General features: G+C 51.1%; 8 protein-coding genes across 8 annotated transcripts; 4 read left to right on the top strand and 4 right to left on the bottom strand.

Moving 5' to 3' along the window:
* Positions 1–29,412: 29,412 nt before the first annotated feature.
* On the bottom strand, positions 29,413–70,245 carry LSP1 (lymphocyte specific protein 1). Its single transcript, XM_088525851.1, has 11 exons — positions 70,129–70,245; positions 49,322–49,474; positions 47,537–47,626; positions 45,597–45,795; positions 44,506–44,628; positions 42,277–42,320; positions 42,012–42,093; positions 41,503–41,643; positions 40,550–40,630; positions 39,530–39,644; positions 29,413–30,384 (listed from the first exon to the last, which is right to left on the bottom strand). Exons 1-10 carry the CDS (start codon positions 70,206–70,208, stop codon positions 39,555–39,557), a joined length of 1,083 nt encoding a protein of 360 aa, XP_088381977.1. The 5' UTR covers positions 70,209–70,245; the 3' UTR covers positions 29,413–30,384; positions 39,530–39,554.
* PRR33 (proline rich 33) lies at positions 33,681–35,234 on the top strand. Its single transcript, XM_088525949.1, has one exon. It carries the CDS (start codon positions 33,681–33,683, stop codon positions 35,232–35,234), a length of 1,554 nt encoding a protein of 517 aa, XP_088382075.1.
* A 780-nt stretch (positions 70,246–71,025) lies between the features above and the next one.
* Positions 71,026–75,524, bottom strand: TNNI2 (troponin I2, fast skeletal type). Its single transcript, XM_088525948.1, has 6 exons — positions 75,506–75,524; positions 73,230–73,271; positions 72,917–73,045; positions 72,221–72,310; positions 71,888–72,064; positions 71,026–71,265 (listed from the first exon to the last, which is right to left on the bottom strand). Exons 3-6 carry the CDS (start codon positions 73,037–73,039, stop codon positions 71,167–71,169), a joined length of 489 nt encoding a protein of 162 aa, XP_088382074.1. The 5' UTR covers positions 73,040–73,045; positions 73,230–73,271; positions 75,506–75,524; the 3' UTR covers positions 71,026–71,166.
* A 5,515-nt stretch (positions 75,525–81,039) lies between these two features.
* Positions 81,040–84,599, bottom strand: LOC148594520 (uncharacterized). Its single transcript, XM_088525947.1, has 4 exons — positions 84,512–84,599; positions 83,003–83,092; positions 82,200–82,384; positions 81,040–81,980 (listed from the first exon to the last, which is right to left on the bottom strand). The coding sequence occupies exons 1-4, from the start codon at positions 84,597–84,599 to the stop codon at positions 81,123–81,125; spliced, it is 1,221 nt and encodes a 406-aa protein (XP_088382073.1). The 3' UTR covers positions 81,040–81,122.
* Positions 84,600–88,138: 3,539 nt separating this feature from the next.
* On the bottom strand, positions 88,139–91,387 carry SYT8 (synaptotagmin 8). Its single transcript, XM_010217743.2, has 8 exons — positions 91,285–91,387; positions 90,671–90,828; positions 90,475–90,570; positions 90,101–90,268; positions 89,717–89,884; positions 88,927–89,044; positions 88,604–88,737; positions 88,139–88,385 (listed from the first exon to the last, which is right to left on the bottom strand). Exons 1-8 carry the CDS (start codon positions 91,385–91,387, stop codon positions 88,152–88,154), a joined length of 1,179 nt encoding a protein of 392 aa, XP_010216045.2. The 3' UTR covers positions 88,139–88,151.
* A 2,025-nt stretch (positions 91,388–93,412) lies between these two features.
* Positions 93,413–98,392, top strand: LOC104570703 (cytosolic 5'-nucleotidase 1A). The gene is made up of 7 exons (XM_010217736.2): positions 93,413–93,508; positions 94,068–94,145; positions 94,720–94,887; positions 95,380–95,509; positions 96,143–96,265; positions 97,304–97,482; positions 98,066–98,392. Exons 2-7 carry the CDS (start codon positions 94,101–94,103, stop codon positions 98,363–98,365), a joined length of 945 nt encoding a protein of 314 aa, XP_010216038.2. The 5' UTR covers positions 93,413–93,508; positions 94,068–94,100; the 3' UTR covers positions 98,366–98,392.
* A 7,099-nt stretch (positions 98,393–105,491) lies between these two features.
* Positions 105,492–117,936, top strand: CTSD (cathepsin D). The gene is made up of 9 exons (XM_088525794.1): positions 105,492–105,559; positions 105,785–105,941; positions 107,283–107,406; positions 108,988–109,106; positions 111,333–111,532; positions 112,737–112,859; positions 113,896–114,040; positions 114,528–114,626; positions 115,268–117,936. Exons 1-9 carry the CDS (start codon positions 105,492–105,494, stop codon positions 115,427–115,429), a joined length of 1,197 nt encoding a protein of 398 aa, XP_088381920.1. The 3' UTR covers positions 115,430–117,936.
* A 4,806-nt stretch (positions 117,937–122,742) lies between these two features.
* On the top strand, positions 122,743–134,359 carry IFITM10 (interferon induced transmembrane protein 10). The gene is made up of 3 exons (XM_088525839.1): positions 122,743–122,825; positions 123,908–124,340; positions 133,922–134,359. Exons 1-3 carry the CDS (start codon positions 122,800–122,802, stop codon positions 134,069–134,071), a joined length of 609 nt encoding a protein of 202 aa, XP_088381965.1. The 5' UTR covers positions 122,743–122,799; the 3' UTR covers positions 134,072–134,359.
* Positions 134,360–138,720: the final 4,361 nt, after the last annotated feature.

Here is a 138,720-nt window from a genome sequence, read left to right as displayed (position 1 = left end):
TGAGCCTTAAGTTTAAAAGGAGACATACCTAGCAAGCATTAAGGATGTGCAATGATGTAACCTATCTCCACTAAACACGTCCTTTTAGCTGTCAGAGCACATACAAAGATATGACATTTACTACAAGCTTATGCATTTTTAGATGTACCCATACATTTGTGTCTGAAGTTCCATCATCTAAGTTTCACCACTGGCAAATCTGGGGGTTAGCTCAGCAGAACTGTAAATATTGAGGCCTGTATTGGGCCTGTCTGCTGCAAAGAAACAGGAAACGCTCAACACTGCAAGTTTGCGTTTCCTAGAAGGTGACACTTGAGCTGCAAACAGGAGTTATAGTTGGTTATTACAGGGAGAATAAAATTCAGGCAATTGCAAGAACAGATTGATTTTTCATGAGATTGATTTTTCATGACTTTTTCTTCAACATTTTTGAATTCCTATGTACATAAGGGCTTTAGATGAAGACACAGGAATTTAGAAGACACACGTTTGTTCGTTGGTCAGTGGAAAGTAGCAGTGAGGAAAAATAAAGGAATCGGAGCAAGAAACCCAGCAGCCACAGCTCTGAACTTGTGTTGAAGGACATAAGGACAGCAATGTTAACAAAAAAGAAAGCACATAATCCCACAGGGATATGAAATGGCAGGAGAGACCTTCTTCAACATTATTTTTCTTCTGATTTTGTTATATTTATATCATCATTATAAACACTTATTTTTGTTATGCTCTGTGTTATAGACAGAGCTACGAGGGCAAGGAAAGCACAGGGAAGCTCCAACCAGGGCCTTACTGTTAATCAAGCTGCTGTTAATCAAATTGTAACATGCTGCTGTTTGGCGCAAATTTTGACCTCACATTTGTCAAAACTTGAGGTGACCACATGGGTGGTTCACAAAATAGCAGCAGGGAAGTGGCCGGGATGAGAGCCATGTTATCAAGGACACTTAGTCTGTGCAAAGCAACATATTAACAGTCAACAGAGATGAACTAATGCAGTTACAATAGGGACAGACAGGTGTGAAGTGAGATGCTGTGAGATTAGGAAGGAAATGAGCAGGAGCATGCAGGTGTATGTTAAAGTGTCATACAAAAATCAATCAGATAGGCCTCATCTCACTAATTTTAACTGTGGAAAAATAATTCTAATCTCATCTAACACAAGAATCTCCCTCTATGGTCAACAGAGTGAGATAACTAGGATGAACTGCTGTTGAGATGAGACTGTTTTAATAAAGGTGTCTGAAATTGCACAGAATAGTTTCCACGGACATTTTAGATGACTCCGCAAGTTTGATTTCTGCTTTTCCCAATAATAAACATTAACTTGCTCTCATATGTGCCGGCTCCAAGTGTGCTCAGTGGCCATAATTACAGTTTATACACTGAAAGAATCTGATTAACAAAATGTTACTACATTTTTTCATGCAATTGTTAACTCTTATCCTCATTATTATGCATCACAGACGGAGGAAAGTATTATTGATGGAAGATGTAAGGAAGTTATAAGTTACAGTTTATCATTATTATGTATAATTTTATCTTGTTTTCTTCCACCACTTTGAATTCCTGAGTATAATATTAGAGTTACTGTTATCATCTTCAATCAGAAATCACAGTTCTGATTAAATTTCAGTGTTTCAAAAAATCATTATTTTTGAAATCATATCAAAAATCATAGTAAATTTAGCTACAATTTTGATTTTTAAAAAAGTAATTTTTTTCACAACCACAAGAGGTTGTATAGATATTAACATTTCTAGAACAAGATTTTTCACATTTTGCTGTGCTACAATCTTTCATTCCAAATTTATATTCTTGCATTAAAAAGTATGTACCCCATATAATTAAAAAAAGCCAAAACTGCAGGAACATTTCTAAAAAGTTTTGCTTCAAATGTAACCATTTTAAAAGTCTAAACTCTTCCCTTGGGGAAGGATTAAAAAAAAAAAAAGAAAGAAAATGTGGATCAAAAGTTTTCATAAATTTCAATAGATTTTTCTCAATTGCTGTAAAATAAGATTTACTTTTTTTTTTTCCTTCAAAAGTTTCAATTTTTTTCCCAATTCAAAATATGGGCCAATTGGGTCCACTGTGCTGTGCAGCTGAATTTGCAGCACACAATAACCCTTCAGATTGATGCAGAGGAATTCAGAAGTCACATACCTGGCTCATGGACTTCTTTAAGAGGAAAGTAGCAAGGAAGGAGATGCAAAGAAAGATGAGAGAATTAGAATAGGAAAGAGAGGATGATTTTTTAAAAAAAAACACTTTTTTTCCCTTTTAGACAGGGTGGAGGTGTTAGAGGGATAAAAACATTAATAAGATTAAAAGAAAAAATAGAAGGCACGTACGGATGTGAACTGGGAAACTGGGGAGGTGAAGGAGAGAGTGTTGGGAGATGAACAGCATGGATGAATAACACATACGTCCGTAACAAGTGCCATTGGTGGCCCGTGATTGACAAAAAGTTTTGCTTGTATTTAAAACCCCCTACCCAGGGGTCTGAACGCGTGAAAAGAGCATAAACTACTTGTGCTTATTCATGTGCATAGAAATCCCAGCTCCTTCAGAAATCAATGTGCATGGAGAAGCCAGCATTGATTTCTTCAGTGCCCGGGATTTCACCACCGGTGTGTTGGGTGGCACACCAGTTTCAGGAAGGTAAATCTGGCCACACTGATGCTTGACGGTCTGTGGGACCAAGTGCCTCTGTGCCATCAGGAGGCCAGAAGGGCAACGATACAGCAGGGTTGGGTTAGGGGCTTGGGGTAAGCATCACCTCCAATTTTGTTAATTGTGCAGATCATCCGGCCAGCTCTTCCCTTTGATGTCCATTATATAAGCAAAAATGCTGTGCCCATTCCTGCATAATGCACATTAACCCAGGGAAATGCCATTGTTTTTGAAAAAAAAGTGTGCAAATTCTCTGAACTAGCATCTTCTGCAGATACCGCAATCAATCAAAGCAACGATGCTTGACCCCATGCTTAGTCCAACAAAAACTAGACATCACGGTGTTACTCATCATGTCAGATAAAAAATGTCACTCCACCTCAGTATATATTTCTGCAAAAGCGAATTTCATTCTTATACAATGACCCAGGGGCAGAAGGAGAGAGCGTGCATGACCTGAGAGACATGACTTGGACATGGGTCCTCAAAACCTAGTCCCAGGCATGTGCCAGACCAGGAATGCATTCAGTGACACTATCCCCTTACCACCTGGTATCCACACGAATAGTTTGGGTGTAGAAATCAAAGCATCAAGGAAAGCATCAGCAATGCCCAGCCTGTGCCCTGGGGTCTGGGAGATACCTGCTGCCACTGAGGAAACTATATGGTCGTAACTCCAGTGGCAGCATCAAGAACTGATGTAGCCCATTTATTTAAAACAGTGCTTAGTGCTTATTGCTCATCATATTGGCTCTCTCATAGAGGTATTGAGCACTATCAAGGGAAGGGGAGCGCAAAGCAACTGTCAGTAAGCATGCTGAGGATATTTGTGTATCCTCATCTCTTCACCACCTTTAGGATTCCTGCGCACGTTACCACCTTGGACAGAGATAGAGGAATTCGCCAGTCACACCACATACCTTCCTTGTGAGCTTTAGGTGGGAAGAGTCACACAGCAAAATGCAAAGAAAGACAAGAGCGTTAGAAAGGTTTATTCAGAACAATCACTTGCTCTTAAAACCTAATGTCTGTAAAAATGTTATCCAGATGTTAAAATTAATAACGATGTGAGGAGCATTACTGAAAGTGAGGACACAAGTGGAAAGGCATGAACGGTCTGTTTGAGATATTAAAAACATTAAGCTGACTTTAGTTTCCATATCAAATGGATGGCATTAATCTCAAACACACGCTAGTGCAGCCCTGCATTAAACAAGGAATAGCATGCTGTTTCACAACCGTGATGCTTGCCCAGTCTTAAAATGGGTTTATATACTGAGGCCAGCATCTTTTTGGTGGCACATGGCCACACGTAGTACCATGCAACTATGGTTTAGAAAGTCTACTGCATGAACAAGAGAAAACAAACAAACAAACCTTTAGTCATCTGCAAAGCTAAAGCATAAGAATTATCTGTGGTTGCTTTATGCAATCATGCTTAACCTGAAAAATGGACATAAAAATATCCCCCAGCTAAATGGGATCAGATTCCTTCCCTGGCTGCAGCAGGACAGATGGATCAGTACATCTGCAGGTTATCTGGAGGCCTGGCCTACCCCACACGGAAGCCCAGGATAAGCCTCCCAAAATAATCCAACATGCCTCAGAGTGGAGGCTTTGCAATCTTTACCCTTTCAAGAGGTTTACATTTCCCTACAGCTTCATGCTGCGTTTTTTTTTCATGCAACAGTTACTATAGAACATCAGCAGGAGGTTAAATGCTGAGACATAACATGGAGGAGGACAGCAGAACAAACAAAAAGAGCAGTGAGCTCTATTCCGCACTAAATATGCCTGCTTTTAACTCTTGCTTTATTTTAGCCACCTTGGACATTACTGCACAACTCAGCTACTCTGCAAGCCAGGAGTCACGTCACATACCTTCCTCATGGACTTCCTTATGGGCTTCTTCATGGACTTCCTTATGGGCTTCCTCATGAGATTCCTCATGAGCTTCCTCATGGGCTTTAGGTGGAAGTGCCGCAGCACAGGAGGAGCACGAAGGAACAGGAGAAATGTCACTACATAGGCCAAGCGCTCCAGGACACCAGGGAGCACAGCGGAGGAGGGCGGTTTAACTTGGTCAAGGATACAGGGAGGGCCAGGACGGGGAGGATTGAGAGGCACATGTGGACAACAAGCCAGTGTGAAGGGCATGGGCGAAAACATAACAGCTTGGGGGGAAAACCCTACGTCTGTGGCAGAGCAACCCGAGCCATACCATGCAGGCGGGGGAATCTGGCAGGGCTGGAGCCATGGGGACCTGCCACCCTGCTGTGGGGGTAGCACCTCTGCAAGTGCCAAGCTCAGCCCCATGCCTTTGTCTCTGGGGGAGGAGGTGGCAGAAGAAAGGCTAAAGCCAAGGTTACAGAAGCGGCGAGTGTCCCGCTCCTGGCGCGCCAACCTCGAGCTCCTGAGGCCACCAGCAAGGGGAAGGGGAGGGATTGGGAGGGCCTAGGTCACATACCTTCATGGTGGGCTGTGTAGGTGGAAAGCGCCATGGGACAAGAGCAGCATGATGGAAAACAAGAACGGTTAGAACAAGGGCCATGAGGTTACAACAGCCCCACACTCCTTAGCCAGGGCTGGTGGGGCCGAAAACAGACACAGAGAACGGATGGAGAAACAGAGCAGGAGGTGAAATGGAGATGGGCAAACAGGGATGCAGCCGGAAATGTAAATCCTTCGGGAGGGAGAAACCCTGCTGCAGACTGCTCAGGGCCATATGACCAGGCCTTCCTTTATTTTAGGTATGCCCATAAGGGAAGCTGTTCAAAAGTGATTGCAGAGGCAATCACGGCCAGCGATGGCATCCTGTGGCTCCCCATGCCACAGCCCCAATGCTGCAGCTATCTGCTGCCACCCACTACACACAGTTTGTAAGTTCTTTGTTCTTTAGTACATATTAGGTATTCTTATATATCATACTATATATTATATGTGCTTATAATATATGCAGTATGCTATATATAATATTACATATTCCCACATATGTATTATGTAGCACACAGCTATCCACATACCTTGTCACAAATGGATTTTGATTTTAAAATCAAAATTTGATTGAAATCAAATCCGGGTGCTGATTTTAAAATCCATCCGGTTATTACCCGACAAAGCTAGAGAGGAGAAGCCAATTGATGTTTGCTATCAGCCGTGGTAACCAGACCCCAGCTGCTGCCCTGCAGCCGTTGCACACACACAGGGTTAAATATCAACCTGCTCTGGGCTGCGCCAGGGGATGGTATCCACATTTCCTGGGCTTTTTCCCTGCCTGAAATGGCTGGCCGGAGCGGCGGTGTCCGCACGCACATGCCGGGACACAAGGCACCTCTGGTGTCGCCTGCAAGCAGGCACTTGCGCACCAGCGTAGCGTCAGGAGCAGCTTCTGCCAGGTCCCCAAGCTACGGGGGAGAAAGCTGGTGTAAAGCAAAGAAATAATTCCTCTACCTGCAGATGCTTTGATAGCCTGTGGGCAAGCTGCCTCCAGAGCTTTTACACGTGCCCTGGCACTCAGTACCGTGTTATAACAGCAAATATTGCTTTTGTAGAAATGAAATGGAGACACGTGCGGGAAGCAAATGTTGTCATACGTGGTGTCATTTGTCACCAAAAAAAATGTGTATTTCTTCTTGCCTTCTGTTTTCTTTTACCACGTGGAAAAAACGAAGCGCGCGTTAGCACTGAGCCCTACAACGGGAGAGAGGGGGGACAGGAAGCTGTTTCACATACCTTCCTCATGAACTTCTTCTGCAGATGGGAAACATCATGGAGCAAAGAGAAAGAGGAAAGAAAGTTAAAACAAGGTATATCTCATTTAAACAACCTGGAGCCCTTCCAGGTTCCCAGGGTCATTGTGATAGGTAAGAACACAAAATGATGGAGTTACGGCATAAGAGAGAATTAATAACATTCATATGGGCATATTACAGGGTTACAAGTGTTACTGAAACATGGGAGTATGATCACAGGAGAAAAGCATGTAAAGGACTCATCCATTATTTTAATCTTTTATTAGAGCTGGTTGAGATTTCCCTAAATTTCATCACAAATCAAATTCTATCAAATGCAGGAAGCTTAAGTCTGCAATGCCTTTTTTTGTCTTCTTCTATTTTTTTCCTCAAGCTGCTGAAAGTTTTGAGCCAACATTTATCAAATTCTGAAATTTCAAAGAAATGTATCCCTGAATTGCAACAGATGGGTATAAATTCTGCAAAGTTATTTATTATCATTATCATTAGTCCTTTTAAACATCTTAAGCTTTAGGAGAAAAAAAGGAGGGGGTGGGGATTGACGTATTTGTGACAATAAAGTCAAGCAGTTCGGTAGGAAAGTTGGATGAAAACAAATACAGATTTTATTCCATACATGTACCATCTGTTTATTTTGAAAACTAAAACCAGGCCTGGTTTCCCACCAGCTCAATAAGTGACATAATGGAAGCAATTCCCCCAAAACCAGAAGCCATGTCACGTACCTGTTACATGAGCTTCAGGGGGCAAGCATCATGGAATAAGAAGCAACAGCAAGCGAGAAAATGAAATAGAAAACCATTAGAAACTTGTCATGTAGCAAGCTATGGCCTGGAGAAAAGGTGGTTAGAAGGCGATGGAAAGAAGTTACATGGGAAGGAGATGAATGACATGAGATGATAGCACAAAGGTCAAGCAGCAATGGGAAACCATAGAAGGGTACACCTCAGAGGAGGTGACCATGCAGATTAAAGAAACGATCACCTGCCTATTAATTTCACATTGATGATGAAATTCTTGAAACCCCAGAGAAGGAAGTTAGGTAAGAAAGGAAAAAGCAGAAGGAAGAGATCCTTCTCCTCTTACGGCAGTTTGTCTGTACTGATGACACCCTGTGTTCACTCTTTGCATGTTTGACAAGGCATGAAGAAGCATGGAGCATGAGTAGCACTTGTCCCCACCATGGGGTCAGTGTCCAGCTCACCACGACAAGCCGTTCACACACATCAGGCAAGCTCTGCCCTCCAGCAAGGGCAGGCAGGTAACCACGAGAGACTAGAAGTTGCTCCAGTGGCTCTTGGATTTAGAGGATATATAGCTTCTGCATTTCTTTTTTTTTTAAGCCCTTGATCCCACTAGTAGTGACAGGGGGGTGGAGACATAAGGAGACCATACCTCAGGACAGGAACTACTTTGAGCAAATACACTGTTGCACCTCTGCTCCCATCACCACTGACAGGAATTAGCTGGTTGCAGCAATTTGGGAGAATAAGTGGCAAATAAAAAATAGGCCTGTATAAAACCCCTAAGATGGAAATTTCTGCACAAAGAGAAAGTCTTTTTCGTTCCAAACTGGTCTCACATCCTCCAAGCAAAAATATCTCCAGCTCCCAAAACACGATCTTTCCCCTGAGCTCTTACTAGAAGCTGTGTTGGACATTAGAACCCAATCTTGAGAGGAAGCAAAACCCCTATGGACATCAGACCAGATCTGGACCTTTTTACTCTTCCAGGAGTTTCCCCCTATAATGCCTTAGGAAAATGAGACACAACAGCTTACACTTGCACTTGCCCAACCTAAAGCCAACGTGTCAAAAGCACCCAACCAACATGAGTGCCAACACCAGGAGGAGCACAACCCCTAGAGCTTCCCTCCTTGGCAGCCACAAGAGGTGAAATAACTTGGGCAAAAACATGGCGGGATGGCAAGGGCTGCTCATACTCCATCTTTTCAAGTCTTCTATATGTCTATAGAAGCTTGTCAAATCACCTTTTGCCAGCTAAAGTTGAACTAAAACACTTAACCAGATGTTCTGCTAAGACAGGTGGGAAAGGCAAGAAAGAGTAGCTGGTGCTCTGGAGGGGCTGGACGAGCTCTCCTTTCAGTTGCAAAATGCTGTGGGAGAATTTTGGGAGGGGAAGTGTTGGGGGGGAAATATCAATCAAATAAGTGGAAAGTACTCAACTGGGTTCTTTATAGATTTCTACTGAAAGGATTTTTAATCTTTATTTTCCAGATGCTGCCCTGTGTGTATGTGTGGGAGATGATCCATTTCCCCCAGTCAGGTTTTGACCGGGGTAAAAATAAATAAATAAATAAATAAATAAATAAATAAGGCAACAAGCAGGAATTCTAGTAAACTACTTTTATAACTGCAACAAACCTCCTCACGAAAAGTTTTTGCCTTAGACAAGCCCCTCTTCAAACAGGGGTTTTGCCAAAATTGTAATTTCAAGATTTCTCCTATATGTTGTATGGGCTCTGTGCCAGTCCCCGATTCAAGAAGCCCTGAATTTGGACACCTTTAACCTCTCAGTTTAGCTATGAGCCTTATAACCATCCCTAGTCTCTACTATGGTGGACCAAACACTGTGTTGCACCAGAACGAGAAAGCTCCGGACACCATGGCCACATTTGGCTGGTTTTATAGTTTGGACCAATTTACTGATCAAGTGTTTTAGCTCACCTTTAGCGGCAAGTGCCAAAGAGAAGGGTGAAATACAGACAAAGAAAAGGTACAATCAAGAGTCAGAGAAAGATGAATTACATTCCAAGTTTTTGTTACCTTCTTCTTCATATTCCTCTGCATTGAAATAAGAAAAAAAAAAAGGGAAGCAGACAAATCAACCACAAGCCTTAGCATCAAGCACAGACGACAACGGGCAACATGTCAGCAGGATGTGACCCACAGGCAAGAGCCCTTTAGGGGCACCAGGACACATGACAACATGCCCTTGGCTAGGCCACTTCCAAAACAGCAACAAAAATCAAATGATGTGGCTTTGAGAAATAAAGAGGACTTATCCAAGGAGAGGGACACTGAAAGAAGAGGGCCTTATTCTATCAAATTTTATCTTGGACAATGGGAACCCAGGTTTACATGTGCTTTAAATGCACAAAGGTAACAGAGAACGTTTGAATATGAGGAATAAAAATCAAGGAAAAATATATTGTCATATGCATTGCTCATTTATATATGCTATGTGTATAGTATATATTGTATCTGTCTATATTTTACAACAGACAGTGTTTGCTCCGTACACAAAACTCTTAAATTGCCAGCAGATGGCAGTACCTCTTACAAAAAAAAGAAAAAAAAAAAGAAAAGAAAAAAAGAAAAAGTAGCAATAGTCCCCAAAATAGTAGCCCCCAAAATAGTAACCCCCAAAAAGCCAGTAGTAGCCAGCAGACATGGCCCAGTGACAGCCCATCCATCCCCGTGTACTTCTTGCCTGGCCACAGCACTTAGCTAAAGCACCACAAGGAATATAAAAGCACCAGAAGCTGGTGGCAGCCAGGCTGAGGGACACGCAAGAAAGCACATAGGTTCTATCTGCTGGGAAGAAGGAAAAAAAATAAAGCCACTGAATACTACAGGCTTGTACTGAGGCAACGAGAGAGATATTTAAGACTTACCCTCCTCTCCGTGCTCCCTGCGAGAGAGGGGAAAAAAAGGGATGTTGAAAAGTAAATATTTCTCTGCTCCGTATTACCATGAAGCTTGAAACCTTGTGTTGAAGAGACGTAATGCACCCTTTCTTAAAATCTATGTTGTACCTTCTTTCCTCCGTTCTCCCTTCCATTTGCTTTCATATGAGTAAACTGCTTTTTGGGGTTGTTTCCTAAATACTGTTCTGCAAAATGGACTAGTGTGGTCTCATGGCCTCCTCTCCTTCCTGTCTGTGATGCCTAGTGTCCTATAATTGCTCTAAATCTCCTGTCCACTTCACCTAAGAAACTCTGGACCTATACATATGGATGTATAAAAGAATGGCGCCATTCAGTTTGGTCATATTACCCTAGATTTATTAAATCAGGCAGCAAACTGTTCCTACACTGAGTGTTTTATTCAGCCTCTTTAGGTATAGTGGCACAGCCATTCAGGACAGGTGAAGTGTCCTCAAAGTGTCTGGAGGACTCAGAGTTGGAAGGGGACAGTGTTGGGTGAACTGTGATGGATCCTTTGATACCCAGAGCCAAGAAGCTCTTTCCATGCCCTCACTTGGGGGGCTTCAGACCTGGCACTGAGTGCCCAGGTCTCCCAGACACGTCCCCCCTCGGGGAAGCCCTCTCAACTGCGTGGAATTGAGCTGAACAGATGAACTTGCAGGCAGGTTTCTCTCTACTTACACTTCCTCGGTATCAGACATGTTGGCAGTGAGTTTCTAGAAGAAAGATGAAAAGGGAGAGAAAAAAAGTGTTATTAGTGAGAGTGCCTTCTAAAAAATCCTAAGGCAGAAGCAGATGGGTTGACATTTGAAGACAGAAAAAGCAAGGCATCTGATTTCCTACAGCACCAGCCAATCCCCCACCAACGCTGCCATTTTCAGAGCAAGCCAGACCTTGGCCAGCCAGGTCAAATGAGAAGGAGAGGGGAAAGGAAAGAACTGTCTGGAAAGTTAAGCCCCATCAATTCAGCCTCCAGCACAGATGGACTCAGGAGGTGAAAAGTTCAAATCTGGACCTGGCTTTAAGTTACAAAGACACCCAACGTACACCAAGACCAGAGCAGGCCAAAGTGTCCTCTCACACCCGCTTGACATTTGCACTGCTCCAAGACTAGATATTCCCCCCACACACACACATCCCCCTTTTTTTTTTTTCTTCTTTTTTATTTGCTAGTGAGAGGACACTGGCTCCAAAGCATTAGTCAGAGCTAGCAAAATAACTGGAAAAAGTAGATATAAGCAGGAAGCTGTCACATAGGTACCTTTAGGTAATAGTTTTTGGATTATATAGTATCTTGACAAATGAGCAATAACCCAATTAGTCTGGGATGAAAACTGGCCAAATTCATGACTAGAGAGTCCACATTAATATACCAGTGGTATTCATTGCAACAAATCCTTGCACCATATGGCAGAAACAAATTCATCAGAGACACTTATTTTGCTTGCCCTTCTGCGCTGAGTCACAGGCTAAGCACAAGCCAATGGGCCCAGACAGTCGGAGAAGAGGGAATACAGCCCTGAAAAAAATGTCAAGGGCTGGACAGGGCAATTCTGCCAGTCTTTGCCAGGACCCAGATACATCAGAGCCTCAGCTGGAGGAGGACAGAGCAGCTCTGATAATTGGGGAGCACTGTGTAATTTGCAGTATTGAGGTGCGTTTTGGTGCTATGATTTGCTAACAAGAGATGGTAGGAAAAAACTTGAACTGGGACAGCATCATCTTTGAGCTGCCAGTGTTGCCCTGCACACCACGTCGAATTTTATTATGGCAACTGTATAACACTGACTTTGAAAAGCACTAGCTGCCCCCAAGGCAAGAAGAGAAGAGGTGGGGAAGGGCCCCCTGAAATACCCTTTAGAGTGGCAGTAGCCCTTAAATTAGCAAAGCAGGCTCCTCCTCACTGGGAAACCCAAACCATGACTTTTGCGAGTTCGTTACTCAGCTGATATATGAGAGATGTCTTGAAGGAGCAGGTGGGCTGATACGAGTTCAAAAGGAACAACTGCAGCTCAGCAGCTTTCTATTTCAGAGAAATACAGTAATCCCACGGGCTCCAACTCTCCCCTATAAACGTCCCTCTCTCCATTCCCCATCAGTGATCCTGGACACCAAATGTAAACACCAAAAGGATTCAAAACCTCTGTATCCTAAGCAGGGATAAACATTTTTTTGTTCCATTTCCTCATTCATTCTCTTCTCCCTTTTCCAGTGCCTTAAAGGTAGTGCCAGCAGGGGCAAGCAGAAGGAGGGGAGACAGATCTGCTGCAGGAACCCATGTTCCCTCCATGCACCCCCAAGTCTGCAGCTCTACCATCGCTCCCAACTCTGGGGAAATGCCGAGGAAACCTGAGTCAGAGTGTTACAAAAGCCAAACAACGTGGCTGGAATTTCTGACACCATGAGACCCCCAACACAGAGGGGTTTCTGGATCCAAGGTTTTGAGAAATAATACAAGTACATTGGCAGAACTTGGGCGGAGACAGACCAGACTAGAAAAAAAACAGCTGCAAAAATTCCGCAGCTGGAATTTTTGACAAAGGGAGACAAATAATAATAATAATAAAGGCGAGCAGACTTCTGCCATGTCTGGGCCAAGTGTTGGACCAAGTTCACTTACTCTGTCAGGATAACCTGGCATGTAAGGCTATAGCTGGCTACCACTGCCCTTGCTGCTCACTCTGAAAAGCAAAAAAGGTCTCGCCTAGAAAAGAACAAAGTGAATGTCCACATTGCTGCACCCAAAACCTCAGCTGGTCCCAGTGGCCAAATGCAAACACCAGAGCAATGCAAAGACCATAGGTAAAGATCATAGAGGCCACTGGATAGCTCCGTGACCAACAAAAAATCTCTCTGACTCTCAACACCAACCATGTAGATAGTTGTCGTTAAAGCAACAAAGAGAATAAAACCATATCTATGCCCAGAGGGCAATGAAGAAAGCAGTCCACGAAGAGCAATATTTTTTGCAGTCAGGATAAAGTTCACTGAAGTCAATGGAAAGATTCCAACTGGCTCGGGATTATGCTTTGGTGGAAAGAACATTGCACAGCAAATGCAGCCCACGATTAAGGCTGTTAGCGCCTTCAGGCAATAACTGCGTTTTGGTTGTGCAGTGGCAGAAAATGGGGCCTGCTTTTGACTGAGGTCTGAGGATGTAGTAAAAGCAATTAGATAATAACGCCCACTGTTTGGAAGGAAATCAAAATGAATAGAAAAGCTTTGCCAGTCAGAACCTCTTGCCTCCTCCTACCCTTCAAGGTGAAAGCTAAAGCTATTTTCTGCATTTTATTCAAGCTTAAACCCCCAAACGTTTATTTTCCAATTTGCTTAAATTCTTCAGATACAAATGCTTTTCCACTTAGAAATTAAGTTCTCAGATACTCTCATACCCTTCCCACTTCAATGGCATAGGAACACAGTGCATTGATTTTGTTGCTTGTCCCTCAGGAAGACAGAGGGTCAGCCTGAAAGGTAAATACCCCCTTGCTCCTCAAATTCAAGAGGATGGGGTAGTCTCCAACCATGCCAAGTATATTATTGGCTCATCCCATCTCACTCAGAACTTCGTGTCCCTTTCGGCCCCCAGCCGTCCTGTTCTTGGCTTAAGGAGCACAGTCATCACATCCCAAGAAGCATCTTAACAGCTGAGAATGCCTCCATCTGCCAGCTGAGAGGAGGAATTCGCCACCCGCACCTCGGAGGCCATCCCTGGAAATAACCCTCCCGCCAGGCACGTCCCCGCTGGGCGAAGCGCTGCCTGCCATACAAGGGATGCAAGGTAGCAAGAGCTGCCGAAAGAGGAGAGGAAGAAAGCGGACATGCATCAAAGATAAGACCTGGCAGCAAGGGCTACCAGGCAAAAAAGCTGGCTGTGACCTACCAAGGAACTGCCAGCTATGCGTCTCCAGCAGGAGCAAACCTGACCCATCTGATAACATTCTATATGCATTTATCCAGTCCTTCTTTCTCCCTCCCCCAGGTTTCTCCCTTGATTTCCAAACCCTTCACTAGTTTCAGATTAACACTGAATTAACTACTGCCTCCTCTCCTTGCCCCACTGCAGACATGCATGGTTTCCTCCTCACTTCTTTTCTTTGAGAAAGAGATATTTTCCATGACCACGCTCCTCTCCCCCAGTTCTCACTGCGTCCCCCGTATCCAGCAGCCCTGGAGGCTGTGGAGACCTCCCTGAGGAGCACTGTTGCTGGCACACCATTCCTCCAGCCTCAGCCATCCCTTTGCCTGCTGACACTGCAACCGTTTGCCTCATGCCATTACTGGGAGTTTTACTACATGTTACACACACCTCTTTGCCCCTAGAGGAGTCACTTCCCTTGCAAACCTAGGCTCTCAGCTTTAAAGGAGCCTCTACCCAGCACCAATCCTCACACATCTCCTCAAATCAGGGCATCTGGTTCTCCACAGGTGACACAAACCTTGAGCAACACCAAACAAAGTCCCCAACAAGCCAGGAAGAAAAAAATGCCTTTTCCTCAGCCAGGAGCCAGCCAACAGCAACCCTCTGCGATGCCTCCCCACCTGAGCCCTGCAACACCCCTCACAAAGCTCGGCTCACCTGGGAGGAGGAAGAGAAGGGCCGAGCTCCCTGCCAAAGGGCGCAGGCTGGGGATCTGCAGGCACCCCAAGGTAATGCCGCTCTCAAGTTATAGTGACGTTCGATCGGCTGAAGGAGCCGATTGGCCCCGCCGGCCCCTAGGCGGGCAGGGAAGGGAAGGGAGAGCACATGGGCAGGGGGGAGAGGAGGAAGGGAATAAAAGGTCACACCATGTATAGGAGCAGCTGGAGGAATCGCACAGATTACACGAAGATGGGAGGGACAAGTTTGGAGAAAAAACTCCAAGACTTGCCTTTCTATATTTACAACTGCAGCCGGCAAGCAAAGCTTAAGGAGGGGTATCTGAGGCAAAGGCACGGGAGCCTCTTGGGCCAGAAATAAAATGTGGGGCCCGCAGAGGTCCTTGGTGTGTGCGTGTCTACTTAAAGCATGGTCACAGCCTACTGGCTTTGCAGTGTCAGAGTGATTCCCCAGCTATGTCCAGGCCAGGCAGTGGATCTTATTGGGGACACGGCTCCTGCAAGGAGCTCAGGGACCTGCTGCTCTGAAGCGATCAGAGCCACGGTGTGCATGGGAAATTAGAAGCACGGTGTGAGCATGCACAGGGTTAGATGCACCCACTTCCCTAAGGAGAACAGGGCGCAACCACCTGCCCAGGCTCGAGAAGATCCCTGGACAAGAAGACACAGCACAGCCAAAAGAGCAAGAGAGGTTGCAGGACCACTTCTTCTGCCTCCCACACCATCAGGGTCTTTAGCACACAAAGAAAGTGTTACCTAAGCACAGACCCCTCAGAGAGGCCCTGCAGTTGCCGACAGCCGCTATGCACAGAGGAAACGCTACCAGTGGTCAAGGGGCTAGCAGAGGTTTTGCCATCCGAGCACTGCCGGCAGTTGCAGGGCTTTGCCAGTAGAGGTTTTCCCTGCCCCATGCAATCCTTGGGAGCAAGGTTTCCATTTCACTAAGCCTTGTGGCCCGTGATGAGCCCCCCCTTCAGCTGCGTCTCCCCTTGGCAGCGATCCCCTGCAAGGCAGAGCGTGCCGACCGGTGTGCCTGGCAGCTCCAGCACCCCCTTTCTCCCAGCCTGTAAGAGCAGAGAAAACCTTTAGGAGCTGCAGGGCAGGCGGTATTTTTGGCGCGTGTCACACATCGGTTCCTGCCCACTCTTTCCCTGCCGTTTGGAGGGAAGGGTCCCAAACCAAAGATGTAGAGCCAAGCACAGAGAGCCACGGAGCGCAGCGCTGTGACCTCCGGCCATCGCTCAGCATCCACCAGGTAACGTGCGAGAGCTCAAACCTCTTTTGAAGCCTGTCTCACAACTTACTCGCTCCTGCACGCCAGCTGCAGCCGCTGCTTTTACTTACTGGGTGTGGGAGCACGGTGCCAAGGAGCTTGCACCTCTCCTCAGCACCGCAGGAGGAGGGTGGAGGAGCAGGGGAGAGGGGATCCCACGCAGCCGAGGGGAGCAGCTCGGGCATGGGCATGCACTGCATGAGCAGGTAGCACAGCACCAAAAGCACGAATGCAGCTCGTGCACTGCATTTTCAGCATCGTTCAGCATTTTTGCTGCCTTTCCCCGGGTCATTCCTAGGAGGCGCTCCACCAGCCGGGCACATTACCAAGAAACACCCTTAGCCCAAACCCAAAATGGCAGCAGGGCAGGGAGGTAGGGGAGGGGAAGCCCCCAGCTGCATCGCCTTTTATGTCAGCAGTGGGGCCCTCTTGGACAAGGGCTCTCAAGCAGCCTCCTTTGCCCGCCTGCCTGTTATAGACTGGCCCCGGCCCGCAGGGTGCCTTGACACGGGCTCCCATGCAGAGCCCCACAAGGACAAAACGGGACAGCACCTTCCTGCAGCCGCCGTAAGCTGCTCAGGCCAATGCAGCACGTGAAGAGGAGGGAGAAAGATGAGCGAAGTGGTTAAAAGGAAAGGGCGATCATGTGCGTGTGCACAGCGCTTGGCTTTATCAGAGGGCAGTTTTTAGCAGACGTCAAGTTGGCTGGCTCTGTTACTCCCATCTGGCCCGTTTGCCTCTAGCCCATTGGCAGGAGCAGAGCAAGCATCTTGTGGGATTGCAGAAGCCTTTGACTGGTCCTGCCTGTGCACCAGCTGGGAGGAAGCAAACACCACACTAGATGCTCCTGCATTATTCCAGTTGTCCCCAACCGACAAGGCAAACTTGATGTTGGCATTGGCAATGTGAGGGACAGATAACCAGATGTTTCTACCTGCTACGGCTCCTGGCTTTGTGTTGTACTGCTAGGGTTCAGACATCCAGTCTCAGCACCTTGCTGTGCACTGCACAGCCCCATGGTCAGTTCCAGGGATAGAGCAGTATCCCAGGGATGGAGCTCAGTAAACTCCGCTGTCCTGAATGGAAAAATAGATTAAATATTGCATCCCTTTAATTCCCACACACCTACCTCTGTGGTCACCTCTGTTTCCATGATGGACATACTGAGCAAGTGCCTGTCTGGCCTGTGCACCATCCTCCCCACCTCCACCCTCCGCGTGTGGCCTGTACACTTAACAGGTCACCTGCCATCTTCAAGGGGTGTCCATGCAGCTGCTGCATTGGCTCCATTGGGAATATGTGTGTTCACATCACACTCTGTGTCGAGACTGTTTAGCTGTGCATGATGTTACCAGCCTTAGCATGGTCTGCTCCCTTCCTCATACATGGCTGCAGGGATATCTGTGTCATCCCTCTGACAAGTGCCTTATTCAATCCAGGAGATCTGTTATCATCTGGTTCACAACTGTACCACAACTGTACCACAACTGAGTCTTATTTCTAGTGCCCATTTTATGCTTTGCCCTGTCTTCCCTTTGTAGCTTTCTTCAGCTTTGGCATATAACTGTAATTCTCTCCAATATTTGCTTCAAGCCTTAGCCATGTGCTCCATGCTTCCTACGCGTACCATATGTCTAGTCCTTACTTCAACTTCTCATGTTGTATACCAGTTTCATTCACAACCTGCAACATTTTTTGCCAGTTTTGTGTCTGTTTGCGACAGATCCTCCTGCTCTAGGATGTGTTTTGTGTTGTCTTGATATCATCTCCTCTCCTTTCATGAGCAGCTCCCTTTATGCTGAGCTGCCCACAAAGCGTCCACCTCAGCCCAGGGGCAACCAGCCACCAACACCTTGCATTTCCTGCTTATTACACGTGCCAAGCAATGGAAAGGTGATAGCTTGTGGGTAGTCATGGCCTCAAGAGCTACAGGATTTTATTAGGTTGAGGGTAGAGTGAGGACATGTCTTTGGAGAACCCCTCTTGTAGCAACCTAGCAAGGAGAGAGCACTAAGACCAGAGAGAAGTGTGTATGCCGATCACCTGCATGAACCAGAGGCTCAAATTTGATGAAAGATGAAATCCTTTTGTGTGCTGATATCAAACCAGAGGTCTGTTATGCTTTTCCAGTAACAACAAGTTCACCTGGCAGAAAAAAAAAAAAAAAAAAAAACACAAAATGAGTGTTTGCCTTTGAAGGGGAGCTACAGCCTGGGACAGAGACCCGGAGAAATTGCCTCTAGGCAGCCTACCTGAATATCACATTTCTGTCCAGTAGGTAGGAGCACCCAGTCTGGTTATTTGAGACAGTCCCCAAGGACTGTACCACACAGTGGACTTGTTGCATGGAAGCTGTAATCAGCCTTCTTGTGTTTGCTGGCTGCTGAGTGACCCATCAAAGCAGCCCAGTGAGCTCAGGGAATGCTCAGAGCAGTTTTAAGTACAGTTCCCCAGAGATGTGCATACGGTTGCCCGGAAAATTTTACAAATTGTGGAAAGATGCTCACCTCTGCCCCACAGCCAGGTGCTCTGGGTTTTATACCAAACTGCTGTGTGCTCACTGTGCACAAGAATCAGTGCCAGGATTTCCATGGGTCGCTGGGTTGCACGGCTGGATGCTCAGCCAGTTAGCTGGAAAAGCACAGCAAAAGCACACTGAAAAAATATTGCTCTCCAGCCCTGGAAGCCCCATATCTTACTGCTGTAAGCAGTTGTGCAGCTTCATATTCATTAAAGGCTACGGAGTTTTTACTTACAGTTACATCCTTTATAAAACAGGTGCTTTTATTTATTTATTTTTTTTAACAGCCCAGTATCACATAAGCAAGATTAACTTCCAGAATGAAATGACACCTTTCACTTATTCACTGACTATTCAGCCTGAGCATTCCATGCAATACTGAAGCAATCATGCTTTACTGGGGGTCACCAGGACGAGGGACCTCTTGAGGTCCTGTATCACCCTAGTTTATCCTGTCATTCTGCACATACATCTTTGTGCTACAGCTACGAAGTAATCTTCAATGAAACAGCCTTCTCTGAAAACATGCCTGGTATTCAAAATGAAATCTTTTGCAGGGAAAGTGTGCTTTGCACAAGTTGCTCCATGGCTTGCCATCTCAACATTTATTCCCTCACTGTCCTTTCCAGTCCTATGCTTTCAAAACAAAAGGGCTTTTTTCTCTTGCATGATAAGGCTATTCTGGTTTTGGCATGTCCATCCACTTATACAAACAGCACTGAAACAAAACACCTTGAAACTATCCACAAAAATGTTGATCAAGCTGGCTGGGAAAGGGGCAGAATATTTGTTTTATGGGCATATGACACTTTCAATTTTAAATTTATCCTGGCTGAAGGCAGGAAAAAGTGGGAATTAGCCAGCTCTCTTCCTTTCTTCTCTTTATCCCACCTCAGGGAAAGGATTTCTGCAGCTGGCTTTGATCAACAGTTCAAGGTTAAAGCAGGTGTCCTATGCTCACTCTTTCCAATTTAATTGAAGCAGTGGTGAATAGAAAGGCAGATTAGACAGCAACTAAATAAGTACCTACAGAGGCAGGAGGAGAGAATTTACATAATCAATTATTCTCCGCTCCTGGATAAAAATCCAATGACCGATTGTATGCAGCTGGTCTAACAGAGATCAGAGTAGCCCTAAACTTTAATATCTATTGATCTCTTCCAAGTGCTGGGAGGCTGAGGTCATTTTATTAGTGACAAGGGGATTTGGAAAAACCCAAAATGCAGCTCACAAACAGGATGAACAAAGAGCACATTTCCCCTCGCTCCCCTGCTGCTCTCAATTGGCCCTGGGGCTCCTGTTGCTTGGGCCCATTTCTGCAGGAAGGGTTGTGCAGAGCAAAAGTGAAGAAGGTGGCAAAGCTGAAGGTGAAGATCTGACCAGCAGCTTCTAAGAGCTCTTGGATACTTTTGTTTCCTTGACTGTAGCATTCAGGAAAGCATGAGGATTAGGGCTGCAGCAGCAGAGTCGAAGATTTCAGAACAGACAGTGCTCATGCAGAAACAGAGTACTGCATAAGGCAGGGTGAATAAATATTTGCCAAGGTACAGGTTCACCAACCTGAATCATAGAGGATGCTCAGGGAGCCTCAGAGCTCCTGATTCCTTCCCCCGACAGCAACTCCACAACATCTTGCAGATCCAGGAGTACAAAAATGAGAATAAAAAGGGAAATGTGGGAACAGGCTAACTGTGGCCAGATCACCTGTGCAAGCCTCCATCCATCTTCCTTGCACCTCTGTTCTCCCTCCTACACCTGGAAGGAGAGATTTGAATAACCTCTCCATAGAGGACTTCTCCTGCATGAACCTCAGTTGCTAGGAGAAATTGCCCCATTGTATTGCCCTCCCAGCTGGTAAGAGCAGATTCTGTGTAAGAGCAGATTCTGTGCATAAGAAATAGTCACTTACTCAGCACTAGAAGCAAACATAAAGGAAACTTATGCATCATTCATGCCATGCACAGTGGGAATATACTGATTAGGCGGCTTTAGTTTCAGCAGTGATAGTGATTGACATTCAGGTGGAAGGTGGCCCAGGGCATTTTGCAACTCTCTTGAAATTGTCTGATTCATAACGACCTTCTCTAACATTCCTATAGGGTTGACTCTGGCCATCTTTGTCTTGTGGTCACCGCTGCAGCAAGGTTTCAGCATTAGAGAAACACAATATAACTAGTGTTCCTAACAACAGTGACATTTTTGAGGTGTTACAGAAGAGGAGAGAGGAGGAAAAAAAAATAAGACAGCGAGAGATGGAGAAACTCAGTTGCCTTAATAAATTCCTATGAAGAATTGTGAACCTACCTCAAATCCTTCCATAGGTGGCTGCTGCTGTGAGGGCCAACATGTCCCACGGGCGTGATCTCAGCATTCACCAGGGATGCAGAGGAGAAGTTGAACGGAGAGCTGATGTCAGGCAGGGGACAGCCCAGCTTGGCTACACCTTTCGCAGAGCTATGTGCTACACAGGCCAGCTGCTCTCGAGCTGGAGTGGTAATCCAGGGCCGGGCTCTCTCCCATTTCTCAGTGCCTTTGCAACAGAAAGGAGCTGGAAAACTGCTCAGGCTTGGCTGGTTGCCTCCCAGTGAAACTGTCCACCAGCACAGCTTTGCTACCCATCTCCTTCCTCTCCCCCTGCTTTCGGAAATGCCAAGCCAGATGCTGCTATGTCTCAGTAACTCCACATTGTTCTCGGGGACTTTTAATGAATTCTGCCACCCAAGAATACCGTTGTGTTCATTGCTGCTCTGATAATTAGCATCAGGAGTCAGGTCAGGACACTGATGAAGATACTTCACTCCTTTCATCCAGGGAGAGTGACTACCAGTCAGATTTGGCATACATCAGTGCATAGGGCGAATGAGCAACAAAGCTTAGATGATGGGTAGCATTGGATAAAAGGAAGGAATTAACCTTCAGAGTTGGCTTCCTGGCACAGCTCACCAGCACTACTGTACTTCAAACCCAGGTGGAACAGACCACGCTGAATGCAGATCTAAAGGAAGAAATTGTCCTTGTATAACCCCCATCTACCCATGAGCATGTTTAACCTACCCGCTGCTTTCACAATCACTTTAAAAAATTCCTGAAAGGCTGCAAAAAAGCAAAGCCCAAACTCAGGGACGCAGGGAAGAAAATCACAGCTGGGTAGCAGATGACTGGACAAACCTTGGGCAGCTCACACCTGCAGGGAGACCAAAGGCTGCTCTCAGCCAGCCCCGGGAGTAAGCTGCATTCATCAGGAAGAAGCCATTTGCTGGGGATGTTACAGAACTTGTGGTTAATTCAATTGAGAAGAGTGACAGGGAAACTGCCCAGAGTCATTGCAACGTGAAAAGGCAGAGGGCTGTACGGGCCACCTGCCCCGCTGTCCTGCCTTTGCCTTTTTGCTCTGCTTCACCACAGCCCTTGCCTCTCCTTGGCATGACAGCCGCGCTTGCCAGCTAATCCCAGCACTCTTAGCCCCAGCCTTCAAGCAAAACAGAAATCAAACTGCTCAGAAATACCCAGTGCAAACTCACTTCCCAAATCAATAAACTCCAAATTCCCTCTCTCTGCTCAGAGTGCAACATTTTCCATGCTCCAGCACAGTGGTCAGACCAGACTTTGCACCTTGAGCACAGCACATCCCACATGAGGAACAAGCAGGGATACAGTCAGAAGTGAAGCTCTTCTGTGCCAGGGATGGGAATGGTCACAACACAGACTCAAAATTGCATTTTGCAATCCTAAATTTTGCAAAGCAGCAACTCTGACAAGTAAACTTGAAAAACCTCCAACTGGCTTCACTGCCAGGAGCAGCTCTGCTAGAATCTCTCTCCTGGCAACAGGTCACCATCATCTACCCTTCACCTTGCCAGGAGTTTAGGTGCCAAGCCTTGCAAAGTCAAATCTGGGAGCATGCAATGGTGTTACTTGATAGCCCATCTTCACACTGATTTTAGCTGATGGAACTTTTCATGCTTTCAGAATTAAGTCGGCCGCTTTACTTATCTCTTTGAGAAAGCTCTTTTACTCATTGGCTACTGTAAATAGTAGTTTTTCCATATGATGTTTTGAACTTACCTGCAGGGCTCTAAAATCATATGAACCTGAAATGGTCTTGAAGGAACGATGACCTGTTAATTCTGTAAACTGAACCAATTAACTCGATGCACCCAACATGCAAATGATTGCAGATGGAAACAAGTTACACATCAGTAAGTACTACATTTCATCTTTCTTTAGCTAATAGTGATTCCTGTGTTTTGCTGTAGACTGATGCTCCATCATTCAGCTATTTGCTTCAGGGCATGCTCCATTCATCTTAGACAGCTAACTCGGCTGCAGTGTAGGCAGTATTTCCGTCGTTCCTGACGGATGGAAGATTTGTGGATAATTCACCCATAATAAAACCTTCAGAATAGCCCGAGGACACTGTACAGAAAGATGCTGTAAGCTACAGAGGACCCAGAGAATAACCCTGAGAACAACTCCTGGTCTAGGATACATCCCTTTTAACACCAAGCTGATAGTGGTTTGGCTGTTTAGCAGAGTCAGAGAAGGCTTTTCAGTCCAATCTGAGTACAAGAGAAAAAGAAGAGGTTGGAAGCAGAAGTCAGAGCAGCTCAGAGTGGCAACAGCATGCACGAGTCAGTGTGACAGAGTTTGTTACCTGTGGGATTCAATAGGCTGTCCAGGAGCTGGACTTCGTAGACCTAGGGCTTTCTGAAGGTAAAGGAAGAGATGGGACAGTTCCAGACATACCCATGGTCTGGGCTTCTTTTCTGTCCAATAAAGCCACCTTAGGTTACAAAACTTGACAAGCAGACACTAGAGTTATCAGTGATTAATAGCACTGCTGTTGTTTGTCTGCGGGATGAAACTCCAGGGAATAGCTATGCAAGTGACAGTCATAACAGAGCCCAGCTTTTACGAGCTTTCTTTTACGAGCTGATGGATTTGGGGGATTTGAAATGAAAGTTGCTGTGCACCCTGGCATTATTTGTAACTGTTCAAACACCCAAGCCATATACTCAGCATAAAGCAACAAGGGCCTTCATTGTATATTTTATACATGTATATATAAACACATAGATACACATCTTTTCCTGTTTATTTAAAGTGGAAAAAGAGTGCATGTCTTTAGCATCGCTAAACCACTATCACTTAGAATTATTATGATGAGATTAAGTGCTTTTCTGAAATTTATAATCTGAATTAAGCTCTTCCATTACACACAACCCCCTCACAGGTCTTAACAAAACAAAACAAAAGTCACACAGAAATAGCTTATAGTCTGTCTTGCATCACTGTCAGGGTCCTCATGGAGGATCCTTTATTTCTTAAGTAAGTGCTAAGTTTCATTACATGCTTTGTCACTGTCAGATCCAGTCTTTATCTGCTATAAAAAGAAAAAAAAAACAACTTAGTATTAGGAAAAACGTGTTAAACTGGCAAGAGAACTCAATATACCAACTCAGGGAGCTGCTCAACAGCTTAGCAGCTGCTGCCTCATTATTTATAGGCCTCTCCTTCTTGGCACTTGCTTGTTTTCCTTCTCCATGGAGGTGCTGGTGGGAGAGGCAGAGCTGACATCCAGGCCCAGGTGTTTCAGAGCCTGACCTTTCCCTGCTGAGAGCAGGGGCTGCAGGCGCCTTTCAAGAAAGAGCCATTTGGAAACATTAGACCCTGGCGCTCAGCTGAAGGCCAAGTGCAGGGCTGCAAGCAAATACCGAAGAGAGCGGCTGGGTAGCCAGGACGTACGCGCAGGGAGAGACAAAAAGGGACCTATAGCTGTTTTATATGTGGAAACAGAACCAGCTGAAGTCTAGCTCACCAGCCTTGAGGCAAAACAAGTGCTATAAAGAAAAAGAAAAATCATAGAATCATTAAGGTTGGAAGGGACCTCTAGAGATCATCTAGTTCAACCCCCCTGCACACCCAGGGTCACCTAGAGCACGTGGCACAGGACTGCATCCAAGCGGGGTTTGAAGATCTCCAGAAAAGGAGACTCCACAACCTCTCTTGGCAACCTGTTCTAGTGCTCTGTGACCCTCACAGTCAAGAAATTTGTCCTCAAGTTCCTGTGGAACTTTTCGTGTTTCAATTTGTGGCCATTACCTCTAGCTCGGCCGGTGGCCACCACTGAAAAGAGGCCAGCACCATCCTTCTCACTGCCTCCCTTGAGGTACTTATAGACACTGATTAGATCCCCTCTCAGCCTTCTCTTCTCCAGGCTGAACAGGCCCAGCTCCCTTAGCCTCTCCTCATAAGGCAGATGTTCCAGGCCCCCAATCATCCTTGTAGCCCTGCGCTGGACTCTCTCCAGCAGCTCCACATCCCTCTTGTACTGTGGAGCCCAGAACTGGACACAGTACTCCAGATGTGGCCTCACCAGGGCTGAGTAGAGGGGCAGAATCCCCTCCCTCGACCTGCTGGAGACGCTCTTCTTAACACACCCCAGGATCTCATTGGCCTTCTTGGCCACAAAGGCACCCTTCTGCCTTGTGGTCAACTTGTCGTCCACCATGATGTCCAGGTCCTTCTCTGCAGAGCTGCTCTCCAGAAGGTCAGTCCCCAGCCTGTACTGGTGTCTGGGGTTATTCCTCCCCAGGTGCAGGACCTTGCATTTGGCCTTGTTGAATTTCATGAGGTTTTTCACCGCCCAGTTGTCCAGTCTGTCCAGGTCTCTCTGGATGGCAGCACAGCCTTCTGGGGTATCAGCTACTTGTCCCAGTTTGGTATCATCAGTGAACTTGCTGAGGGAGCACTCTGTGCCTTCATCCAGGTTACTGATGAATAAATTGAACAGGACTGGACCGAGGACTTACCCCCGACACTAGCTACAGGCCTTCAGCTAGACTCTGAACAGCTCATCACCACCGTTTGAGCTCTGCCATCCAGCCAGTTGTTAATCCACCTCAGCGTCCACTCATCTATCCCACACTTCTGGAGCTTGCCTAGGAGGATGCTGTGAGGGACAGTGTCAAAAGCCTTGCTGAAATCCAGATATATTACATCCACCACTCTCCCCTCACCTACCTAGCCAGTCATTCCATCATAGAAGGCTATCAGGTTAGTCGAGCATGATTTCCCCTTGGTGAATCCATGCTGACTACTCTTGAGCACATTCTTATCCTCCACATGTTTGGAGACAACAGCCAGGATGAGCTGCTCCATGACTTTTCCAGGAATGGAGGTGAGGCTGACTGGCCTGTAGTTGCCTGGGTCCTCCTTCTTGCCGTTTTTGAAGACTGGCATGACATTGGCTTTCTTCTAGTCTTCTGGCACCTCCCTCATTCTCCAGGACCTTTCAAAGATGGAGAGTGGCTTAGCAATAACATCCGCCAGCTCCCGCAGCACTCTCAGGTGCATCCCATGAGGGCCCATGGGTTTGTGAATGTCAAGTTTCCCTAAGAGCTCTCTGACCCAATCTTCCTCTACCCAGGGCAAGTCTTCCTCTCTCCAGGCACCTTCTCTGGTTTCTAGGGTCTGGGATTCCAGAGGGCTGCCCTTGGTAAACACTGAAGTGAAGAAGGTGTTCAATAACTCTGCTTTTTCAGTGTGTTTCGTAACCAGGGCACCCCGCCCCATTCACCAGCAGACCCACATTTTGCCTAATCTTCCTTTTACCATTGATATATTTGAAAAAGCTCTTATTATTTTTAACATCTCCTGCCATATTTAATTCCAATTGTGCCTTGGCTATCCTCATCACATCTCTGCATTCCCTGACTACGTTCCTGTATTTCTCCCAGGGAGCCTGTCCTTTTTTCCACTTTCTGTATAGTGCCGCCTTCTGTTCAAGCTTTGCCAGCAGCTCCTTGCTCATCCACGCAGGCCTCCTGCCCCCCGCCTGACTTCTTACTCAAAGGGACGCACCACTCCTGAGCGTGGAGGAAGTGCTGCTTGAAAACTAACCAGCTCTCTTGGGCCCCGCTTCCTTCTAGAGCTCTAGCCCATGGGATTCTTCCGAGGAGGTCTCTGAAGAGGCTAAAGTTGGCCCTCCTGAAGTCCATTGTTGCAAGGCTACTTACAGCCCTTCCTCCTCCTCGTTGGATCCTGAACTCCACCAACTCATAATCACTGCAGCCAAGGTTCCCCCCACCTTCACATCTCCTACAAGTCCCTCTCTATTTGTTAGTATGAGGTCCAGTAGCACACCTTTCCTCACTGGCTCCTCCACAATCTGTGTTAGAAAGTTATCATCAATGCTCTGCAGAAACGGAGAATGCTGTTCAATACTCTGCAGAACAGAGGAAAAAAATACTAAAACCATTTCTTTTTGACCTAAGCTTTCTCCATTTTTTAGTAATGCTGTTTGTGGCCTGTAAATGCTTATGGGCTGCGTTTTTCAATTCCATCTCTCAGATATTCTTGTAGAATCATCCATTAAAGCTTTTGGGAAAAATAATAATAAAGCAGCCCTAAGGCCTGCTACAGAAATATGAGTAGCTACAATTTAATTATTATAGTGCCCAGGTCTTCCTTTAGGAGTGGATACTGTACAAAAGGACATTCCCTCTCAGCAGACAGGGAAGGAAGAAAGCAGGGGGAAGAAATCTCTCACTCAAAAAGCCATCCTGGTTTTCATTCACAGAAATGACACTCTTCCCACCAGGCTTTGGGGTAACCACAACCCTGTGAGCAAGGCTCTCCCAGTACCTCAGATTGCCCTTCTCACACCCAAAATACCCAGAGAGCGATGGAACCATGGTCTCAGCATGACAGCAGCACTGCAACCAGTGCTGTTAGAAACACTAATACTGAAGGAAAAAAAAAAAAAAACACACACAAATAAAAACCACCAAAAAACACAGAGACACATGCTAAACAAAAAAGGCAAGCACACGAGGCAGCTAAAGCATAAGCCAGGCCAGCAAACACCAGGGAGAAGCACAGCCCGTTCTTCACCCACCTGAGAAGGTGACTCACCAAGCAATGCAACCTGCTGCAGTGCTCTGCACTTACCATTGAGGAGGGATAGGAACCTGCCTCCCCTTGGGACATTGCCAAAATGACCATCCAAAAGGCTTGGAACAGGCAGGCCCTTCTTCAGGGGTTATTCAGCATCGCAGTAAGCCTGCTGCCACTCTCCCCACCACACTGCCACTGGCTGCATGCACTGACCACGTTACTTTGAGAGGAGAAATAGCACCTTGTAAAGTTAATTTAATTGTGGAAAAGTTTCCTCTGGCAGAGCCAGGTACCTCATAAAAAGCTACACACAGCTGCTTCAAGCCACTTTGCCTCTGGTTTCCCACCGCTGCTAGAGAGCTCTGACTTCTCCAGAGCATTTCCTTGCAATCTGCTCAGTTCTTTCCTGCAGCCAGAACCTGGATTACAGCAGTTGTTTCTGTTGAAACCACATCTAGCTCCACATGAACTTTAAAAGGGGAAAACACACCCTGAAAATGAACCTTCCTTCAAGGGGCACTTTCACACAAGCAGCCTTCTGGTCCTTTTCCACACTAGCCAGACTGGCAAGGCACAGCAACAGAAGTAGTTTCTGGCCTTCCTTCCTGCCAGCCAACTGCAGGACAGAGTAGAAAATAATAGGGAGTCCCCAACCAATTAGTACACCAGCAGCACACATGGCTCCAAAGAGCTCTTTTTAACCTTCAGCCAGGACACTTTCATACATCACATTGCTACTGTTCTGGCCTCATTTCAAAGCCCCAGCCTGGAAGAGAAAGGCTTGAGAAAGTCAAGATATTGCCACATTCCTCATCGCTCTCTGAAAAACATAGATTCATTGAACTCCGCATTCCAAGAGATGCTAAAGCAGAAGGTAGAGAGGGTGAGGGTATCAAATAAGCAAAAAGATGCCCACAATAGATTTTTGTCATTTAGAAATAACCTGGGAGCTACTAGAGTCCCACCAGCTTTCCCCTTTCTAACGCTCTTGAAAAACACATGTTAGGAATAGCCCAACCTAGATGATGTTTCTACACAAAACAAGTGCTGTTACGTGGAAGATCACCTTCCTGAAAGGTCAGGCAGTTTCCCACCCTCCCACTCCCTCCTTGGATGGTTCCAGTTATGCTAGTCCGTTCATTAGAGTTTTGGGTTCCTGTGAGACATCCATATTGACCTCATCTCAAGTGCCAAAGCAGGTTATATAGAATTTTTGTAGCTGCCAGCTGCAGTGACTTTGGTTGAATCCAGACTCTATCCATCTGTTAGAAGCAGCAGGAGGTTTAGCTGGCCAGCTATCTGATCACTTCTTAGATAAACTCTTCTTCTGTACACTGTTTTAAATCTTGCCTAAGACTTGATCTTTCCCATCTTACTGGGATTTTCCCCAGTAACAATGGGGAAGGCAGGAAGTAGCCAGGAATCCTCCTAAATGGAGGAAAGGCCCCTGCCAACGTACATCAAGCTCCTTTTCCTCTAGGCATTGAGTCCGATTGAGTTTCTTCTGCAGCTTTTGACTCAGAGTTTCAAAGTCTGGGAAACCAGTCTGGGAAATCATCCTCGATGTATAAATTTCTTCATCAAAAAAAAAAAAAAAAAAAAAAACCTCTGAGTTGCCATTGTTATAACATCTTCCTCAAATTTTATTAAATGATTACAAAAAAATTATCCAGGACACACAGTAAATTTAAGCAAAAAGCAAACCAATGCAGGATTAGAGAGAAGCTGCCCTTCCTCTAGGAGGGCAGAAACAAGCTGCAAATTTATGTTGACAGCTTTCATGGGAAGAGGACATGAACAGATTTTAAACAGGAGATTAGGAATGTGCTAACAACATGAAGTGTAAAGACATGAGGGCTCAGGAAGAGCCCTGGGAGCTGCTTTACAGAACTGGGGCCCAAAGCCTAGAAATCAGCATGCCCATCCCCAGGGGTTGTTTCCCCCCACCGTCACAGCAAGCCCCGACCTCCCCAGGGAGGCACTAGGATGCCTTTTCACCTGGACAACTTCCAGCATAAGGGAATTCTGGTCATTTCCCAGATATCCAGTCCTTCTCCAGGAACTTGATTTGCAGGTTTTCAGCACACCTGCCTTTGACATTCAGAAACGAGTGTTTCAGTTCCTCACAGCAGAGCCCAGGTCAGAGGAAAAGCAAATCCCTTCCCAGGGAAGGGAGAAGATGCCAGTAATGGACACTGCACACCTGGAAGAAGCCACAGTCCCACATCCCTGTTTAGCAGGGAAAGGAAGGCAGCAGCTGTCTGAAGCTAAGCATCTATGGCCACTCTTGAGGTGGAAGAGTGGCAGGAATATTTTTGGCATGGGTACTCAACTGTGATTAAGATGGTGATCTGATGACTAAGGAAAACAGGACTTGGTTAAATGCAATTTGGCCTTAATGTACATGCAGAGAGACCAGTAGATGACATCCCTCAGCATAGATGTTGCCAAGGGAAAGACTGCTGTAAACAGGGGGAGACTGACCACAGTTGGCACTAGTGGTGGTCACCAGAGATCCTCACAGGCTCCTGATGTTCAGGATCTGCCCATTGCCCTCTTTTCAAACAGACTACTTGGTAACTATTCAGCTTCCTCTGTCCCATCACTGAGCCATCAAGGATCACAAAATTAGAAATTCTTCATTCTGTAGCAAAATACCTGCCAGCTGGGCAGGTCAGTAGCTTCTTCTCTTCAACTGCTTGATAAAGAAGAGAGGAAGCAGAGTCACAGCCTCCCAGTGCCATAGCAGAGGCAGATTAAAAGAAAAAAAGTAGCCAGAGTCACTTAGAAGGTTAAAATAGGGATGTTTCCACCAGATGATTTTGTCTTTCACCTGATTGGAGGCAGTGCAGGTGTCACTCACACCTAGAGAGGAGATTTGGGCGGTACTGGACCAGACTGACTTCAGGTAAGAGAAGAAAAACATCCTTTAAGTATCTTCCTTGGAGCAGAGGAAATATTGGCATTGAGGGTTGCATCGAGCCAGGACCAAGCTCAGCTGTAAGACAAGAAAAAAACAAGGTTATTACATACCATTTGTTCTGCCATGAGCAATATCCTGTACCATAAAGATTAATTGCTAGGGCAAGATGCAGAAAGAGGGTTTTCTCCAATCCACGTCACAAGAGCCATGTGAATCTCTCCTCTCCACTGCCCACAACGTCTCTACGATGGCGAGCAGCCAAAACTCAAGCAACGTGGCCATAACAGAGCAGGAGCCAAGTTTGCAGAGAGATGGTGGCTTCTTGAAAACCCCCTCTCAGTACCCCACAGTTCAGCCCTGCAGTGCTCACACTGGCTTCGCCACCCGAGCAGCCTCCAGCTCATCTCCAGCAGAGGTCACAGCTGCCCAGGCAGCAAGAAGGACACGCTCGACTCGGCCTCCTCATCCCACGGAGGCAATTCATGGGCTTCCTTCCATGCCCAAGAGTCACGAAAGCATCGAGCATGTTCCTCCAGCCCTTGGCAACCACAGTGCTCTGTTTGGGACCATCTGTGGCAGTATCAGGTTCCTGCAGCTCTTGATCTCCTCTCTGCAGGACAGCTGGTACCACGGATGGGCTCCAGCACACAAATTATTTTTCCATTGGATAATAAATGACTCTTCCATGCTGATGCTCTCCCTGCCCTTCTCAGTTTGGAGCCAATTGCAATTCAAGAGTCCAGCAGAACAGTTGGAATCCAAGAATGGGTGACTTCCCTTGCACCCACAGGAATGCAATCAGCAGGAGGGAAAGTTAACCCTTTAAAGCCTCTTAGCTCAGCTTCTACTTTTGTTTTCCTCCAATTTATCACAAACCAAGAAAGATCAAGATTCAGGCAGGTTTTGCATACCAGATTTTCAGCTCTGGCCCTTCCGGCAGCAGTGATACACATCTGCCTTTCCCCTTGCCTTTGCTTCATTATTGCAACGTCTTACTTGCTTCAGAAACAATCCTAACTGCACAAAACTCTGGCAGTGACTCAAAACCAAACATGACAAGGGAAGACAAATTAAAGATGGTTTCCTTTTGCAAAGCCGCATCCCCTACAACTGTCCCTCAAACACACAGGCTTCAGCACTCGAGTTGCGTGCTGCGTAACTCAGCACCCAGTAGTTCTTGCTTGTTTGTTTTTAATACCCACAGAATGGCTGATTTCAAGCCAACTGGGGTGCTTGGATAATAGCAAGGCTTACTTTAAGAGACCACAAATCTTCAAGTCATAAGTGAGTCTTTAACTTTAGAAATAGAGGGAAAGTTTTCTTGATGCAGCTGGATTATACTCCAAGCCTGTCATGGCCAGATTCGCTGCCTTCCTTAAAGGCATTTGGCACAGTCAGCAGCAAAGTCCAGACAAGATCCTGCTCTAGCCCACCTAGGAAGCTGCATTTCCAGGATGCCACAATTTGTAGGGAAAGTGCTCAAAGAGTTGGTCAGTAATCGGGAAGCTCATTCCTCTGCCTCTCTCATATTCCCAGCACAACAAGCCAGAATGGCTCACCAGCACTCCTAGACCACAGCTCATCTTGTAATAAAGGCAGTCCATGGACTCTCATCAAAATGGTGGAATGTTTCTCATTTATGGTTGAAATAGAGGACCCCAAGCAGATATAAGATCCAATCAGGCCACAGCCTATTTCTGTTTCACTGAAGACATAGTCTTACAGAGAGGACAGTGGTAATGCTCTCCAAGGGAAACAAGGTTTTATCTTAAGGGTTGATAAGTGTAGGAGGAGGTTGCTGTAATGCTGAATGCAGCAAGGAAACACCAGTGAGAGCTAGTTGGTGTGGTGACAAAGAACTTTCTCACAAGATACACGCAGCTCTCAAGTATTGCATTTCACAGGGGTGTCTTTCTGTCAGCTGAAATCAATCAAGGCTGGTATTGACTTTGACTCAAGTGACCCATGCAGTTTATGGCTGTTCTGCTGTATATAACATTTTATCAGATCATTAATAACTAGAATTTGGAAAGCCATGAAACATTTCCGATTTATGTCTCTGGAGAATGTTTCAAAGCTTCAAAATTTCAGATCTGCTGTTTCTCTTGACATTTTGTTCCAAATCCTGGTAGAACTTGCCAACACATGGATGTCTGGGCTCCCAAGGAGCTCTAAGCTGATGATACCAAACTGGGAAAAGTAGCTGATACCCCAGAGGGCTGCACTGCCATCCAGAGGGACCTGGACAGACTGAACAACTGGGCAGTGAAAAACCACATAAAATTCAACAAGGCCAAGTGCAAGGTCCTGCACTTGGGGAGGAATAACCCAGACACCAGGACAGGCTGGAGAGCAGCTCTGCAGAGGGGGACCTTCTGGAGAGCAGCTCTGCAGAGGGGGACCTGGACATCATGGTGGACGACAAGTTGACCACGAGGCAGCAGTGTGCCCTCGTGGCCAAGAAGGCCAATGGGATCCTGGGACGCATCAAGAAGAGCGTCTCCAGCAGGTCGAGGATGGGGATTCTGCCCCTCTACTCAGCCCTGGTGAGGCCACATCTGGAGTATTGTGTCCAGTTCTGGGCTCCACAGTACAAGAGGGATGTGGAGCTGCTGGAGAGAGTCCAGCGCAGGGCTACAAGGATGATCAGGGGCCTGGAACATCTGCCCTATGAGGAGAGGCTGAGGGAGCTGGGCCTGTTCAGCCTGGAGAAGAGAAGGATGAGAGGGGATCTAATCAGTGTCTATAAGTACCCCAAGGGAGGCAGTGAGGAGGATGGTGCTGGCCTCTTTTCAGTGGTGGCCACTGATAGAACTAGAGGAAATGGCCACAAACTGAAGCATCAAAAGTTCCACAGGAATTTAAGGAATAATTTCTTAACAGTGAGGGTGACAGAGCCCTGGAACAGGCTGCCCAGAGAGGTTGTGGAGTCTCCTTCTCTGGAGATCTTCAAAACCTGCTTGGACACAGTCCTGTGCCACGTGCTCTAGGTGACCCTGGGTGTGCAGGGGGGTTAGACTAGATGACCTCTGGAGGTCCCTTCCAACCTTAATGATCATAGAATGCTTAAGCGTATTTCTTGCTAAGACCAGGAGCAGGACCCCAGGTATGGCATACAGACATTTCCAAGCACATTTCTTGTCCTGCCCCATCATCCTGAAGACTAGCAGAGGATAACTAGCGAGGACAAGAAAAACACGTGCTTTGATGCTCTTTATATACTAACTCCATGCTTACAACTTTTGGAGAGAGAGAGAAAGAGAAGGCTTTACACAAGAATACTTTAAAATCATCACAAGATTTAGCTCTGTAAGAAGCAGGTGCAGTGCCCAGCCCATATCAACCTTAAGCTGTGTTTTTTTCTCCAGGAGATGACAATGCTGATAACTGTATCATCCTCTGTGCAGCCTGCGCCCCTTCGCCCCCAGATGTCTCCCCCTCCCACCCTACCAAAGCCGGGGAAGGACAACCTGCGACTCCAGAAACTCCTGAAGAAAGCAGCCAAGAAGAACGCCATGCTAGCTTCAGAGCAAGCCAAGTCCTTTCGGTCCAGTCTCTCCCCTGTGAATGAGGCCAGCCCCGATCTGGAGCACAACAGCAGCGCTGCCCCGGCAGAGACCCCCAAGACAGCAACAGGCCCCTCCATCAGCCTCCCATCCCGCTTCCCCATCCAGCCCGTCACCCACCGCAATCCGTCCCCTCTGCGGAAGGGCAAGCCTTTCACGCTGACTGTCACTGAGCAAAGGCGCATTGCTGAACACCTCAGGCTCACCACGTTGCCAGAGCACAAGCCAGCCGAGACTCCACAGCAACCTGAAGGCACCAGCGCCCAGCTTCCCTCTCCACGAGACTCGTCTATATTCATTTTCCCCCAGCTTTCTTCTTCCACTGCAGCCAGTACAGAAAGGGCGCCAGAGGTTACCTATGTCACCAAGATGCACACTTACTTCCACAGTGTCAAGGCACCCAAGGCTAAGACATCCGCATCAAACCAGACCCAAGCAGCCTGCAGCAATGAGGACAAGAGACCTTCTTCTCCTGCACGTGAAACAAGCCGCTCTGAACCTTCTCCAGGACAGACACCTGCCCCAGTCGGTGACAGCAAGACCATGGCTGCCATTCCAGCACCTCACCCACTTTCTCCTGCAAAGGCAGAACCTCCTAGTCTAGCTCCCAGGCCTGCACCACATGAAGAGTCTGTCAAAGGCCCTTATCCCAAACCCAGCACCTCTGATGCCCTCTCCAGTAAGTCAACAACGCTTGGAAGCAGCACCAAAATATCTGGATCAGAGAGAGCCAGTTCTCCTCGGAGGCAGGTACCTATAGAGGCAGCCACCCCAACACAAGTCCACACTACAGGGGCTACCCCCACAGAAACAAAGGGAGAACAGGCCATCCCCCCTCAGCCAACCCCCAGCCCATCCTCCAAAGCTGAGCCAACACGGCTGTTAGCAGAAGACACAAAACCTCCTGGAGCCAGCATTAGTGGCTGGCATCGCCTGAGGAAGCACTTGATGGTACAGCCAGATGCACCCAGCTTCCCAGAGCCGGAGTTAGGCAAGCAAGGGCAGGAGGACACAAGCCACAGGAAAGACAGCTCTCAAACAACCACCAGACAAGACAGCCAGCTAGTTAAATCAAGGGCCACCAGGATGTGGGATGCCATTTTATACCAGATGACAGTCAGAAAGAAGCAGCAAACAGAAGAAAAAAGAGTGCGGAAGGAAGAAGGCTTCACCTTCCCTCGCCGCCTACCCATCCTTCTCCATAAACCACGCTTTGACGCTCGCAAGTTGAAGGAGCTGGCTGCCAAACCCATGACAAAGATCACCACCATGTTTGAGGTAGGCCGGTATGGACCTAAAGTGACTGAAGAGCGCACCAGGAGCTTTAACCAAATGGCATCAGGATGGGCAGTCAACTGAAGCCAAGCCGCTTCATCAGGCCCACATCTCTGGAAGTTCCTACAGGACACCAAGCAAGAGTACCTACAACTACCTTTTGTGCCAGGTGGATCCAAGTATAAGGAAAAAAAAAGAATAAAATAAAACCCCTCTGAGCCAGCAGCCTTGCACTGAGGATTCAAGGGCTACTCTGTATGTATATGAACTTAAATGTGTAACATACCACATCCACAGGTCAGGAGCCAGGAAAGGTAGGCAAGCATTCACATTTTGTTTTAAAAGAGCCTACTACAAACATTGTATGGAATGACATGGTGTAGAGAGAAAAGGCACACTGCAAAAGGGACGAATTGCCTGTAGGGCCGGGGGCGGGGGGGGGGGGGGAAAAACACACACGCACACACCACAAACACACACACAGAGTTTAGAGGAAAGTGATGGAATGTGAATTTATTTTTCTTATTTTGTGCTTAAGAACAGTAGAAGTCCTAGAAACATGAGGAGCTATAGAGAGAGAGTGCAGAGGAATCTGCATTGCTCCATTTCCTACCCATCTAGAGAGGATCAGACTGAACTCTCAGAAAGGCCACACATCATCCCCTTAGCTTCACTGCTCTAAGGGCAAGCAGAAGACACCCTGCACCTGGCTGCCCAGAGCAAGATGGAAGTGTGTCTGTTCATATGAGAAAGTCAAGGGACAACACAAGATCTAACCTTCTGGCTCTCATGTAAGACTTCCCTGTCTAGAAAATTGGGCATTACACTATTTAAAGTCATTCTGCATCAGCCTGCTAAATTTTAGTGCGTAGAGGACCGATGAGGCTGAGGACAGGACACATTTTTCTTGGTACATGCCTTGGCCATTCCAGTTTCAAAATCCTCAGTTCTCTGTCTAGCAAGTCTTTTGCGATAGGCCAGTCCATTTCCAGTGTTCACCCTTAGCACTCCAGAGCCACCAGGCTTTGGGAACAAAAATACTGGTGAGCAGCTATTTCTGTTTCTCAAAGGAATTTGAGATGTGGTGGGGTGTTTAAACATACCAATCCTATATTAGCTATGTAGGGCCTCAATAGGACATCTGATGCACAGCTCTTCGCATTTTCTTCTCATGCAGAGAATATGGAGGTGGCTGGAATTTCCCCAAGCCAAACTAGAAGAGGTACAGGGGGAAGAGGCCACTTCTACCTTTCTGAAGTCTTCCAGTTTAATGGTGCTATAAAGAACAACTCTACTACAATCAGACCTTCACAGAAGTTTCCCCTTTAGTGGTAGTCTCCTTTCTTTCTGTTTTGTACCCACTTCCCTGTTGGAGGGAGGAAAAGAGATAAAACAAGCCCAAGTTCCCCTCCCCTCTTCTCCTCCAACCTCCAGTTCTTCAAGGAAAAGCTAGGAATAGTCACATGGTGAAATAGAAACACTTCAAATAGCCCCAAAATGAAGCCTAACTACATCAGTAGAGATTAAATCCTAAAGGATAAAAACAGGAAAGGGCAATACCACAGGAAAGACTGTATGTATGTGTATGAGGTTGGTTCCGACTGCCCTGCTTTGCTGATTTTCTAGTATTTTGCTTCACAGTAGCCTTTTCAGAGAGCGCAAAACAATCTGTTACTCTGCAGATTCCTGTTGAAAATGGATGTCGTTTGACTCTGTCAGGGTCTTTGAGCTAGTATAAAAGCAGTTTGATAGGGAGGAGCATTTAGCAGGTTGGAAACAGATCAGCAATCAGGAGTGGCTGCTGGATCAGCTTTTGCAGGGTAAGTGAATATCAGCAAGCTGCCAGATTTACTGTGTAAGAGTTTGCTCCTCTCCCTGCAAGGAAGGGCTACAGCAGCCTAAAACTTCACAGGTAATTGCACCCACTATATGGGAGTTTTGGCAGTGGCCTCCCTTCCAGGACAGGACTGGCTCAAAAGCAATCTCCTCTCACTTTCCATTTAAAGAGTTTGAAATGCCATCCCCATTTTTAACTTCTGTTGGTTGCAACTTGAAGTCATCTGCTATTTATGACCTTCTTCAGGAGTGGCCAAGAGTTCATTCCTTGAGTGAGACTTGCTCAGCTGGCAGCCCTTTTTTTTTCCTCCTAACATGCAGTAAACTCCCTTATCATGCTTGAGGGGGAAAAAAAAAATAAGCAAAAATGCACCAGAAACTTAACAGAGAAATGCACCAGTTGCCCCATAACAGCAGACACGCTAGAGCCTAGGGCACAGATGGGTGGACACACATACCCAGAACCCAGCCCTCAAGAGCCATGCTACTAGCACCAAGCCAAACTGATATTGATTACAGCTAAGCACGAATTTGGAAAGAGAGGATGTTTTTTGAAAGCATTTTAACCCATTCTGTGCCACAGCAATGGTGGCCCAGAACAAACCAGCAAGTTGCTCACATGGTGATGAGGAAAGGTCCATGGGTACCTGCTGGGTGCAGACCAAGGGGTCCATTTGTGGCTCCAGCAATGCCCACCATGGGAACTAGAGAAAGGCAGAGCTGACCGCATAGTTTAGCTGAGAAACACAAGCAGAAGAACAAGGCAGGTCCAGCCAGTGCCACAGAGACGCAGGAACGAGAACACAGCAAGCAAACAGACTGGAGCAACAGAAAGTCCATGGCAGAGACCTGCTATTAGGAGCCTTTGCATGTTGTAGGCTGTGCCAAGCAGGCAGAGGAAGTGAAGGAGAACACTTCTGGGCACAGATTTAGGTTGTTATTTGATGGCAGACCCAGCAACAGGCGGGGAAAGGATGAGCATAGTTAACAGGGCAATAGAGGGATAGAGAAAGTCTGGTGCACAGAGACCTCTCAGCATATAAAGCAGCCAATTATAACAATCCAAGAATAGAAACAAGCCCAAATCCTCACGCTATTCCAGTGCTTTTGGCTGTCTTCAGCCAAAGAAATCATTTCTTGTAAGCAAGTCCATAGTGCATCAGGGCTGTGCAGTAGCCACCTGGAGCACTGAGTAGATCTTAGAGGATGCCCTGTTGCAGCCTCTAGACTCTCAAGAAAGACCAGAGCCAACAGCTATTTCCTCTGAGCTGCTTCCAGGAACTCAGGTGGGACAACCAAAACCTGCTAAAACACTTGGCTATTAGAATCAAAGCTCAACAGGATACTACTCAGTGCATCAAAACAGATTTCAGAAGGAAGAAGGGGGCAGGTGAAAGAGAATACTTTGGAACTGGTTTCTGTAAGCAGCAGACAGAGATCAAGACGAGGTACAGGCCTTCAAGCTCACTTCTTCATTGCATCTAAAAATGTAATTATAGACAGACTTGGGTTTGTACTGTTGCCTGTTTCAAAATGGCCTTCATGAGAGCTTCTTTCCTGAAGGAGAGTACAAAAAGAGAGAGTTTGCTGCACTGCTAAGCCAGTTCCTTGGAAAAAAATAAAAAAATAAAGAATGAACAGTCCTGGAAGAATTCAGAAACAAAGAAGGTGCTTTGTAGCAGAAAGCGCTATTTATAAGCTTGGCTATGAAATAAAGTTTTAATTATTGTAGAAAAAGAAAAAAGAAAATGCTTGTTTCCCCTCTCCACCCAACATCCTTCCCTCTTAGTGCTAGAGGCTGCCCAGCTGGATCCAACAAATTATCACATCCCTCTATGCCAATTCCCTCTTTCTGCTACAACCCTCATTCACTTGGGATGACATTGGGATATCCACTAACACAAGCACAATAAGCACACACAATTCAAAGACCATTTTAAGAGGGCCCCAAGGCATCACCCCAGCTTTTCCTCCCCTGTAGCTATGCACCAGGGCACAGTCCTTCCTGCTGTGTTGGGCCATCCAGCAGAGATGTTCATTCCCCTCCTGCTACAACCCTACTGCAGGCCAGTTCCAAGAGGCACTAAAATTATTACAATTTTTTTCCTCTAATTAATTCAGTAAATCATTGAATTAGATCCTGGAAACATTCTAACTTCAGGATTAGAACAGCCTCTATGCTCAGCAGGAATGGCCTCCAGCTAGTACTTTCCTTTGCAATGCAAGAGATCACAAGAATCAACATTAGAGACTGTTCCTTCGAACAAGCAAAGGGAAATCCATCCTCAACCAAACATCATTAGCAAAGGTATTTGGCAAGTTAAGTACAGGTACCAGCACCCTAAGAGTATCAGAGGGTGGGTCTCTGGGTGCCCACTTCCTTCCAGCTCGCAAAGTCAGTTACTTGATTGTGAACAGAGCTCCAGCTGTTACCATATGGTACCTTACAACTCATCCAAGTTCACTTGGCAGAAACAACCCAAACATCTCACCAGAACACTACCAGGAGTTTATTATGTAGCACAAGGTCACAACTAACCTACCTGGCTAATGGGTTCTCCAGGCACGTTATTGCTCTGTTGCATCGTCTATCAGCACTTTCTTGTACTGGCCGTGGCCTGTTGCAACAAATTTATACTTTTTCCCAGAAGGAGTGGACTGAACAGGACAGAAAGAAATAGCCAGAGTCAGCATTGTTCCTTCTCAGATAGGCATTCAGAATCAAATACCCAAAACTAGGGGAGCACATGAGATTCTCTGACTTCATTTTATATAGGACAGCTACTAGTTCCTAAGGACAGTCACCAAGAGTCCCACAGGAATTTGGGCTCCTCTCCTATTCCTTCCACAAATAACTTGCACAGACAGAAAGACAGATCATCTGTTTCTGGAAGTGCAGGGCAGTATGGCAGGTACTGGACAAATAATAGGGAAGGAAAGGTGCAACATGGTGTTGCAGTAAGGGCTCAAAGAGCCCTCTGGGCCAGTGTTCTTGCAGGGCTGCTTTCACCCACAGCAAATACTGGTTTAATTCACTGCATAGTGCCAGCAGCAGTTTCAAGAAATGTCTGCAGATAACAGACATAACAGATAACTCTGATCTCTTGGCAAGTCTGGACAATTAGGACAGCAGCTGTTTCCAGCGTTTTAACATGCATGTCCACAAACATATCACTGGGCACAAAACCTCATATCCATCTGCAAACACTAATACTGTCTTAGGTTGAGTTGCACTCAATTTTGGGTGTTTCTTTGAAATCAAGATTAAGCAGCATAACAAAGAGAAGAGTCCCTCATACTTGCAGTTCAATTTTAGTCTGGAAAACCAGGACTCCCAGCCCATTAATTGGCATAATGCACTATTCAAGAGAGCTTTCAGTACCACTAGTTACAAATTTGCCACCATTTTTATTAGGACTGAAGCTATAGCAGCTGACTGCTGTGAAGAGTTCTCTTATGATGTAGATATGCAAACGCTTTGGTGGATACAGGCAGCCTCCATCAATACAGATCTTTTCTTCACAAGAGGAAGCATTTCATTATTTGCACAGGTACTGACTTACCTTGATATTGGTCTCGGGTTTGGGATTGCCCTTCTGTTCCCAAAGGCTTCTTTTGCTCACGATGTCTCCAGCCACAATATCCTGAGAAGAGGCTGTTCTCATTAACCTTCACTGGCAATGCTGCTGAACATGTGTTTGTTCACATCCCTTCCAAGCCCACGCATGTGACCTCTTTTAATACATAATGTCACATTGCCTGACCTAGGACAGCTGGAGCTAGAATTCAAAACTAAGAAAACTTCTTTCTATTCCCAATATATCTTTGGCTTTCTCCTCTCTCACACTTTTCCACAGGAGATCGGATCAGAGATGCAAGATGTTTATTTTCTTAAATTTGTTAACTATTTAAGACATGTTAACATCAAGACATCGCTATGTGGAAGGAATTCTGCTCACATAAACATAGATTTGCAAGCCATGTGTTATAGAATTACCCTTGCTCACAGGGGCCAGAGAAAGTTACTAAGAGAGCCAGTACAGTATCCTGTATCCTGTACAGTATACAGTATCCTTTGCCATTTTCAAGTTTACAGAATTATCATCTTGATTCCAGATCCGACTTAGTGATCAGAAACTGGAGCTCAGTTGCATCCCCATGATAAAAGTTGCATCATTTCCCCACCAACTGACTTCATTCTCTTTTCAAGTCAGAGGGTTAAACAGCTTCAGACATTTCCCTAGCTGTACCAGTGAGGAACAATTCAGAACTCGCAGAGATGAACCTAAGGTCTTAAGTATAAGGTGATAGACACTGACAAAAGCAACCAAGTCCCTAATGTCAAGGCTTTTAAAGCCCTGGCTCCATGCTGTCCACTGCTGATTAGCATAATCCATGAGCCATATAAACAGGCTAATATTACACTCATACAGGGCAAGCATAAATTGTGTTGCAGGCAGCGGTCCATTCCTTTTCTCCTGTACCCTGTCTAGGGTAGGTCATACAAATCCCTTACCTTACAAGTTGGTGACTTCACGGAGGACTGAGCTGCAACCTCCCCAGTCTCCCAGAGGCTTTTTGTGCTGGCTACCACCATGCTTGTGGTGGGAATGTCAAGGGATGGTTGACGGGTGGGTTTTGGAGCCTTTGTGGATGTCTGGAAAATAAATAGAGAATAAATACCGTCAGGGGACATCTAAAGTCTAAGTACATATTTTCTCTGTAAGTGGAGGTCCTCAGGGATGAGAGGATACAAAGGGAGACTCGAATGGCCCTGCCAGAAGTTTTCACCCGGTAGTCAGGGAACATGAGGAAATGAGGATGAGGTTGTTCACAGACGTCCACTTTATCCCCTTGGAAGTCTCTAGAGATAGGAAATGGACTTTTTCCAATCTGAGGAGAGGCAACTTGGTTGTCACCTTGCAGACAGTGGGACTAAGAAGGAGGTCAGGAGAATGACGCCTTGTGAAGAAGCCTCTTTGGAGGGTGGGGATGTAGTTGGGTCAGTGCAATACAGCCACTCACCTCAATGGCCTGTGTGTATTGCTCCAGTCTATCATCTATCTTCGATACAGGCAGGGGAGGCTGGCTCTTCTTTATGCTGTTACTAGAGAGAAAAACAAAGGAATAAGACAACTGCCTTGTGAGAAGGACCCCAGTGCCTTAGGCAGGATTTTGAGGGCCACAGGCCATCTGTCATCACCACCCACCCAATCAGCAGGGCCCTCAGTAATCCTGCATTTGAAACAAGGCATCTGCTTCATCATAACTCCAACACCCCCAATGATACCTTTTCTTTATTGAGCGGTTCAATGACTCTGTTCTGTCCGTGATCTAAAAGCAGAAGAAAAAAAAAAAAAAAAACACACAAGAATGTTACTGCTCCATGGACCCTGGATGGACATACATTGCCTTGGCTGTCTGTAGTCCAGCCACATTACTTTTGTGTTCCCTCACCCAAGTTTTGGGCAGAAATATTGTGGTCACTCCAGGCCACAGACAGTTGAGGAGCATCACTTTGTTTTTGGAGGCAGGCAAGACAAATCCTCAAAAACTCCAGTACACCGAAGCAGCTCGGCCAACACATAACTGGGGCTGACAGCTCAAGTAGCAACCAGGGCAATGCCTTCTCTCAAACACTTGGTTTTCTTGCTATAGCCAAGGGAGACAGTGCATTAGGTGAGGAAAGGCAGGGGGGAAAAATAAGCTATAGGTACCATCAGCCAAGGTGGTAGAGGAGCCAAGCATAAGAACAGCACAGACATGAGTTATGGCAGCTCATCTACACAATACAGAACAATTTAGCACTTGGAGCCTCTTGCAAGGCAGCTCTTCAAGTCAAGCCATCAGGGAAGAATTTTGCACAAGATGCTCCTGTGTCCTGTGCAAGAAGTATTTGACAGGAAGGCAAGCAAACACTTCACAACCAATGAAAAAGACAAATGTTGCCAAACCTCACAGCTCTTTCACTCTCCAGAAAGCAAAAACACAGAGACAACAGTCACTTTCAAGTCAAAGGGTTGCACATTTTTCAGCAGCAAGTCCTACCGAGTCAAGGATCAGCAACCAAGTAACAAGGAGCCATCACCCTGCATATTGCTGCCTGTGCCATGGGAAATGCTACCTACTTGTCTTTAGGCAGAGTTCTTGCCTTTTTGGTGGAAACAGCATTTTTGAGCAATTCAAGACCAAAATGCCTCCTTGGTGGTAATTTTTTAATTCTTAACATTCATATTAAACCCTACTGGCTGGAATATGAATATCCTCCTTTCTCTGGGAAGATCTCAAGCTCATATTTTTCCCCGAAAGGCTTTACAGTCAGGTTTGTTTATTCATGAGCTCTATCATCATCATTAAAAACAAACACACACACACACACAGTATTTCTACTCCTTTCCCTAGGCTAATCCTAGCAACAACAGTTAAGTTCTGGCCAGGAAGCTACACGCCTTTTGGGGCTGCAGTCCGGAAAGTTTCAGTACATGAAAGGCAACAGAAGAATTTCCCAACATTTTCCCACTGGTCCCTTTTCAGGGGCCTACTGTGGCCAATCGCACCCCATTTTCAAATCTAACTTGAGCATATGGCCTGTATCCAAATTTTTTGCTCCCCTCATTTTATTTGGTTTTAATGGACTTCTCCACACAGAGCAGCAATCTGATGGTTAAAAATGATGAAGCTTTCTTCTTACTTATTTCTTGTGGCCAGAGGAAGCATTCTAATACCCACCTGTCCAGGAAATATTGACTAAAAAACTCAAGTCTCAAGGCAAGAGAGCAAGGATAATACCAAGAGCAGGCTAACAGGCTGCCCAGACTCCTCACCATTTCCCAAAGAGTGTACAGCTTAGAGAGAAAGACAGAAAGCCATACACTACAGAAACCACTTATCTGTATCTACTATACTTAAAAGCACACACACAGAATTAAGGATTTGTACCAAACACAACAGGAGACCCAAGATGCAATTCAGGTGGTGCCAAGAACTGAAGTTTCACATGACCATGCCAGTTCTGATAGATGTGAATAAAAAAAGACTCCATGTTTCAGAGACCAGGAATCCAAGTCTGTTCAGAACAAAATTAAGTGATTCTTTCTGACTTTATTCAGAGTTAGATAGGAAAATTCTAATGCTTCACCTTTTTTTTTCTTGTAAGGGAAGCTTAATTTTCTCATCAAGACTTAATCACATGCACAAGTCTAAGGTACATATATCTTTTTTACTATTACAGCATTCCCTAAAGTCTTTGCTGAGCTTTAGCTACCTGAGTACACTTTGCCAGTCGCCATGACTAGAGACAGTCGTGCTCTCAAGCAGCTTGCAGTTGAGGTGGACAAAGCAGGAGGACAGGAGTTTCCACATTACAAACAAAGCAGATAGTGATTTGCCCTAGCCTGAAGCAAAAGTGGAAGCAGAATTCGTACCCTACATTGTCACAGTGTCACCTTCCCCCGGTGTTAGTTGTGCGCCCTATGGGAATAGTCGTCATTGACCATGGAGCAGCCCTGGGAACACGCACCTTGGTGGAGCACACAGCAGTGTGGTCAGAACACAGCTCCTCGTCCTCCAGGCTGACAGGACTTGGAGATTTCTGGCGTTTGTCTGGTACTTCCTCCTCTTCATTTCTCCTTCTCTTCTTTTCCTGAGTGAAGAGAACGAACAAGCCAGGAAGGGAGTTGGTCAGAGCACTTATTACAACAGAAGTGACTCTTCCCCACTCTCTCCTAGGTTTACTCTCTCACACTAAATGCTCAAGCACAAAATCTTTGAGTCCACATATTTTGAAACATCCTGGAAGGATCTCATATGCAAGTTAAAATAATAATAAAGAGTAGTCAGAAAAATTTGGTAGGTCCAAGGTTCCAGAGCGACATGGAAAGGAGTCCTTGCATCAGTTACTAAATAGGAAACTGAGATCGGAAAACATGAATTTCTCATCTCAGTAGTTCCTATCTAGAAACCATTAGGAGAGAACATAGCTGCCCTTTATTCGACCAGGCTATGGCAGTTCACATAACAGCCAAATGCAAAAGCATACAGAGGCTATATCAAGTCAAAAAATGCAATTAAAACAAAATATCTGAAGCTCAGCAACTTAAAATATTTGCACACAGCTCAGGTTCCAGTTTTGTCTCTCACGCTTACCAAAATCTACATCTTGCTGAAAGGGCAAAGACAGAAAACCTCAGCTCGGAGGCATGGCAAGATTTGCAGATGCATCACCCCAGAGTGCTTCAAAGGTGTAGCAAAGGTTGAAGAGAAAAAAGTAGTAAAATTAAGATTCAAGCACACCTAAAGAACTATTCACTGTTCACAAAACCACAGGAGAACTAATAGCACTTCCCTCTTCATGTGGGCATGAATAAACCACTGCTCCAGAAGTGGAGACATGACCCTAGGAAGAGGGAGAGGTTGCCCACAGAAACGCCCCAGCAACAGCCATAGGTAAGAATGGGACAGGTCCCACATTATACCCAAACACCACATCTACACAGGCCCAGCACCCATTAGTGTGAAGTGGGTGGATGAGCCGAGTTTCTTGGCAGTCTCTGCTCCTGGCCCTCCCACCAACTCTCTGAAGAAGAGCAGGACAGCTCCTCCTGATCCAACCTCCTGCAAAGCTCTCTCCTCCTCCGACTGTTGCTCCCGGACATCATCTTCCTCATGGCACAGCCTCTTCTCCTCCCTCACCACCACATTCTCCTCCTGGATGTCCTCCAGGCTTTCCTGATGCAGCTGGATCTGCTCCAGTTTGACTTCAGCTTCCCTCACACCACTGTCCTCTTCTTCATACGACTGTCGTGGAGACCTAGACATGGGAGAAGAGAGGTCAGAGAAGCAAAATAGTGTTTGTAGCCTCTTAACAACTTATCAGGTCCCTCAGACAGTTTCACCATTCCTCTAAGCATAGAGTGACTGGGAGTTTTAAACCACAGCTCACAGTCACTTTTGCAGTCCCATCTGGGGTTCCCCACACCCATCTAGACATCAGAGCAGTCACATCACACAGCTGCCAATGCCAGGCACACACACACAGGCCCAGGAAAACCCAGCAAAAAACAAAGCAGCCTAAAGCCACCAGGGTCACCAAGAGCCTTAGCACAGGTAAAGATTAGAGTGGGCTTTTTACAAACTCCTGTGTGTCTCAAAGCCTTCAGGGAGGTATTTTTAAATCATTAGATTTGCAGAGGCAGCACAGCCCGCGCACTGGGGCTCAGAGTCACTTCACTCTAGAGTTCTCACTGGCTCACAGATTCACATCAGGATGTTGTTGCCGTTGTCCATTGCTCGGACAGAGAAGAACCTTCTCCTCCCACATATTTCTTAGAAAACTGCCTGCTTTGCAGCAGCAGCTGTAGGTTCTCTGAGAGCAAGACTGGAGAGATGGCTAGCAGGCAGCTGCTGGGCCGCAGGAGGGACATGCTGCTCCAGCACCATTGAAGACCTCATGGGCATGCACACTCACTGCACGCAAGGCAAAGTCCCCTCTCTCCTCTGTTAACTAGAAGAGAGCAGAGCTGAGACACCCTGGCTCCAGCATTATTTCCTTTAGCAGAGAGAGTCAAAGCCAGAAGCACAACCTACCTGCACCTCCTGCAGCCCTCCAACCTCTTCCTCCAGTGAGGCAGATGAGCAAGAAGGGGCAGAGCTGCTGAGCAGACTTCCTAGGGCACAGCCAGGGCAGGCTCAGCTCTCACAAGGAGGTGAGTGTGCACACAAGCCCCAAGTCCTTTCTACTGCTGCTTCTCCTACCAGCCTCCCACCTAAGGCTGCCCAGGTGCAGCCACCAGCTTTAAGGCACCACCCACTGTAACGGGCTTCACTTGCCCTCAGTGCTCCCACCCCTGAGAGTCCACACTGTCCTCAGGTGCTTGGGGTTGCAAAGGGGGAAGGTAAAGCTTTTGGGTTGCTTTAACTACTGTGTTTGGAAAAAGTAAGCAAGAGCCCAGCTCTGTTTATCTGCTCAGCAGTAAATATTAATCTTACATGTGTTTTTCAGCCTTGTGGATAAAGAAGAGGCTGTGTAAACACAGGACAAGGCTCCCTGTGAAATCAAGCTACAGAGAGAGCCAAGCCACAGAGGTCAAGGGCAGGTACGCAATGTCCAAGGGAAGAGCTTAAGGCAGGATTTGGCCCTTAGCTTCACGGTTATGACTGAGGAGCCTGCAAACAAGCACCACGCAGGCATCTTTGCTGCCTCTTTTCTGCTGCTGAAAGAGGAGTCGTTACACCCCCTGCGCTGATGCAAGTCAGGAAACAGAATTAACTTAGAACAGCTTTATAGGATGCCAGGATTGTGGTAGAGGCCATTTCAGCCATTGCAGCCATTCAGGTGGCTTAAAAGCGCTGTTGCCACCCCTCCAAACCCTGGCCTCCTGACCACTGCTGCAGGAGCAAAGTGTCTCCCAAGCATGGAGCCCTGGAATCCCAAATCAGGGGCAAGGAGCCCACCCGCTCTCTAGTGCTCAAGACTCTGGCCTCCAGCTTTCCTGGGCTTGGTCCCTCTGCGGGGCATGGACCTTCTCTTGCTCTGCCGTTGTCCTACCCACCTCTGCTTGCGCTGCTCGAGTTTCTGGGACCAGTCACTGAAGCCCTCATCCTCCTCCAGCTCCGATGGTTCGGAGGGCTTAAAGTCATAGCTGAAACACATCAAGAGGGAAAATTAGGAGGAGAGTGGTGCAAAGAGGCAGAGCTGGCCCAGAAGGGCCCCCAGCTGCTCCTCTCCTCTCTCCCTCCAGTTACTGCATCTTCTTCACAGCAGTAGCTCCCAAACCCCACTTTAACCCTTATTCTTTGCTACAGGAAAGATGCTCTTGCCAAGTGCTTAGGAACTTTCCCCGGTACAGAGGGGATCTCTCAGCAGAATCATTGCAAGAGGGAAGCAAAGCAGGAGCAGCTCTGTTTCTCCAGCAGAAGCCGGAGCCCCAGCTGCCTGCCTGGCCTCCTGGGGCTGCAAGCCGACAAGCCCACGAGGAGCAAACCCCCCACCCGTGGCTGGAGTTCACTCTCACTTGGTTAGATTAGAGGTGTTTCCCACTGGATTCTTGTTCGTACCGTGCCTGTGACTCTCATGGTCCCATCTTTGCCTCACTCAAACTCAAGTGAGAACGCTGGACCGGGAAGGGGAAAACCTTGCTCCTTGTCTCTGAGCAGGAAAGCAGAGAGGAGGGAGTGCTTCCCCGCTGGAGCACGCAGCCATCCGGGCCAGAGCGCGCCCAGGCGCATTCCCATGCTGTGACGGAAGCGCTCCGTGGGGAGCGAGCACGCGGCCCGGCACTCAGCCGCCCGGATGGAGCATCAGCCCTCCTGGCTTGCGCAGCACAGCTGCCTGCATCACATGTGGCTTGGCCCTGCATGGAGGGCTTTTTTCTATTTTTTTTCTCCTCTCATCCAAGACAAGGATCACTGGGACGCTGGAGCTCCTGGGTGTGCATTGACTCATCGGTGCCCACGCTGCAAGCGGCTGCCCAAGGAAGTAGCTTTGCAGATGCTCTTGGGACATACGATGTTCAAGTGCCCCAGGAGACAAAATCAGCATGTGGGACCCAAAGACTAGTTCAAAATTAAAAGATTCAAACTACAGGGTAAATTTAGGTCTTTCTTGCCTTTATGAACTCTGAGGGGGTGTCAGGAGATGCTTGGTCCCCTCTGCAGCCCTGATGCCTAGAAATAGGGAGTGTTTCTCAGAGATGCAGGAGCTTCATGCTGATCTGGCTCAAGGAGCTGTTGGCTGCTGAAAAGCAGCGGGGTGGGTACCTGGGGGCCCCATGCAAAGCGCTGAGCCAGCAGGGCTACATGAGCTGCCGAGGAGCCTCCCTGGAGAGCGACCCTGCCCAGGCACTTCCCGCCAGCGAGTCAGCGCAAGGCCATGCTGATGCCCACCCTGCTCGCTCGCTCCCTGGGCTGTGCACGCCTGCGCTCACAGGCCCTCATGTCCATCCCTTTCCCTGCCGCTGGCTGGATGCATCCCCGGGGTCCCGCTGCTGCAAGAGACCAGGAGAGTGGGGGAGCATCGTGAGCACGGGGAAGGAAAGGGGCGACAGCAGGGGTGAGCAAACACGGCCAGACGTGTTTACGGGGAGAGGCCCAAGCTCAGCAAGATTAATAGCGCCGTCCAGGCTGAAGGAGTGGGCCCAGGTGGCTGTCAGCAGTTGCGGCAGAAACCAGGCGAGGGCCAGGAAGAGGAGACCTCCCATCTCCACACCGCCTGGCCCTGCTAGTTCAAGCGCTGCGGAGTTTTTGAACCACCCTTGCAATGCTTTTAGATAGAAACATCCTAAAAAACTCCTGCCATCGCAGGGTCCCCACAGGACGTACACTCGTGCACTGCTTACTGGTTTTCCTGCGGCGGCAGGTCGCTCTCCGAGCAGGAGCTGGCGTCGTTCAGGCCCTCCTCGGCCTGGGACCTCAGCTGCTTCTCCCGCTCGCGCCGGCGCCGCTCCCGCGCCGCCTCCTCCTCATCCTCCACGCTCCACTGCGCCGTCAGCCTGCCGGGACGGCGGGGAAAGGCACGTTCAGCGCCGCCGCGAGATGCGCACGGCCTGACGCTGCGGGCGGCATGGCCCCAAGCCGCCCCTGCCCGCCTTGGAGCACCCCACCTCCCAGCCCCTTCTCCAGTGAATTTGCACCTCGGAAAGGATGCTTAAGGGACCCGTGAGGCTGCAAGAAGTCCCATGCCCTGAATCTCTCTCTCCAGGAGAGCATGTTCTGGGGATCTCAGCTCATCTCCTTAGGGAAATCAGCCTTTCCTAGGCCACCAGGCATAGTGCTGCCCATCTGCTCCCGCGCTACACAAGCGAGGCTGCAACACCACCCTTGCTCACACAGAAGAACCTGCCTTGGCTTTGTCCAAGCACCTCAGCTGCTGGGTAATAGAAGCCTTGCCTGGAGAACGGCCGCTCGGAGCCCAGCGGCAGCGATGAGGCGCCACAGCATTCCTGCTCCGGTGATAATCACAGCTCCGTGCAGGACGGGCTCCGCTCCTGCTCTGCCGCCGCTGCCAGCCCCTCCACGGGGACAGCCGCATTCCCACTATCACAGCCACCCACGCGAGGTCTGCAGCCCCCTGCAGCCCCAGCCCCTGGCACGAGACACACGTGCATGGGGCAGTGAGGAGCAGGGCTGCGAGTGCACTGAGAGCTTGGTGCTGGGCCCAGCGGTGCTTTCCTCTCCCCCCACTCGCTGCCCCTTCCCACCTTGCCCTCCCTGGGAGCAAGGACAGGGAGCCCCAGGGCAGTGACTCGCTATCCTTCCCCACGTGCTCCACTCTCCTATTTATTGTTTTCCCGTGGGTTCCCATAGAAACCGTTGTCTGTGGTCCTGGCAGGAAGCCACCCTGTTGTTATGTGTGTTATTTTTTTTATTATTTTTCTTAATATATAAATGAAGTCATTCATTAAGCTCTGCCACGATCTCCCTCCCTCCCTCGTGTGACAACTCCAGATAGTCTCCGGCTCCAGGCAGCTCTTAACTCTCTCCCTGCTGGAAGGCTGCAGTCTGAAGGAGGAAGGGCCTCGTTCATGCCAGAGCGAGCCAGATTTGGGGGTGACATCCTCCCTACCCCCCCCCATCACTTGCTGGCAAAGCCTTGCCGGAGGCGGCGCTGCGATGCGACCCCCAAAGCGGGTCTTGCCTGAGCGCAGAGAGTTTTTCCCACTGCTGAAGTCACTGGGCTTTGCAGCCCTCCCCACTTCCCGCTTGGATGTGACTAATTCCCCATGACCTCATCGGCTCGCTATTCTGTCGCTCCATCTTCTGCACAGGGCCTGCGGCCGGCACACAGAGGACCCCGGGGTGATGCTCATGGGGACCAACGCTTTTCCGCAGAGCGGAGCAGTTTTCCTGCCTGCTCCCTTTGCCGGAGAGCTGCGTCTCCGCGAAGCGCACAGGAGCCCCTTCCCTCTCCAATGAACATCAGGAATAATAATAATAAAAAAGTTATATTAGCAAATCCGGAGCCCCTTCAGCTCCCACATTGAACACGCTTTGGGGTTCAATCATCAACACAACACGCCGAAGGGAAATGAGTACTCCTCTTGGGCTGACCTAATGGCAAAAGCATTTGCTTTTGATGAAAAGCAAACAAGCGATCGAGAAACAACCCCCTGCCAAAGCATTGGCTTTTGGGTCAGTGAGAGGGGCTTGCTGACCTGCAGACCGCGCGTGCCATTTCAGCGCAGCCAAACCCGCGCCGCTGCCGGCCTCGCTGCTTGCGTGACAGGGAGGTCAGCCGTTAAATCTCCTTTCAAAGCAAAAAGGTGGAAAGATTTCCTTTCAAAACAGTTCAGCAAAGTGGTGGCGGGGAGACCTTGGCCAGTTATTTCTAGTCGTTAGCAATCAAATTTGGCGCCTCACACTGGGATCACGTAATCTTTTCTTCTCAGCTCTAGCAGCGATTGCCCGCGCACAGGGAGGGCGGCACGAGCTGAGACCTCGTAGCTTCAGCTCCGTCCTGTGCATTCCCAGGCTGCTCCCAAGCCCGAGACGCCCCTGGCTGGGTCAGTCGTGCTGGGGTGTCCCCAGCCTTACATCCCTGCGGTTCTCAGTTTGGAGCAAAACATCACTGGCAGCAGGGCTATCTCTCTGCAAGGAGGCAAGCAAATCCTGCAGGTCTAAAGACAGGCTCAGAGCAGCAGGTTCCGGTTTGGCTGCAGACTCCCAGTGTGCCAAATGTCTGGGACGTTCAGGCTTCAGCTTGGGCTTGGGCCAGTTGCCCATATGAGATCCAAATCTTGACTTCACCTCCCTCTGGACCCCCAGCCAAGTGAGGAGAGGGGTTTCTTTTTTCCCTTTTTTCCCATTTGCCCTGTGAACGCCTCCTCCTGCAGAACAACGATCCAGGCAGCAGCGCTCCAGCGGTGCGGTTTCAGGTGGCCACTAATGCCCACTCCAGACAAGCCAGGATTGCTACAAAGGTCACGTTTCCTCATCATCGCTTGGGGAGATTATAATATTCAGGCAAGGGAAATTCTGGCACCAAATGAGCTGTGTTTAAGGGAAACACCGCAGACTCTTTTGCATAGCTCAGCTCAGAGGAAGTTTTGCTGGCCCCAAACCAACCTTCAGCGCTAAAGCTAATTCCAGAAAGGAAAATGCAATGTCTCCCAGAGGCCTTTGCCTTTGCAGACCTGTGCCAGAGCCCAGTAACCCTCGACCAGCAAATTCAACATTCCTGTCTCCTGAGCTCACCGGGGCATCACGGGCCAGGGAGCGCTGGCTGTAGTCACTGCCCCCTTTACATGAGGTTCAAGGGGGAAGATGCTCTGTGCACATGGCTTAGGAGGAGTCCTGTGCAGCTTGTCTTTATTTCGTATTCCTCAAGTCTTTAGAAAGGGCCCAGAGATGGATGGTAGGTGCGCTACAATGCACACTCATGCTCATAGCGACAAATGGAAAACGCCGCCAGCCACTGAAGGCCCAGGTTGTATCCCTGCGACAAGATACTTTCAAAAGTTCAAGGCCAAGGATTTGTCTGAGGTTAGCTGGAAAGCCAGGAAGAAATAGAGATGGAGCTAGCATTGCTGGGGCGCACGGCAGGCTGCAGCCCCATTGCTTGATGGGCAGGTTCCTGAAAACGTTGCTTGATGGCAAAGACTACACTTAGATAGCCGTCTGCCTGGGTAAGGAAGATGGTGTGGATAGTGGTAGGCTAGGAGGAATGGGGGAAGAAATGCAAACAGAAGATATTACACCATGTCCTGGAGCTTGTTTTTTTGACAGTGGGGGTGAAAGCTCCGAGAAACCAGCTTGTCACTCAAGGCAGCCTGAGATGCTGGACAGCCTCTCCCTCCCCTACATTCATGCAATTCCTCAGCTATGGTGCCTGGTTTAGTCTCCAAGCTACGCAGTTTGAACCAGAAGGGTAGGGGGGAAGGGGGAAGCACATACTCGCGTCACCCTAAGCCTTTTTCTCATACCAAGCTTCCCCACCCCGGCTGTAGCTATGCAGCTGTGGCCACGTCCCCCTGGTTCTCCTATAAATCATGGCTTTCCTGGTGGAGCAAGGCGCGGAAAGGCATCGCACACCCCGCGATAAGGATGTGCCAGGCTGCCCCAGGGGAATACGATACAGCACGAGCCTCCATCGGGTAGAAAGGGAAGCAAACCCCAGGCAGCAATGTGGCCAAAGCCCAGCTTCCCTTTAAAAAACAAAACAACTCATTTTTCTAAGCAAGCCTTGGTTTCTCAGCGCTAAAGCATATCCTGTTTCTGTCCAAAGAAGGAATCGATACCCTGCATCCAGGCTAGCTCCGGAGCGCCACAGTCCCGAGGCTTAAGAGGATCTCACAAGAAAGTCTGTTATATTCAACTTCCAGCTCTGATTCACAGATCCGGATACACGGCTGTGAGTCCGCAAGTGCCAGGTATTTTTGGCATTACGCAGAAGCCCCAGCTGTGCAAAGCCCCTGCACGTCTCCGTGGAGCAGACACGGAGAAGAACGTCCCTGGGCACGTTCCCCCTCCTGCCTCTCGCGGGACACCAGCACGAGCAGCTCTTGGTGACACACGGGGACAGTCTGCACTTCCCAACATCATGGCCATTGCATGGCCCTTAACCTGCCTTGGTTACAAGGGTGTTTTCACAGGCTCTGCAGCTCAGCACAGTGCAGCAGCCCCGCTTGGCGAGGACGGCTCAGCAGGCAGGGCTGGGGAGACAGCTGCTTTGCAACCTTCTTATCAACAGCACTCCCAGCTCCCGGGCGGACCGGCCCACGCACAGGAGATGGAGCGGGCTCTTCCCCTACCTCCGCCAAAATCTGGGAAGCAGCCGGCTGGCAGTGGGCCCAGGAGCAAGCCGAACCGTGGGGGTCACCGTCCTTGGCAGGACTCCACCGCGCCGACCACGTTCGCAAGCCTGGGAGACAAGAGCTGCTCCCAAGAACGAACCTTCTCCCCGCTCCAACGGGGCAGCCGATGGGAACAAGGGGGTTTTATTATTTTTAATCACGGCAGACAGTCCCAGGGAATCTTTCAGCAGATGATGGATGGTCCTCCTGTCCGGCGGGTCCTTTGCGTGTAGATACGCCGGTTTGGTAACGCGCTAACATCACCCGTATGGAATTTGGGGCCGCAGAGGGAGCTGCTGGCGACCTCAAGGCCCCCCAGGCCTCAGCCGGAGCCACGACAACACGGTGCCATGCACAGCCTCGAGCACGGCCACCTCTCGCGGGACCATCCTCTGCGATGCAAGGCTCAAGAATCCCAGATCTCTCCTGCCAGCGGGAAGTTTGGGGACCACTCTTGGAAGGGAAAGGCATTTGGAGCTGTAAAATAGACCCATCAGAAAAGGTTCTGGTCCAGTTCACGAGACATTTGCATTTTTGCTCTCGCAGAGAGGGAAACTAGTCCCCACGGCCTCCCTACTGCAGCTCCCGCCAGTTGGATCCTCCTCCTCTTCAATGCGCTCGGGCTGTAAAGCAAGCCTAATTGCACAGTGGAGAAGAGCAGCATTACCCCGACACGCACCAGGCGTTAGAAGTGAGATTAACATTGGGCCTGCTGCTTTTTATAGCACCGGCGAGCTGAGATGTGAGAGCCCTCCAGCTCGGCCATAAGTCATTGATTTTACGCTCCCGGGGCTACGCATTTGCCCTGTGTCCCATAACCCGCATTGGCAGGAGGGAGCTGGGCTGGCACAGCAAGCAGAGCCCAATTGGCAGGACTCTCCTCTCCTTGCAGAGAGGGCACAAGACCCCCAAGGGCACCTCCGAGCAGCCCTCTGCCGTCCACCAGCATCTGACCTTCCCAGCCACTCACCCACCAAGCTCGCCACGAGGGTCTGCTGCTGCTGGAGAAAGCGGGATTAGAAAGTAGTAGTAAAAAAATACAGATAGATATATATAAAAACAAAAAAACAGGCCGCTAACAAATCAAGGCAACCACAGGGAGGACACAGGAGGGGAACACACTGGTGCCAGGCTGTGCTGGAAGGTAGGAATTACCCTGTTGGGTCCCCATGGCCTTCGGCAACAGCCCGCGCGGGCAGCGCCCGCGGCTCTCCCTGGCGCTGCCCCTTGCCCTCCCCTTCTGCCCAGGCAGCTGCCCCAGCGGCCACAGCCCCGGAAACGGCCGGCGGGCTCCGCTCACGGGAAGGAAGGGGCCGGCAGCCTCCTGCGGGCAGACGAGCAAGGCAGCCTGCATCTAGCTGGAGATGGAAAACCTCTCCCTCCCAGGGGCTGCTCCACGCGAGCCGAGCCAAGAAACAGCGACACGCAAGCACCATTTCAGATCTCATACTTTGGCTTTCCATATTCATGACTCCTCCAAAGATAAGGGGAAAAGAGTTCCATCCTACTGAGGGAATAATTATGTTTATCTCACCATCTACTTTCCTGGATCATTTTGTACCCTTGGGCCTTTTCATCACCAGATTCAGTCCCCTTCCCGCATGACCACTTTGCATTTCAGACTATCGCACTGCAAGGCACACAGGCCCTTATTTGCTGCCCATACAGCAGTGGCACTCCAGGGGCGCAGCCACCCGCTGTGCTGAGCATCACCCTGAGAGCGCGCCGAAACAAACCGTCCCTCCCTCCAGGGCCAGCTGCAAAGCCCTTCCCCGCGCACCTGGGGAAGCCCTGCACCCGAGGACCCGAACGGGCTGCTGCGAGAGCTGTCGCTCTTGTAGCGCCCGGGCGCCTTGCCCCGCCACCGCATGCACTGGCAGCAACGCGGCAAAGGGAGCGCGCCCGGAGCGAGTGGGGCTCTCAGCTGTGTCTGCAGAGACGCCGCATAATCCCGTTTCGAGGAGTGGTGCCGTCAACACCGCCGACTTACAAAGAGGCTGATTTGTAGGTTAATTAAAGAGCAATATTCTTTTGTGGAAACACTCGAGGCGCCATAAATAGAGGGAGAGTAAAACTCCAGCGGGAGCAGATAATGAACTGAGTGAATCGACATGACAGGCATTGGATTCCCATCTTATTTATAGGAATTCATTAGGAGGATAAGGAAAAATAGACCCAGATAACAAGATGAAATGGTGAAATGGCTCGTGTTTGGAGAGGGCTTTGCAAATACAAAGCCTTGCAGGAGCAAGAGATCTCCATTATAAACTTCTTAAACACAGGACAAATCTTTCCACCGGGATCTCCGGATAGAGACTCAATGGGAGGAGGGCCGCCCCGGCCGTGCCCAGGAGAGGCAGGCAGGGCCGCAATTGCCTGCTCTGCCCGAAGCCCTTCCCAAGTAGTTACCCCCTGTGTGTCCTCCTCAGCCCCCAGGCATCACCCCAAGCTGTGCCAGGGCCACAGGCCCTCCTTGGGCTCCGGCTTTCCAGACGGAACGGCACAATCCCACCAGGCGCAAGGGCCCAGCTGCCGCATCCCGCTGCTCGTGGCCGGTAAGAGGCAGGAAGGGCTCATTTCCCAGCCAGCGCGCGGAGAGGGCCGGGGCTCCTGGGACCGATGTCTGTGTGAACACAGGCTTAGCAAGGGCTCGCAGCCAAGCGCTCCTGCTCAGCACCTGGGCACGGGCTGCTCCATGTGTCGGAAACGTCGGGATTTTTGCCTCAAGCGGGAACCGCACTTGAGCACCGTCACTCAGGCTCAACTTCCATCCTGATTTCAGAAGGTTTCTGGGTTCGGCCCTCAGCCCCGCTGTCAGACAGCCGGGCAAAGCAGCAGTGTCCTCGGCCGAGGGTGTCTGGACAGGCCCCGCGGCTCCCTGTGAGCAGCGCGGTCCAGCACGGGCCCCACGCACCAGTGAGAACGGCGCAGAGCAAGCCTGTGCTGAGAGCCCACAGCTCGTCCCAGCAAAGCCGCCACAGAGCCAGAGCAGGATCCAAAGGGACCAGAGCCGTGACGCTCTGCCATGTGGGAGCAGGTGCAGATCCAGTGGATCCAGCATCTCACCAAACCTGCCGTGCCCAGGGCCGTGGCGCTGAGCACAGCGGTGCTTTCTCTCGTGCTCTGGTCACCTCAATGCTCCAGGCACATCCCAAAGCGCCTGGGAGCCATGCAGTGTAACTGCTCTGCCCGCAGCCACCCTGGGAGGGATTACAGGAAAGCAGGAACAGAGGATCTTCTCCGTGATCCCTTGTATGTCTTTGCACCCTGCCCTCCATCCTCATCCGCAAACAGGACTAGGAAACGCAGCTGAAAAGCCAAGGCTCAGTCAGATCAAGCTCAACAGGAAACCCTGCTCAGCACAAACATCCCTTGGTAAAAGCCCCCATGTGCCCCTCCAAGCCCCTCACCAAGTGGTCCCAGGCTGCTGTTGCAAAGGGAGCTGGGACCTTCATCCCCAAGTGGGACTGGGAAAGGACAAGACTGGCCAAGGACGGGTACAGAGGAGGAGCCTGTCCTGGCCCTTTTCCATCCCCAGGGCCAGGGGAGTTTTTCTGATGATTCCCCTGGTGGTACAGGGTGGATGGCTGTATTTTCCCTTCCTGAATTTCTCTTCTGAGGCCAGAAGCTCTTTGGAGGAGTGGTGAGGTTCAGAAACTGTGTAATCAATCACGGAAATCCCAAACCATCTGGAAATCACCCACTCCAAAAACACCCCCACGTGCCCTCTCTGACCTCTTCCAACTCCCGCTGGAGACCAGCGGGCATCAGCGAGGACAGACTGGCAGCACAGGGGAGCCAAGAGGTGGGACATTAACCCAGCATGCATCAATTCAGCCACTGAGCTAAACACAAGGGGCCAAGTGGCCCCTTCTGCCTGTCCAGCCTGAGCGGAGAGCATGGTGCAGAACGAGCCCTCCGGCAGCAGGGAGGGCAGCGGAGACCACGCAGGACAGTCCCATTCCCACCCGCAGCAGCGGAGGGCTGCACGGAATGGAACCCCCGCGTTAGCATTAGCCGCTGGTGAAACCTCCACGGACAAATGGAGGGGAGCGCAACCAAACCGCCCACCTCCTGCTGCCCAGGCGGTTGTGCTTGCACAGGAAGGGTCGAGGCAGCGCTGCTATCAATTAAATCCACAGAGCAGCGCCAGCCGACACCCCCGCGAGGACATGGCCCTTTACAGATCTCCGAATTGAAAACGCACGTTTCAGCGTTCATTGACTACCAAAAAAGAAATAGAAGCCAAAATAACAGCAATAACCGGGGGGACACGAACGCGCTGGCTCAGGTGGGTCCCCAGCGGCGCTGCCCGGGCCGCGCGGGGAGGATGCGCTGCCGCCTCCCGCACCCCGCGGCCGAGCCGCGACCCCCGCACCGCCAGCCCCGCGGCCCGGCCCGGCCCGGCCCGGCGCGCAGGACCCACCGCAGGAGGTTCTGCAAGCCCCGCTTGCTGCAGTGCCGCCGCAGCACCGCGCCGCTCATGCTGCCCCGCCGCCGCTCCCGGCTCCCGGCTCCGCTCCCGCTTCCCGGCGCCGCTCCCGGCTCCCGCCGCCGCCGCCCCTTTTGTTCGCGGCCGCCCGGCCCGCCCCGCCGCTCGGGAGCCTCTGCTCCCCGCCTTCCTCCTCCTCCTCCTCCTCCTCTCCCCGCTTTCCTCCCACCTTTGCTTCGCCTCCCATCACGTAAACGGGAACAAAGCCGCGGCCCAGGGGCAGCGCCCGGGGTATATCCCGGAGAGGCTCTCCTGGGAGAAAAAAAAAAAAAAAGAAGAGAGAAGTCGCATCCTATGGAGAGAGGTCTTCAGGCAGGTCCCTGCCTGGAGCATCCAGAAGGGCCCCACATGCACAGAGAAGGTGAGATTAAGGAGAAAGGGGCTTGGTGCAGGGAAACTATCAGAGAAAATAGTTCTCGGTGGGATTAAAAGAGCAGCTCAAGCCACAGGGAGCAGTACCGGTGCTGCTCCCCCACCCTGCTCCAGAGCCTCAGTTTCCCCAGCCACCACACCAGCGAAGAGGGAAAACATCTGTCACGTCTCAGTGCTTTAGGAGGAGGAAAGGAGTGCGAGAGTGTCCAAGAAGGGACTGACACCACTGTCACCTGCTCCAAGACGCCTGGCCGCCCTGCAGTCAGACTCGTATTGTCTTGCCTTCACGCAGCTCCACCACGGAAACAGCCTTAGAAAGACTTCTTTTCCTACCTTGCAACTCTGAGTCCATGTGCTGCTTTTTGGGAAGGGCTCTTCCACTCAGATGCCTGGACTTGCACGAGCAACCCTGGCCTCCGGCTGATGCCTGCACGTATGGCTGCCCATGGCACAACCTGCCCATTCCCCCACGGTGAGCAGAAAGACTCACCCAGCTGCCTCCCACGTGCAAGGAGTCACTAAGGGACCATCCTGCTCCAGCACTCACCTTCCCTCTGCCCTCAGACCCCCTCATCCAACTCACACTTTTCCTCTCCCTCCCTTCTGCACGGACATTCTTGCAGCTCAGTAAGTTGAACAGGGGAAACAGGGCAGCTGCCCATGACATACACCAAGAAATCCCCATGAAGAGGAAGTGCATTAAAACCCACCTGAAAAGGATGTGCTTCATCTCTCCCCACACCCTCATTTTGAAACAGTTTGTTTATTCTGCAGCTATTTACTGAGCTTCTCCTAAGCAATTAGGCACAACAAAAGCCCCTGGGCCCTGAAACGGATCCCAGCCTGATATTACGGGCTGCTCAGGTGCTGCCTTTTTCTGTTCTCCATTTCTAAGTTTGGAGCTGATGAGAAGGTCCAAGAAATTCATCTCAGAAAGTCTCTGCTGCTGCAAAAGAGCATGTCCCAATCCTGCAAGTACTCACAGGACTAGTTAGGTTTACACATGCGAACACTCCTATTGACCTCATCCCAATTGCCCACACACTTCAAATGAAGTCTGTACCTACGGCGTTTTCTTTTTGGAAGGAATTATCCCAATCCTGCCAGCGACTCCTATGGCCTCATGCAGCCACGGATCCAAAGCAGAGCCTTGGCAGGCAGGGACACAGCTAACAGCTAGAGGCCAGCAGCAACAGGGGGCTTGGGGAGGAAAAAAAAAAAAAAATCACAGCTCCCCACTTGGAGCCCTCTTATTATAGCCGGAGATGCCACACAAGCCAGAGCAGGCTGAGGAGGGGCCGGGAGGAATGCGGCATCGGTAGCAGGGAGGCGTGAGCTCCTCGCAGGGACAGCACACTAATCTGCATGGGGGAAAAGGGCCCTGCTGCAAGGAGCCAAGCACACAGCCGTTGATGTATCCAGCGGAGAGCCTTGCCTTGGCCCCCCAAGATCACATCCTCCACAAAGGTAGTCCCCACGAAACCAGAGAGCTCCTCAAGGCCAGCACTGATCACCACTCAGCGACAGGGGCCTTCAAGGAGGATGGCAGATAAATGCTCTGCTGCTGCCCTTGCTAGTCTAGGGCCGAAAGGAAGGTGAGATGACACTAGCTGTCTTACTGGTCTAGGGTGAGAAGATCATTTAGATAAACAAAGCGAAATACTCAGGAAAGGGATCCTGCATCACAGCAGTCAGCAGGCTGGGAGGGATTCCTTGTACCGAACTTGGTCTGCAAAAAGTCTTCATGCCGGTGAAGGTGGTTGGACTGCTGGTCTCCCAGGGAAGGTTTTCTTCCCTTCTCACTGTTTTTCATCTTCACCAGAGAAAGACGGTAGACAGGAGGAAAGAACACACTTCTTTCAGCATTCAGCAGGGACATGCAGAGAGGGTGAGGAAAGCCCTGCCTCCAAACTCACAATCTGCAAAACTTTCCCTGAAAGGAAAGCTATACCCTCTCAGGGACAATTCCTAACTCAGTGGGCCAAGAGGCATTTAGACCCAATACTCAAAAGCACAAAGCCTGGACCCTAAGGGACCACAGAGAAGCAGTAATACCAGAGAAATCCCACACTCTCCGCAGAACAGAGGTAACTTCCGTCCCCTCTCTCCTCCCTGCACAGTCCAGATGCAGGCTGAGTCATACTGTATACTCAAGAAGAGTAAGGTTAGCATCAGCCTCACAGCTGCTCATGCATTTTGCAGAAAGAAGCTTTGTGGTCCCATCAGGAAACAGGTAGTGGTGCAGCAGAGACATGAAGAAAACAGCCAATAATTCATCTAGTTTAAATTGTGCCAAAAAAGAAGAACCAGCACAAATCCCTGCAGATAAGCTGCATCCCAGCACAGGAGCAGAGATTTTGCCCCTGAACCTGAAAGCACGCTGCTGGCCAAAAAGCTCGCGGAGCTCTTCCCAGCAACAGGCCAAACTACAACGGTGCAACAAGCCAGGAAGGAGCCACTCAGGGTCCACTGCTGGGGGAAAGAGGGCAGGAGTCCAGAGAGAAAGGGCCACACCAGTTCCCGTTAATTATGTAATCACTCTGCTATGTAGGGCCAGTTGCAAAATCAGTTGGAGGCTAAAACATGGTTTAAGGGGAAAAAATAGTGAAAAAGTCCAGTCCTGTTAGCAAATTAGTGTAGCCTGAACTATCTTCTCCAGTATCGTTGGGATGCAAGCAATATCAGCCAGGCTCAGTAGCACTGTAACCACAACGTCCAGGTGCTTTGAGGCCAGACCTTTATGGGTGCCATCTGCTTCAGCCAGCTGCCAGAACAGTTTCTAGAGGCTCATGCTCCGCAAACCAGAGGTGAGATCTCATCCAGAGAACTCCCTCATGAAAGGGCTCCCCTGCATCAACATGGGCTAAGCAGCCCTGTCCCAGTAAGGGATGCTTTGAGCTGGCTAGAGACCCCAGCACCAATTCTTCAGCAGAGCTCAGCTCCAGGGACCCTCACAAGGACATGGAATAGAGGACATCTCTATTTGTTTCTGCTTCTTGGCTAATGTGACTCATCTGCCATCCCAAACACCTCTCCCTCCACACATGCCAGCACAGCAGCACAACTCCTTAAGCACTAGCCAGGCTACCTTGGAGTCACAGTTTGATGAGAAAAAATATGTTGGTTAGCACACGAGCTGCATAGACACCATGAGCCATACAACCACATTAAAGACGCCTGAAGATGACAAGACATCCCAGTGCAGTTGCGATGAGAGACTCTAAGCACCGACCCTGTGATAGCAGCCATCCTGTCAGGACAGCAGACAAGCAGAAAGTGGCTGCAGGGAGAGGATGGCAGCCCTGCCAGCACTCCAAAGGAGAGCCTTCCTCGGCCCAGTCAGCGAGTTGGGAGAGACATTCCCAAGCCAAAGCATGATCCTGGGATGCTCGGGGAGGGGATGCTGTAGGCGGGAGCTGTCTTGGCTGACTTTTCACCCATCCCACACACTTGGAAGAGCATCCGGGCAGCAGGCAAGGGAGACAGCAGGCACTTGTGAAGGGGCCTGTGAGGGACAGCATGGGCTTCCCCTGTGAATGGGCAAAGTGGCAGGACAGCCAAGAGCCAAGCAGGAATATCAAAATAGCTGCAAGAGGTTCGGCTCACGAGGAAGAACATGTATGATTGTGGGCCAAGCCCAAACAGTCAAACATCATGTCGTAGTGCGTCTGGAGTACTTGGCTTTGAAACAACGACTTTGTTCCTATAACATCCAAGGCGGCAAAAATGAAGAGGAGAGGAAGAGGCATCTATGAAGTGCAGCCCTCACCTCTTACCCATAGCTACCTCATTCCCCTTCAGAATAGGGGGGGGCCCATGTTGTTCTGCCCCCATGGAGCACTTCATGGTCAGACCCACAAATCAGAAAGCACCAAGATTTTCTTCATCTGCTAGGAAGGGGCTCTTCAGACAACACAAAAGTCCACCAGCCTGGTTAGAGAAGGCTCTTTGCTCCTGGAGAGCAAAGCAAATGAGGAAGAGAGAATGGGGGGCCAAGGGAGAAGAAATCAAAAGGAAGATGCCAAAAGATACATTAAAGAAAGGACAGGTGGAGATAGCAAATAGAGGTGGTGTAGGGCAGAGGGGATGTAGGAGATCAGAGCCCTCATTGCACTAGGTACTGTACAAACAGGGAGAGAAGCAGCAAAGGGAATTGCCATCGGAACGAGAGCTGAAGCAGCATGACTCACCACAGGAGCAAGGCTAGACGAGTGCTTGGAGCTAGTGTGGTTACCCTGAGAGCACCATATCTATATATTAGGTTAAATCAACAGAGCTGTTGGGAAACAGGCAGGAAGACAAAACAATGAGCACAGATAAGACACTCCCCAGCAAAGGCAGGAGGGTTGTTACAGGACAATAGGGGAACTATTGTCCCCAGGAGACCAGCTCCATCTCTCCAAGTTCCCCCTCAAAAGCAGAGCCGAGCACCAGGGATTCATCCAATCCATAAATAGGCCATAGGCAACTGCCAAGAGTTTGCTCTTTTTGCAAGCAGGGTTCAACAGTTCTTTAGTTTTAAGGATGCTGGAGAAGCAGAGCTCATGCCAACACTCCCACTCATCATGCCAACACCCCAGTAGCTGGTAAGTAGCATATATTGATCATAGACTTTGTTTAATATCTGATTTTATGAGTATTTCACATATCCACAGAGCTATTGTTGGAACTTGATAACTTTTGATGGCGAGCCATCTGCTGAACCAAGATCACAGGTATACACAGGAGAGAAGGGTGGTTGTCCAGGCTGAAGACAAAACGTTGCCTTCTCTGGGGCTACCCTTCAGTGAACAGAAATTTTAACATCTGCTGAATTGATTTGAATTTCAAACTTGCATCAAAATAAGCAGGACTGCCTTTTATTGGATTGCTGGATTAGATGGACACTGCACACTTGAAGCCCAAGTAACATAGCCCAGCTGACCAGTACAGCTTTCCAGGATTGCTATCAACAAGTTCAGCTCAGTGTAGGCATTTTAGCTCATCTGCAGCTGTTTGGTAGCACTTCATGTTGCAAACAGGCTTTCTTAGCAGTCACTTGTCCCTGCCTCATACTGAAATTATGGTTACTTCAGCTGAGGTTAGAGCTAAAGAGCGAATCCCTGAGAAACTCCAACTTCCAGGCTATATCCTCTCTTCAAGCTTTACCCCAACTTAAAGCTTGCCAGTGTTCATCCATGCCTCCCTCAAAGAACCATGGCAAAGATGGGGGCTGATATTAAAGGACACACTGTCATGGATCCAAAAAGCCTGAAGATCACCACATGCCTCTGCCAAGGGGCACAACAGCAGTTAATGTTCCAAAGCCAGGCCTGATATCTAAAGAGGAGTCTTGCTGCCACTGAGTCCAGAAAACTGGATAAGGCCAAGCAGAAGGAGCAGCTAAGACTTTACACAGAGTATCAGGTGGAGTGAAAATAAACCTAATAAGTATGTGCCAGCTCAAGGAGGGAGAGAACCTAGCACAGCAAGGATGTATAGACTCAACTCACATCTTATTCTCTCCTTGGGGACATCTAAGCTCACACATGCTGTTGTCAGCTCCTGTTACTTGACACTAAGTGGCAACTGCTTAGAGACACTTATTTTAACAGGAAATGATTATTGCTAGCTGTTTTGTTGAGGGATAATTCAGCCCTCCCAAATGGCTGGCAGTTGTGATGGTTTGAGATCTGTCAATAGTTCACAGTTTGTCAATGGTAACAGCTCTGGAACAATCTTTCACTGGAAAGGAAATTACATTTGCAGCAGCAAAGCACATGCATACACACGCACAAAAGAAGAGATCATATTTTCCATACTGTCTGGCATGGGCTTGATAAAAGGAGTTGCACATACTGTCCATTTAACAGCAGAAAAATACTTAAAGTTGGAAGAGGGGCTTCTTAGTAATGCTAAAACAATCCCTAGCAAAGGACACATTTGTAAAGTGAGCATGTAAGCCAGAAACTCCAGCTTATGTAAACCAACAGCTTTACTGAAGCCAGTGGGATGATGCTGATTTGCACCAGCTAAAAAAGTTTGCTTTGCACTTTGGTACAATAGCAGGAAAACTCCAAGGAAATTGTGTTGCACATTGCTAAGCAAAAAGTTACTCCCAGGTGGCTCCAAGTCTGCAGATCCTGTGGTGCAAGAGGATCAATCAGGCTGATAACAGAAGCCCACCAACTTGAATTTCATCAAGGAACTCCAGTGATATGTTTGTTTATTTTTTTATTTTTTTCCTCTTTACCCATAGAGTCCCTGATTTGTTATCAGACATGCTGGGAGGGTATTTCAGCTGCCATGAACCAGAGCTGCTCCTCCATTCCTCCAGAGATGGAGTTACCTGGCTCTGCCCCATCTCTGACAAAGCTGCTCATCCCCATATGACTCAGCACTGAGCACCTAACCATGTTTCTAACCCCAGCATCCCAGGAATTATTAACTTAAGGCAACAAATAACAGAACAGGGCTAAGAGCCCTGGCTTGCTGCAGTTTTTCTTGCAGAGGATGAGACTGCCAACCACCCTGCCTGTGCACTGCAAAGCAACAGTGAAGCCCCAAAAAGCCTGTTGCAGACCTGCCCATGAGAAAGGCAACCCAGAGTGCCGAAACCTGGGATTAAGACACTCCGATGGCTGCCTCACACATCTGGTGTGTGTTAGGAGGGATCCTCTGGCAAGGAAAACACACCCGGATTCCAGCGGTGCTGCTTAACCCGTTCATGGCTGAGCCTCTGCAGAGTGCCGGCACAACAGAGAGACCAAGACACCCAGCCAAGCCTCAGGACAGCCCGAGGCAAATCTCAGCAGTGCCTCGTGCTTGCTAGCAGTATTATGAGTGCAGGGAGCAACCTAGGTGCTTCCCCATAGATATCAAGTTCCATTTTTAGATTCCTTGGGATATTCAAGACACCTGTAAGACATGACATTACCCAACAACCCCTGCTCATGACAGCAGATTTGCACTCTCAGTGGAGGAGTCAGAATGGCCATAGGAGCCAAGGAGCCCAGACCAAATCACCATGGACTCTGGATACCTCTTTCCTTTGTGCTCCAGTGCCCACCTCTCCTCCTCCCCTACCCCCACTCCCCCCCCCCAAAAAAAAACACCACGGTAGGACCCACCTTCTCCCATCTGCCCAGAAGTGGGGAGCAGCTCAAGGACCTTCTCCATTCTGGAGAGAAGCGCAGTGCCAAGACCTGCTCCGGGAGGCTGCTTGCCCAGCAGCGTGCTCCAGATGTGAGCCAGTGAGGAGAAGGGGCACTGGCTGCTGCACCCTCCCAGCAGTGGAAGCAGCCAGTCTGGATAACTGCTTCCCTGGGAAAGGGCCGAAGTCCTGGGAGAGCAGTGCAGAAGAAAGTGAGTGGGGCCAATCAAGCTCCGGAGAGGAGCCAACTCCACTGACAATGTAAGTGGTGAACGAGGTAGAAGATCAGCACGATGATGGGCACAAGTATGGATGGAGGCAGAGCTGCAGCAAGGCATTAGTTATCAGGCTCAGAACAGAGGCCCAGGGTCCCCAGGCTTTGCTGGGGGAGGTGCACACCCCCATTAACCACTTCATTGCAGAACAGGGCCTGTGCAGACACCATGGGCAGCTGTGATAATCCCACCTGAGATGCACTCAGGCTCGCCCATGGAGCAGCACTAACCCTGTTTCAGCCACAGCGAGGGCAGAGACCTGCATTCAGTTAACTCCTGTGGCATAGCTGAGAACAGCCCCTACTTGTCCCCACCCGCCCCAAGGCCAGGAGACCACCTTGCACCAGACAGGGGACAGCAGCTCTCCCCTAACCCTGCCTGGCCACCCCCGTTTTCCTCACCGCTGCTGGCCTCAGGGCCCTGGCCTGTGGCTATGGCCGAGCAGAGCTCGCCCCCTCGTGGGATTCGGAGCCCGCGACCCTGTGGGCCCAGGGGTTGGGATGCCTGCAGCCCCGTGGGGTTACGGCCCATCCTCACCCAGGCAGTGCCAGGCTGCCAAGAGCCTCCTCACAACACCCAGCCCAGGCCTGGGGTGCCCAACCCTGCCTGCACACGTAGTCCCACAGCAAGGTCTCCCCCAAACCCAAGGGGAGAGGACGCCACGGTGCAGCCAGGCTTCCACCCAGCAGTTTTGAGACAGCCCATCAAGAGCACATCCTCTTTTTGTGACTACGCTCAGCGCTCACACGTTCGCCCACGGTTAAAGAGAGAAGTAGAATTCAAACCACCAGGCAATCCCCTGCTTCCTTTAACACGCACTCCCCTCCTAACCTGCAGCTTTTCATTGCAAAACAAGTTCAGATGCAAAGTAACCTAGGCCTTTAGGCTAGAGAGAGAGAGAAAGAGAGGGCATTTTTCTTGGTCGTTCTTTTTCTCTCCAAGGGAAAAGGGACAGTGCAGACACCTGACATGCCCCAGTAATGAGAGGAAGGCAGTTCCTTACCCTCCACTCAAGGCCACTCCCAACACACTTATATTCAATTTGAAAGTACTGAAGTGTTGCCAAGCTTTACTAAATTATCCTTGTGAAACCTGTTGATCTTCCCTTGCTCACTTCACCATTTTTTCCCCTCTTTGATTCACTCAGCTAGGTTAGTCTTTAGCTGTGCAGGGATCTGAACGGGGATCAACCATCCCTCCCCTAAGGAATCCCATGCCCCGAGGAGTCCAAAAACTTGCTACATATCACTTTTCCCTAGACAACCTCCTTCCAGCCATAGATATACTTAGCAACAACAGTCATCTTAGTAAGGATCCTCCAAGTGTTCTGTAAGGATGTGGAGAATTCAAGACAGCTGGGGACAGATATGGCGAGGACAGGACAGGGGCTTGCTAGCACAGCAAAGCCTTTCCCCAGGCAGTGACCATACAAGGGCTGCCAAGGGCTCCCCGTGGCTCTGGGCATGGGAAGCCCCAGCAGGAAGGGGCCTCAGGAAGCTGAGTGTATTTGTAGAAGGCTGTTCTCAGCCCCTAGCAGCAGCAGGGAAACCCTCCTGCTGCAGAGAGAGATCCCCCTCAGCTGGGAATACCCTGCAGAGCACAGCACAAATAGCCGCAACGCAAGCACAAGCACAAGCACATCCACACATCCAGTAACTGTGGTCAGGGCCTACCTGAAGATCCCACTGCTTTATGCCAGTGAGCTGAATAGCAGTGGTGCATTCGGTTATCTAGCCATAGCATAAAGCAGGCCTGCCCTGCCCCTCCAGCCCCTCTGCGTTACCATGTGAGGCCTGCCTCCCCACTCCAGCCCAAATGCTGCTCTCGGTGTTGCTGCACCAGCATGAGTTTTTGCCAGAACGCCCCAATTTGTATGGGGAAAAAAAAAAAAAAGAGCAAGCTGCAGACAAAGTAATTAGGATTGCAGTGGTATAGTTATGCAGGTATTAGCTAATTGTCATGTATGCTGGGCAGCATTGCATAGAAATGGTTCAACGCTTAAGCAAGCCCAACTCCTTTTCGCTCGCCCACTATACATCCTCACTGCACATCTACACTGGTACTGGTGAGCCTCATGATTTGCTTTCCAGGGAGTTCCTTCATAGACTTCATTGCTTACACCTCCAACAGCGCTTAAACTGCCTGGGGAGCATTGCCTTGGCTCCCTCTGCACCCAGAGCGGCTTGAAAACAGCTTTCTGTTCAAGCAGAGGGAAGGTCAAAGAGGCGAGCTCCTCACCCTGGCCACTTGGTGAGATGAGGTAGCCCTAAACAGGGAGCAAACAGCTGCTTCCTCCATTTCAGCAGTGGAAGTGACAAGAGCCTGGCAGATAACAAACTAAAACAGATATTTAGAAATTGTTACACAGGTTGGGAGAGAAAGTACTTCTCCATATTCTGTAAACAAAAAAGAAAATGCTTTCTTCCTCCCCCCTACTTTTTTTTTTTCTTCATTAACTCTTAGATTTCATTAAAATTTTAATGATTCAGCTAAGGGAAAGAAAAGAAGGGATGTACCACCTTTCCATCAATACTTATATATACACCCACATTTTAACAAGTTTCTAGAGTTGGACTGCTATAGATCCTGCCAGGCAACCTCTTCTGTTTGCCAGAAACGCAAAGGGGAAAAAACCTGACCTTGCCTCACCAGACAAGGAGACCCCACTGGAGCAGGTGTACCTGTACACACCACAGCAAGACAGAAACAGGAAAGCTCCAGCACCCTGAGCCACAGCAGCATCAGCTCCCATGGAAGAAGCCCATTTGAGGTCAGTCTTATACCCTAAGCCACCTGCAAGGACCTTACATTGCAGAGGCACTGGGAGACCCCGCACAATACACAGAGAAATCAGTGCATACCCTCATCAGCAAAAGCTTCCTCTTCTGAGAAAAGACAGTCACACACAGGCCCTCCACCACCTTTTGAAGCCTCCAGTCGAGTCCTCAGCCCCAGCTAATTGCTGTCAGGTGTCAGGCAAAACACTTACAACACCCATTAGTGACAGGAGATGACACACCTTGCTCCTCTCGTTGTCACTCAAGGTTTTCTTTTTTTCTGAGAACATGAACTGCATCAGCTTTCAGCAGCCTGGGGGAGAAATGCTAATGCAAGCTTTGAAGCTAGAGGCAAAAGTCAGGCAAACCCCCAGGCTCCCCAAACGTGCAGTCTGAATCCAGCAGAATCCAAATCTAAGTACGTCAGTGTGATACCTCGACTGAGCTTCTCTCTGTCTTCCTCGACCAGCTGACACACAGACAGCTGCAATTTGGTCTCTGCTGCTGGTCTCTTTTCTTTTAACCCCTATGGAATACTGTCTGCTTTGGAACTGACAGACCAAGTTTATAGTCACTGTGAATAAAGCAACAAGGCAGATCAGGCAGAGAGATGTATAAACCTCAAAATGGGAGTAGGTAGCCTGAAAATTTTCCAGAATAGACACAGGAAGAGTTCAGATCTCTGAAAGAGCATCACCTCCCCACCACATCCCGCCGCCACACTGTTGAGGCTTTAGCCTCCAGTTTCACAAACATCCAGGAGAGGTAAAAACGGCAGATTTGCTCATATGCCCTGAAAGCTAAAGGGATTTAAGTATCTCCAATACTCTTTTCTCCAAGATCACCCACAGCAGAGAGAACATCTATTCCAGGAGGGCTTACCACATTTCCAAATGCCTTCTTAGCCTCCTTGGTGGCTGCTCTACAGCTTCTGCCCAGCCCAGAGGTATCAGCGGGAGATAAGTGCAATCACATTTTTGCGGGGGGAGGGAGAGTGCTCTGGAAAGCCCGTGTCCCCCAAAAGCTCAGGTGGGATGTCACCGGGATTGCTTCGAGAAGAGGCAGCTAATCTCCACCCTCTTATCTTAAAGAGGGGTCTGATTTTAACTATGGTGCACAACAGCAAGTCCAAGCCTTGTAGCTAGACCCCTTGGCTGACCTTGGATGGTGAAGCCCAGGTCTTCCTCCCAGCCCTATCCCCAAGGGCTTTGGAGGTCAGAAGAGATAAGAAATTTAGCAAGACTAAGTCTCTCCCGACTTGGGGAGGTCCATCAAATGGAGGAGGCTGCCCCATACCCAGGCCTCACCTCTCACTCTCCAGGGGGGACTCATCCACTACTTGATCCATGCCTTCCGCACCCGCCTGGCACTCTTCTGAGTCTGACATCTTCTCTCCTTGCTGGCAGCCCTGGCAGGCAGCTCTGCTGGGGACGAGTGATGGCTCACGCTGCTGCCTCAAGCCTTCCTATGCTCAGCAGAAGTGAGCTACACCGGAAACCTCACGGGCTTGGGGGGATGGGAGACAGCTTCATTTTTTGGATTATTTTAAGGTTTTGCCTCTGCCGTCGACTTTGAAATCAGGAAGTATCACCCTGTGGCAGTGAGCACGGCAGCCTGCCTTTGCGTTCACAGCGCAGGCAACTGCACACTGCGGGGTGCTGGTGCTCCTGGGTGACAAGCTGGTCAAGGTGTGGACATTGTCCTGGTGTCACACCTTACCTGTCAATAGCACGGCTGGGGCAGCCACAGAATGGGGTCTACCCCCCAGCTCCCACCCCAGGTTCCTTGCACCCCAGTATGAGCTGCGTAAGGCCCAAAGGGCAGGAGAGCAACTCAGGTACCACCTGGAGATGGCAGGGCCAAAGGAGCATGACTGAGGCGCTGCCATGAGGACCACAACAATGGCCTCCAGCCACCACTGGGCCACCAGGCTGGTGACCTGCCCCTCTGCCTGTGCACACAGGCTGGGGAGGAGGAGGATGGAGCAGCCAGGGCCAGCCCTGCCAAGGCAGAAGAGGAAGCAGCAGGAGTTATGGCTGCTGATGCTGTGCATGCCCAGCCTCACCCATTTCCTTCCCATGGCAAATCGTTCCTCCACGCCCTGCCATTTTTGTTCACCCCCAGCGAGCAACCTGCAGATTGGACGAACCCCCACAGTGTTGAGGCCCTGAAGCTCAGAGAGGTCCTTACACCAAAAAGACACAGCTGGGCCGACAGGGGCCCTAGTCCACTACCAAATTTTATTTACACCATCACGTTCCCCCCACAGCTCTTCGAAAATGGGAGAGAGACAGGGGAAAGGCGGGAGCCACGGGTGCTGAGCGACTGCCTTTGACAGGGGGTGCTTAGGACTCGCCCGCCTCAAACATCTTCTTCCTGCCCTCCATGCCGGACTTCTCCTCGATGTTCTTCCGCCAGTCACCCACATCGCGAAGGTCCTTCTCCTGCAGGTCAGAGGCATGCATGGCAGAGCAGCTGGCAATGCCCCATGGCCTCACGCGCACTGCCCTTCAGCCTACCACCCCACCATCCCAGTAGCTAGCGGAGCCCATGAATGTGAGGACTTCCCTGTGATTTAAAAGTGACTTCCTTGGGGCAGCATTAAATATGGAAGTGATTTTCTACCCTTAAAGTACTTTTTGGACAGTTTGTAGAGCTTTCCTCCCTGCCAAAGTGCGTTCGGAGATAAAACTCCAAATCCTGGGGGAGCAGAGCCCCAGCTCAGAGCCTCCCGTGCCCCAAGCCTGAGCTTTCGAGCTCTGCTCACCCCCATGCATGTGAGCCACAGCAGAGCTGGTGTGGCTCATCCTGCAACATTGTGCCACTGCTGCTGGCTGGACAATGTCCTTCATGCATCCAGCCATGGAAATCTCACTGCAAACACCAGAGAACTTCTCCCTTCTCATAAGCTCAAGGAGCCCAGTTCCACACCGCCGCATACTTTGGGGGCTACCCTCCACTTTTTCAATACTGTGGGAGATGCAGGAGAAAACACTGGGGTCACCCTCAGGCCTATCTGCTACTTGGGGTCCCCAGGACCATGGGCCTGGTGTATGGGAGGGATACCTTCTCAGTGTCCTCCTTCTTGACTTGCTTCAGGTTGGCGCGGAGGTCCATGTTGACCTTGTGCTTGGAGCCCAGCAGAGCCCGCAGCATAGCGTCAGCAGACATGCGCACCCTGCGCAGAGGCGGCCGCTTGAACTTGCCCCTGAGGTCGAACAGCTTCTGGTTCAAGTCTTCCAGCTGTGGGGAGGAAATGAAGGTAGAGAGAGAGGGGGGCATCAGCTTCAGGAGATGGACTAGGTGCCAACAATTGGTGTGAGGAGGAGCTAAGCATGAGCTCCATAAGCATGGAGACTCCTCTGAAGTGGCTGAGGGATCATTCCACAGGAAACCCACCTCCTTGGTAGTCTTCTGTAACTTCACCTCTGTGTCATACCTCTCTTCATCCACTGAGTCTATCTTGGCATGAAGCTTTTTGCACAGGTCCTTGGATGAAGAACAGAGAGGAAAGCTGAGTACAAGAACTCACACATGTGATTCCTCTCCCCTGACCTGTGCCTTCTCCTCTGCTCTGAAAGATCCCCACTCAGAAGACTGGGGAAGGATCAGTTCATCAGCCAAGACCGACTGATCTAAGACAGTGAAGGGTGGCTTGCAAGCTAGTTACTGCTCACTGTTCCACCAACTCCATAGGACTTTTGCCTCAACATGCCATCAGAGACGCGACTTTCCGGCCAGCTAGCCCCTTCTCTTGCAGGGACACCCCAGGCTAGCACTCAAGCCAGCTCCATGATATCCACCCAGGCATGGGCATGTCATCAGGTGACTGCAGAAAGAAGGCTGTGGCCTTAGCACTGCACATAAAATACCCCACAGAAGTTGTACTCTGCCTTTCTGGGCCTGCACTGCCAGATATCCCCCAGAATGTCTTTGGGGGTGCTAGTACCCCTGCATCTCCCTTGTCTCTGCCTCCACAGTGGAGGGAGGCATCCAGAGAAGGGCCAAGATAGGAAGACATAGCTCCACTATGCTGACTGATGGAGCCAAATCCTTTCTGGTCCATCACAGTGAAAGGATTAAATAAATCATTACCTGAAGCTCCTGCATAGATCCTGGCAATGACAGAGGAGGACAGTGCTCTGCCAGGTAGTTCTGCTTTTCCACCTCCTTAGCAGCTGTTTCCTTTTCTATTTCACTGACAGCAAGCTGGAGCATAGCACTCTGGAAAGCAGCAAGAGGAGGTCAGTGAGGTGGGAGGCAAGGGCAGAGCAAGGGAGCTGTGGCAGACCCCAGCCAGAGAGACAGCTCTGCCGACGGGGAGCTCCCTGCCTCCGCGACACTGGCATCCCCAAGCAAGGGGATGTAAGCACAACATACCTCAGCCAGACCCGGCCATGCCACCTACCTTCAGGTGCTGCCGACGGGCAGTGGCTGCCCTCCTCTTTTTCTGCAAGTGGGAGGAGGAGGAAAGAGAGAAAGGCAGGTTATCATGTGTCCATTTCTGCTTCTTTTCCCCTCTGTGTATAACCCCGCTATCCGTTTAGACCCTGCTATATAACCTCGCTATCCATTCCTGCCAAGGAGCTGGCTGCAACCAGTGAGCATACCTTGACACACAGTTGGTCCCCAGACTGGCTGCACTCTGAAATGAGGGTTTGCTGAATCTGGCTTTGCTAATCTCAGGCATCTAAACTCCACAAACTAGACCTCAGGTAAAAATAGTGCAAATAAAGATGCATATAAAACAGAGATCTAAGCCTGGTTTCTTTGGATTTTTTTTAACCTTTTTAGAATTTTTTAGAATATCCTCTTTGCCCAGAAGAGGGTTTTGCTCTCCATGGAAGTCAACAGGCTCCAACACTCCTGGAGAACAGGAAGCTGTGGGATTTCTTTCTGAGAGATTGATGGCACACCCATGTGGGAACAGCCCAACACATGAATACATGAATATGTGGGGCTGAAAAGACCTAGCACAGGGTCTGTTCTGGCCAGTTAAACTAGGAGAGGTGGAGGGCAGCAAGGCTGTGGCTGCAGGACAAAAGCCACCAATGCCAGATGAGAAATACACTGCGCTCTCCAGCTCTACAAATCTTTATGTTTTGGGGAGCGTGGAGACTGAGCCTGCCTTTTTGTGCCCATGATGTGTTGGGACAGCAGCAACAGGTCTCCTGGTTGCAAAAGACGCTGCAACCTTGATCTGTCACTGCATTGCAGCTGTTTCCTCAGCCCTTTGCCCAGAAGGCAGAGCAAGTCTGAGTGTGGCTGGGGCAGGGGAAATGCACTCTGACATCTGATATGCAGTTGTGGGGGAGAAGAAAGCAGTTTTTGGGTGTGAGTTTCTGCTACATGCAGGAGGAAGTGGATAAGGATCTACAGAGTGCAATGCAAAAAATCTGACATGTTTTGCATATACAGATGGTGCTAAGGCCTCAAAGAGGTGGAGGACTCTGCAGTGCTCTTCCATCCCTCTTTGGAGTGCTGGGTTTGATGGGGAATTAAAGTACCTGTTGGACCTCAACTCCATGTTGTGCAGATTCTGGGCTTTCCTGAAATGCTCTTCTCTCTAGGTGAGGACAAGCCCAAGCTTGTGTTGTTTTCAACATCTGGGGAAGTGCCAGCCAAAGATGGAGGACTGAGCAACTTGCTAAGGGGGGAGGTGGAGCGATGCTGGCAGAACCAACAGCTGGTGTTGGTTGCTATGTCTCTTGCACTGGCTAGGAGGGAGTTTGGGTCTGCTGCTGATTCAGAGCCATCTCAGTCTGCACAAAACCCACCTCTGTTTGAAGACATGCATTACATGACTATCTGCCACCAATGGTGGGATTTCAACACCACAGAAAAGATATAACCCCAGAAGAACAAACACAGAACAAACAAACTTTGTTGAAAGAGGCAGTGAATTCTGCTGTGACAAGCCACATACAACCCTCCCAGAACTTGCAAACTCAATGAAACTCCAGTGTAACTATTCAAGGTTTTGAACCCAGACCTGCTCCTGTTCTACTGGAAACCAGGGAGAACACCTAAGCATGCAATCTCCATCATCTTTATGTTCCCCTAGAAGCTGACCATACCGGATCATCTGTGAAAAGCTATTTGACAATGTTGTGCAGGTTGAAGGTGAGGGAATAAATATGGGGAATGACAAGCAGTGCAAGCAAAGAACAGGTTTCAGGACCACCAGCCATTGCTCTCCAGGCAGGGGTTCCCAGCACCATCTCGTGGCCAGCGTGGGAAAAAAAAAAAAAAAAGAGGGAAAAAAAGCCTTAGCACCTGACTGCAAGCCAGAAACTGGCAGAAAGGAACATCTTTAAAAGTTTGTTGTTGTTGTTTTCTGTTTTTCCCCACTTTTACTGGAAGGAATCATCAAGAAAACAGCCTGGGCTGTTCTTCCTCCTGAGCAGCTGCTTTCTTTCTAAGGAGGAACCATGAAGCCAAGGCTGGTGTCACAAGCATTGCTAAAAGAAAAAGCCCAGCAACACAAAACACACTTACCTCGTCACTGTTCAGAAGAATGAGATGGACGAGGAAGGAAGGAAAAAAAAAAGAGAGAGAGAGAAAAAAGGCAGTTAGTAACTTAATGAGAAACAAGTGGAGGAATCTTAAAAAGTAAGAAAAAAAAAGATAGTTAAAAGTTTTAAAAGGCCAATAAAACATTAGAGACAGAAAATGGGAACTTACTCAGCCATCTTGCTTTAAGTGGTTGTGAACCTGGAATAAAAAACAAAGGTTTTCACAATTACTCATGATGATGATGATGATCTTCATCTTAAAAACAAAGCAAGATTTCCCTAGTCAAAAAGAGGAATAGGTTTGTTCTTATTTCGCAACTTCCCCAAACTTTCATCACATGGGGAGGCAGGCTGTGGTCTATGGATGGGAGCCAAACACATGCCTCTTTCCTCACACCCAAACCTCAGCGTCTGTGGCACTGGGCAAAACAGTGTCTGGGGCAGAAAAAGCAAGAGATTTGCCACAGTAATTTTTTGCAGACACATCTCTTCTGTGACCCCTAGGAAAACCGCTTTATGCAGGGATGGACAAAGGGTGAAAAGCAGCTATTTTTGGACTTGATTCTGTCATATAGTTCTCACTATATAGTTCCGTAACAACAGAAAAAGCAGATCTTTCAGGCCTCAGCCTCCCTGCCTTCAATACAGGGCAAACAGCTCTGCCCCATTTCATGAGCAAGAGATGTCCTGAGGCTTGTAGAGGCTCCAACACTATGGGCGTTGAGTCAGACAGCCAGTGCAGGTAGTGAGGACTCCAGAGAGTATTGGCTATGTTGCATGGTGCAAGAGCACCTTTTGCAACAGCCACAGCACAAACAACCCAGAAGAGGTTTGAAAGGATTTTTTGTCGAGCTGATAAAGCCACAACCCCAGACAAGTTCTTGCATTTCCTTTAAGTGGAAATTAGATAGGCCAAACACAGCGTGTTGGAGAGAAAAGCACCTTTGCATCTCCTATATTTTGCTGTAAATTGTTGTCCCATAAACACAATTTTGTTTTCTTTCTAGCAGAATGGTATTTCCTACTAACGGTATTGTCCTACTAACAGGAGGACTCCAAGTGCCTGCCCATGCAGGACAGACAACCTCCCCAAACTCAGCTCCCTACAGACCTGGGAGACCACCTTGGGAAGTGAAGTGTTAATGGGCCCTGAGTCGACGGGAGGACATACAGATTGCAGGGACAAGCTCCCTGAGGAAACTTTATCCTACAAAATGTGCAGGCCCATCACATTACTGGGGAGGAAAGTGCTTCTAAAAATGGTCAGGGAGCTGCACAAGGAGCTGCAGCTGTCTCCTCAGACAGCAGCCTTTTGCCAGTGCCAGGCCCCATGACTCAGGGAGGCTGGGGCAAAGCAAAGCAAAAGCCACCACAGGTGGCTCAGCTGTAGCTGAGGGACAGGGCCTCGGAGGAACGCAAGCTATTTTTGCTTTCATGCCTCCTGCACACACGCACATGCACCCACTTCAATGACATCTAAGCTGCAAGTACAAAGGAAGCGAGAAGCCCAGTTCACAGCCATCTGCCTGCAATCCAGGCTCTACATCCCCTGTTCAGTGGGTTACATTAAATTTGAGCATCTGTCTCTCTTTTACAGGCTTCCAAGCTCTGAGGACAGTTTTGGGGAGGAAGGTACTGCCCTCACCAGGTGAGGAACAGGGGTAATGGCTGTAAGTAGAGGAGCACTGTTGAGTTACCCAAGCTGAGGATGGGGTGCCATTTCCCATGCCCTTGGGGAGGTCAGCTCTACTTGCCCTTCCATTCAAGCCAGAGGGAAAAAACAGTCAAGTGAGGGGAAGGCATGAAACTAAAGAGACAGAAAGCAACTGGAAAAGACAGACTTTTTGATGCACGGACCCTCTTCAGCAGGCAAAGGGTGGAGCCAGGCTTATTAGCACCCGTTTTCCCTAGCAGGCCATCCCTCTTAGCGTTTATCTCCCCCAAACACATGAATCTGCTTCCATTTCAACCCTACCAGCAAGCTGGGTCAGTAAGAGACATGCAGAGCAGCTCACCCAAGTCCTGAGGAGGAAGACTGAAAGCCCCTGTGGACAGACAGGACTGACTGGCGAGCCGTAGGCAGCTGGCTGAGTAAGGAGGTATAAAAGGGCTTCTCGGGTGGCTCAGCAGAAAATCCACCTTCTCTTTAAGGGCATGGAGACCTTCTCAGACCAATGATGTGCAAGACTCCCTTGTGCACCTCCCTTGGCCGGGGCAAGCGAGCCAAGCAGCCCTGGAGGAGAGGGCAGCCACCCTGGGTAGCAGGGAATGCACATACAGACAGTAGGGCAGAGAAGGGGAGAACTGCTGCTGCTCGTGAGCAGGAAGCAAAGCCGCCTCGGAGCTGGGGGAGTCTTCCTCCCCCTCTTCTCTCTGGCTATCCTCTGATGCTGATATGGCCTTGGGGCTATGGGGACTCCAGGGTTCCCACATGCAGCAAGCTACCTGCAAGACCTGGACTGCAAGGTACAGCCATTGGTAAAATTCCCCATTGAAGATATAGTTCATGCACAGAGAAGGGAAGAACAAGGCAGGGCTCTACGCATTGCTTTTGAGCAGCTTGGCCCTTCGCCTGGTGGGAATGCTGAGCAGAAGGATCCCAGTTTGTGTGTAGATCCCATAGAGAGAGGAGCCCCAATATCTCCTTCTGCCTTAAGGTGCTCCCTTCCTTCAGCCACATCTCTTGAGCTAGGTCAGAGGTGATCCTGGCAAATCTTTCCAAAATTCTTTCCCTGCTGCAAACCATGACTGCCTCTGCAGCAGGTGGGGGGCTGCACTCCCCTGTCCCATGGCAAGGCGGGAAGGCAGAAAACCACAGCACAGGCTGGGTCTGGTCAGGATTTGTCTCTCTGGATCAAGGGCTAAATGTTTTATATAGTGAAATTGACCTAACCCTGCAAAATCAGAAGTTTCAGTGGCTGTAGAGGTCTGATTCTCCCCTTCAAATACACAGAGAGAGGGTGGTTCAGCAGAGGTGTCTGGCTGGTAGTAGCTGTTGGGAGAAAGCAGCTCGAGCCTGTGATCCCTCACCCCAGGGAGGAGGAGAAATACGCTTTCTTCCACCTGTAGATTGCATCAGTTCAGGCCACTACAAGGACTACAAGGAGAATCAGCCCAATGTGAGCCAGCCTCTGCATGGAAGCAGCTCCTGGGCACAGGAAGCCCTGTTCCTGCTAGGCAAGCACAGCACAGCCGAGTCACACCAGCTCCTTCTCAAGGGCTGTGACAAAGGTGGCCAAGGTGATGAGGGCATGGGCACATGGTGACTTCCGAGCACCCTCTGCTGGGAAAGGAGCAGAGAGGCACATGGATCCTCCTCTCAGGCCCTCTGCACAGCCCGCAGCTCACTCTGCAGCTCCCTGTTCTCAGGCCTTGCCGCACGCCACTTCCTCTATATTCCTGTCCCTGAGGCAGTCCCCATTTTAGTGGTGATGGTCTTCAGCTCCAGGTAGGCCTACAAAACATCCAGATTAAAATTCCTGGAGCTTCTACCATACATCCCTTGCTACTGCCTCTGAAGACAACTTGTTAGTGGAGGCCTTGCTGTGGACTATTTAAAGTTGAGGCCCACCTAGCAACCATCTTCCATCTTGTCTCCAGCAAAAGCAGATAGTTTGGCAGGAGGAGGTTCTGCTTGTCCCAGTTAAAGAGTTAGGTTCTCTGGAAAGATAAAAAACAGACCAAAGCAAGCTACCCAGGAAAATGTCTGAAGGGAGACAGTGACCGCCCTCCACCAGCCAACAGCAGAAATCATCCATTAAGAAACAGCTTAGCTGCTTCACTTTTCTCCTCAGTATCAACTCTGTAAATCATGTTTGTCTCACTTAAACTCTTTATTATTCCAAAGTTTCTACAACATTTTTTTCAGCTCTGTATACAACTACACATACTCCAGCAACTATTGGCTCACTGGTCCTCAAGATAGTGGTTCAGCTTTTGGAGGAAGAATCAAAACTGGTGAGTTACCAGTACAAAACTTACCAAAACTTATCTGCACCCAAGAGTTTAATTTAGCCCCATGAAATGAAGGCTCTTTGAACTTTCCAGAGTGCAGGCATGCCTGCAAGGAAGAAAATATATATATATACATATATATTTGCTTTGAGTTCCAGCTTTTGGTTATCACTTTACCTGCAAGTGTTCGGTTTGAAATGGGTAAGTGTGGAGTTCCCAGAAAAGGTTTTGACTGGCAGATGTGGTTTTAGGATAAGGAGACATCAGGAGGGCCAGTGGCTACAGGGTGAAGTGTCATAACAGGGTGAGTACAAGGTCAAGCCTTCAAGCCTTTAGAAGGCATTCCCTAGAATTGCCTTGTCCAGAGGTCAAACTCTAGGATAGCTCTCTAAATATAAGGCAGCATTCCAGATCCTTCTGGAGGAAGACATCCAGTGAGCACCAGGAAGAACAGAGAAGAAAAACACATACAACCACACACACATCCCACAATAGGTGAGACCGTTGACATTAGAAAGTGGTTTCTAAATGAAGTAGAGTAAGTGTTTTGAGTGATGGCTGAACAAACTCCTCACAGAGAAACTTGAGAAAAGCATAAGGAAACTCCCATCAAGTCCTTCAGAGGGCTTCTCCAGTTAGCATAAGACCACAGGGGTCAGGAGCAGATGCCGCATTCAGAATCACAGAATGGTTGAGGTTGGAAGGGATCTCTATAGATCATCTAGTCCAACCCCCCCCGATCAGCAGGTACACCTAGAGCATGTGGCACAGGGTGGCATCCAGGCAGGTTTTGAAGATCTCCAGAGAAGGAGACTCCACAACCTCTCCAGGCAGCCTGTTCCAGTGCTCTGTCATTCTCAGTAAAGAAGTCCTTCCTCATATGGAGGTGTAACTTCCTATGTTTCAACTTAACACCCGTTACCCATTGTCCTGTCACCGGCCACGACAGAGAAAAGCCTGGGGCCCCATCCTCCCTGGAGCAGATGATCAGTCCCCATTCCTTTTTCCCCTGCCCACATACTAGAAGGACACACAACAGTGTGACCCACCACCTCCACACCACTGTGACCATCCTCCATTTTCTCTGCCAGGCCTAGTCAGGAGGAAGGAGGTTCTGTCCTATATTTTAAAGGGATTTGGGTATTGCACTTTTGGGCTAGGCTCTTCCAGGAAACACCCTGAGTACAAGCTATCCCTTATGGCCATTTCGTTGCCCTTATACTACCTGTTGCTTCCTCTTTTGATGCTACAAGCATCAAGTCGACATGCAGTGCACCCTATAAAGCACTTCATTCACTATGTAGTCATGTAGCTGGACTAATTAAGTCAGCATGGCACCAGAGGACATTATGTTTCCATCTGTCAGTACCTAGATCACATTTGCTACGGTTCTGAATGTTCCCCCAGTGCCAGAACTGGCTCTGCTCCTACATGATCCCATCCTGGCTCCTAACACATTTGGAAGTAGCTTTTATTTCTAAGGATTATATTGGCAGTAAGGATCTATGCTTCCTGCTTACCAGCAAATGTGCTTATAGTAAAAAAATCAGGCATGATCACTGAGCAGACTGATATTTGATGTCCCTTTACTTTTCCACAATCAAATCAGAACAATGCACATTCCTTCTCCCTCTGGTATTTCCCTAAAAGAGGTCCCCACACTGCTGGCACCAGACACTAGGAACTGCTACAAAGGAAGGCCATAGCCTTTGTATCTGTCCTAAATACCTGACATAAAACAGTCACCTCATTCACTTATGTGGTAAGTTAAGGCCATTTTCTTTTTGGCTTTCTTCAGGGCTGCTGCCAGACAACATAGTCACCCTGTCCCTTTAGCTCCATGCCATCCTCCTTGACAGGGAGTGCTTCAGGCCGGCCATGTTGATGTCTCCAGGCTGCAAGGATGTCTCCAAACCCACCAGCATGTCCTGGTGGCACTCCTGGATGTTCAGTGGGTATCGTGCCCTCACAAACTCATACGCTGCCAGCAGTCTCATGCTGTGCTTGACCATCAGGTACTGGATGACACAAGTAGGACCCAGAGAGTAACCATCTCTGCAGTGGATAAGGACACGCTTCCCTTTCTCCAGTGAGGCATCAATGCACTCATTGATGTCCTGGAAGTAAGGCTGCCCCAGTTTGTGATGCTCCCCATCCAAGGGAGCCTGGATGTCAACCTTGAGGCGTGACCAGCTGTGCCTGAATCCTCCTCGACCGCAGGTGCAGGGAATGATGCTCAGGCTGCGGTCACTGGGCAGACTGCTCATATCGATGATGCTGTCAATGCTGTTCTTGCACAGTGCCCGCCCACTGTAGGCAGCATTGAGGTTCCCCAGGTAGATGCAGTCTGTTATCCTAGCAATGATGGGTTCTGTGAAGTGGAAACACAAAGGCTCTCCTGTCTTCAAACCCCTGGAATCCTCAGGATGCAGGTTCTTTTTCCAGGCACCCTTGCGAGATTTCTTGGAGCTGACACTAGACAGAGGACTAGAATCCAATTCAGAGCTGCTGCTCCATAATGGTGGCGAGAACAGGGAGAAACGGCTAGAAAGCTTGGCTTTGGAAGGGGTGTCCACTGGACAAGGCAGGGGAAGACCCGAGGTAGGACTGGATCTGAGAGCACAGGAGAGGGATGCCTGCACTGGAGACCATGTGCTATGGGCTACCCCTCTGCTCTGAGTCTCATCCATCTGCAAAACAGGAAAGGACTCGTGAGACTGCAGAAATTCATCTCTCCACTGCAAGAACAAGGAGACGTGACTTAGCAGTAGATTTTGCCCAGAGCCGCACTTGAGGTCCAACCCACCAGAATGTACTAGAAACCCTGAAGACCTTGCCCACCACTACCCCAAACATCCATCCAGCCTGTTTCCCTGGGACAGAGGCACAAACATGCAGTGAGCACTCACCTGGGCTTGCAGACCACTCTGCCTGTTCTGAGGTGCTTGGTGGTCAAACTGGCCTTCCCCTCCTGACGACACTGACAAACACAGTGACCAGGGTGTCCTGCTAGGCTGCTGGGCTACCGATGCCACATCCCCAGGCTTCTCATCGTGTGCTTCATTTTTACTTGTCATTAAGTTTGGACAAGAGCCTGTAGGAACAGGACAGCTCAATGTGGACCCACATAAACAGTGACACACAAGTATTTTCATTAAAAACACTGGCCTTGGAAAGAAACAAGGCATTTAAATGAGCTGTTCCACTCCACAGCCCAGTCCTTTCTTCATGGCTTGGTACAGCCTCAGAGGGAGCGCACAGGCCCTCCGAAAACCTAACAGCTAACTCCTCTGCCCAGACACTGGTCCATATCCAGGCCTCAGGCAGCTGATGTGTGCAGGAGTTGAGCCCTCCCGCATTCCCACGGGGTCTGTCCCTCCAGAGAGCAGACTCCTGATCACAATCCTTGCGTGTTTCCTGTCCTTAAATCCTGTGCACTAAAAGAGTCAAATCATGTCCAGAGAACAGACTGAGTCCTCTGTGTTTTCAAATGAACAAGGTTTAACACATCTCCATTCTTCAATTGTCTTTTAGGCTCTACATCAGTATGACTCCCCGAGATCAGTGACTGCCCTGCAAAACAATGGCAACCTATGGACTGATGCTTCAGAAATCATCTGTTTCAAACCCACTAGCTTTTTGCAAACATAATCCCAGAAGCCATATTTCAAAAAATTTGGCAGCTATGAAGACCCTCAACAACCTTTCCTACCTGAGCAGCACTGAGAAAGGGCCATGGGAGAAGACAGCTGCAAGGAGATGGGCCTCTGGAAAGTCTTCTGGAGATGCTTCACAATCAGGCCTGGGAAGACAGGGGTTGAGCTCACACTAGGAAAGAATAGAGATGGAAAAAATCCACACAAAACCCCACCAAGCATCTTTCAAGAACAGCTCAAAGAGTAACTCTTAGAAACCCACCTGCCATGGGCTACTGCTGTTAAGCAAGAGGACAGTCCTGGTTCTGATTGCTTGCCCCCACCCCATGTCATGGTATAACATATCCTTACAGGAAAATGGAAGCCCTAAATTCAGCCTGCCAGAGCCTTTCAGGCACAAAGATCGGGCAGCTTGCATCCAGTGTGAGGTTCAGAGTCAGACCAGTTTAGAACATACCCAAAAGTCATGGCTGGGAGAAAATGAATACAACCCTTTAAAGTAGATAAACCTTCAGGAATTTGTTTCTAACCTGTTCTTTGTCACATCCAGAATAAAGTTCCCCACCAGCTGCTCATAACATAAAGGCTAATTGTTTTAACTGGAATGTATTAAGTGATGCCCTTCACACCAAAATTCAGACTTCTTTCTCAAGACTGGTCTGAGTGATACTTAAGATTACAGCAAAATATTTCCCATCTAGATGTACCTAGGTGTCTAGGTTTGCAGGGCCTTTCCTACAAACATTAGCCCACAGTGGCTTAATTAATGCAGTATATGGCCAATTCTGCAAATGTTGAGGGTGGATTTCATCTGAGGAAACCCAGATGTTGACTATGCAGATGTCAGCATTTGAGACAGCCACCTCCAGTCTACTCACCAGCAATGGACAGAAGGGAGTAATTCAAGGGTGTGATTTTTCTCATCCCAAGGCAGATGGATGATTCGTACCTTAAATGTGCTTTTTTCCCCACGAAGGGATGGTTGCCCCTGGGTAACTAGTTCTCATGGAGATGTCTAATGTCCGTGTTACAGGAAGGGTGATGAAACCCTTGCTGAGTTGCTGAGGCTGTGTGGAGATCTACTATCTTCCCCATCTCTGCTACTCATACTTAAAATAAGAAATGTGTTTGGGTGTTTGCAGGTCAAGGCCTCATTTCAGCTTGGTTTAACTCTTACTCCTCATTGACTTCAAGCTTCTTTCTGTTTAAATTGAACTGCAATAAAACTGCCTACAGGGGTTTCATCAGCTTTGAGGTTAGTGAGGCTGGTTGAGAAATCCCTGTTTTATTAACACGCTACAAATCATCACAGACACAGATGCTAAATTCAGCATTTCCAGGAGATTTACTTCAGTTGCCCTGAAAGGATATTTCTGAGGCAGTCTTTTATAATCAAGGGTAAAAAGCTGAAAGACTGCACAAGGGATATTGTTTCCACCATGGGGGACAGAGTCGATCTGCACCTCCCACTCCACCCGCTGGCCAGCAGCCTGTTTGCTCACACTAGCCCACCGGTGGCACCTGCAAGCCTCAAGCCTGTTCTGCTGTATGCCACCACAACTCACCTGTGACACTGTCCTTCTTGCGGTGGCATTTTTTTTCCAGCAGCTTGAAAGCAATGAAATCCTTGTGCTGCTTCTGTGACTGCTCCATTCTGCTTAGGCCTGAAATATCAAGAAATGCAGGGTTGGGACATCTTGTGTCTGAGACAAAATAAATCCCTGGTGGTTTCACACTCAGGGACACTGGAGGTCACAGTACCACCCACTCTGCTTCACAGCCACACAACTGCTGTTGGAACAACCTGATGTGTTCATGTTGGTGCCTAGGATGTCTCGAAATTCCCCAAAGGGACCCGTGAAACATTCCCCCACTGCTCAGGGCTGGCACCGAGAAAGCAAGCGAAGATGCACAGCTTGGGTGTCACCACAAAAAATTCAAACCCAAAGGACAGCTGTGGGGTGGAGGATTTCTGCTCTCTGGGTCTCAGCCCTATTTTTCATGCTTAGCTTGGCAAAGAGGCACTTTTCTTCCTACTCTCTCAATGAAGAAAACATTCCCCCTCCCTTTCTGCCCATGGCGGTGAAGGAGGCTCCTGGGGCCACAAGGGCAACGACTGTGCCGGGAGCAAAAGGAAGAAAAGGGGAAAGGGGAAGAGAACTCCTTACCTCGCTCCAACTTTGCTGTGCCGCCTGCCCAACCGTTGGGCAAAGTTTGCTGCTTACCCGGCGCATTCTACCGCATGCGGGGGCCCGCGGCGCCCGCCGGGCTCGGCCCCACGGCTGCCCCGCAGAAAGGATCCGTGGCGGGGAGCGAGGCGGTGTGCCGGGCAGCCTGGGAGATGTAGTCTTGTTGGGAAGAGCGGCCCTGCAGCGTGAGGCACTGTGGGGCCAGGCAAGGAGCGTCGCTGCGGCCCACCGCTGCTCGCGTCCCCTCCTGCGCCCGCCACGCGGGGAAGTTTCCTTGCAAACTCCCAGCACTGGCGGCCCTTCCCCAGGGCCCCCCTTCGTGCTCACGTCAGGCCCGCCACTGCCGCGTCTTGTTTTCAAGAGAGGCAGAGAAAAGCAAAATGCAACTCTTGCTTTGCCTCTGAGTTTTGAGCCTGAAGGCATTACGATTCCCAGGGTTTGTTTGTTTGTTGATTTTTTTGTTTGTTTGTTTTTTCTTCCCCTAACTTTTCAACCACAAATGATTAAAAAAAAATGCACTTTGGAAGGAAAAGCTACAGTCTACATAAAACCCCAGGGGCGGCAGCTTTTAACAAGAGACATGCACTCAGCGAAATATCCGCTTCACCATAACACTCGAGACATAATAATCCTGGTTAAAACACATTAATAAAAATGCCACACTTACCTCTTGGGGGAGAAGCTTAGATGGCCTCCAGTGCTCAAAGCCTGTGGGACTAGGCAAAGCCACCCAGCTGGATGGCAGCCAGCACATGCCCAAGCCGCACAGTGACAGCCCCTACTCATTTTGGTCCCACTGGCAGACGAATCAGCACATGTAGGCACAACGCTGCGCCTCCTCCTGCTGCAGCTCTGCAGCAGCTACAGCAGGAGCTGCTCGAGAGGGACTGGCAGGGGACACCTGGCTCCAGCCCTGCTTGGAGGATGGCCAGCTTCAGAGGCAGGTCCGGTCACTGAGGGCCACATCCAGGTGGGCTGTGAAGGTCCCTGAGGACAGGGGTGCCCCACTGGGACATGGTCCCCGGCACTTGTGCCCTCAGGCTGCTCCCCTTGGGGCATCGCCATGCTGCCTGGCTCCCCACGAGATTCATGTTAAGCTTTCCCAGGAGACAGGTTTCCAAGGAGATTGACACCAGGGGATTCCTCTCTCCGAGGAATATTCTCATTTGGATCTAGCTATAAATAATTCACATAAAGCTATAAATCTCACAGCAAAACCCTTGCTTTTCAGCATTTCTTGTCTTCTTGCTTCCTTTTATGAACACCTAACCCCCCTGTCCATGAGGCAACCCACACCCTGTGCCTCCTCAACAGCCCCAAAGACAAACACCAACCTGGGACTCAGAATTTTGCAGCCAAATGTGTCTTGGTGCTTCTCAGTGCTGTTGGGGTTTAAAGGGCTCCTTTCCCAGTAAACTGACCTGTACAGTTTGGGGTGGCTTCTAACACACACAAGCAGGGAGTCACCAGAGTTTTACGCAGGTTTCCTCCAAGCTGCAGGATCTAGGTGCCTTTGCTGCATCCTATGGCTAAGCACAATCTTCCATGCCAGGATGTGGCCCAGGCTAACAAGCCCACTTACAAGCTGAGGAGAAACTCATTTCCCTCTCATTTACTAGCAGAGGTTTATTTTTTTATTGCATGTCCCATGGGGAAGTCTGTCTGCTCTGGGCATGCAGCTGCATGCTCAGCTCTCCAGGTACAAGTACGTCAGCCCAGATGGAGATGTGTGGGAGGACGGCTGACCTTGCCAAGGCTACCAGCAAGCACTGATGGGGGCACAAGGGGAACAACCCAAAAAAAGCAAATCTAAAACCAACCCGGAGATGTACATGCACACCATACGGCATTTAGAGACATTCCATTCTGAGTCCATTCTGTCTCTGTTTAAGGCCAAGGCATTAATTCCCTCCATGCCCTTTTAGAAGTATTTCTCAGGTGACTGATTTCCTCCTCCAGTTTATTAACTGGAGCCGTCACATGCTGTTTTCCCAACAGAAGCCACACTTCACTTGGTACAGCTATTTCAAAACAATCGTGTCATCTCTTCCTTCATCACAGCCGCTATTAAGCCTAGGGAATATTTGTTAAGAAACAGAGCAGCTTCTGTGAGTTAAGCTCAGGTTATTAATATCTATTGAGAGTTTTCACAGCCTTCCTCAGCTTCACAGAATTTGCTCAACTGCCCGAGAGGCATTGAGAGGAACCCTAGATGACTGAAGATAAATTGCTTTCCTATAGCTGTGGGTCTTCACTAATGTTTCTGGCTCATGCACAGTAGGAAAACGAGAGGATGAGGGATGTGCTGTAGTTGCCCTCCTTGAGAGCGGGAGCAGCAGCAGGGCAGCAGGAGCAGCCCTCCTCTCATGACATGCAAGGCAACACTGACCAGAACCAAGCCAGGAACAGGCTAACAGCAAAGCAGCAGGAGTCCGGGGGCTGGGTTTGCTCCCTGCTTTCGTTTCATCTACCTCTTGCCAGGGTGCAGAGCGTTCTTATCAGAGAGCAAAGAGTGGAACCTGCATCTCTAACACCTTCCTCACCAGCCCACCCTCTCTCCACGCTTGAGGCCTGCACCTCTTCGGATCCCTCCCTGACTTACTGCTTCTCACCATTTTTGTCTTGTCTGGAAGTCTTTTCACCTTCCACCTCCCCAAAATACAGTTAGGAGGCAGTCAAGAGCTCACCCCTTGCCTGTTTATTCACAGCCAAAATAAATACCTAGCACATTAGTCCTCTAGTTCAGAAACATTGACAGACTCAGTACTGCCATGTGAGCTCAAAACTCTGGGCATTTCTCCCCTCCACCCGCCAGCAGATGTGATAAGCTGGTGCCCATGCCAGTGCCATCCCCCCGAAGTGTCCTCTGCTCCATGGGGCTCTGCTCGGCTGGTTTGTGGGGCTACACTGGGCAGTAGCCAGCAGCTCGCCTCTCGGGCAGGTGTGCCCAGCCTGGCCCATGGTTGCTCCTGTGTGCTGCGAGGGCAAGCTGGGGGGGGGGGGCACAGCAGCCCCGCTATCGCATGTGCAGCGGCAGCTTGAGGTGGGTCTTCAGTCCCAGGGCTTTGTCGACCACGTCCACAGCTTGCAGGCTGTGCCACTGGGCGATGGGTCGCCGAGGGTTGGACAGCATGTCAGACCAGTGCCGGAGCTGGTTGCCTGTGGCCCGGCAACCCAGGAAGAGTTTGCCGATCTGCTCATTCTTGGTCATCTTGTCATGATCCCAAACGGAGATGACCAAGTCCACGTTCTGGAAGAGAGGGAGATGGTGAGCAGGAGGCCACGTAGCCCATGGCACAGCATCACAGGTCAAGACTGCCCAGGGAGAGGGAGCACGTGACAGCAGCTGCAGAGGGTCAGGCACCCACAGGTGCAACTGTCCTTGCAGCCAGACTTGTCATCACCACATGTTATGGGGCAGAGAGGGGACCACTGGTCTGGGATGTCCTCCAGACAGGGGAAACCCACCTGAATCTGATTGAAAGGCACCTCAAAAACAAACACCTCATTGAAATAAGGGTTTAAAGTATTTTTCTTCACACTCGTCTTCCTCTTCTTCCACTTCTTCCTGTTCAGGATAAGATGCACTTTGACAAAAGGATCTGCAGGAAGAGAGACATGACTGGGACAAGTGACAACTGTTGTTTGACCACTTGGGTGTCCCAAGCAGAGCTGGCAAGCCTGGTGTGGCTCTCTTCCCACATGCCTCTCCTCCCTGCTATCATCAAGGGAAGCTACACCAGCCCCAGGCAGGGGTAGAGAGAGATCTGAATACGAGGGACCCTCCTGACCTGACAGCCCATGGGAGTCCATCCTCTTAAGCTTCTTGGCTTCGAGGACCACCACAGTCAGCTGGCCAGTGCTGGGGACGTAGCGGAGCGAGAAGCAGACCTCGCCGAGCTGCTCTTGCTGTTGGAGAGATGTGAGCAGTGAGCAAGAGATGGAGAGCTGGGGTGGAAGAGCCTGCAACGCCAGCCTAGCTGAAGCCAAAGCAGCATCTCAGGGCTGTTTTTGAGGTTCTCTGGTGCTCCCTTGTCACTTTTGCATCCAAAGGGCTGCTTTTTCTCCTCAGAGAGGCAGTGAGGAGGATGTGTAGTCTATGATAAAGATGCCTCTTCTGCTTCTTGGTGATATGAGCAGACCCAGTCAGTTTCTCCTCCACCAAAGTCTGCTCCTCTGGGCTGACTCCCTGCCTGGGCACTGCAGGAGGGACACAGGATCCCCTCACCACCCAAGTTGGGAGCCTCAGCACTGCTGTGGCACTTCACAACTGGAGCCAGCACTCACCCTCTTCCAAGGTGCCAGGAGGGGAGAGCCAGCACTTCTCCCACTCCTGGCTCTTCACATTGCCCTTCCTTGCTGCTCAGAGAAGGGCGCATGCAGGAAGCAGCTGCTCCCGCAGCAAGCCATAGCACTGCGGCCTGAGAAGCAAGACCCCTTGCTGGAGCTGCTGATAAAATGGGAGCAACACTGCAGGAACCAGAGCTTGGGGAGAGAAAAGGGGATGAAGCCTCCAAGGAAAGAGATCTCCAGGACACGGCTCTTCCGGGTCAGCATCCCATGCAGCCTCCCGGGACCAACCTCCACTTTGCTGGCAGCCGCGAGGTCGCTCCACTGCTCGATGGCACACTGCAGGTTGACACTGGCCAGGGGCAGGCGGACCTCCCCAATGATGTCGTGCTTGGCAAAGCGGTTGAAGTCGTAGACCTGCATCACCAGCGTGGATTCGGGCACCTCTGCCTGGGGTACCTGTGGGGGCAGATCCCAAAGCACTGCCTCACTCTTCTGCCACAGAACTGCCTCACAGGCAGGGGCAGCACATGTGGCAGCAGGTTCTTCACTCTGCTGTTTCCCTGTGCCTGTGGCCAAGGTACCGCTCTGCCAGATAGCTTTTTGTCTTGGGGGCAGGGTCCATGCAGCAGTTCTGATGGGACCAAGGAAGAGTCAGCAGTTCTTGTTCTTTACCTGGAAAGTGAAGCTCTCGTTGAAGACAGGGTGCAGGGTCTTGCGAAAAACCTTGGTCTCGTACTTCTTCCTCATGTCAGAAGTTAGGTACACAATAACATACGGATCGGATGTCCCCCCACTGTCCATGGCCTTCAGGTCGGCTGCCTGCTTCACACCAACTTTCATCTGAGAAGGAAGAGCACACCAGGTGACTGAGCAGAGAAGGACAGACCATGTGAACGGGGCAGCGCTGTGGGCTCAGTGAAAACTGGCAGGGTATGGTCTGGATATAGAGGTATTCTTGTGTAGACAGTGAAAAGGGACCATTTAAGAGAAAGAGGGACTAGCAGGAGAAAGGCCCCAGTGGCTTCTCCCAGCATAGGAAAACCTACTTCCTGTGCACGAAGGTTGTACTCCAGGGAGTACTGCAGCTTCCCACGTTTCTTGTCCTCGGGGCTCTGTTCCAGGTCTTCCATTTCAGGTTGCACCTGCAATGAGGAAGAAGCACTTGGTAATGAGGGTCTAACTGGCCACCCACCATGGAGCCCCTTGGTTCCCAGAGAGGCAGAGGGGGAAAGCACTACGTACGAGGCTGGCCGTGGTGGAGCTGCTGACAGAAAGCAGGTTGACTTTCTCCTTCTTCTTGGGCTTCTTCTTGTTGCAGCAGCACTTGATGACACAGATAAGGAAGAGGAGGAGGAGAACAGCCACTGCGACAGCCACAGCGATGAGTGCCCATTTGGGTACTGGTGCAGTGTTCAGAGGTGAACAGAAGAGTTTAAAACAAACAAAAAAAAGGGAGAATACACTTAAAGCCACCTTTTTCAGCATTAAGGAATTGGACTTCCAATATTTCCTCTCTACCTGAGGGCTGGAAGTTGATCCTTGCTCTGATGGAAGTTGAGGTGCTCTTGTCACCATTAAGTCCATCTAAAATGCTGGTCGCACTGTATTGCTTCCCTAGCTCCTCCTGCCCCCATCTACCTCCTTTAGTAAACCTGCCCCAGGCTCTCCACTGCCTGCCATGTAAGACACCTCCACATCTGAAGCCACAGTTGCATCTTCGCTGCAAGCTGCCTTCTGCTTCCCCTCACACCATGTCAAGCCCAGCAGCCGCTGCAGACCTTGCACCTTTCCAACAACCTGGGAGACCTCAGGTGCCCTGGGAAGACTCTGCGCTGCCCTGGAGTGCGTGTACTCACACGGGATGGCACCCAGCAAGGTGCCAGCAAGGCCTGGCCGTGGTGTGGTGCTGTGGGAAGGTGGCGGGGCAGTGGTGCTGCCGCTGCTCATCTCCTTGGCCATGACTCAGTTCCAGCTACCTGGGAAGGCAAACACACGTCGTGCTCAAGTGCCCGCCCTTGCAGGGCTGCGTGCACTCCTGCCGCCTCTGGAAAAGCAAACACGATTCAAAGCAGCGATAAGACGCAGAAGCATTTAGGGCTCGGCCGCTTCCGAAGCAGGGTGTAAAAGCTGGGAGAGCGCTGCAGGATGGGCCCTGCCCCGCGAGGCACGGACGGCGGCGCTCCTCCCCGTAGCTCGCGTGACGGAGGTGCCAAGGTATGTGCGTATTTACCTTGGCTCTGCCCACCAGGGCCTTGGCGCGCCAGCAGTGAGTGCGGCCACCGCGCTGCCTCCAGCGCTGGGAGCGGGCTCCCTGCACGCACAGCGTCCCCAGGGAGGGCCGCTGCCAGCAGTACCCTGCGGCATCCCGCAACACGCGCACAACGCACTGCTCTCCTAAGGGCTCCCCCAGCGCAGCTAAAGGATTCATTCAGTCCCTCCCTCTTGTTTGCAGTAAAACATTCCCAAAGAGCCTCCAACAAAGCCCTGCTGCAGCGGGCACACTGCGTCCCCCCAACTTCACGTCCTGCATTTCCCCAGGGAAGGGCAGCAGGGAGCCCACGCAGGGACAGAGTGATTGGCATCATCCCTGTAGCTCTGTTGGGGAAGCAAGATGCAGATTAAGCAACTTGCCCAGGGTCATTCGGGACACCCTGGTCCACTAGGGAAAGGGGCATTTCCAAATAGCCAAATTTTGAGGGATTTGGTGATTGCAGTGCCCCCACTACTCACTCCATTCCTGCTCTCAATCCCCCCGGGATAGCAAAGCAGGGATGCCAGCTGCCAGGGGGGCGACTGGAGCCATCAGGACTTACCGCAACACAGGAGCCGCTGAAGCAGGAACTGGCAGCCGGGAGCAGCCCCACCTCGGGGACCGGCAAGCCGATATTTTACAGGGCCGTTTCATGCACCAGCTTTATCTCAAGGGAGGGTTTTTCCCTGTTTTGTTGACTTCGTGCTGCTGTATCGGGCACTCTGCAAACCCCTTCCTGGGGCAGACAGAGGCCTGCTGCCTGGGGGGTCTCAGGAGAATCCACAGGCTCAACACGCTGCGTGACGAAGCCCCCGCAACGTCAGCAGAGGCAGCCCTAGTGCACGCACCTTATGCCTGCTCCTTCCTCCCCTCCCTGGCGATGGAGCAAAGCTAACCCCAAGCTCACCTTGTCACGGCTGAAATATGCGGTGGTGCCGGAAGCCGGGAGTGTGGTGTGATATGAAACCACAGGAGGAAGGTGCCTGGCGAGCAGCCGCCGATGACGGCAGCGCAGGATGGCCCCAACCCATGGGCCCAGCTGGATTTTCCAGCAGCCACTTGGGCATTGCAACCCCAGCACGGCCTGCAGTGCCACAAGAGAGGTGTGGACCACAAGAGAAGTCCCCCCGGCCACCTGAAATCAAGAGATCCAATAAATTTGGACCAAAAGAACATGTCTTCATTCTGCCCTTTGAAAGGGATGCAGAGGACCAAGGGGCGACAAGTGCCAGTGGCATGCCAGAGGCACCCCCAATTCCCAGTTACTTCAGAAAAAAAATCCATCAGGGACCGGGCGTTCAGTTTTGTGCTAAAACCTGAATGTCTGAGCATCTTTTTGCTTGCCAGGCACAGAGCTAGCTTTCAGAAGCCAAGTGTGAAAGCACCGCACTAGGGGACCCCTTGGCTCGTCGCTTTGCGATGGCTCACTGAGCTGCACATGGCGTCACGAGCCCACTTGGCCTCCCGAGCGCACAAACCCTGCATTTTTGGTCAAAAGCATGACTGCTCCTCATTCAAGGCTGCAGGAGGAGAGGCGTGGCGGTAAAATATAAATAACCCGCTGCAGGGCCTCGCGGCGAAGCTCAGCAGCCAGCGTGGCGCCGGCCGTGCGGCGCAGCCTGGGAAATGCAGTCTCGGCAGCAGCCCAGCCGCTGCAGCCGGGCTCAGCGCCAGCCCACAGGGCTGCCTACAAATCCCAGCGTGCTGGCGAGGCCCGCCTGCTTCCTGCTGCCGCCGCAAATATAAACAGCAGCATCTCCCACAAAGTCCACAGGCTTGGGCTGCTGCTGCTGGCCGGGCTGCGCTGAGGAGCAGGGACAGCACACGCCGTGAGTTTCTTCTTCTCTTTGTTACCTTGAGTGAATTTTTAATCGTTTCTCATCAGGCAATAAGAAATAGGATAAGGTACGTGCTTGACAGCGGGGTATATAGATATGGTTCTATATACACACCCGCACCTATCATATGTGGTATACATACCAGCAGTGTGTGCACAGGGAGGGGGATATATATGCAATATGTTGATATACATGGTGTCCACAAACTGTATTGCTGTTAACTATAGGTAGTTCAACTAAAAGGAGAGATCAGAATGGGTTCTCAGTGCTTAAAAGAGCTGAGCAAAAGTTAGCCCTATCAGCAGGAAGGGGAGCTCTGCTGCCTGCCCTTCCTTACCTTCTGTTCCCGCTGTTGGGAAAGAGGTTTCTGCTCTCAGGCTTGTCTGGAGCCACGCGGCCAGCTGCTCTCCCAGCAGAGCTGCTACCAGCAGACACAAGGTCACTCTTCAGGCTGTCCTACCAGCGGGTCACAGGTGTAACCCTGTTTCCCTTTCTCCCCACCTATTTTTCCTCTCTGGCTTGGATGCATTTAATGCACCAGTTTCATCAGAGACTTGCTGCGGGTTGAAGCCAAACAGGGAAGATGGCAGAGACCGAAAGCACCGTTCTTAACACCAGCGTAAAACAGGTCAGTCCATCCCTGGATGCAGCTTCAGCATTGCCCAAGCTCCAGCACCTTCTGCACGTGCCCCTCAGCAATGACAACCACAGCATGCCGTTGTGGTGGCCCAAATTGCTCCTGTCCAGCAACTGGAGCCCTCTAATGCAAAGGCAGCCTCCGCAGCAGCCCATCTAAGGGCTGCAGGGTCTTTCAGTCCCAGGGAGGTCTGCAGCCTGCAAGCAGGAGGAGGCTGCAGGGCTGAGGCTCTAGGACAGCTGGGAGCACAGCAGCATGCTGAGCAGCTCAGTGGTGCCCAGCTCAGCACAAGGAGGTGACCCAGGCCATGTCAAGTCCAGACCTGCCCAAACGATGGAGCAATCCCCTCTGCAGGAACTGTGTCCTCAGCATGCGTCATGCTTACCTGACAGGTTGGGCCGTCACAGCCACCCACCCTGACCTTGGTGGCCAGAATATCACTCCTGGTACACACACGCCCTCACAGGCATCAGCAGAGCCAGAAATGAAGGGGCAGGAGTGATGCCTCCAAAGCCTGCCCCAGCTACCTTCCTCTCCTGACCTCTCCTCCCTCCTGGCTCCACAGAAAGACCCCAGCGAGGCACTGGTCATCGCAGTGACAACCAGGGCCATCTTCGACCTGGAGGAGGAGCATGAGCTCTTCTTGGCCAAGGGCAAGGACGAGTATGTGAGGCACCAGCAGGCCAACCAGAACAAGCCCCTGACCCCAGGCACAGCCTTCGCCTTCATCCGGGTGAGCCCCCAGCCCAGCTGAGACCGCACACTAACCTGGCTTGGTGGCTTTTCCAAGCTTTCCAGCCTCCCCATCCACCAAGGGGAGCTGCCCCATCAACATCTTGCTTGGAGCATGGGTTGAAAGTCCATTTCCATTCTGGCTCCCAGCTCTATGTCGATCACATTGAGCTACTCCTGACTTTCAGCCTCACTATTCCCATCCTGGGTGCAGATACACATGTGCAGGCCCGCTGGAGGCCCTAGCCATGGCACCCTGCTCCCTACCCCCCTGGGTCTGCTTATAGCAGGATGCCCACACTGCCTGGCTCCTCGTGGCACGCTGAATGCTGTATAATGGCAGCTGTGAAGCAATGTCCTACCTGTGTCTGGCCCCCATCCCTATCCACCAACTGCTCCATCACAAATCAGATCCCTAGCAAAGTCATCACCAGCACCAATCTAGTCTGAGCAACTGTTGCAAGCGTTTGGCGCCCGTGTTGGCTTCTCACAGGCAGTGCAGCACGTCAACGAGCAGCTCCTGGCGAGTGACCCAGCAGAGCGGGACCTCTTCGATGTCATCGTGCTCTCCAACAACAGCCCCGAGAGCGGCGTGCGCATCATCAACAGCGCCAAGCACTACGGTACAGGGAGCCTGGTGCTGCCATGAGGCCACCCGTCTTCTGTGGTGATATAGAACAGATAGGTCAAGAAAGGGAGGCACCAATGGCAGTGCAGACCCCAGTGCTAGGAGTCACCCAGCCCCCAGGGAAGAGTGATGTTTTATGAGAAAGGGGTGATGTTGGCATAAGTCAGATTCCTGCTGGCTCCAAGCAGTTTCCTGGGAGTTTCAGAGCACCCTGTAGGGGCCACAGGGCCCTCCCTTCTGCCTTATCTGCCGTACAAGTACTTATATCAGTGGGACCTGGCAGCATTTGGGGCAGCCTCTGCCTCCTCAGGCAGCCACTGTAGAAACCAGGCCTATAGTGAAATCCCAGCATGGCTCTCAGAAAGGCTCCTGTAGGAGCAACAGGGAAAGACGATGCAGCAGGAACAGCAGGTTCCCTGCACAGCCTTGGGGAAGGTCACTAGATGGTGCCATTTCAGGCAGCCCCTACCATGGCCCTCAGCACTCATCATGGCCAAGGTACAGGGCTGTCACCTCCTTTATGGGGAAGGGAATGTATCCCAGCTTTGGTGCTTCTGCATCTGGGGAAGAGGGGGGCATGAGGCAGAGGACACTATCCCCTAACAGATTTTGCTGTCTTGGCCTGAAGGCTTGGAGATCTCCAAGTTCTGCTTCGTCAGCGATGAGGACTCCACGCAGTACCTGAAATCCCACCATGTGAAGCTCTTCCTCTCAGCTGACAGGACGGATGTTTGCAACGCTCTTCACAGAGGTGCCTTCTCCCCTCTGCCCCACATGGCCCTTTGGCCTCACTGGATGTCCTTGTGCCATGCCCAGGTCCCATAGGCCCAGACCTGGCCCTGTAGATGGACTGGGCTTTCCCAGAGCAGTCAAGCACTGAGCTATAAAGCTCTGCCTTGGGTCCTGCTGCTGCTCCCTAGATGAGTGAGAGGGATCACCTGCTTCCTGGGATTTTATAAGGGTACTGTAGAAGTTTGCTTTCTTAGCACAACAAAAATTAACTATGTACTTAACAATAGGACCACTTTAAGGACATGCTTGACCTGAATTGGAGGGAGCATTGTCTCCCCAACAGCTCTAACAGGATTAATCTCATTAATGTGACTGATTTGGTTGGGTATTGAGCACAGCAGCTGACCAAGCTCCTTTTAAGTTAATAACAAATCAACTACAGCCTTTTCTTTTTTTTTTCTTTTTTTTTTTAAAGGGGAGGGAGGGGCCAGGGAAAGGTGTTCCTTAGCTACAAAACAAATGCCTAAAATCTCCCTGGAGAATACCATAGCTCTAAGAAGTGTCTCATCCGGACATCTCAGTCTGCAGATGAGATAGGGAGCAGCTTGGAGGAAGGGAGCCGTAATTAAGCCAATTATGCCAATCTGGTGGAGGTGCCAGTCCCTATTACTCACAGTGTGATGTGGTAAATCTGGGCACTAAACCTGGACTTGGCAGAGCGAGTGCATGCCAGGAGAAGGGTGGCCTGTGCCTACCGTATATGCAGCTACCTGGAACCTCCTCACAGCCCTTGATGTCTCTCCAGACTTTGGCCAGCAGCCACTTCTTTGACCCCCAAGCAATATAGCCCCAGGAAGGCTAGGCTGATCCCCACAGAACCCATCCCAGCTTGGACCTCACTAACCCAACCTCACCCATGTCTTTCCCAGAAACATCTGTGGTGTCAGATAAGGCCATGGCAGAAGTTCAAGGAGGAGCTGCTCATGCACAAGCTGCTCCTTGGACAAGGTGTCCTACCTGAATCCCCCCTCTTGTCCCCCTACACTGTGTCTCACAGGGGTTTCTGCAGCACTCGTCTTCCAGCAGGAGGTGCAGACCTCCAGCACCCAACTGCGCGTGGTGTTTGATGGCGACGCTGTGCTCTTCTCGGATGAGACGGACCAGGTCTTTCGGGAAAAGGGACTGGAGGGAGCTGTGCAGTACGAGAAGGCCATGGAGGCCGTGCCCATGGGAGAGGTGAGCCAGCTGCCCTGGCTGCACGGGCAGTTTGCACTATGCTGCAAATGTCTCTTTCTTCTGCCAGGACATTGCCATGAGCCCCTTGTAGAAGAAAAAGCACAAATCCTTACTGTTTCCCTGCACGTTAGCCAGTTCCCAGCTGTTGCTGCAGGCCTGATCCAGCATTGCACTGACATGTCTTCTACAACAAGCCCTGGGTCTCAAATAGCTGGAGGCAGGTCAGCCGTGGTCATCCAGAATGCCCCTTGGGGCACCATTGGGACCTCTTGCGATTCAAGTCACTGTGGGTTTCAGACCCAATGGTGCCGCTAGCTGGAATGCACCTCCCTGGTCACTCCAGGATTAGCATCAGCACCACAGTACTGCACTGTCTTCTGACCACCTCAGGGTTGAACCAAGGACAGTGTATGAATGCACAGTGCCAACCCAACACTGTCCAAATCCATTCCCTGCAGGTCTGTGCTCTGTAAAAGCCTGGAAAACCCCACAGTGGGAAAGGGTAGCTTGTGTTCTATCCGTCTGCTTTTATGCAGAGCAGCCACTTCTTCCTACTTGCTCCCAATTCTCTGTGTAATTCCAGGGTCCTCTGAAGGCTTTTGCAATGCACCTCGGGAAGATGCGAAAGAAGTTCTGCCAAGAGAAATCCCCCATCCGCACCTATTTGGTGACAGCCCGCAGCGGCCGGGACATGGGCGTCCGAGCCATCAAGACGCTTCGGGAATGGGGATTGGCCATTGATGAGGCCTTCTTCATGGATGGGGCTCCCAAGGGCCCCATCCTCACCCAGATCCAGCCCCACATCTTCTTTGACGATGGCCTTCATAACATCCAGGGGGCTAAAGAAGTGGGTGTTCCCTCTGCCTGGGTGCCCTCGCAGTGATGACGGGCTGGGCACCAAGGGCCAGCAGTCCTTTCTCTCGGCAACATGAGGGATTGGGTCATTTCAAGGCAAAACTTCCGGTGGAAGGAGAAGGGCCTGCACATTTTCAGGCTGGGCCTGGGAGGTGCTGAGTCCCAGGAAGCACATGCAGATCCCAGTCCTTTCCACAGTAGCCACCAGGGGACAGCGTGCTGCGCTCCTGCTGCCACCCAGCGTCACCGCAGGGGTGACAGGCGTCACCAACACATGGGCCCCTTCTTGAGGGCAGTGAGCAAGAAAAAACAGTGTGCCTCTAAGTGTCCACCAAAGATAAACCTTCTGGGGTCCCTTGGTCCCCTCTGGTGTGGCTCTGCCTTGCTAAATGGTCTAAAATAGGCTGCTGGCCTCCACCTTCTGATGACACAAAAAGCCAGCGTGATGCTACCTCTCCATTGCAGCTGTTTTCTGCAAAGTTCTGAGATGCGAATTTTATGATCCATCTCAGGATAATAGAGCTCTATTTTTTAATCATATTTGCTTGAAACTCAGCAGATTTCATGAAACTGAAATTGCAGCGTGAGAAAAGCATGCAGCTGAAAAACTGCATGAAAACACATGGCTGCAATGACTCGTAGTACTGGTATTGCCGACTGGCCCAGTAAATCCAGTCTGCCCCACATGGGCTTCCCAGGAAGGGGCTCAGGGCTTGCACTGCTCCAGGCTCCAGAAGGGCACACCAAAGCCTCCTCAAATGCACAAAATCTCTGAGACCACCCTCACAGGTGGAAAATTATCTCTCTTGGGACTCTTTATTTTTAACTTAATCATCCTGCTCTCAAACAGGTCTGTGGTTTGCAAGCTGCCCCATCCTCTCTGCCACAGCCATTCTGTTTTACCTCATTTGCACCACAGCGATTCGTCTACCATGTTTTATCCTTATTTCAATATTGGCCCTAGTTTGGGACTCAGAAGAACCCAGCAGATCTCAAAAACAGTTAGACAAGGATAAAAAATGGGAAGACTGAGTGGGAACAAGGATGCTGGGGGGATTGACCAGAACTGGTAATAAAATATGTACTAACTGCCTCTCTGGGCAGGGAAAAGCAGGTGCGTGGCTAAGGGAGAAGCACGATGAACATGTGCCATGTGGACCACCTGCCTATTTGCTTGCAGCTAGCACGGGAGCATGAACCCAGCAAAATGCCAGGTGCCAAAGGAGTTGGGGATGATGGATAAAGGGAATGAAGATGACTATGCTTTTATATGTCAGTGGATCAGAAAGCAATTTCTTAAATAGATTTACAGGTGTCACTCTCACCAATGATTTTTCCTCTAATAAAGACGGAGACATGTATGATTTGCTGCTGCTGAGATTTCCTGTCTTCACAGTTGTGCTCAGTGATAAACAGCAACGGGAAGAAGTAACTTGGTGTAATCACTTAGGTTTAAGTACCCACGCCCTGTATGGACAGACGTCACACCAAGGACGTTAGGCTTGGCTTAGTGCTGCTGAAATCACAGGAAACCTTTCGGAGGCTTCGGGTTAGTTCTCTGCAGCACAAGGGGCATCGAAGGCAAGCACTGAACCGCAGAAGATGCCATATCCTTAATTTAATAGAATTTCCTCCCCAGCCTGTGCTGCTACCTCTCCGTGTTGGCTTCCTTCCGAGCAACAGCACCATCAGCAGCATCAAACACTAATCGCTCGCTAATAGCGCCGAGTGCTTGTCATCTCCGATCACTGAGCAAACATTAATTAGAGCATCCTCCAAAGGTGCCTGCTAAGCAGGTACAGGCACGTGTCCTGGTTTCACAGGAGTCAGCTGCCCCACGCGCTGTGTCCTGCATCCCCCCGCTCCAGGCCCAGCACATCTGTGGCAGCGAGGGAAGTGGTCGCTGTTCTTGCAGCCAGCACGAGCAATAAATTAATGCTGACCCAGGCAACGACTCTAGCAAGAGGGAATTAGCTGAGTCACGGCCAGCACAGATGGACACATGGGGCAGGGGGTCTTCACCCTGCACCAGAAAAGCTTATTTTGTGCAGGGTGAAGCTGGTGCACGTGAGCAATTGCAGCATGCGGGCTGTGGAGGAACCACGCGCCTGTCAACCAGCACTGTCAGCACAGGCGGAAGGATGACAAGGCAAAATGTGCCTGAAACATGCCCAAAATGGAAAAAGGGAAGGAAGCATCAGGCTTTCAGGGCTTGCTTCATGCGAGGGCTGCAGCGCCAAACACTTCTGTTCCAGGCTTGTCGCAGCAAAGGACTTTTGGCCCACTTCTCCTGCAAGGGTTGCTCCTTCTCCCACACTTTGGCTACTCTCTGGGGATCCAAAGGTTGTCCCCGTTTTTGCTCTCTGTCTGCCGGGGACCTGTTCCCGCAGGTGCTCTGACCCCCTTGGGCTGCCCCCCATCTCCCTGTCCCAGGGGAGCTGCGGGCTGGGGCTCGCAGCTGCTCGGGGCCAAGGCGGAGGAGCGACGCGGCGCGAGGCTCACCTGCGCGGGGGCTCGAGCACGCCTCAGCCCGTGACTCACCGCCGGCAGGCTGAAACCCCGCCAGCGTGAACACCCAGAAAGGCCGAATGATGGTAATAACGTCTTCCACCTTTTATTTTAATGAGGTTCCCATCTTGCCCAACTGCTCCTCTGGGAGCCTCTCCGGTTTCCTACGGCTCCGTCCCCGCGGGGCGGCAGCTCTTCAAGGCAGGCCACCTCACCCCGCTTCTCCTTGGTGCTCCCCGGGGCCTTGCACATGATCCAGTCTCCTTTAATATATAATGTTGCTTCTATGCAAAAGATCTCAGACACAGAGGAATTCAGAGGTCACCAAGAAAAAAAAACAAAACATAGAAAACAAGTTTGCTCTTGCCAAGGAGCTTCAATGCAGTTTTGAGACCTTAATTCCAGGCATCCACACGGGAAAATCCTGGCTCTGGCACACAGTGAGGCCTGTGCTTAGGAAAAGGGATATAACGACAGATTTATGCACAGATTAATACGTGGGCTTACACAAAGTGAATTGCTCACTGGAGTCCACATTGCACATCCACGTCTCCAGCTTGTTGCACCTGGAAGCACAGGAAAGAGAGAATTTGGCCCACAACTGCATTTTTGGCCTCTCAGGCTGTCCCTGGGGTGCTGTTTGCTTCTGCAGTGCACTCACGCTGCAGTATTTTCCCAGAGGGTGACTGAAATCCAGCGGGGTGCCTCGAGCGCTGACGCCGGCACGACGGCGGCACCAAATCGAGTAAAGGGCCACGGGTTTCGGTTCTGCAAGTGCCGCTGTGCTTGCCGCATGCTCGCCGCGAGCGTGACTCAGCACCATGCCAGCACGGGGACAAGCGGGATCGCTCCCTAGCCCTGCGGCACCCAGCACTCACCAGTGCCATTTCGCACACAGCCAGGCAGAAAGCAGAGAGTGGGTCAAAGCCCAGCACTTCAGGTAGAGCCCTGGTTGCAGATACGGCCCAGGCAGCAGTGTCTGCTCCCCTCCTCCATCCCAGCAAACTCCTGCCTCCAAAATCACTTTTTTCGCATCCCTATGGTTTGCCAGGAAGCAAAGTGCCCCATGCAGCAAGAAACGGGTGACATGACTGTGTGGGACTGCCAGCCTGCAGAGCTACAAGCTGTCCTCTCCTGCGGTGTGCACCCAGCAGGGCCGTGAGATGTCCTGGGACAGGGGCAGTGCAGGCACCGGCCCTGATCCTAGTGCTGGGTGCCCATCACATCCTGGCGTGGGAGGAGATCAGCGGATGCAATGGGTGCCACATCTGTCCCGTTCCCGTCAAGCAGCCGTCACGCGGCCCCTGAAATTTCGGGGTGGCTGCTGCGAAACACCTCCGGTGTGACCAACACCCTGAGCTGCCTGCCTGAGGCAGCACCCAGCAGCGTGGGGGCGGAGGGGATCCGGATGACGCGGGGTGGCGGATTTGGGATTTGGGCCACGGCTGGGCAGTTGCTCTTGCCCCGCAGCGTGATGGGGTTGGGCAGGGTGAAGGCCACCCAAGCAATAGCCACCCTGCAGCCTTGGGCTTTGGCAACTATACTTAAGTACCTGCCCAGGGTGACAGCAGCCCTGGCTGGCAGCAGCAATATTTGTGCAGGATGCCAGCCAGGGCTCTCACCCTGGCCAGAGAGCATTGGCCGGAGAGGAGCACTCGAGAGGGCTGGATAGGGATTGGATACAGCCCAGCCGTGCCTTTGCACACCCTTGGAGACTTCCAGCCCACTCACAGACCGTGGGGCTCCCTGGGCTGCTGGGGACATGCAGGTGCTGCTCAGATGTGTGGGGTTTAGAGTGAATTTTACATTGGTGCAGGCAGCAGCTCTGGGAGCAGGTGAGGTCCTGGCACTGCTCAGGAAAAAGTTACTGCCAGAGCCGGAGCCAGTGAATCCGGCTCTGTTCATGGGCCGCATCCCCAGGCTTGGCAGCAGCGTCGCAGCAGCCCTGGCGTCACCGTGTTTTCCAGCAGCTCGCAGCTCGGCGTGCGGATGCTCTGCACTCCGTGTTTGCTTGCAGGCCTCCCACGCGTGCCGGCAGCGCCCAAGCCTGCTGCGTCTTGCTCGTCGCCTTCCTTGCCGGTGGCTCAGCTCGTCCCGGCCTGGCCTGCGAACTCTTTTCCCTCCAAGCCCTGCCATGGGCTGAAAAGCTCCAGTGCCTTGGCCGGGGCGCCCGCAACACCCGAGCCTGGGAACGTAGAGTGGCAGGTGAGCGTGGCTTTGCGAAACCTCACTGGGCTCCCTGAGTGCCGGGGCCTGTGTCAGCACCCACCCATGGCGCGGCTGTGCCGTGAGGAGAGCCGCTGTGGCCCCTCGCGCGGCCCAGGCTGCCCAGCCGCCGAAACGCCCAGGGACACTGCAAAACAGCTCTTGAGAAGCGCCTGGCTCTGTTTCCAAAAGTGCTGGTCTTGGTAGGGGGGGTCAGCAATTAGTCTACATATAGGTACAGGGAGCCCCAAGGCTGGCACGGGCAGCCGGATGGGAGGGCTGGCAGCCACCCTTCCCGAGTGTGAGCACCACGGTGAGGATTGGCACCCTAACATTTTCCAGCAGAAGTCTCATTTTTTTCCAATAAACCAGTTTCTTAAAACAGGAAAGGGTAAATTTTCCCTCATGCCATAGCTTCCCAGCAACATCACCCACAGTCCGCAGCCAGGACATGCCCAGCACCCAAGTGCAAGTACAGAGGGAGCAAGGAGCAACCCTGCAGCATTGGTGCAATATGTAGGGACAGCTCTTGCATGGAAGCCCACCACGCTGCTCGCCGGAAGCCCAAGCACAGACTCGCTGCTTTCCTAACGGCAGAACTTGTCCTTAAATCCCTTGCAAATGGAAAAGTGATCCACAGATCTGGTCTGTGCTGTTGTCTTTCTGCATCTCAGCCTGCTCACAGAGGCTCTGGCTGCCCCTGTGATCCTGCAGCCAGACATGGCCACGGGCCCTCTTGAGCCTCCCAAGAGGTTCAAGGCTGGCCGGAAGGCCGGACTGGAAGAACCACCCGTGCGGGGGCCGGTGCATGGGCTGGACCCGTGCCCAACCACAACTGGGGACCTTGCCGCAGCGGCCCCGCGGGGGCTGTTTTCATCAGCCTCTTCCTCACCACTTCAAACAGGAGAAAGGAGGTTTTGGCACCTCCTCAGACCTGTCTGGGCTGCTTGGGAGAGCTAAAGGGGTTAAACGGGCTCTGCTGCGCTGCTCCGGGGCTGGGGCTGGCGTGGGGAATGCCCCCAGGAAGTGCCTGCTTGTCTGCCAAGCAGGTTTCACAGGGGGTTCCTCCGCATGGAGGCTCCATGCTTGGAGAGGCCACATTCACTTCGGTGGCCCAGGGACGTGGCAGGTTCTCAGGTGAGCCACTGGGCACCAGAGACCCCAGCATGTGCCAGGCACGTGAGGCACGGCCATTTCTCCTGTGCCTACAGAGGCACCTTGGGGTGTTTTGAGACTCGGGCCTCCAATGCCTCAGTCCTTCTCAAAGCAGGGCAGTCGCGAGGTCACCAAGGCAGGACATGGTCTCCCACGTGTCGGGGTGGCTCAAGGGAGCGTCGCCAGCGCAGGAAGGGCAAGGAGGCACCAGGATGAGCGGTGAGGCCAAGGCCGGCACAGAGGCGGACCTTGTCCCATGCCTCCAGGCAACTGCTCGGATGTGGAGAGCCCTGTGGTGCCAGTCCAGCAGCACCTGCCTTGCAGAGGGGGACACTTCTATCCCCTGTCCAGGTGCCGGCACCAAGCGAGGGAAGAAGTCAAACGCTCCCAGCCCTCAGGGCTGAAAAGGAACGAGGACTGCCTGTGAAACAGCAGAGAGACCGAGGCTGAACTTTTGTTTCTTTTCGGCTTGTCTTACCGTTTTGCAGAAGCTGGGCTGGGGATTTCGGCGCAGGGTGCCGAGGGCCGGGGATCAGCCTTGCCACAGCCCCGGCAGCACTTCAAGGGGCCTGAATCCACTCCTTACAGAGAGCCCTCCTTGACCCAAATCGACCCTGCAGCAGAGCCATTTCTCCGGGCAGAGCGGGGGAGGCTGAGGGCAGAGGGGGGTTCAGGTGGGGCTGCCTCCCAGGCCACATCGCAGGGGCTGGACTCCGTTGATCAGCCACTTTGCCAAACAGAAGTTTCCTCTGGTGCTCGCTCCCGGGCTTTTTTGGGGAAGGGGGGACACCTTGGCCAAGCTGAGTGGGGCCGGGGTCTGGTTTTGCAGGGCTGTCGTCCGTCCTTGCCCCCCCTTGCTGGGCAGAGAAGAGCCTGAAAACCCGGAAAGAGGGAGGAAGAAGGGAAAAAAAATAAAGAAAAAAGCAGCGCGCGCAGTGTGCAAAGTGCCCTCGTGATTTTTTTAATTGTGTTTATTCCTCCCCTCCTGGAGGCTGAGTCACGGGCTGGGGCCGGTGTGCGGGGAGGCGGGCGCCCCGGCCGGGTTCAGGGTTTCCCGAGCGCCTCCCCCGATCACATGACGCCGAGTTGCAATTTTAGACTGTCAGCTGACCTGAAAATCTCTGGATAAGGGGGGTGCCTGTCGCGCGCTCGGCCCTTCCTTCAAAAACCCCTGGGGCGGCAGCGAGGGCCGGGCGTTGCACCGTCGGCGGCTGCAGCAGCGCGAGCCCCCCGGGCTGCATAGCATCCAGCATCCCGCATCCCGCATCCTGCGACCCGCGCGCACCATGACGCCCCTCGGCCTCCCGCTGCTGCTGCTGCTTTGCGCCGCAGGGCCCGCGGCCGCACTCATCAGGTGAGGGGGGCCCTGCCGTGAAGGCGAGCGGGGTGGCCTAGCCCAACAGGGGGGTCCCATGGCTGAGCTGTGGCCCTGCTGCTGCTTTACCAGCTCTGTGCAGCCGGGCTGCTTCCCACGGCACCAAAACGGGCCTCTTTTCCCTAAAAGCAAGGCGGGGGAGGAGGGAAAGGGAGCAGCCAGGAGCCGCTGACCTAAACGCCCCTGTCTCCTCGTGTCTCGCAGGATCCCGCTGATGCGGTTCCCCTCCACACGGCGGGTGCTCACCGAGGTGGGCAGCGGTGTCCCCGACCTCACTGCCGCCACCCAGTTCCTGCAGCACAAGCTGGGCTTTGCCCAGGCTGGGGGGCCCACACCGGAGATCCTGAAAAACTACATGGACGTGAGTAACCCCCCTGCTCCCTCTCGGCGAAGGGCACCAAGGCCCCCAGCGGCAGGTGGAGGCTGCCAACACGCTCTGCCCTTCCCAACCCCTTCCCGGCGCCGTGCTCGGCCCGATAAGACAGCGGCCATTGGAGGGCCGCAGCGCTGCCCACCGCCGCCACCGCTTGTGGGCAGCCAGGGCGGCATTCCTGCGCCACCCAGGTCTCCCCAGCCCCCTCGGGGCACGGCGGCACGCCACGTGTCTGGGAAGAGCTCCGAGTGTTTGCTCAGCATGTTGCAAACCGCACGGGGTTGCACAGCGCTTTCGGCCAGGCGCTGAGGACCCCTGGCTGCAGCCCCCCGGGCAGCCCCTTGCAGGCTTCCCTTGCAAGGTGAGGCAGCACTTTGCTCCTCCGCAGGGATTTGACCTTGATGGTAACCACGGGTGACAAGGTGGGAGCCGGTATTCTGGCAGCAGGATATTTTTAGGTGGCGACAGGGCAGCTCCACAGCTCAGTTTTTCTGCCGGGCAAGGTGGGTGCTCCCCTTGGACAGGCTTTCCCACCCCAACTCGCCCCCGCAGGGCGGCAGCGGGCCCAGGTTACCCCCGCCCGCCTGGCCCACGTGCCGGGTCTGTTTTCAGCAATAATTAGAGAACTACCGGAAGCAACTGTCCCATTGCGGTTAATTGCAGCGGATTATTAATTACTCAACCAGCAGCCCCTAGTTACTGCTAAGCGCCCTGGATGGGAGCTCAGTGCAGGCAACTTGGACGACTCTGTTTTCCCTTTGTCCCTCCCGACCCTCCTTTTAATTGAGTGCATGGGGATTTTGGAAAAGGCCAAAGCCTGACCCCTCTGGCATTTTTCAGCCCGCTCCCGAGGGCCCTGGCCCACCCAGATACTCACCCGAGGCCGAGCCTTCCCCAGGCGCTGGCTGCGGACTCTTGGGGAGAGCTCGGGAAAGTGTGTGTCCCCTCAGCATGGAGGTCTGCGCTCGCTGTGGGCACCAAAGGCCCCAGGCCCTGGTGGTCCCAGGAACGGGGCCGGGAGCTGCACGGCCGCCCAGCAGCTTGCAGGCAGCTTTGCCTGGGAGCCAAGCACCCAGCACAGCCAGCTCCCCCGCTCTCCTGCCTCCTCTGCGGCTCCTGGGAAGCCTCCGTGCCGGATCGCTCCCTGCGTGGGGGGACATTGGCACAACCTGCCCGTGTGTGCGTCTTCCAGAGCTGAAAGAAGGTTTTCTCCCTCTGCTCGCAGCTTCCTTTCCAAAGCCTTCATTTTTTGTTATCACTTGGGCTCTTTTTTCCTGAATTTCCTCTGGGGCGTTTGGCTCACGACGCCCTGCTCCCACCCGCTTGCAGGCGCAGTACTACGGCGAGATCGGCATCGGCACCCCGCCGCAGAAGTTCACCGTGGTCTTCGACACCGGCTCCTCCAATCTGTGGGTGCCGTCCGTGCACTGTCACCTGCTGGACATTGCCTGCTGTAAGTGCCTGCCGCGGCCCCCGCTGTCCCCGCCAAGGCCCCCTGCGCCAGCTCACAGCTCTCCGCATGGCCCGGCTGCTCGCTCGCCATGAGCGAGGCCACGAGCTGCCGCGTTTCTCCCCAAATTACAGGCTGACGCTGCTGTTGTCCCGTTGCACAACGCTGGTGAGAAAAAAATAGCGTCGTGCCAGATCTGATACAAACCGTCCTAGTTTCTGTTTTATTGCTGCACCAAGCGTGTGTGTGCGTGTTTATGGATTTATAATTAATAAGGAGCAGGTAGACACTTTTTTTCTCGGTTTGCACTATGCCCTGTGATTTTATTGTACAGAAACTCTGCGTAGTAGAAGGTGTCAAACCCAGCCATAGCAAAATGACCTTTCTGAGCTGCCGGATGTGCTGCTTAAGCAGAGCAGACAGGAAGGTGGGGTCAATGCAACCATGAAAGGGGACTGAAAATGCCCCTCAAGGATAGGGAAGAAGTATGGACTCGTGTCCGCCTCCATATGGCTTTGTAGCATCTAACAGAGCCTGGGGAGAGACGGATCTGCCTTTGCGATACCTGCAGCAAGATTCGGGGCATGTGCAGCCTGGAGCTTCTGTGGGCCAAGCTGGGTCCATCCTGCTGACTCTGCTGTCCTGGAGGAGGCTGATTTCTCCAGCCAGTGGGACCAGCTGTGACTGAGGTCCTTTCAGCAGAGCCTTCACAGCCCCCAATCTGCCAGCGGCTCCTTGGGCTCATTTAGCAAGTGTATGGGGAGCCCAAAATCCCACCCAGCCATGGCCCAGATTACATGGCCAGCATAGACTCCCTGCAGCACGCTGGGTCCCTGCATTTTGTGCATTTTGAGTCAGGGAGCCGGTTCAGCAAGTGGTTGTCCCTCTGGAGCTCTCCTTGTGACTGAGCAAAACTCTGCGGAGGAGGTATCTGCTGTGCCAGGCCACAAATCCGGGGGCGTGCCGACATTCCCGACCTTTCCGAGGGAAAAATAGTTTGGGAGGGAGGGAAACCCTTCTCCTTCGCAAATTAAAAAAGAAAAAAAAAAAGAGTTTCAGACCATCTATGTGCAAAAAAATATGATGGCCTTAGTGGGAAAAGGATCGTGTCCGGACGGGGCCGTGCTGGAAGCCAGCCCAGGTCTCCCCGGCACTGGGCAGCTGCGGGGACCTGTCACTCTCTGGTATCTAACGGACCCTGACGTAGCAGCCACCTATACTCCAGCTTCTTAATGTGCTCTGACCAAATCCTATCGAGCTGCCAAATTGGATCTGGACGCTTAATTCCCCCCGTGTTGGAAATGCTCTGTACCACACGCCGGATTTGGCAAAAGTCTTTGCGTCTGTCTGCGAGAGTCTGTGCCTGTGAGGAACTGGGAGTGGGACAAGCAGGCTGGCTGAATCTCTTTCGATAGAGATTTCTGCTTGTGGTTTCCAGATAAGAGAAGGCTATTTTGTTGTTGACAGACTGGCAGATAAAAGGCAGGGCAGGTTCCCCGGCACTAATTTTTCTGCTTGTTCTTTATTTATTTTCCTGCTGGTGCCTCACACGGCGTCCTCCCACGTCCCCGGCCCCGGCCACAGTGTTGCACCACAAGTACGATGCCTCCAAGTCCAGCACCTACGTGAAGAACGGCACTGAGTTCGCCATCCACTATGGAACCGGGAGCCTCTCTGGGTACCTGAGCCAGGACACCGTGACGGTTAGTGATGGGCCTGGGGGGCTACATGGGCCATCTCCAGCTTTCCAAGGTGTCTCTTTGCTCTTTGCCCTCCCGCGGCTCCCGGGGCCGTTTTCAACTTTTCTTCACCCCATTTGCTTTGTAGGGACTTTGGTTCTTTCGCTTAGGGAGAGGAAAAAAAAAAAAGTGGCAGACAAGAAAGCAAACATGCAAAGGTTTTTATGGCTTGGTTGTGAAAGAGCTCCTCCATGCTGGAGTGGGGCAGTGAGGCAAACAGGCAGCTTGATTGCCTCGGAAGGGGTGGGTGGGTATAGGTACTTTCTAGTTTAATGCAAAGAGGGGAGGGAGCTGGGAAAATTGCAGCTTCTACTTTTTTTTTTTGTAATTATCACCGCAATGCTTGCTTGCTAATTAGCTCTCTGCCACTTCCCAGGGGTGCGGAGGGAAGATTTTGTGCCTGGGCTTGTCTAGGGGAGTGGGAATGCCTCTTGGCAGCAGCAGAGCTGGTAGTGTTCAGCTCCCGTTTGGTCAGAAGCAGGAGAAACCTCTTGTGTGGCTCCCAAGCAGGTTGCAAAGGAGCTGAGGGCACTGCGGGCCCTTAGGCTGGGATACCTGGAGGTTCCATTGCTGGGCTATATCACAGGCCCCCCACGCAGGAGATGCCCTGTTGTCACCTCCCACGGCCTCTGTGGCCTGAGAGCAGCTCCCTCGCGTGTGAACCCAGGCAGCCTTTGGGTTCCTGCAGTCCTGCTGCGGGCACTGGCACAGGAGGGAGGCCACTGCCGTGCAGCCACCACTGGCCATGGTCATGCAGAGCTTTGCACCTGGGCAAGAGGCAGCCAAGTGGTGGAGATGAGGGAGCTGTAGTCCAGTACCCTGCTAAAGATGCCCTGGTGTTCCAGGCCCACGGATACCCCTGTGCCGGAGGAGCAAGCATGGGCAAGGTCATTGCAAGCCCCTTGAGACCGCATCCGCAGGCTGTTACTTCCCTCCTTCATGGGCTGGAAGTGGAACTGAAGGAGCATTCAAAAACCCCCAGCACTCGGTTTTATTGTTCAGATTTTGAACTACGTTTTTTGTGAAGGCCACTTTCTTGCGGTGGAGGAGGAGCCCTCTGCACCCGTCGGCGCTGCCTCGAGAGGGAGGAGCGAGCGCGTTGGAAGCCCGTGCCCTTCAACCGCCGCTCGCTGAGCGGATGCGAGCGGCTGCATTGCTCCGAGCAGCGCGGCCCCACATCCTGCCGTGCGGCTTTCAGCTTTCGCAAGGCTGAGGTGCCGTTTCGCAGCGAAAGGCGCCGCTACCGCTAAGGTCAGCGCTGCCTGCCCTGCGCTTGGCCGGTCACACGCGCAGCCATGCGCGGAGCACTGTCCGGCCCCACGGGGATATTAGTCATTGACAGGGATCGTTATCTGCCGTCAGGTACGGGCGGCCGAGCTTTCCACTCCAGTCCAGCTGACTGCAGGGCCGTTAGCTGGAGCTGCAGAGGCAGAAGCTGTCCTAGTAGCCACGCTAAAATTGCCTGTGGTGAGCGTGACACTCCGGAGCCCTGCGAGCCGCTAGAGACAGGGGCCGGCAGACGGGTCCTCACCTAGAGAGCCCTCCAGGAGAGCCACCCCGATTGCCCCGAGCTGGGGACCTGCCCTTGTGCTCTGCCTGCTGGAAAGCGCATCGGCCCTAGTGCTCGGCGGCAGAGGTGACCTTCGCATTCACATTACTGCCATTACTATTTTTGTGCTCCGGGTCTAACCTCATTTTCACAGCTGGGTCTTGCCCTCACCCGCCCCGAAGTCTCCATGAGCTTTTGGCATCCCCTCCGGAAAGGGAGGAACAAGCTGGTACAGGGGAGATTGCAGAGCCGTGTGTAGAGGTGGGAAGCTGTGGTTTAGACTGGTTGTGTGTGCAGCACCCAAGGAGCGCAAGGAGACAAAATGGAGGTCCAGAGTAGGGAGAAAGTGGGAGGAATTTGTTCCAGGATTAAAGAAGTAAAATGAGCAGCTCAGGTTGGAAGAAAAGGATGCACTAGGCAATAACATGGTAGTGGGAGATGCTGGTGGGTGCCTTGGGTGGCCTGTTCCTCCCAGGAAGGTGGCACAAGCATGTCTGGTTTTCATGGCCCCATACAGATGTCTAGGCCAAGGCAAGCAGGATTGTGGCTATGTAAGACATACTATGGCCTGCACTCACCAACATCGTGCTCTCCGCTCCAGTTTTCATTCATTCACTTGTTTTTTCTTTCCCTCTCCTCAGCTGGGTGACTTGGAAATCAAGAACCAGATATTTGGGGAGGCGGTGAAGCAGCCAGGCATCACCTTCATTGCTGCCAAGTTCGATGGCATCCTGGGCATGGCGTTCCCAAAGATCTCTGTAGACAAGGTCACCCCTTTCTTCGATAACATCATGCAGCAGAAGCTGATTGAGAAAAACATATTCTCCTTCTACCTGAACAGGTAGCGTGGGGCTTGGGGGGGAGCAGTTCTATGGCGAGGACAAGCCCAGGCGGCTGTTTGCTTTCCACTCACTTCTAACCACCTCCTGCTGGCTGGAATCATCTTCTTTCTGGACTAACCTGGTATCTCAGTTCTCTGGCCAGGCCCTCAGTTTGGAAAGATCAGTACAGGTCGATTCTTAGACCCTCAGAGAAGATGGCCTTTTGTCACCTGAGGGCAGTCTGTTTTTCACTGTACCAGTTGCTGGTTTAAGGTAGACAAAGGTGATGCAGAAATGCTGGATATATTTTCTACCCCATTTCTTAGCTGTTGGAGTGAGGGAAGGTTTTTTCAGACAGAGAAACAAAAACAAGGAGTGCTGCGATCACGAGATCAAGTAATGAAGTCCTCTTAGTGGGGTCAACAGAGCCCCCAAATCCAAACGTCACGTGGCCCATGCCGTTGTGGACTAACAGGCGAGCCCACGCCGTGCCAGCCATTGCTAGTGATGGGCTACTGCTCCCTCACCCGCCCAGGGTGCTGCTCTGCGCCTGCCCCACGGCTGCTGCTCAGCCCCAGCGAGCTGAGCACCCTCCGGGCACAGCGGGGAGACGCTGAGCTACTTCTGGCTGAAAAGTAGCACGACCTGGAGGGGGAGAGCAGAGACCGTTGCTTCTGGCAGATAAAAAGGCAGCCCTCCCCCCTCACCATATTTCTTCCCATCTGCTCGGCAGCGATCTTTTATCTTGGGGTAACCTTGAGGATTCGGCTCTGCGGCTGGCGGCAGTAGCAGAGCCAGGCACAGCTCTTCCTTACCTAACTTACCACACTGTCATCCATGTCCAGCCCCTCGTGGATGCTGGTTCTGAGCTGAAGGAAGGGCGTTATCTGGAAGGGGTCCAGGCATCACTGATCAGTTTTCAGCCTCCCTTTGCAGCCTCCATCACTGCAATGAGTTGGTCCAGATCTCCATGCACAAGTCTCATGTGAAAAGCTGAAGGATTTCAGCCTTCCAGTTTCCCCTTCCCCTTTCCCAGGCAAATCCATGGTGTCTCCCCATTTCACCAACACATTTTAGTGCTTGGTAGCACTGTCTGGACCCAGTGCTACCAAGGCTGTGCTTCCTTGCACCATCCCGCTTGTGTTTCCGAGCACCAGGAAGCTTTAGGTCTTGTGGAGGGTGGTTATTCTCGCCTTGATGTTAACGAGTTTGCTCTTCTTTCAGGGACCCCACAGCTCAGCCTGGTGGGGAGCTGCTCCTGGGAGGAACTGACCCCAAGTATTACAGTGGCGACTTCAGCTGGGTGAATGTCACGCGCAAAGCCTACTGGCAGGTCCACATGGATGCGTAAGTGCCCCCTGCGTCGCGCAGCACCCACGCGGACATGTGTGTGGGCAGCCCTACGGCAGTCGTGCCCAGGGCTGAGGTGAGAGCGGAATGGTCTGCCCCCCAGCACTCCGCCTCTTGCAATGGAGACAGGCCAAAAAAGCAGATTAAAATCCCACCCTACAGCTGTGTCATTGGTCCCTGGAAAGTGAGGAGAGGAAGGAAACAGCAGGAGGCTGTTCTGCAAAATCCTTTTCTCTGTTTACAGCTTGGCCCATGAAAGTGCATGTTGTGCCCTTGCAAAGCAGGGAGAAATCCCAGCCCGTCCTTCCCACGAGCAGGGCGAAACCCTAGGACTAAGCCCCAGCTTTGCCTCTCTCCACAGGGACTGAGCTGGGTGGGTGGCTGTGCTCAGGCATCCCCCATGGCTGCTGGAAGCTCAGGAGGAGCACAGTGAGGCCCAGAACCTCAGCCCTTGGCTGAAGGACACAGCACAGCAATCACAGCGCATTGTTGAGGCCGAGGGAAGGAGAATGAGCGTGATTGAGCGGCCTGAGCGGAGGGCTGCCACTAGCCTGTGAGCCCTGTGGTCTATTCTGAGTGCTCCCACGTGACGGGAACTTAAAAGCAGCCTGTGATCAGTATGTGCTGTTTTCCTGAGCCCTCTCCAGCGCAGTTTTCCTTCTCATCTTCCCCAAGTCATGCAGCATTGGCAAAGCTCCACACTGCTGTGAAACGCAACATGGGTGCAGAAGCCAGGCAGCTCCCTATGGCCTGCGTAATGTACCCAAATCCCCTCCTCATCCGCAGCCGCCAAAGTGGTCACACTACCCCTTTAACCCTTTGCTTTCCACAGCAGCACAGGCTGCTACATAACCCCCCCGTGAGAAGCAGCAGCTCTGAGGAGCCCGTAGCGCGTTGCTGCTTGCTCCCTCGCTGCCTGTCAGCGTGGTGTGTGCTCCAGAGTGCAAACGGGATGGCAGGACGCAGGGAGGGCGCTCCAGCCGTCGCCCTGGCGGGCCGAAGGGCTGACCTCTGCCTGCCGACGTTTCCCTAGGGTGGACGTGGCCAATGGGCTCACCCTGTGCAAAGGGGGCTGCGAGGCCATCGTGGACACGGGCACCTCGCTCATCACCGGCCCCACGAAGGAGGTGAAGGAGCTGCAGAAGGCCATCGGCGCTAAGCCTCTCATCAAAGGCGAGGTAAGGCAGCACTGGGAAAGCTGGGGAAGTGCCTCCAGCCACTGCATACCTGGAAAAAAACCCTGCAAAACCAGCACCGAGTCCCCACTGTCTCTGAGCTTTGCTGCCTTGCTCCTGCCCTTGGGTGGTGGTATAATACTCACCTCCTCCGGGCCAAAGACTTTGAGGCTGCAGCTGGGGTTTGCTGGCCCTGTCTGTCTGTCCATCCCTGCCATCCGTGTGCTCGACACTGACCTGCTTCTGGGTGTGGGAGGAGCGAGTTGCCATGGGGAAATCAGAGCCCCCTGAACCGTGAGAGCCTCAGGCCATGCTGAATGCTACCGATAAACAGGGTGGAGGGTTGCACCCTCCCCACAGCCCTTTGCAGTCCGCCGGGACGCGCGGGAGGTCTGATCCCAGATGCTTTGGGAGGCTTTAGCTCCCATCCGCTGCCCAGCTCAGGAGGAAGCCACAGCCAAGGCCGTCACTGTTATTGTTTCCTTTGCAGTACATGATCCCTTGTGAAAAGGTGTCCTCTCTGCCTGTGATCACGCTCACACTGGGAGGGAAGCCCTACCAGCTCACTGGGGAGCAGTACGTCTTCAAGGTGGGTCCAAGGCAACTTTCATCATGAAACTCAGAACATGAGGCTGGCGAAAGCAAGGTTGGAACTGGCATTCGAGAAAAAGCCTGAAAGACTGGTAATGTGGTGGCACTGATGCCCTGAGTGATGTTCTTTACTTATGGGGGGCAAAATAGGGTGGAGTGGGAAAAAAGGGCCAGGCAGTTGCATGGCTTTCTACAACATTATGCCCAACTGTAGGCTCTTTTCTGGTGGGTTCAGATAGGTAATAGCTTTAGACCAGCCCTTGTCACAGCAGAGACCAACAGTCCATCATTTAAGCCATCAGATGTTGTAAGACAGAATCAACTTTCTTCTGCACCTTCTGCAAGTTTTCAGCAGCAGCTCTACTCTAGAGCAGGGTGGTCTGGGATGTTTATGAGTGCACTGTTCTTTGACCTTTTGCTAACAGGACACATGTGCATACAGATTCTTGGCAGGGGAGATAAGTTTGAATTTATGATAATGGAGAGGTGGGAGTTACTTATTTTTCACAACTTCTGCAAGCTTCAGGTCACGGGCTGAGAGCCTGAAATGCAGCCAGCATTGGCAGGTGTTATACAGAGCCGTGAGGTAGAGGGGAAGTGGGGACCTGCTTTGACTAAACCCCTTGCTCTTGTCTCTAGGTTTCTGCACAGGGGGAGACCATCTGCCTGAGTGGATTTTCAGGCCTGGATGTCCCACCCCCCGGAGGCCCCCTGTGGATCCTGGGTGATGTCTTCATCGGTCCCTACTACACCGTCTTTGACCGTGATAACGACTCTGTTGGCTTTGCCAAATGCGTCTAAGCGCCTGACCCACACTGCCTCTGCCACACACACACTTACACACACACGTGGGAGCTGTAGAGAATGATTACCAGGATTAGAAACCCGGGGGGAAGAAAAAAAAAAGGAAATGGAGCTAGATATAAATTTACAAGAAAAATAATCATTACTAGTGCTCTGCTAGCTACTTTTTCCCCTCTGTTGAGTATGTGGTGCTGGGACAGCTCTAGTTGACAACTCCAGCTAGAGTAGCTCCTTGCTTTACTCTTAGATCTTCCAGTATTTGTTTTTAATATTGATTCTCAAGGCTGAGCAATGCCCTCTCATGTCTCCCAGCACTGGTCTCATTATTGGAGAGGCTGCTTGCTGGAGCCGTCTGGCAATGCCAGCATTCCTGCAGAGAAACTGTGCGGGTGCTCTTGGGTTTGGGCTTCTGCGCTGGGGGAGAGGGAAGGGAAGAACTATCCTACATGCTTTTTATTTCTTCCTCTTTTTCACTAATGCAGTGGGGGAGTGGGAGGTGTATAGAGTTGGTCTTGATCACTCCTGTGATACTGGTCAGGCAGCAATCGCTAAATCACTTCTCAGTGAACTTGTGCTAGCTTAATCCTGAAAGCGTGCTTCCTGGGCAAGAGCTGAGGGCGATCTTCTAGCATGCACAGGGGACATTTTAAAGTCTAAAAGCTCTAGTTGTGTGTTTTTGTGTTGTGACAACACGAGTGAGAGCTTGAGGTGTGATCGAGCCATGCCTGGTCTGAGGCTCTCACAGACCTATTGGGGCAGGGATTTGTTGGGGGACTCCTACCAGTAGGACTCTTCGCAGAGTAAGAATACAAAGGAGGTAATGCTAGGATTTAATAGAAGTTGTTTGAATTCATGTTCTGAAAGGCCCAGATTTAAGTTTAGGGCTGAGCAAACCAGTTTGAGCAAAGAGTTCATATAAATGCTCTTGAGTTTGGCAAACTTCTCCCAGTTTTTCCAAACCTCAGAACTTTCTAATCTCATCTGGAGCTATTGAGTTGAGTGTAATGTTTCCCAAAGCAACTAAGTGGCCTGCAAGCCTAAATCACATTGATTCAATGTGATTTGTGATCAATGATATCTAGTTGTTTGGAAGTCACATTAGAGCTTTTGGAAACATTATTCATAGTGTTCTGAATTGCTCAAAACTCAAGAGACAGTTGGCGGAACTGAGTCAGCAAGTCTTCCAGGAAGGAGGGTACCATGGAGGCTTCTGATTTTTTATTTGCCCTTTTTACCACTTCCCAGTCCTGAAATCTAACTCACCTTCAATACCCTCCATACATTGTGCTATAGTTTCTGTATTAACATTGTTGAGAACTATGTTCATTTGCATTGTTTGTTACAGAATAAGTGAGGCACATTCCCTGCTTTGGTGAGTTTGTAGCTGAAGGATTTAGCTGTGCTTATAGGTCTACATTTTGCCCCTGGAGAGCCAAGACTAGTGTATATGGAGCCATCCATATCCCTGGGCTGGAATCAGTAGACATACACTAGGGGAGCAGGGAGACAACAGTAGCTGAAGGAGGATAAAGTGAGTTTTAAGCAACACTGGAAAGCAGAAGAGAGTGTTTTCCAAGGCTCTGAGGACAGCAAGCAGATAGTCTGCAAATGTCCCCTTCCCCATCCTGTGCAGCTCATCAGTTCGACATTATTACTCATCCCTTGGAGGGTTTGACTTGGCCAGTAGGGATGGGCCTGAGCACACGTCTAATCTGTGCATTCTCCCATGCAACCCCGGGCATGATAAATCAGCTGCTCCCAAAGCCGCCTTCTGCCTGTTCATAGTCATCACCTGCAACCTTGTATGTGGAAGCCTAGAGGCATCTGTTGCAGACGGGGGATCTGGCTAGAGAACAGTAGCACATTACAGAAAAAAAAAAAAATCAAACGCAGATGCTCAGCACTCTCCAGAGAACCCAGTTTCCAAATTGATTAAATGCCCAGAGCTCTTCAAAGTTCTGCTAAATTCTCCCACAGCTGCAGGGTTTATCCAAAGCAGTGACTGAGACAGAGACAGTTTCTCAGGTACCCGTTAATCTGACTTGATATGGGGGGATGGCCTGACATGGAGCTGACTGCGGATTCTGAATGTGTTCTTCATCTGATTTAACCCCTGGCAGGATGTACAGGGAAGCCTGAAAACAAGCCATCCTACAGCAGTTCTGTGGAACGGACAATGCCTTATGCTGTACATGTTGTAGCCTCTTTGCAGTAACCTAATGCTGGGCTGATTTCTGTCCTTGGGCAGGCTGGACACTTCTGTCTGAGGAAAGACTATGGCCCCAAATGATGCCCTAAATGACATATCTTAGGATAGGCTGGAGGAGCAGTTTATTTGATTTAACCACATTTGCGACCTCACTGAATTGGTCTCCTCCCCTTGTTGTTTTATCTGCATTTTTAAACCAAACTCTAACTGTTTGATTTTTTTTAATCTAATTTGCTGTCAGAATTACTGTCTCATTATAGAAAATTGAAAAGAAAATACAGTATTTTCCCTCTTATTCTGCGAGTGGTCTTTTTTTTTAAGCACTTTGAAATTGCTCAAGTCCTTCTCTGTGTTCATGGCCCATGTGCCCCAGACCAGTTGGTTTTGTAGGGAGCAGTAGCTCACTCAGGTGCAATTGTGCACATTTTGGAGGGGATCCTTCCATGCTCGCTGATAACGAAGCATTCTGGGAGGCTGTCAGGTTTGTCTTTTTGAATTCATTAGCACATAACGCAGCATCTGCAAGACAATGTGACAGCTTCACCTGGCTGAGCCAACGCAACCTGGCCCAGTAGGTGCTCTGAACAGCTCTGCTAGCAAAAGCCTTTTCTTGGGGTCACATCACTGTGGCCAAGTGCCATGAAGATAGTCCTCTAATAGCATAATTGCAGTGTCTCCTGACCATGTGAACCAGTTAGAACAGGTTTGCAGAGGACTTGGGACATGCAGCCTGGTGATGAAGAGCACAACTGCTTTTCAAAACGTATTAAAAACTCATCCCTATTGCTTGGCTGTCTCATGTTTAGCCCTAGAGCTACTGTATGGAAGCTAGAGACTGCAGGGCAGAGCGAAGGCTTTATGGGCTAGGTCCTGTACAAACACATGCTACGAGCTAATCCCCAACTGGAAAAAAGTATCATCTATATAAGGAAGCCAGACGGAGCAAAATCTCATCCAATTTTCTAAGTGCGGACCTAAGCACTCAGAGCATTCAACAAGTTCCCCACTGCCTTGAGTCCCCGTTCCCGCAGGATGTCTTAGCATCACAGCCACCTGTTCTCCCGAGGTAAAAGGGACAAGGAACAGAAACAACTGGAGCTTTGATATTGGCTGAGAGCTGGCAAGGCCAAGTGCCAGATTCTTCTGTCTGCTTTTCCAGGGTCCTGTTCACTGGGGAATGGAGTGGACCTGATCTCATGAGCAGCCTGCACTTGGCCCCTCATTATCTTGTTCAACCTTTGCCCCAGAAAATGTTTGCTATGCCATGAGACCCCTCTCCCTCTGGGGCTCCCACCCCTCCCGTTTGCTGCATTGTCTCTGCAGAACTCCCTTCACTTGACAATTCGATAACTTCTTATTAAATTTCTCCACTACTACAAAGAAGATAAACACTTTCATTACAACACTCTCTGAGCAGCAGGGTGTCTGGCATGGATCCCCAAGGCTGTCTTCATGGGTCTGATCCTTCCCCTAACTGACTCCGCTCTATGCCTCATCAGTGGTTTGCTAAAAGCCTGTTCAGACAGTGACCTACCCACAAAGGGAGGGAGCCCCCTTGCTTATGGAGATAACATGCATCTGGTTGGTGCAGCAATTTGTTGCTTTTGGAAACTATTTTTACTAACTGTGGATGACTAAGCACTTTGTTTGGGGGCTGATAGCTTTTTCTGCTCTTTCTTTGATCTATTTATTTTTAGGTTCTTTGGGTGGGAAAAGAAGTGGAGTGCATACTAAAAGCTAGAGAGAGAAATCAGGGGAGAGTGGGGAACCATTACAAAGTTTCAGACCACTTAGCAGTTTAGCAATCCACTGCTGAATTTCACAGGGAGGGGTAAGAAGAAAGCTCATTCAGGTGCTTGTAGCCTTCTCCGTAATAAAAGATAGAGGCAGATTGCCCTGATATTTTTCCAGAGAATGGAGGCAGGATTTGAGATGGGAGACTTTCTCACGGGTCTTACAGTACTTGGTTATGTTACAGCTCGCACATGTCTAACAAGATTAGAAGAGAATTGCTCTGGGGCAGGAAGCATCTTTCTGTTGTGTTTGTCCCTTAGCACAATGGGATGTGGGCCTTGATGTCACAGTAATACAAACAATTATTTATATCCATCGCAACTCTGAAAAGGAACACCACACCGTTTTATTCCCCATCCCACTTGCCCACCCTCAGTTTCCTCAGCAAAGTCCTGATGGTCTCATAACCCGCTACATCTCCCTCCTCCCAATCTCCTTTTTGACTTTGCTGTTTTTCTGCCCTTGCTCTCTGTTCCTATTTGAGGTATGAAGCAGGGCAGTTCTACATGCACAGCTTCCACGAGATACATAAATGGCATGCTGGTCTTGGTTCATGCCAGCCTATTGTTTGAACCTATCACCAGGAAGAGGCAAGAATCAGATGGGGCCATGCCCATCTGTGCTAGTAGCTTCTTCTCAAACACCACCAGCACCACATGCCTCAAGGGAATGCCATGAAGGGAATGTGAGAATAGCAGGATATCCTTTTGGCTCTCAGCAGGTCATAGGAAGCTCTAGCTCTTCATTTCATCCCCCTGATCAATGCTGATGCTCATACATGGTAAAGTCATGTCACTTAGTTACCTGGCTTTGGCTTCTGGGAAGTCAGTAAAGCCTTCTCTGGACTACACTACACTAAATACATGTGCATCAGCTTTGCATATTTTCACTTCATTGTTTAATTTATTTTCCAGTTCATTAGTGACTCTTAAAGATCTTTGCAGGGACTTCATGGTTTCCCACTGACAAATTTTCATTGTGTTGAAAATGGACTTTCTATTCTAGGGCCCTGAGTAGTTGGCCTATATCTGGGACTTTGCAATACATTGCTTTTAGGAGGAGAATTAATAGCACAATAAGAAATTCAGTGCAATCTCACATATATACAAGGTATATACACATCCCTTTTCCCTGAGGACAGTGGGAACAAATAGCTTGATAAGGAACAAAACAACTGTCTGATTCCTGCTTCTGAGCCAGCCTCTCCAAGCGCAGTGTCCTGGGGATCTTTGTGGCTCTGCTGTCCCCAGGGCACAGTCACAGCTGCTTGTCTGCATGTTGGCTTTTCCACTGGCTTCTGTCTTCAACACAAGCAGCTTCCTCATCGCCGTGTTTATGTGTTTGTGATCTCTGAGCCCCCTCAACCAAAGGGCCTCCCTGGGATCAAGCCTTGCCTTGGGCAGAAGCTCCTGTGGATAACAGCAACCACCCTGCATAAAAGACGTTTAATTGCTCCTCCTGAGCCTGGAAGAACCCTTTCTGCACAGCCATGGGTTCCCCAGGTTTAGCAAAGCCCTCTAGACAAGCCGGCAATAGCTGGCCATAGCTTCCAGCTCAGCAGTTCAACATACTCTTTTCTGCCTCTCCTGAAAGCATCGTAATCCCAGGAGATCATCACTCTTATCCCATAGCTGTCTATGTTCCTTAACAGCTTCTTGGAGAGAGATCTCAGTCCTGTCATGGACAAACATAGCAAAACGTTCCCTATTTTGGCATCTCTCTCGCAGTACTAAATCCCTAAGCAGAAACATGTTCCCCTTTTAACCATCAGGGACTTCCCCAAAGGGACTAAAACAGAATGGTGCAAACAATTCTGTTTGCCGTATAGATGCCTGAGAGCGTGAGCAGTCCCCTCACCATGTATTGACTTGTGATAATAAACTCTGGGCACCATCAACCTGGAGCCAAACCTTTTTGCACACAGCCAAGTAAACGACAATTATTATTTCTTAACTCAGCACGTTGTTGGTAGGCTGAAAACATTTATAGAGCATCTTCCTTTGCCTGCAGGTACTGTTCTCATCAACTTTAAATTTATCTAACATATTTAGGAATCTTATCAGGCCATTTCCAGTCACTGCTCTGCAATGGCTTTCCTGCAATGATCATAGAATCATAGAATCCTTAAGGTTGGAAGAGACCTTTAGAGATCATCTCGTCCAGCCCCCCTGCACACGCAGGGTCACCTGGAGCACGTGGCACAAGACTGCGTCCAAGCGGGTTTTGAAGATCTCCAGAAAAGGAGACCCCACAACCTCTCTGGGCAGCCTGTTCCAGTGCTCTGTCACCCTCACTGTCAATAAATTTTTCCTGAGCTTAATCTTCTCTCCCTCCCTAGTGCCCTGGCACAACCAGTCACTGCCTCAAGTCCACCTGCAACATGCCGGGCTCTTCCACAGCAAGGTGACATGGCTCGTCCTCACATCCCCAGTGCTGCAGCTGCAGGCTCCCAAATGACCTGAGGGCCCTCGCTGTGCGATGCTGGCCGCACGCCGGCATCGCATCCCCAGGATATGAAGTTACAAGCGGTTTCCGCACAGCTCCCAGTTCAGTTGGCAACTGGAGGCAGAAGCTATTTTGTTGATCCCACGCCAAAGCCAGATCCTCCAGGGCTTCTCCGCCCTTGGTGCCATCCCCACCTCCCTCTGCTCAAGCACCCGAAAGCCCTGCTGCTGGGTTGCTCCTAGTCCCTGCTAACTCATGGCTCTGGCAATACCCCGCCTTGCACTGGGATTTATCCGCTTTCTATCCATTCCCCATGACTGGAGCAGAAACACCACTTTTCTGCCCACGGCACTGTACTCAGTGCAACCTCACCATGCTGTCCTCGTCGTCCTCACACCACCCTTCCAGACCTGCTTTAGGTCCTCCTCCAGACCACCCAGGCTCAGCAAGACTCAACTGCATGCACCATGCTGGGGGTTAGAGAGCAGGACTGAGCCTCCCCCACGGCCAGCGTGGAAATCCGCTCGGACAATGCCCCACGCCATCGGGAGTGTGCCTGGGAGACGGACTTCTCCAGCGAGTAGCCCCCAGCATGGCTGAAGAAGGAGGAGTTGCCCCCATGCCGGGGAGAGGCAGGTGGGTATCAGGGGAAGGGCACTGGGGCTGAGACATGCTGCAGCTCTCCCACAGGCAAAAAGCAGGTTTGGTGGGGCTGCTGGCTGACTTGCCTTCCCCGAGCCTCCGTCCTTGGCACCTCGGTCCTGTCCAGGCACCCCCACCCCCGCCCTCCCCTCCTCCATCAACTCCAGTGTTAAGAAAGCGGAGCCGGAGGCAGTGCTGAGCCGGATATGCAGCGACTCCCCGCATCCCTCCTTGTGAGTATCGCGCTCTGCTCTCCTGATGCCTGCTGAGGAGACGGATGGACGAACGGACAGACAGCATGAGGTGGACTCGTCTCTCCTAATCGCCTGGTGAAAGGGAGGGAGGAGAGGGAGGCAGCCTCTTCCCACACACCCCTTCCCCATCCTCCGTCCTCATCCTCTCCCCACCTCCCCTGTCCTCTTCCTCCTCCGCTCGGGCCATGATAATCTCCGAAACGGGGGAAAAAGAAAAAGCTACTGGCAGGCAAGAGGAATTGGGAACGCAGTTACATCAGGAATCTCACAGAGATGACTGAGGACTCAGCAAAAAAAGAAAAAAAAAAAAAGAGGAGAGAGAGCGAGCGAAGAGGATCCGGGCTGCTCTGCTGCACCACGAGATGAGCTCCGCTCCGCCGTACCGATCAACAGCCCAACAGCTGCCCCCGGCAACCCGCTTCGATCCCAGGATGGGACAGAAAGCAGGAGGCCCTGCTGGACAGACGGATGGGCAGGCGGAGAGGGCTGCAGGCGGGAGGGGGAGGGTGGCGCGGCTGCCCGGGAACTCTCTTTTCAGACCCCCACAGTTCTCCTCAAGTGTTTCTTTGTGCTTTTATTTGCTTTCTTTTTGTTTTTTTCCTTATCCCCCCTTCTTAATGCCCCTTCCTCCTCCTCCTTTCCCTCTTTTGCAAGGCGTGAGCGCAGACTCCTTCCTCCATGCTGGTGCGGCTGTGCGCGCGATGCCAAGCCAGGGAGCAGCCACATAGGTTATTGCCGGACTGCGGCCGCGAAGGGCTCAGGCACCATCAGCGCAGGACCGCGGGCACCGCACAGAGGGAGGGAGAGCAGGGGCAGCCGAGTGAGCCATGGACGTCCCCAGCGCCGGAGCGGCCGCGGCACGGGGCCCCCAGCCGCGCGGTGTGGAGGGCTCAGGGCATCACAGGGGCTGCTTGCTGGCCCGGGATGTAACAGTACTCTCTCCTCCCTGCCCTGCTCTCCTCCCGCTTTCCTCTGTCCACTGCCTCGCTCTGCTGCCCATGCTCTCCTCCACCTCCTCGACCCTCTTCCTCGTCTCTGCTTCCCCCCCACACTTCCCCTTCCCTTTTTACCCCCGCCTTGCTTTTCCTCACGGTGCCCCACTCTCCTCTCCCCTGTCCCCGTTTTTCACAGGGGCTTTTACTTTGCCAGCACGGCGCCCGGTGAGCCCACGGCAGGCACCATGGAGAGGGCGCAGGACCCGCCGCCAGGCCCGCCGTGTCCGCTGGCTGCGGCAGCCTGGGCACCCCGTGCCGCCCGCGGCCCCCCACAGGGCTGCTTCGCCTGCATCGCCAAGCCACCCACCCTGCGGCCCCCCTCACCGGTCCTGGCCCCGGCCTCCGCCGGGTACCTCATGGAGAGCAATAGCTGCAAAGGGGACAGCCTGCGCACGGCAGTGCCCTGCAAGCACTTGGTAGAGAAGAAGACGATGACCAACCCCACCACGGTGATCGAGATCTACCCAGATACCACCGAGGTGAATGACTACTATCTCTGGTCCATCTTCAACTTTGTCTACCTCAACTTCTGCTGCCTCGGCTTCATTGCTTTGGCCTACTCACTGAAAGTAAGTCCCGGGTGCACAGCATGGTGCGGGGGAGTGTTTCGGGGCCGTTCGTACAAAGCAGCTCTCTGCCGCTGTAGCGAGTGGAAAAGCACCGGTCTGCAACCACTGAGGAGAGGGTTTGGGAGAGTCAAGGAGTGTTTCAGAGCTGGGAAAGTTGCTGTGGGTAGGAAAGAGGTACTTGGACTTGTTCTGCTGTCCTCGAAGGCTGCTGGGTACCACCACGACGGGGTCTACAAGCAGGCAGCAGGGATTGGGCTCCACTTGTGTTGTGTGTGGAGGCATTAGTGCTCTGTCCCTTCTTTGAGGGCATGGAGATCCTGTAGGTTTGGGGCTGGCAGCACTGTATTTGCAGCCAAGAAGAACAAGAAGCAGCTGGACAGCGTCCCCAGCACCTGGCAAGTTGCAGGGGAAAGAGGCTGCCAAGGCACAGGGCAGTCCTGATGATTTGCTGCTTGCCCTTTCTCTAATTAAAACATCAGAGGAGAAAGCAGCTTGTGGCCAGCCCTTCCCTGAGCCCAGTAAATCACCAGGGAAGCCCTGGAGACCTGCCAGCATGGTGGGAACAAGCCCTGGTAGCCAAGAAGGTGGAAGAGCGTGCAGAAGGCTTTGCACAACATTGTAGTTCAGGAAGCAAAATAGATGTGTCAATGGAGCCAGTATGGCTTCAGCCCGTAGAGAGAATGAGACTCAGTTAGACCAGGGCTACATAGGATGCTTGTTGCAGTCCACAGCAATTGCTTACCCTAGAAATGAGGAGGGGGTCTAATTCTCTGCAGTCAGCACTGCGGTGTGCTACTCTGATGGCTCTGCTGGCTCAGACGTTCCTGAGGGTAACCCTATCTCCTGAGCCCATGAAATGCTCTGCCACTGCTCCCTGTAGCTGCAGGGCAGAGCGGCCTGGCTGGGCTGCAGGATTTGGATGCTGGAGCACTCAGCCAACAGGCAGTTTCCCAGCATCTGTCGGGAAAGAGGCTTCCCTTGCCTTCTTTTCGGCATAAAAATTAACCAAACAGATATGTAACAAGTCCTGAGGCTCCTGGGTGGCCCCAGTTGTGGCAGACTCCAGGAGGCCTGGGGGACAGCAATCTCGCTGATTCGTTGTGGCAGGCAGCACTTAGAGGGAGGCCAGCATACGGGCACGTTTCATCACACAAACAGATCAATTAACCTCGCCTAACTCCCTGCGCCGCGGACGCCAGAGCACTGCGAGGAGACAGCCCCTGGGCCTGCCCGCCAGAGGGGCTCTGGCAGAAAGGCACAGGGCCGCGCCCCCACACCTCACCAGGGCCTCTCCTCGCTCCGTGCTGGAGGGCCTGCCGCAGCACCATGGGCCTCGGTTTCGCCTTCTGTGAGACGGGGGCTGAACGCACAGCTGCCATCCAAACAGCTCAAACCAGGGCTGTCTGGAAGAGGCATCAAATTCCTTAAATTATGCTGGTGCTGAGCATTGCCACAAGCTGGCTGACCCAAGGGCAAAGCCAGCAAGCAGCAGCCTAACTGTGCAAGAGGGAGGATTCCCTCAACATCACCGATTCTCTGAGGCAGCTATGTCGGGAGAAGAGAGAAACTGGCTTCCTGCTTCTTTTTCACATCTTTGACAGTTTGACTTTGTCTTAACCACTGGAGTCTTTCCCGAGGAAGTCATAGCCATGGTGGGATGAAAAGAGATTTCGTGTCATTGGGATGCTGTGGATATTTCTGTAGAAATGGGTCCTCAACTGCAGCTGGTAGCATAGTGTCATGGGCAAAACGGCCTAAGAATTAGACTAAGCCATCGTAAGGGGACAGGACAAACAGGGCTAGTTTCCTGCAAGTATTTTAAAGGCTTCGTCCTTTGCTGTCTTTGGCATGAGGAGGACAAGGCAGTGACCACCTCGGCAACACTTAAGGAAACCAGGAGCAGAGTCTTACTATGGGGGCTGATGCATGTGCTCACTCTGCAAATGTCTGAAGTGCATGAACTCCAGTGTGGGAGAAAAAAAAAAAAAAGAATTGGCAGAGGGAATTTGACAGGGCACACTAGCTTGGAATGAGGGAAGGGAGAAAAGAAGATGGCTGTCACAAACCAGCTTTACATTTTGGACGTAAGGAGCAGTAATTGATCGGCTGCGGTGGTGGTCCAGGGACAAGCGCAGAGGCTGGCTGCGCCGAGCTGAACCAAGTGGTGGTGAAGTGATGGTAGGAGGAACCCTGCTCTGTTCCCAGTCCTCTTCAGCAGCTGTGGCTCCACAGAACAGGGAGAAGCACAAACAAAATGTCCCCCAGAGCCGCCAGGCACAGCTGGCAAGGGCAAGAGGGATGGGGAGTGCCAGAGACAGTGCTCAGCACCCTCAGGCTGGTGGAAGAAAATGGGGCTGCTGTGGAGGTGGCAGGTTTGTTCTGGCGAAGGCTTGTGGCATGTTAGGAAGGTCAGGAGGTTCCCTTGCAGCTGTGGCAAAGACTTCTACACTACTCCAGCCAGAGCGCTGAGGTGTGCGCACGTGCACCTGCCTTTGGAAGCCACCACCAGATATAAGGGTCACTCCTACCCGGTACTAGCGGTGTAGTCCCTTTTACGGTCAATAAGGTTTTCCCAGAAGCTAAGAGAAAGAAGAAGGAAGGAATGCGTTTGGGATAGATGTCCTTTTAAAATGACTTTTCTTGTTCCCCTGCAATTGCTTTTATGGATAATCCAGTGGCAGGTATTTACATTCCAGCCCCTCTAGTGATCCTGTGCTTTGCAGAGTCCAAGGAAGGTCTTGTAGGGAGGGACAGGGGAGCAGCGGCACTTAACCCCCGCAAGGCTCATTCCAGGACCCCGGCAGAGAGGTTTGTCCTTTGAAGGCAGAGCTCTTGACCAGAGCGGCAGATTTCCTAGCTGAATCATAATCAATGCATTGGTAGCACTAGGTCCCCAGATTATGGTTATTGCATTTTCTTTTAATAACTTAAACATTTAGAAAGCACAAGAACTATTGTTTTCATTATCAGACACCACAGAAAAACAGCATCCGCTATTGCCAAATTCATTCTGTTAATAAAACAGTAGATACATCATGCCCTAAGTCCGTGAGGTGTTTCATTATGCATCTCAGCACACCCTAGTATCTCCACCAATTTCAACAGCATGACACACCTACTGAAGTTTAGATGCGTTGTGCCAAAGCAAGACTTCTGAGTCCGCTGTGATATTACATTAAAAATGCCTCATTCTCCATGCACATTTTCCTTGGTTTCAGCTGCAGCTGTGAAAATAGTTAGCTCTGTGTCTGTTTGTCCTCTCGTCCTGAGGTGGATGTGAGCTACGGATTTCTAGTTTTTGCACAGAAATGCATGCATTGCCATTCCAGTGTGATCACGATTTACAGAAATGTGCGAAAGAAATATGCTAGCACCGGCACCAAAAAATTGGGGCTCTTATTCAAAGAAACATGTGGTCAGGTGAGTGCAAAGCTTATGACCCCCAAGGCAAGCACAGCTACTCCAAACGATGATGTGATGGCGCACCTGGCTTTCACTTGCACCCACAGTGGGCCAGATCTTCAGCTTTCTGACCGCAATGGAGTTGCACCAACTCACTGATCCCACTGGGGGTTATTTGTAGCCTCTGAGGCTGCTCAAGGTCAGCCTTACATAGAGCAAGCAATGTGCTTACACGTAGCTGCAAATGCATGCTCCTTGTGGGCAGACAAGCAGCAGGACTAGGGAAGTTCAAAATCCTACAATGGTGTTAATACAAATTCAATACAAATACTAGGATTGCTCCAACAGACAGATTTTGGGGAGGTTTTGTTGGTTTTGATCAGAGTTGAAATTTGTGGGTTTGTTTTTTTGCACTCACTTGCCTTCCTCTTTCCCAGTCCTAAGCAGTAATGAATGATGCATCAGCGCATGGTGTTAGGAGATCCTGCCTCAGTCATTAGGAGGTCTATCTCAGGGGACCACTGGGGAAAGCCAAATCCTTCTTGGTATCAATTACGCTGTGAGACAGTAGATCAGAGGAGCTGGGATCTGAGACAAGTCATATTGTGGAAGCCTAATTTTGAATGTAGAGAGATCAAGGCGGCAAGAAGCCCTGCTGCCTTTTCAAGCCCAACCAGCAAGCCACGGGTTTGCTTTCAGGATTTTTCCTTCCCTGCCACATTCTCACACAGCCACCCTTTTCTGCCATGAAAAGGTGCATCACAGGAGCTGCGAGGCTGGAGAAAGAGCTCGGACACATGACAACATTTTTTTCCATGCTAATAAAGAGCAGTTTTGGTTGCCCCTCAAAACCCAGGGGGAGGCAGGATGGCTGGCAGGAGACTGGCGGGTCTCTAGAAACCTGAGCTCTCATCCTTGCTCTGTAAGCAGTCCCTGTCGCATAGCTTTGGGCACTTGTGCTTGCCTTCTCTCTCGCCGCTTGTTGATCTTCTCTTTCGAGTGGAAGCGGGCTGGCACAAATATGTAAGCGGTCATTAAGATACAGAAGCAGCGAGGCAGCACTACCTGGCCTATGAGGCTGCTTTTGGTGAAGGTGCAACTGTTTATGGAGGTAGGTGAAACCAAGGGGCAAAAGCTGCTTCTCAGCTGCATGGCACAGTCCAAGTATCATCACAAAGAAGCTGGATGGGCTAGAAAGCCCTAACTGATTTCTACAGCAAATAAACCCAAGGATTCCTCCAGAGCCAAAAGCTCCTTATGGATAGGGAAGCGGAGCACTGTGTGGAAATGGGTTTATAGCTGCACCAGCCTCTTCCCAAAGCATCCATCGAACCAGCTGCAGGCTGAATACTAAAAGCCAGGCTGCCTTAAATACAGCCTCATTAGACTCGTTATCAACAAACCATTTGTCTCCTTCGGGAAGCTGATGCAGCACTTGGTCCTCACGCAGTCATGCTCCTCAACCAGAGGGGCCAAGGCCAGAAAGCAGAGACAGAGGAGGTTGCTGCAGGGGCAGCCAAGGGAGGAAAGGCCTTGGGAAGAGGCCAAGGAGCTCACGGGGAAAAGGGAGCTCGCACATAGCGGACAGGGAGGAGACTTCCAGGTGGTGTGTAAATACAGATATGCAATGGGACTGAAAGGCAGACAAATAGGTGGAGAGAAATATCTCACTGGGAGAACTGGAGGGAGCGCTGAGTGGGGAAGCCACCAGCATACCCAGAGGGAGGAAAGGCAGAGGACTCTGGCCTAAATCCTAAAATATTTTCAGGCAAGGTAAAAAGGAGCAAAGCAAGAGTGAGAAAAGACAGTCTGTGTGTAAGGAAACACCAGATCCGAATTCAGAGATTCTTCCCTTTTTTCGATGGCCTTGTGACCTTGGAGACCTTCCCCCTGCAGGCTCACCTCCTCCGGCACACCAGTGGCGGCTCCAGGCCTCCCGAACACTCTGCAAGGACTGGCTCACTCTCGTTTGCCAGGTGCCAGCACATTACGGCTGCTGGTGGTCACAGAAGCATGAAAATACAAAAAGATGAGGCTAGGATATGAGGAAGACAGGCATCTCCTTAAGAAGGACAGAGCCGGGAAGGAGTCAGGACGTGTCTCAGCCGTCTAGGAGAGCTCCTCCTACAGACACTGAATTTCATGTTGCAGCAAGATGTTAAAGGGAGATGTTTGAGAGTGTGCTGGGTATGCAAGCCCAGGCCGGAGGTGATGAGGCTGAGCTAGAGAGAAGTAGGAGACAGAGACTGTGAGTGATTTGAAAGAAGAAACGTCTTCTCACTCTGTTTGCGTGCAGCAGGAGCCCTGCTTCTTGTTGGGAGCGCGTGGGCTTGACTGCAGTACAGCTGGTAATGGCCAATAGCTGAAGATTTGCGTAAGATGCCAGCTGGAGCCACAGGGTGGCTGGCAATACAGTTAGGGAGGAGAGGAAGGGGCCAAGGACAGCACACAGAGGGACTCTGCGAGGCAGGGGCAGGATGAAGGAGCTGCCAAAGGGGCCAAAGCAAGGGGAAGAGGAAGGTCAGCACACAGCTAGGGGAAGCCAAAGGCAAAGCTCGCTCTGTATCTGCTCGAAGGTGATGGGTGATGGTACCTCCTCTCCACAGGGTTCCCCGTAGAGAACCGTGTGCCACAGGGATCTGGGGGAGCAGTAGGATGGGGCTGTCCAGACAGGCAGGAGAAGGGACCAGTTGTGTCCTTCTTTGCAGAAGGGAAGAAGTCAGAGGAGGCTGGTTAAGCAGGAGAAAAAAAAAAAAAACAGAGAAAACAGAGAGAGGTTGGAGACCAAGACCAGCTGATTGAACAAGGACCGATCAGGTCTAAGGGTGAAGAAGAAGAGTCCGGCGGCGAGGTGGAGGAGTGAGGAAGATGGGTGAAGGGGCCCTTTGCTCAGTGTTCCTTCATGGACACAAACAGAAGTCTGGGAGAACCTATGAAGGGGAGAAGGCAGTAGTGGCACAGAGGCTGTGAGGAGGGTGCTGAAGGTAGCAAATTACGGAAGGGAGAAAAGGGATGGACAAAAACTGAACTGGAAGGAAAGGCAGAGCTGGGAAGACATCAGCCTCCTAAGACTCTCTCTAAAATGCTCAGCAATACAAGAACTGGAGGTGGGGTAGAGACAGAGGGAGAGCTAAAGAAAAGCTGCAAGCAGACACTAGGCAAAGGGGAGAGCAAGATTAAAAGCAGAACGGTCGGTTTTTCATTGTTTGGAAGGAGAGAGGAAAGGGGAGGCAGACGAATCACAGACAGCAGGCAAGGGCTGAGATGCCAAGTGCTGCCAAAGCAAGGCATGGAAAAGAGCTAAGGCACTGGTCACGAGTGTGAGTCGGCATCAGATCAGAGAGGATGCTCGGAGCAATGGGAAAGAGCCAGGTAGGGAAATCATTGCCACGGGGAGCAGTGCTCGAGAGCCAGGCACCAAGGGAGACAGGAGCAAGAGAGGGCGGTGAGGAGGCAGCACGAGGGGTAGGAAGCTTGGTGCTCCAGCCATGCCAGGCCACTGAAGACACAGCGGGGCTGAAGGCAACCAGGCTGCACGGGATGGGCTGCAGAGACGCCTCCAAGCTGCACTGTCTACACTTGGTTCTGCTTAGTTGTTGCTTGCGGGGACACGAGCAGCAGCGACTTGCTGTGAACAGAGGCCCCTTCTTCCCTCAGCCCCGCCACCAAACACGCAGCCCGCCCATCCCTGAAGCGCCAGGAGGAGACGCGGTATTTGCAGCACGCGCTTTGCTTTTGGCAGCCTGAGCGTCGCGGGAAGGTGAGCGCATTAGAGACTGCTCTTCACTTAAAAGAGACCACGGGAAGCATCTCCAAGGCTTCAGGATCTGAATTTGGGGCCCCGGCGGTTCTGCCTGTCTGGGCTGAGAAACCTGTCTGTGCACGTGGGCTCGCAAGCACAGGCCTCAGCATTTATTACTGCTGGTAAGGAGGTGCCGGCTGCCTGGCACTGAGATGCTCAGGGCTTTCAGGAGGGCACTAAATCTGCAGAATAATTTCAGCGGTGAGGCCCAAAGCTGACGCTGAATGGCACGTGCAGCCTTGCCACCTGCCTCCAGGTGGTCTTCACTACTGAAGGCATCATCCAAACACGCCATAAACCCAAGCACAGTCTGGCACTGTGGGAGGCCAACCGCAGCGTAAACACCACTCTGCCAGCCGAACCTGGACTCCTCCTGGCATCCTTTCTCCATCAAGCAGGAGGGGACATGCTCCTGCTGCTGCAGAGGGGCCAAAGGGCCCCCTGACTCTGCCACATCCACTGATATGTTCATGAGAAATCCTGCTGCTGTGGACTGGAGACTGGGCTCCCACCTGTCCCCTCTCAGCACAATGAGGCAGGTCCCCTGAGACACTGAAAGAGCAGCATGTGCAGTGCTTAGGGCACCTGGATGACACTCCGAGCACCTGGCTCCTGACAAGGAGCAATTCCCAGCAGTTTCCCAGCCTGCCTCCTTTGCAACGGGGTAGCTTCAGGGCTGGCTGCTCGAGCAGCACTCAGCGTGGGCTGAGATCCATGAGTGCTCTGCACCAGCAGCACCACAGCTCTGCTCAGCAGCTTCAGGCGCCGGGCCAGCCTGATCTGTTCCCAGGGTGAGAGGAGAAGGAAACAGATTTTCCTTCCCATCCTTGCTGATAGGACTGTCAGTGCAGGCTCTTGCATACTGTATACAAGCAGTGGCCTCCCTCCCCATCGTGCATGATTAACGAAGAGCAGAGGGTGTTTGTGCAGCAATGTCCTCGCTGTGGTGACAAAGGGCAGGGTTGCTGCTTTCAGGATGGAGGGGACATTGCTGGAGGGGCTGAAACACATGGTGGCCTTTGGGGCTGGCATGGCCCAGTGACTGCAGGTCTGAGGGACTCCCTGCTCAGCAAGCAGCACCAGGCTTTGTGGACAGCACAGTGGGCAAGAGCTGCAGGAGGGAGAGTGAAAGCGCCACTGAGATGTGGATCCCCTGCAGAAGGTCTTGGGAAGCGTCCCGGTCAGTAAAAGCCTTTTTATGTCTCTGGGTGTCTCTGGCGCTGACTGCGGGTCTTCGCGGCTTGCCATCGACACCTAGCGTTGAGCTGGGACAGCGCTAGTGCTCCCAAAAGCAAGCACGGGCTGTCAAGAACGACGCAGCGCTGCTGCCTAAGGCCTTCCAGTGATGGAGCACACGGAGCACAGGACACACTGCCGTGCTGCACCAGCCCGGACATGCCCCGGCTCCATTACCGGAAAGAGGAAAGAGCTAAATCCTGCAAGACTTTTCATCCTACGTCCCTGTTGCACCAGCTACTGGCCAGGATGCAGTGAGGTGCCATCTGTAAGAGTGGTTGTGTGACAGGGACACATCGCCGCTGGGAACTGCTGGACACGTCCCCAGTCTGCTGCGCTCTAAAGCACCACGCAGCTCCTGGCAGGCAGTGCTGCCCTGGAGCTGGCACCCAGTAGAGGTGGGACAGCCAGCGGCTCAGCCGCGCGGCATCATCACCCCTCTGCAGAGCCCACGCAAGTCACAGCCTCTGCCGTGATGAACACGGTACTCCATGCTGTTAGGACTGAAAGCTGCCAGGGGTAGAGATGCTACATGAGCTGCAGGAGCAGCTCATTAACCCAGGAGTATTTAATATGCTGGAGGCTTGTGCGCAGCCCTTGAACTGCAGTAGGATCCAGTGCCAGGTTTTGCACGCTCAGCCCTTCATTGCAGTCAGAAGCACACAGATCCGCACCAGAACTAGAGTCAGATTTCTTGCTCTACAACCGGCTGACCCAAACCCCAGCATTTCAGGCCCACAATGCAGATGGTACAACACGATGGTGCTACAACAGCTTACTCTGGGGAAGCCAAAAGATGTACATGGAATGCCTAACAGCGGTGATGATTAGTTCCCTTGTATACCCTTGGGCTTTGAGTTATATCCAAGTTATATTCCATGTCCATATACATTTCAGCACTTGAATTCACAGGCCCAGTACACAGTAGAGCTAGGATATGAATCTCAAGGTATTTTATAATGGGAGGATCTGCATCACAAAGCATTAAAACACAGAAATTTGGCAGCTGCTGTCTGCTATACAGGCACCTTTCAAAGTGTGCACTTGAGTGCACTCAAGTTGTGTGGATGTCGCTTGAAACCAGTGCACTGATGCCTTTTTATACATCTCCCTTTTTTTTTTTTTTTTTTTTTTGTCTCAGGTCCGGGATAAGAAACTCCTCAATGACTTAAATGGAGCAGTTGAAGATGCCAAGACAGCTCGGCTTTTTAACATCACCAGCTCAGCCCTTGCCACCTTCTGTATCATCCTTATATTCATCTTCCTGCGATACCCACTCACTGACTACTAGAGTGATGCCAGAAGCAGCAGCTGCCAAAATGCCTCTACGCCAGAAGTGTCTGCAGTTATTTCCTGTAGCAAGGATGCAAAAACAACACTACACCTTGATTGAAAAAAAAAAAGAAAAAAGAGTAAATACATAACTAAAAATTAAAAGAATTTATCAGCCTAACCAAGCATACCCTTCCTACCCCTAAACTGTATGCGAACTGTAGGAAAGGGTTTCACTTGTACGTACAGGGAGAAAAATATCTACTTTGTAATAAGAAACAAAACTATGTGACAGCAGAGTGCAAAACTTAGAGGTAAACGTGACTGAACGAAAAAGCCTAGACAGGAAAACTGGCTGCAGCGGTGCAGGCGGAGGAGCAGCCGCAGAAAACGCGGCCCAGCCACTGAGCAGATGAGCACGAGCAGGGCTGCTGCCGGGGGACAGCAGGGCCTCGGTGGCCTCAGCGCTCCAGGTACCTCCAAAACCTGCGCTGATTCGGAGCGCGAGGCCGGAAAGCAACGTGCCTGCTGCTGAGAGGAAGAAACCTGGCCACCAGAGCAGGGCTGCCACAGAACATATCACACGTGTGCCCCCCATATACTCTTTTCTTTTTTTTTTTTTTTTTCAGGGGGATGATTTTATTTGTCCTTTTCCTTCTCTGATACAGTTCTCAGCTGAGCTTCATCCAATGGTTGCAACAGCTTAGACCCCCTGGAGAACTGAGTGTCAAAAAAGGTCACACTAGAGGACCCCAAAGCCTCCAGTCAAGCCCCAAAGAGTTACAGCAGACCATAAAAAGGAAGGAAGGAGTCTCCATGGGATCTCCTGGCACTGCTGAGACATTAGGCACCTCCTGGAGAACGTGCATAAATTCCGTAAGCCAAGTGCTACTGTACTTCTGTAAATGGTCAATAAAGATACCTCTGATATCTGACGCATTGGCGTAATTCCTAACATCATCCTCTCCTCTCTCGACTTGTGCATGAGTCCGAGGAGAGAGAAAGGTGTGAAATTCCCAGGAAAGTGGCCATCACTGCATGCTGCAGCAGCCCGCTGTGGGGGGCCTGAGAGGGCAGGCTACGATTAGCAACTGTCACATTTATCACCCTGTCCCTGGCCGCCACCACTGCAGTCCCCTCCTCAGCGCTGCAGCAGGGTGTACAGGAGACTGTCAGCCATCTTGTGCCTGGTGGCCTGCAGAACCCCTAAAATGGTGGCGCCACTCCCCAAAATGGCGGCAGTGACCCCCCCCCTCCCTCAAAAAGGTGGCGCCACTCCCCAAAATGGCATCAGTGCCCTCCAAAATGGCAGCACCTCCTTGGCACCCAACCCTAGAGAAATGTCCCCAGTGCCAAAATGGACAATGGGAGCAGAAAGTCAGCCCTGGGCATGTCGACAGTGCCTTGAGGCAGCATCTGCCACAGGTGGCCCCTGCATGGTGCTTTGGGCCACCATCCTCCATCATAGGCTGCGTTCACAGAGACAACTCCGGAGAAAGATCGACAAGATCCACACAGGTAAGGCTGTTTTGTTTGATTGGTCGTTTTTTTAAGGGAACAAGGCAATAAGAAGACAGGCAGGTCTTCTAAAGGCTACTTTGCTTGCTGTTGTTGTTTGTTTGTTTGTTTGTTGCTTTTTACCTTTTTAGGTAAAGTTTCAGGAAAGTTCTGGAATCTAGGGTTTGCCAACGCTGATACCAGTGCAACAGTAGGGCTGGTTTCCGGCGGTTTCTCTGCCTTCTTATATCTGCCGCTCAAAACTCGGCCCCGGAGCCATCACCAAATCACACCTTTTTTTAATATATATTTTTTGGTTACGAGGTCATAGCCTCTGTCACATTCGGCAGCAAAGAGCCCAAAAACCAAGCTGGCCCCAGACGGTCTTTGAGACTGCAGCCATCCTGTAGCCTATTGGCAGAAGCAGGGGTCCATGGGGAAGTTAAAATGCGGTTGGGCTTTTGCTTTCGGGAGACTCAGTTGGGTTTTTGCTTTTGCCAGAGAGCGGCAGGGCTGGTGGTGCCACCGCGCTCCTGGGCGGCCCGAGGTCTAATGCCACCGCGGTGAAATGCCGCAGAGAAATCACACATCTCCGTCGGGTGTCTGCCATGCTTGTGTGGTGTTCTCGGGGTGAAGGAGAGCTCTCATGAGGTGGAAAAAATAATAGTACGGGCTCGCCTCAGTGAGGAGGGGAGAGCTGGTCTTTGTCCCTGTGGGAAGAGCGTTCCTGAAAGCCCTACTGCTGGAGACAGGTAGAGGGCCCCCTCAGCCCGCTCCACGGGCATCCCTGCAGCTGCGCTGCTCTACTTTACTGCCCATCTCCAAGGCATCTGGGCACCGGGAGGAGACAGGAGATGGATTTTTCCCTGTGCACGCAGCTCCGAGTCATTCAGCTGCACTGCATGACCCAGGGCCCACAGCTGCAGGGCAAATCAAAGCACGGGGCTGCGGGACACGGCTGGGCTCCTTCCAGCGAGACGTGCACACGAGGCCGGGGGGTCGCAGGGCTGGGTGAGAAGAACGGACAGGCACTGCTGCGCGTCCTGCCGTGTTCGCCCCTGCACGCTGGCACGGAGCCGCGTGCCCCTGGGGCCGGGTCGCGCAGGGGCTGCGCATCGTTTGTGCGTGCGGATCCACGGCGCTGCGGTTACGCAAGCGCAGCCCGGCCGCTCTGCCCCGTCACCTGCGGATGCCCAGGGCTTGGCGATGCTGCTTCTGCTGTAAATGCCCTGGAGTCAGTTTGCAGGCACAGGATCAAATCCCAGCCAGGGTAAAACAGTTGAGGTTTGCTACCTGCATGCTCCGAGAATAGTAAATATCATCCCTCCAGTCTCTCATACCTTGGGGGCTAGCAGTATTAAATAGGACAAGGTGGGACTCTCTCAGGTAACCCCATCCCAGCTCAGTGCCGGCATCTTCTGGCTCCCATGATGGGGGTGAGCCAACAGGCTGTGTTTTCGTGTCAAAGCCAAACGTGGTGAGTCAGCGCTGGAGCAGCCTTCACCCTGGATACCTGAATTGCAATCAGAGGAGTATGCAAATTGCAGCATTGTTTGCATTTTGTTCCTGTTCTTCTGCGGCTACAGTAAATCACCAACAAAACCCTGGCTCTCCTCCCCAAACGCCGCGCTCCCCCATGCATCATGACATCTGTAAGACATCTGTTGTACTGCATGTTGTTTGAGATGGATCCAGTACACGGTGTGGTCCCGAAGGCAGAGCTGTGCTGCTAGTAGGCCATAGCTCTGGCTGGCCTTCCCAGACATGCACTGATGCTCTGGGTGATCTTATTGAGGTCACTTCACCTCTATATTTCTCCTCCAACTCTCTTTTTCATCATTTATTGGGTTCTTGGAGCAGGAACTGCGTCCTCTCCAAGTACCACTCGGTCCTGATCTTGCCTGGGACCTTATCATTGCAGCAGTCCTGGGCTAATGCAGTCACGGCAGCCAGCAGATATATCCTGGCTCGTGATAGCACGTGCGGTATTGATAGAGCTGTCCCTTCCTTGCTCTCCTTCCTTGTTCCCAGGCAGTCCCGGGCAGGATCCGTGCTGGGGGTGACGCAGCCAGTACCACACAAGCTCTCCCTCCAAACTGTGGCTAAGCTCTGCTAGGGGGAGCAAGGGGGAGGCACAGATGGCAGCAGATGCTCTCATCAATGAAAACGATTTAGGCAAAATGCAAAACAAACAAACAAAAAAAATGCCTAGCAACTGGTACACAGACTAACAAAACCCACCACAGGGGTAGGAAAAAGATCCTCAACCTAACAGAGCCCTCAGCCCTGCACAGAGCCTAACACACCACTGGCTTAGCCTGGCTTCCCAGGATCAAGCTGATGCCGGCATAGATGTGTTAAAGGGGAAGGAATCAACGTGCTTAATGGAGCTGAGGTGGTTCCTGCATTGGAGCTTCGAGAAAAATTGCTCTGTGCCAGGTACAAAGGTCCTCACCCTCCTCCCCTTCCATCCCCTCACTGTGACCTGTGCTCCGTACTATCAGCCATGCCCTGGATGTAGCACAGCTTTATGCTTTTGCCCAGGTTTTCTCTGACACAATCAGGTAGAAACCAAGAGAAATTACTCAGTCTGATTTATTCTCTTTTGTCTGATTTGTTCTCTTTCTGCGTTTGCCTGGGATGCCTAGCAGCACAGTCAGAGCTACAGCATGACTGTTTCTTCTGCATGTGCTTAGACGAACGGCACAGCACGCAGACCTCTAAGCCCTGCACTCCCACAGTTAATTGCATGAGAGCTGTTTTTGCTACACGCACACGCAGTAACCTCTGTTCTCTAAGTGCCAAGCCACACTGTGCACATGCATATATTTTTATCGGGGAAATTGAGACAGATCTGAGACAGCCTTCTGTGTAGAGAACAAGGCAGCCTCACAGTGCTGCTAGTGTCTTTCGCCTGTTCAAGCACAGCCTCCCTCTTTGCTAGCTGAGTGGCACCATTTTGAGCTTTGCAGAAAGGCAGTGGCGTGTGGAGATGCGCCCAGACCTTCAGTGGGGAGCACTGCAGACGTGACTACCTGGGCACATGCGGATGGGAGCCAGGAAGGGGAGTGATTCACTTTTCACGGTATGATACACAACTCTCCACAGTCAATATGTTCCATTCGCAGACCCTGGAGCATCCATCCCTTCTTGTGGCACCTCTGCACACAC

The sequence above is a fragment of the Tinamus guttatus genome, unplaced genomic scaffold, assembly GCF_059628265.1.
Source record: "Tinamus guttatus ecotype Peru unplaced genomic scaffold, ASM5962826v1 Tinamus_guttatus_pri_ptg000240l, whole genome shotgun sequence".
NCBI lineage: Eukaryota > Metazoa > Chordata > Aves > Tinamiformes > Tinamidae > Tinamus > Tinamus guttatus.
The sequence above is the reverse complement of the archived record's forward strand: the minus strand, read 5'-3'. Positions and strand labels throughout refer to the sequence as shown.

What these genes read in the sequence shown, in the direction of transcription:
- LOC148594520 (XM_088525947.1), bottom strand. Translation starts at nt 84,599, where the DNA reads ATGGAGCAGTCACAGAAGCAGCACAAGGATTTCATTGCTTTCAAGCTG. An exon ending in CAAGAAGGACAGTGTCACAG is followed by an intron (nt 83,093 to 84,511) that starts GTGAGTTGTGGT and finishes CTGTCTTCCCAG; the next exon opens with GCCTGATTGTGAAGCATCTC. An exon ending in AGAGTGGTCTGCAAGCCCAG is followed by an intron (nt 81,981 to 82,199) that starts GTGAGTGCTCAC and finishes CCTGTTTTGCAG; the next exon opens with ATGGATGAGACTCAGAGCAG.
- TNNI2 (XM_088525948.1), bottom strand. Translation starts at nt 73,039, where the DNA reads ATGCTCCAGCTTGCTGTCAGTGAAATAGAAAAGGAAACAGCTGCTAAG. An exon ending in TACAGAAGACTACCAAGGAG is followed by an intron (nt 72,065 to 72,220) that starts GTGGGTTTCCTG and finishes TCCTCCCCACAG; the next exon opens with CTGGAAGACTTGAACCAGAA. An exon ending in AGAAGGAGGACACTGAGAAG is followed by an intron (nt 71,266 to 71,887) that starts GTATCCCTCCCA and finishes TCTGACCTGCAG; the next exon opens with GAGAAGGACCTTCGCGATGT.
- PRR33 (XM_088525949.1), top strand. Translation starts at nt 33,681, where the DNA reads ATGACAATGCTGATAACTGTATCATCCTCTGTGCAGCCTGCGCCCCTT.
- IFITM10 (XM_088525839.1), top strand. Translation starts at nt 122,800, where the DNA reads ATGGACGAACGGACAGACAGCATGAG. An exon ending in GAACGGACAGACAGCATGAG is followed by an intron (nt 122,826 to 123,907) that starts GTGGACTCGTCT and finishes CGTTTTTCACAG; the next exon opens with GGGCTTTTACTTTGCCAGCA. An exon ending in CTTTGGCCTACTCACTGAAA is followed by an intron (nt 124,341 to 133,921) that starts GTAAGTCCCGGG and finishes TTTTTGTCTCAG; the next exon opens with GTCCGGGATAAGAAACTCCT.
- LSP1 (XM_088525851.1), bottom strand. Translation starts at nt 70,208, where the DNA reads ATGTCAGACTCAGAAGAGTGCCAGGCGGGTGCGGAAGGCATGGATCAA. An exon ending in TCCCCCCTGGAGAGTGAGAG is followed by an intron (nt 49,475 to 70,128) that starts GTGAGGCCTGGG and finishes CCGTCCCGGCAG; the next exon opens with GCTGACGGCGCAGTGGAGCG. An exon ending in CTGCTGTGTGCTCCACCAAG is followed by an intron (nt 42,321 to 44,505) that starts GTGCGTGTTCCC and finishes TTCTGCTTTTAG; the next exon opens with ATCACGGACAGAACAGAGTC.
- LOC104570703 (XM_010217736.2), top strand. Translation starts at nt 94,101, where the DNA reads ATGGCAGAGACCGAAAGCACCGTTCTTAACACCAGCGTAAAACAG. An exon ending in TTAACACCAGCGTAAAACAG is followed by an intron (nt 94,146 to 94,719) that starts GTCAGTCCATCC and finishes CTGGCTCCACAG; the next exon opens with AAAGACCCCAGCGAGGCACT. An exon ending in CAACAGCGCCAAGCACTACG is followed by an intron (nt 95,510 to 96,142) that starts GTACAGGGAGCC and finishes CTTGGCCTGAAG; the next exon opens with GCTTGGAGATCTCCAAGTTC.
- SYT8 (XM_010217743.2), bottom strand. Translation starts at nt 91,387, where the DNA reads ATGGCCAAGGAGATGAGCAGCGGCAGCACCACTGCCCCGCCACCTTCC. An exon ending in ACGAGAGCTTCACTTTCCAG is followed by an intron (nt 89,885 to 90,100) that starts GTAAAGAACAAG and finishes CTGCCCCCACAG; the next exon opens with GTACCCCAGGCAGAGGTGCC. An exon ending in GGACTCCCATGGGCTGTCAG is followed by an intron (nt 88,738 to 88,926) that starts GTCAGGAGGGTC and finishes CTCTTCCTGCAG; the next exon opens with ATCCTTTTGTCAAAGTGCAT.
- CTSD (XM_088525794.1), top strand. Translation starts at nt 105,492, where the DNA reads ATGACGCCCCTCGGCCTCCCGCTGCTGCTGCTGCTTTGCGCCGCAGGG. An exon ending in TTCTCCTTCTACCTGAACAG is followed by an intron (nt 111,533 to 112,736) that starts GTAGCGTGGGGC and finishes CTCTTCTTTCAG; the next exon opens with GGACCCCACAGCTCAGCCTG. An exon ending in GGGAGCAGTACGTCTTCAAG is followed by an intron (nt 114,627 to 115,267) that starts GTGGGTCCAAGG and finishes TCTTGTCTCTAG; the next exon opens with GTTTCTGCACAGGGGGAGAC.